Genomic DNA, 120,731 nt, shown 5'->3' on the forward strand with positions numbered 1-120,731 from the left:
CATACCGCTTTGATGACCATGAGGGCTGCTACAGGACCATTTTCTTCCTGAGACCTTGTGCTTCAGATAGGAAGCAGGAAGGAGAAAAGAAAACACTTTGCTCAAAAGACAGATAGATGTCAGATTTGTCTTGCTGCACCCACTGAGCTGGGAGATCATGTGCTCCATGACTCTGCGAGAGTCTTTTGCCCTGGTCAGCCAGTCACCCAGTACTGGTGTAATAATCACAGTCTGTGTTTGTGTGGGCATGTGTATTCATGTGTGTGTTTGGCTATATGTTTCCCCATGGATCCTGCACATTTTTCCCTCTACTTTGATCAACTACTCTCAATAAAAACAAAACTGAGTGTGGCATGTATCTGACCAGTTACTTCTTTGGGTAACAACATAATGCTTTCAATATATTATTTAGTCACATCAGAGAGAAAGTTGTAATGTGACCTCATGAGTTAATAGTGTCCAGCTGGGAGAGCAGGATAAGGATTAAGGCTCCACTCTTGGAAGACAGCTGCTTCCTCTGCTTAGGAGAGTGGGAGAGCACTTCAACCTTCATTTTCAGCTTTTAGCAAATGTTGCTTATTTCTGTTAGCTCAAATTCTATAGGAAAGCTTTTTTTGCTTTTGTGTTTTCCAGCAAGCTGAAGAAAAGTCTCCATGGCTGCTGTTGCTGTTATCACATACCTGAACGTGGTCAGCCCTGCTAAGAGTGCTCATATGAATCAAAGTTTCATCACTGCTAGTTGCTGACTGTTAAGCAGGACTTGATATAAAAGTAGGTCTATAATACCAGTATTTTCTCAGCCCACACTCAGCTCTGAGTGCATGAATGAACAATCAAGAACCTGTAGAAGGCAAAGAAAGGAAACAATATCTGCTATTTGCACTCTAAATATAATAATGACTGTCAAGGTCAGAAGGCTGAGTTTAGATGTTGGCTTGTTAAAAACACAGGTTTCTGTTTCTAGAGACACATGAGAGAATGACATGGCTGACATCACATCTGCATGCCTCTGACTCCCTAACCGGACCGATCAAATATCCCTTTACAGTCAAGTCAATCGGAGACTTGACTTTGACAGGTGACCTCATTATGGACTTCTGTAGAAGGCTACATAGTAATACATTTTAATTGCTCTACCACTGTACCCCACTACTAATTCTGAAAATAGAGACATTCAGAACATGAGAAAACTGAATGCAGAACCCAAAAAGAAAAGAAATAACACTGATTAGGGGAGTGTATGTGATCATCCAACTATAACCTAAAAATACCAACTTAATATAACCAATATAGCTGCATTCTGCATGAATAAATTCTTAAGCAACTGAGTTACATGAAGTGCCATGTCATCTCCTCAACTGTTAACTGGGACACCCTGGAATGACAACTTAAATGTCAGTATTGTTAATTTTTTTTTTCTACAAATTATTCCAACAGACTATTCACTTAAAGTGCTTAAGTCAAAATACTTGACTTGCTCCAAAATCTAGGCAAGGTTACAAAAGTTCCAATTATCCACCCTTCAGTTGTTAAACACAAATGCTACCAAAAGCAGCTTCTACAATTGTTATCAAAATCTGTGCCATTAAAAACTAAAGGTGTGGAGATATCATAAAATAATTGGAATTTAATGATGAAACAAAATGCACAATTCGTTTTGTGATCCCTTCAGACAGTATAAATTCAAATGAGTGGTTTATAGGTGATATTTTTCTAGAACTTTTCTATTTTAACAAGAATAATTTCTAATAAGTCCCCACTTCAGTGGATTCAGTTTGGTACAATATAGCAGCTGAAGCAACTGTGGCACAATATATAGCAACACATGAAGTGCAACATATGAAGTTTGACAGCATCATATTTCTTTGTCTCTTTTTTTAATTGTCAGTGATCACCGACAGGAGACTATTTCATTTTGTTTTTATAAGTAAAAACAAATTAACTAAGAAATATTCCTGTGTATAGAGCACTAGAAACCATCCCCAAATTGCTAGAGTATTATTTTTATAAGGCAGTAGCAACAACTACAAAGGGAAGACTACTCCATGCTAAAAGATGTTACAGGAGTGCTAAGCATTATCACGAGTTTCTAGAAAAACACACAAGCGGGAAGCTTTAGAAAAGGGATTATTTCTTTTACACACGCATTATCTAACATTATGCTTTGTGTTCATTAAAGAATGACACACAAAAGGATTAAATACCAGTTGTCACAGGAACAGGGCTAATGGCCCCTTTGTCCCCTTTCTGCATTCTCTCAGAGCACTACCCTTAGTTTCCAGATTCCATATTCCCACCTACTACTACCTGCATGGATAAGCAAGGAGCTCCTGGCAAAACTCAACCAGAAGAAGGAAGTATACAGAAAGTGGAAAGGGGGACAGGCCACTTGGGAGGAATATAGGAATGTTGTCAGAGTATGCAGGGATGTGACAAGGAAGGCTAAGGCCTGTTTGGAATTAAACCTGGCTAGGGATGTCAAGGACAACAAGAAGGGCTTCTTCAAATACATCAGTAGCAAGAGGAAGACTAGGGAAAATGTGGGCCCTTTGCTGAATGGGGTGGGTGCCCTGGTGACGAAGGATACAGAGAAGGCATAATTACTGAATGCCTTCTTTGCTTCAGTCTTTACTGCTCAGGCCAGCCCTCAGGAACCCCAGACCCTGGAGACAAGAGAGAAAGTCTGGAGAAAGGAAGACTTTCCCTTGGTGGAGGAGGAGTGGGTTAGAGATCATTTAAGCAAACTTGACACCCACAAATCCATGGGCCCTGATGGGATGCACCCATGAGTGCTGAGGGAGCTGGCAGATGTCATTGCTAGGCCACTCTCCATCATCTTGGAAAGGTCATGGAGAACAGGAGAGGTGCCTGAGGACTGGAAGAAAGCCAGTGTCACCCCAGTCTTCAAAAAGGGCAAGAAGGAGGACCCAGGGAACTACAGGCCAGTCAGCCTCACCTCCATCCCTGGAAAGGTGATGGAGCAGCTCATCCTGGAGGCCATCTCCAAGCATGTGGAGGACAAGAAGGCAATCAGGAGTAGTCAGCATGGCTTCACCAAGGGGAAATCATGCTTAACCAACCTGATAGCCTTCTATGATGGAATGACTGGCTGGGTAGATGAGGGGAGAGCAGTGGATGTTGTCTACCTTGACTTCAGCAAGGCTTTTGACACTGTCTCCCATAGCATCCTCATAGACAAGCTCAGGAAGTGTGGGTTAGATGAGTGGGCAGTGAGGTGGATTGAGAACTGGCTGAATGGCAGAGCTCAGAGGGTTGTGATCAGTGGTGCAGAGTCTAGTTGGAGGCCTGTAGCTAGCGGTGTCCCCCAGGGGTCAGTACTGGGTCCAGTCTTGTTCAACTTCTTCATCAATGACCTGGAGGAAGGGACAGAGTGCACCCTCAGCAAGTTTGCTGACGATACAAAACTGGGAGGAGTGGCGGATACCCCAGAGGGCTGTGCTGCCATTCAGAGAGACCTGGACAGGCTGGAGAGGTGGGCAGAGAGGAACCTCATGAAGTTCAACAAAGGCAAGTGCAGGGTCCTGCACCTGGGGAGGAATAACACCAGTCACCAGGACAGGTTGAGGGTTGACCTGCTGGAAAGCAGCTCTGCCGAGAAGGACCTGGGAGTGCTGGTGGACACCAAGTTAAGCATGAGGCAGCAATGTGCCCTTGTGGCTAAGAAGGCCAATGGTATCCTGGGCTGCATCAGGAAGAGCGCTGCCAGCAGGTCGAGGGAGGTGATTCTCCCCCTCTCCTCAGCCCTGGTGAGGCCACATCTGGAGTACTGTGTCCAGTTCTGGGCTCCCCAGTACAAGAGGGATGTGGCACTACTGGAGCAAGTCCAGCGAAGGGCTACAAAGACGATTAGGGGACTGGAGCATCTCTCTTATGAGGAAAGGCTGAGAGAGCTGGGCCTGTTTAGCCTAGAGAAGAGAAGGCTGAGAGGAGATCTTATCAACGTGTACAAGTATCTGAAGGGAGGGTGTCAAGAGGATGGGACCAGACTCTTCTCAGTGGTGCCCAGCGACAGGACGCGAGGCAACGGGCACAAACTGAAACACAGACAATTCCATCTGAACATGAGGAAAAACTTCTTCACTGTGAGGGTGACAGAGCCCTGGAACAGGTTGCCCAGAGAGGTTGTGGAGTCTCCTTCTCTGGAGATATTCAAAACCCGCCTGGACGCAATTCTGTGTAATGTGCTCTAGGTGACCCTGCTTGAGCAGGGGGGTTGGACTAGATGATCTCCAGAGGTCCCTTCCAACCTCAGCGATTCTGTGATTCTGTGATACAGGATGAATTCTTACAATTCTCCACTTTTAGACCAGGTCCCAGCCTATGGTATCACTTATTGATGAGTTTACCTGCCAAATCCAACTAAATCCAACCTCCTTCTGTTCTTCCCTTCAGTGATCTGATAACCTTCTTAAGAATAGAGTAGTTTTCAGTTTAAAGTAGAAAAAAAAAGTTTAAAAACAGTATTCTGGCTGTATGCCTGTATTATGTCAGGATTTATTATCTCCTGCCAGTAAATTAGGTAGTTCCTCAGGCAGATCTTTATGCCTCAGTCTAATTTTCACAAACAAAAATCCCTCTTAGGTTCTTTTTTAAATGTAATTTTTCTCTTATTGCTGATGTTTTAGGGATTTTCATAGGCTATATTGTCTCTCAGTGACTTCTGTGTATTTGCTGAGGGATGGCTTACACTGAGCTTTTCTTTTTCCTTTCCACTTGTCCCTTCTAACAGAGCACCTGTAAATTAAGTTGGTATATTCATATTATAAACATCCAAACAGATTAACATATAGAATGTAATTACTACAGTATTTTAGAGCTGCTATGAACCTATCACATAAATATCACTAAAAACAGCCGATTTCTATGCTAAAGAATGAGTATGCATGAGTATGTTTGTTACAAGAACTATGCTGAGCCTACTGCAAGAAAATGGTCTTTCAGTATCACAATCAAATTTGTCATCTGCGATTGCAAGATAAGGTGTGAATGTATTCTATAAATAAAAACTCTTAAACACACAAATGCACTTAGCTCTTACCTGCCATTACGTACTACACTACAAAAAGATCACATCTTAAAGAATTAAAGTGACAAATATCTAGGAAGATTGACCAGTAGGCATATAATTATTCATCACTTACATTCCATCTCAATTATATTACTTCCCTTAGCATCACCTCTTTAATTCTGCTCTGGAAATATGCTAATTGTATATCATGGATTTAATTTGTTAGTAGAAGTTTACCAAATTCTCAGAATGATTATATGCTAAAAGAATATTACTTTACTTAGGACTTCTTTAAAAATCTCATATTACAATGTCTTAGTGGATTAGTTAACAAAATTTAAGTATCCTCTCTTTCAGCAATGGCTTTGAAAATAAGTACATGCTTCACAAATATTTGACAAAAATTTGACAGCCTCACGTAAAGCCCACACCAGGGATAAAAGTCAGACTGTACCAGAAGACTCACTTTCCCTGGTTCTCTCCAAAACAAACATCTGTGGTATACACTCTGTTGGGTGGACAGGCAGGATACCTGTCAATACTGTGTTGCAATGCCACATAAAAGAGGAGAAGCTGAAAATAAAAAGACAGAGTTGCAGATATTGGAGGATCAACCAAGCCTCTTTATACTGTTTCTTCCATTGTCTTTGCTACAGATGTTAACCTCAGCTTGGTGCATGAATCCCAGAAGTAGGCTGAGCAAAGGGGGTGCTATTAAACCTATAGAACATTGTAAGACCTGTTTCACTGCTTATCCCAAAACTTGGCTTTCCCTACACACACTTGCTACTGGCTAGTTGTGCTGCTGGGTACCTTCCTAGTCAATTCCCCTTGTTTTTATAAAAAAAAATATGTTGTATCTTGTCTTGTTTGACATTCAGTCATGTCCTATTTTGTCCCTGCCCTGACCTACTTCCTTCTTTCCTGCAGAAATGTGATCATAGCTTTACACTTATTTAAATTTATAAGCTGGTTTGAAAGTAGTCTCTTTTGCTGGCTGTCAACAAGTAGAAGTCATAAAAAATAAAATAAAATAAAATAAAATAAAATAAAAGTCAACAAATAAAAGTTTGGGGCCTTATAAGCCAAGTTCTAGTGAAGAGATGATGTGGATCAGCAAAAGCAAACAGAAAAATGTAAAAAATTTGTGGGTTTTTTTTTTAATATAGGGAATGAGATATTTAAAGGCACCTCAGGAGGCTAGAAACACATCTCTGGCTCATTGCTACGGGAATTGCCCTCCTAAAACACTTTGAAAATATTGATATGAAATTTTAATATTATTTCTCTGTATTTTTAAGTTGATCCCCATAAGAAATGGAAGTTACATTCTGGAATAACTGATTACCACTGAAAGAGGATGACACAGGGAGGAAGTTAAGAGAGATGCACGGAGACTATGGCTGAAAAGCTCACTACAGTTTTTCCAGATAAAGAAATGGCAGCTACATTAAAAATCACATCTAGAACATAATACTTCAAATCGTCATAAACTCAAGTATTTTAAAACAAATCATCCTAAATTTAGGTATTTCATTTTTTTTTTCTTAAAAGAGACTATCAGTTAGAGGTAATTATATATGACACATTTCAAATAAAAATCAAATGTTTCAGTGTGATTTCTGCATATTAACTCCATTACACTAAGTAAATATGACAGATCAGTGTAATGAAGAAAACGTTCTCAGGGCCCCGAGCGCAGCAGCAGGTCCTGCAGCCTCTTGCCCAGGGCCCCGGCTGCCCGGGCGCGGGGCCGGCTCCGACACGGGGCAGCTGCAGCGGGGTCAGACCGCGGCGAGACGGGGCCGCGAGTCGCCGCGGCGGGGCTCTGCCCCGGCCCGGGAGCCGCGTTTCGGCTCCTGCCGCAGCGACGCCGGAGGGAGCGATGCCCGCGCTCGGCGTCGCACGTCGCGAGCCGCGAGCGGCCGCGCTGCCTTCCCGGCGCCGCCTCGGGCCCCCTCGCCGCCGCGGCTCGCCCGCCCGCCCGCCCGGCCCCGCGCTGCCGCTGCCCCCGCTCGCCGCCGCTGCCCCCCCCCGCCGCCGTCGCCGGCCCTGCTCCCTCCTCGGGTTTGCGTGCGGGGCTGCGCCGTGTCGGGAGGCAGGGCCCGGCCTGCATTGCCTGCCCTCGCCTGCCCCTTGTCTGCCCTCTTCTGCCCCTCGCCTGCCCTCGTCTGCCCCTCGCCTGCCCCACGCCTGCCCCTCGTCTGCCCCTCGTTTGCCCCACGCCTGCCCTCTCCTGCCCCCCACCTGCCCCTTGCCGTGCAGCTGCTCCTGCTGCTGCTTCACAAAAGCCACCACGACCTAAACTGCTCCCGAGATATTCCCAAAACGAAATACACCAAGGAAGACATTTTAAAGCAAAAATAAAAACATCTTTAGCAAGCTTTAAGAAAGCTATAAAGGAAAATTATGGTAGTATTTTCTAGAGTAAGAACTCAAGATAGTAGCAAACTTTAGCAGGAACTTTACTGAGACTCTGTTTTTAATCTTTCCTTTTAGATATTTTCCATAATTCATAGCCAGAAACTATTTCTCTGCTGACATGAAAAGCATCTACATTAGCACAGTGGGTAGAAATGAAATGAAATAAATTATTCCTTAGAACCAATATTAAAACCGCAATTATTTCAGCTAATTTAAACAAACCATCTAAACAAATCAAAGAAGAAGCTCAAAATCTGGCTTGTAAAAAAATAGGCCAGCAACTCCTGAAAATGCTGTATTCAGTTTTGGGACAATAAATATAAACTGAATCGGCCTGTCCTGGTGGAGAAATTCTCTGCTGTTTGAAAAGATCTGTAAACTGCAAGATTGGAAGCAGAAATAATTACTGCAAAACAGTTGAGACAGCAGTGACTGTTCAGGCAGTTCGTTGGTGAATGACAGACTGAGGTCCACAGCAAGGTAAAAGTAAGTGTCACCCCAATCGCCTCTCTGAGGCTGTTGTACAAAAGCACAGCTACCCGACGGCCAGGCTGTCCCGCCCTCTCCTCACAGCCGAGTGTCACCACGCCGCCACCCGTCCCGCCCTCCCGCCTCGCCCCGCGGCCGCTCGCGTTACCGGGGCAACGGGAGACGCCGCGCCGCGCGGCCCGCAACGGCCGCTGGGGGCGGCGGGAGCGGCGGCGGGAGCGGCGGCGCGATGGCAGCGCGGCGGTGACCGCGGCGCCGAGCCCGGGCCGCGCCGGAGCGCGGGGAGCGAGGGCAGCGCGCAGGTAACGGCCGCGGCGGGCGGGGGGAGGTGGCGGCCCCGCCGCCCCCGCAGCGCGCCCGGAGCGGGGCCGCTGCGCGCCCTCGTGCACCCGGGCTGCGTCAGCGCCGCGGTCCGGGGCGGCGCCGGCTCCTCCGGGGGTCCCGAAGTAGTGTCAGCGCGGCCCCGTGCCCGTGTCCCCTCGTTGCCCGTCCCCCGCGGTGCCAGCACTGTCCCGTGCCCGTGTCCCCTCGTTGCCCGTCCCCCGCGGTGCCAGCGGTGCCCCGTGCCCGTGTCCCCTCGGGTCCCGTCCCCCGCGGTGCCAGCGGTGCCCCGTGCCCGTGTCCCCTCGTTGCCCGTCCCCCCCGGTGCCGGCAGTGCCCTGTGCCCGTGTCCCCTCGTTGCCCGTCCCCCCCGGTGGCGCCAGTGCCCCGTGCCCGTGTCCCCTCGTTGCCCGTCCCCCGCGGTGCCAGCGGTGCCCCGTGCCCGTGTCCCCTCGTTGCCCGTCCCCCGCGGTGCCAGCAGTGCCCCGTGCCCGTGTCCCCTCGGGGCCCGTCCCCCACGGTGCCAGCAGTGCCCCGTGCCCGTGTCCCCTCGGGGCCCATCCCCTGTGGTGCCAGCGGCACCCCTGTGCCAGGTCACCCCAGCTGGCTGTCCGCAGTACAGTCACTGCTGCCCTTTCACCAGTGTCACCTCAGTGCCCATCCTAGGTGCAGCCAAGTCCGCCCTGTGCCAGTGCCATCTCAAGTGCCTGTCCCCGTGGTGTCAGCACTGCACCTGTGCCTGCGTCGTGCTCTGGTGTCTGTGCCCGTGGGACCACGTCTGTCCGGTGTGTCTTTGCCATGCTCTGCTGTTTGCCCCCATAGGGCCGGGGTGCTCCTTGCCCCAGCCTGTGCTCCCGCAAAGCTAAGGGTGCCGGGGTGCCAGTGCCACGCGCCGTGGCCACAGGCCTGCGTGCACTGGTGTCCCTCCCTGTGAGCACCCCCCTGCCCGCACTGACTGCAACTTGCCCCACAGGGATTTAGGGCTGCTTCATGCCACCTTGCCAGCCGCAATCTGGCTGGTTCCAGTTCTCATGCCCAGCCAGGTTTGCCCCACATCATTTGTCCCACCAAGCCCCGGAACCGGACTGCTCCCAGGAGCATTTGCGTTCTGGCCTCTCCTTGGTCCCAAGGTGCCTGAAGGTTGTGTATCTCAGTGCTGCGTGGGCTAAGCAATGGGATGGATTGTTAATCCGATTCCAAATTTGGGTTTGAGAGCAATTATAGCCTGGGTGGAGGTTAGTTACCTGTATGAAGATATGAAATTTGGCTGCAGGCCCATGGCAGTGGAGCAATCGTGGCATCGGGACTCAGTGTAACCATGGATCTATGATAAATTTAGAAGGTTTGTATGCTTGGCAAATCATTGACATCACACAGCTGGAAATGATCCAAAAGAAACCACTCCTCATGGCAAACCGAGGTTATCCGCAAGGCAGGAGCACCTCTGGGATCTCACTCTTGCACCGAGTCCAAGAGCTGCTGTCACAGAGCTGAGCTTACTCGGTTTCCATCCTGCCCCTTCCAACCCGGGAGCCAGAGCTGCATTTCCCTACTCCTGTTATTTGCAACCGAAGAATTACACAAACTGAAAGGAAAGTGTAGAACTGTGCAGTTTGCACTACTTGGCTATGGAAACACACACGTGTAAAAATCTGCATTTTTTATTTCTGTTGTTTTGACAGGTTAAAAGACTATCAATAATATGGAGCAGAACAAGGAAGTGTTTCAGGGACAAACTCTGGCTAAGTAAGTCCTGACTTCTTATCTGGAAGTTGAACACATAATGGAATTGAATATGTTGATTTCTTAAACATGTGAAACACAAAATATTAATTATTTCAGAAGCAAACATGATTCTTTCTCCATTTCTTCTACTGCTTTTTATGTAAACTATGGAGAGGTTACTGATAACTAGGACAACCCAGCTCCTTCCTTTAGTTAATAATCTAGTGACTGCCTTTGTTTTTTTTTTTAATTTTAAAAATCTGTATACCTGAACAAACAAAAAAGAATGAAAGCCATGTGGGATTTTATTAAAGTGCTAAGAAATGTTATTTGAAATGTTTTTCAAAAATAGTCAAAGTTGCTAGGCTACAGGAGTGTAAACTTACATATCACAGCATTTAAAAATTCAAAAATCTTAAAAACAAGGCTGTTAATTGTTAAAGCCATAGTCTTATTTTGCACATATCCTAACCACAGTCGTTCTTACCGGGTATTAAGAAATGCACTTTTCATTCGCAACACAATCATCTTTTTCAACACAAACCAAGTTCAGTTCTTCCAGTATTAATCTAAAAAAAATATATTAGCACAGTACCAAATCTTTTTAAAGAAGAAGTGTAAACATGGGCCAGATCTGAATCTCACTGAAAGCAGTTATGCAAACTGTATCACTGAAAGCAACAGGACTGCTTGCAAAACGTTGTGGGGCTTAGGAACGGCAGGCTCTGGCTCTGTGTGTGTGGACATTATTGAGAGCTTCTCAAGGCAGAAAGGCTTTACACAACTCTGCTGTTCCCCATCCTCACTTGCATGTTGCGGGAGCTGATGGCATCAGATGCCCTGTCTCTTGACACGGCTATGCTGTGAAATCATGGCATGGTTACGCTGTTATAGCATGAAGCCAGTGGTGTGAAACTAGATAGTCCTGAAGCAACAAGAAGACACTATAGGACTTTATCCTATCCCATCCAGCCTGTTCCAGGAACACAGCAATATAAAGTGCACTTTCCCAAGAAATGAGCTAGATAAAATAATTTATCATGATTTTATAAATAAACATCTTACATATTTTCATGTTAAAAAATTCTTATATCATTATTACCAAGAAGCAGTCCTAGGTAATCTAACACACATTAAGGGTAAAAGTCTCTCTTCATAGAAACACACATATTCAATCACACCTTATTCTGACCCAACAAGTTTTTTATATGGTTTGAATATGCGTATTCTGTTGTACTAAAGAATAATGTGTGCATTTTTCATGATAGAAAAATTTAGTACACTGCAGTAAAATACTATATTCTGAACAATGTGTCACTTTTTTTCGACTTTAAGAGGCCTTCTTTTTGTTAGTGATATGATTGGTAAACATAGTCATATAAGAACTTGAATTTTAAAATATCAAAATATTTCTATTCTTTGGATACTTTTTAAAAAAAATCAAAAGCCTATTTTAAGAGTTCGGATCTTGTTGGCCTTAGTTGTAACTGACATATGTGAAATTTCAGGCCATTTTAGATGAATCTAGAGAGTGATTCATCTCATCATAAAAAAGAGTATTCTAGGTAGCTCTTTATTTCCATTAACTGTACAAAAAATCTAGAAAGTCAATTTACAATACACATCTGATGGCAGAAGACATTAGTTTCCATCTGTGCTGACACTATCCCAGGGATAATGCAGATCTTTAAAATTTGGGAAGCTGGCTGAATAATGGTTGTAGATATCATGATAATTATTTCCATGCTGTGAGAACTCATAAATCACAAATTATCCATCCACAGATGTGTATGGCTGACAAACAGGGGAAAATTGTTAAATAAATTAGTTGTATTTCATATAATGGAACTCTAGGGTAGAAGATTCTAATGGAGTGTTGTATCTCAACCAGTTTATATAATTCCTATTTTAAAGCTATCTTTTAGAAGAGAAAAGGAAATAGTACTGGGTCTAGAATCTGGGCTAAAGATCAAAAACTAAATGAATGTACTGTGTAAGATGGAAGTCTTTACTTACATTGCTCTGCATAGGTTTTACATGTGTTTGCATAGATATGGTCATACGGTTTTTCCTATTTGTCTGCAAGCCTAAGTGTAAAGGGGAGAAGGCATGAAGTAGGTACTGACAGTCTGAACTAAACATTTCTAAAAATTTCAGGTTCTAAATGACAACTTATTCTAAAGGATACAGAGAAAAAAAATTTCTGTGGCTCTTAAGAAACATTCAGAAAAATACATATCTGTGCAGAACTCCAATGCAAGAGGGCGAATAGAGCTGTAAAGGTCTAATTAGTGCAAAAAATCAGTTTACATAAAGATAAAAGCCTGGAGTTGGTAGAGCTTGTTATCTGGGCTTCAGTTTGTTTGAATCTGGAAACATCTAGTATTTTGCATGCATTATTGCTCTCTCTTACTACAGATAAATAGTTATAAATGACAGCAGAATATGACTCATCTCTATTTTACTAATATGAAAATGGAGCAAAAAAGATAAGAGCTTGCCTACATCACTTTAAAAATGAGATACCTTCAGGTGTTTTGAACTGTTTCAAAGTAAATGTAACCAAAAAATGTGCCACTTGCTCAAGTACAAGTCCTTATTGCCATGCAGGAGGAATCCATCTGAAGTACGCGTTCAGCAGCGTGGGAATTCTGAATGGGTATGGGTGGGAATCCCCTACATCTTTGCTTTTTGGGAAATCTTGTTCTTTGTGTGTTTGTTTGCCTAATGACTGGTGGGATATAAAACAAAAGATGCCAGAATTTTCCATGTTCCACATCCAGGAATCAAATGAAATTCTCAGGATTCCGATACCATATGACTGGACATGGTCTGGGGGGATAGTTAGCACTATTTTCAAAACAGTAGAAAAACTAAAATAGTAGTTACAGAAGCAATTAATACTTCTATGCTAGTAGGTGGTGGGATTAACTGCCAAGTATATCTTCATGCAGATGTTTCTGGAGTGCCACAGCCATGTTACGGGGTAGTTCTGGTAGCAGAAGAACAGCAGTAATCTACAGCTGTAGGTACAGCTTTAGCTGTACCTGGAGGATCTAGACAAGAAAGTAGCCAAAGATGAGAAAGTGAAAATAGTGGGACTGAGAAGCTGTTTCAGAAAAGATTTTTCCTTTAACAGCTTCATTTTGTATATTTGTGGTTGGGGGTTCAAGAAACATGCATGAACTGTTGAGAGAAAACTGTCTAGCAGACCTGGGAGGACCACCAGAACTTGCCATGCGGGGGATGATTTCAAAGGGATAGGTGAAATTTAACTTAGGAGGGAAACATGTCAGTTGTGGTGAAACTGAAAGGGTAACTGATGATCTAGTCTAGAGATTACATTTGCATTTGCTTGGGGTTGTTTAGCTGATTCATGTGATGAAACAATAGAGTCTACTTATGAAGGCTAAAATCAGATATAGCCGTTGCTGATGGTTCGCCAAAATGTTGCCACCTGACAATATGGGAGGCTGGAAGAGCACAGGTCTCTGCAGCAGAATCAGAAAAAGCTGGTCCTGATGCAGTAGTGCTTCATCTTCTGTTTTTAAAATCTCATTTTATATTTGCTCCAGAGGGATTCAAAGTTTGCTGCACCATTGATGCTGTTTTGAGATGAGTTTCAGGCACTCTCCTCAGTCTGGGTGAGGAGCATTTTTGCTTTGTGGTTGGTACTTCACAATGTACTACTTGCTTGCACTTTGGTTATTATCATTCTATGACTCATATTCAATTTTAAAATGTCATTGAAAAATTTTAACATTAAAATGGTTTTAAGATTTATGTGTGTATTTAAAAATCCTTTCCAACATTAATGCTGATATAAAAGAAGCTTTCCAGGATTTGTTGATAGAAAAAGTCTTTAAAGGATTTTACTTTAAAAATTATGTTGAGGTTTTAATTATGATGTTGTAAATCTAACAAATTTTCTCCAATTTCTTGTAATAATTATCAAAACAAGCGGTATGCAACATTTAAACACCACAAAAAAGATATTCAATAAACACATTTGCATGCCAAGGAACTCTTGCTTTATTGTAGCACAGTCGGAAGTTGAGCGTGCAAGATGTCAAACATAGAATGCGTGGTGCCAGCGCTCAACCCAAAGCCCAGTCTACAAACAGGAGACTCCTGTATGACTTCAGGATGGAGCATTGCGAGAGCAGAAGTGTGGGGAGCTGGCTAAACAGCTAGGATGTGGAAGAGTACCATTCTCCGTTGCGTTGTCCTCAGCATATGCCAGATTGTAATGCAGGTGACACAAAATGCCGTTCTGTCCTGGTGCTGGGTATTGAACTCCAGTCCCAACACTTCCAAGGATGAACTGGTTACAGGCACGCTATGGTTTTTATCATTAACCCTTTTGTAGGCTGTCATTACCTTATGTAGATGCTGCACTGTCTTTTGTCCCTGGGTGACCATCTCTAAGGCAATTATTTCATAAATTAATTGATTTCTGGGCCAAGGCACAGGGAGAGGAAAGGGAGCTACAAAATACAGAGGAATTACTAAAGGAAATAGCTATGCACATTTTTGCAAGCCACCACTTCATAGGAACGTTAGAATGACTGCACACTGATTAGCAATCGTAAAGGCATTTGCCACGCAGAGTTATGTACCATCAACAGTCAAGAGACTACATAACTTTTATGCTTTTATAAATCAAAGAACTATAATCAGTGGCCATTACATTTACTTTTTAAGAAAATCTCAGTGGGCTAAATAATACCCTTAAGAGGAAAATAGAACATGGCATAACTCAAAACAATGACACAGTATTCTTAGACACTTTTATATGAAGAAACTTGTTTATTAAAAGGCTAAATTTATCATCATGAAAAGTAATTGATTACAATACATTTTTTGCATCAGTTTAAATTTAAGGAGGTATAGTTAACAAATTTATGAAAGAATAAAAATGCTGTTTTTATCAACAGGAAATTCAATACAGGCCTCGAATCAAAAACAAAAAAAGGAAAAAAGGCATGAAAATAATGCAACAGTATGACAAAATGGAAATTAAATTTAGACTGAACATCAGTTGTACAATGAATAGTCACTGCAACAGATTAAAAAAGTGAAGAGAAAGCAGGTGTACAACTAACTGTGTACTAGCAGTATAATTTGTTGAGATAAGAGAAGAGCTGATGCTGGAGAAGCATCACGTAATTCATTTGTACCTTCATTTAGAGACAGCAGTAATTAGATACACTAATCTCAAAATCATTGCAGAGGGAAGATTGCAGAAATTTTCACAGTGGCATGATCAGATCTTACAAACAAATAATAATCTGAGGATTCCAAATGAGAATATTTTCTTTTTCTTGGCCAAGATAAGATTGCAATGACTAAAGATGACACATTTCAAAACCTTTCAATATGTGGTAAAGATAAGGTAAAGAGAGGTCTTCTAACAAAAGTAATAAAGCCATGTATTGGGGTCAGTTATACATAGAATATCCTATTTTAAAAAATCATAAAAACAGTTAAAACTAGAACAGGAGAAAAAAAGGTAAAAAAATAAAAAGTCATAAAAACAGAAGTGGAAAAAAGTTTATCAACAAACAGTTAACACATGAAAAAGGGATATGCAGATAACATGCTGCTGGAAAAAAATGTGTGAAAAGTAGATGTTTACAGAAAGTGAAATAAAAGAGATGCTACTTCTCAAAAGTTTCAGCATAATATCTACTGGTTAAAAACAGTCTGCAAAAGATTTTCCTTCACTCTAGTGAAATATATGCCACTTTTGTTACCTGTTATAAAACTATCTATATCTCAAATACTATGAGCTCTGGATGTACTAAAAACTGATAAACATCATTTTATTTCAAGAAATAACAAAAACAAGCATTACGGTAGTGAGTGAGTCTGTTAAAAGTTTTTGTCAAAAATATTGACTTAGTTAATTCTAATGTGGTATGTCAATTTAAGTAAATGAGATCAAATTGAAGTTTTTAAAGATAAGCAAATAATAGATAATGTTTGTAGGTTATTTGGAATCACTCAGTGTCAGATTTTTTTTTCCATATGACTCAATGAGCCTAAGGTTTTATGGAAACTTTGTAGGCATATAGACATAGAAAACCAGTTTCTTCAATGGCTAACTGCTCTTTGTACTCGTCCAAAAGCAGCGCTGTGTGCTGATGGAATTAAATTTCCCTTCTTTATTTTATAGAGAGGGGTTAGTTGTGCATGTGCATTGTCTTCTTTATCTTTTGCTTAAGCCATAGAATCCTAGGCTAAGTGTATGAGAAGCAATAAGTCAGAAAAATAAAATGTTCAGGAACTTATCAATAAACAATTTTATTTAATTATGATTTAATACTACTTTTTCCATTTGGAATATTTCTCTGAAAGCTGACCCTGTATAGATCCAGGAATTCAAGAAAGTTTTTGGCTTTTAAAGAAATCATTAAAAATCTGAAATGCCAACTGTATACTTACAGATTGAGGAACGCTATCGTTCCTTAAAATGTTTAAGTGGGCAATAAAATCTCCAAAATATCTAAGGAAAAAAAATCTCATATACCCTAAAAGAACTTTATAATTTAGATGTCAAATAGTCATTTCCACAAATAAAAATTTTGGAGTGCAGAAAGAATTATGCAATTACTTGCCTAGGTGTAGTATACACCAATGAATATTCTCTAATGGTATCTTTCTTATTCAAATTATTTCTATATTCATGCCAGAATACAAAGTTTGAATTTATATGGAATACAGAAGGCTCCAAATTAAATTCAGATATATTGTATATATCTGCTATATGATATACACTAACATTGTTTGACACTGTCCAAGCAACCAGGCAATGTTTTCTTTTTGTTTTTTTTTGTTTTTTTTTTTTTTAATCAATATACTGCTCCCACATAACTGAGGGGGCAACTTCGACAGCTTTAAATTTCTGATAGCCTTTCTGATCTGCCCTACATTAACTATATATACCAAAGGGGCAGGCAGAGTCTGTGCCTGTTGGGGTGGGAAGTGGAGACTCCCAGGATGGCAAAGGCTGAAAGCTTGTGACTTCTGGCACCAGCAGGAAGGATTTTGCTCCACCTTAAGACCAGCAATTATAGACCAGATTCAGTGCCCTGGCAGCTGACAAGGGGAGCTGGAAGCTCTGTCCAGTGAGGCACCCAAGCCAGCTAGACGTAACCCACACAGGAGCAACAGGAGGAATTCGTGAATGATAGTAGTGGGCAACTCCATGCTGCAGGAGATGGACGCCCCCATCTGCCGACCTGACCTCTTGTCTAGGGAGGTTTGCTGCTTGCCAGGGGCTCAGATCCAGGACGTTGTGGCAAGATTGCTGAGGCTTGTCTGGCCCTCAGATTATTACTCCCTGCTGCTCTTCCACATAGGCAGCAATGATGCTGCCAGGAGTGATCTGGAAAGTATCAAGTGTGACTACATGGCTTTGGCATCAATCATCAAGGGCATGGGGGCCCGGGTCACTTTCTTCTCTATCCTTGTGGTGAGGATGATGGGCATGAGGAGGAGTGGAGGATCCTGTGGGTCAACAATTGGTTGCAGAGCTGGTTTGGCTGGTTAACCCTTGGAAACAGGGTTTTGTTTTTTACGGCCATGGGACCCTCTCTGAGGACTGAAGATTGCTTGGAAGAAATGGGATCCACCTAAGTGGGGCAAAAGCATCTTTGCCAACAGATTGGCCAACCTCATGATGAGAACTTTAAATTAGAAACGACAAGGGAGGGGAAAAAATGACCAGCCCACTCCAAGTGTACCATCATAAACAAAGAAGTGCCTACCAGACAAAATGATGGGGAAAGCTCTCATATCCTTTTTGCAAAATCAGCACGGCTGTGAGTCTCTCTGAAGTGCTGGTACACTAATGCACACAGCATGGAGAATAAATGAGAGGAATTAGAGGTCTGTGTGCGGTTGCAGAGCTATGATCTCATTGCGATCATGGAGACATGATGGAATAGTTCACACCACTGAAGTGCTGCAATGAGTGGATGCATGATCTTTAGGAAGGAACAGCTGGGGAGGCGAGGAGGGGGAGTTATCCCTTCTGTGAGAGAGCAGCAGCAATGCATGGTGCTCTGCCTAGGGACAGACCATGAGCAAGTGAAGAGTTTATGGGTTAGGATTAGAGGACAAACCATCATAGATGACATTGTGGTGGGCCTCGTGTTTACAGGCCCTGGTCGTCATGGGGGACTTTAAATATGCCCCTATCTCCTGGAGGGCACAAGCAATCCAGGAGGTTTATGGAGTTCATTGATGACAACTTCCTGACACAGGTGACAGAGGTACCAATGAGGGGAGGTGATCTGTTGGACCTCATATTCACAAACAAGGAGGAACAGGTTGAGGATGTGAAGACTGGGGGAAACCTTGGCTACAGTTACCATGAGATGGTGGAGTCCAGGATTCTGAGAGGAGAGAAAAAAGCAAAAAAACAGGATTACAATCCTGGACTTCAGGAAAGCCAACATTGGCCTCTTCAGGGATCTGCTTGGAAGAATCCCATAGGAGACTGTCCTGGAGAGAAAAAGGGTCCAGGTTGATTTTCGAGGATCACCTCCTCCAAGGTCAAAAATGGTCCATCTCAACAGGCAGGAAGTTAAGCAAAGATGACAGGAGGCCTGCATGGATGAACAAGGAGAACCTGACAAAACTCAAACATGAAAAGGAAGCATACAGGAGGTGGAAGCAGGGACAAATAACCTGGCAGGAATATAGAGACACTGTCCAAGTGTGCAGGGATGTGGGTAGGAAAGCCAAAGCCCACCTGGACTTGAATCTTGTGAGGGACATGAAGGGCAACAAGAAGGGCTTCTACAGGTACATTAGCAGCAAAAGGAAAGCTAGGGAAAATATGGATCTTCTGCTGAATGGAAATGGGGACCTGGTAGCAAAGAACATCAAGAAGGCCAAGGTATTGAATGCTTTCTTTGCCTTGGTCACTACTGGTAAGATGAGCTTTTGGCAATCCCATGTCCCTGAAACCAGTGGGAAAGTCTAGGGCAAGGTTTACTTACCCTCCATGAAGAAGGATCAGGTTAGGAAATATTTAAGCAAATTGGACATACACAAATCCATGCAACCTGATGGGGTGCACCCACAAGTGCTAAGAGGACTGGCCAATGTCACTGCAAGGTCACTCTCAATAATTTTTGAAAGGTCATGGTGATTGGGAGAAGTTTCTGATGACTGGAAGAAAGAAAACATCATGCCTGTTTTCAAGAAGGGCAAGAAGGAGGACCCAGGAACTACAGGCCAGTCAGCCTCACCTCAATCCCTGGGAAGATCATGGAGCAAATAATCCTAGAAACCATCTCCAAACCCATGAAGGATAAGAAGGTGATTGGGAGTAGTCAACATGGATTTATGAAAGCGAAATCATGCCTGAGCAACCTTATAGCCTTCTACAATGATGTGACTGTCTCGGTGGACAAAGGGAGAGCAGTGAATGTTGTTTATCTCAACTTTAACAGGGCTTTTTACACTGTCTTCCATAATATCTTCACTGACAAACTGGTGAAATACAGCATAGATAAGCAGACAGTTATGTGAACTGAAAACCAGCTGAACTTCTTGACTTACAGGGCTGTGACCAGCAGCACAAAGTCCATCTGGAGGCCAGTCATCTGTGGTGTGCCTTAGGGGTCAATATTGGGGTCAGTATAGTTTAACCTCTTCATTAATGAGGCCGGAGAAATGGGCTGAGAAGAACCTCATGCAGTTCATCAAAGTAGATTGCCAAGTCCTGCACCTAGGGAGGAATAATCCAATGCACCAGGACAGGCTGGGTGCAGACCAGCTGGAAAGCAGCTTTGCAGAAAAGAACCTGGGAGTCCTGGTGGACAGCAAATTGAGCATGAGCCAGCATTGCTCCCTTGCAGCAAAGGCCAACAGTATTCTGGACTGCATTAGGAAGAGTGTTGCCAGCATGTCAAGGGAGATGATCCTTTCCCTCTATTCAGCACACACATCTGGAGTGCTGTGTCCGGTTCTGGGCTCCCCAGTACAAGGGACATGGGCATACTGGATCAAGTCCAGTGAAGGGCCACAAAGATGATAAGTGCCTGGAACATCTGATATATGTAAAGGGAGGTTGAGAGAGCTGGGTTGTTTATCCTGGAGAAGAGAAGGCTCAGGGGGGATCTTATCAGTGTGTTTAAATACCTGGTGAGAGGGGTAAAGAAGATGGAACCAGACTCTTCTCGATGTTGCCCAGTGATAGGACAAGAGGCAATGGGCACAAACTGAAATATAAGAAATTCTGTTTAAACCTAAGAAGAAAGTTTTTCAGTGTGAGGATGGTCAAGCACTGAAACAGGTTGCCCAGAGAGGCTGTGGAGTCTCTACCTTAGGAGATATTCAAGACCTGACTGGACAACGTCCTAAGTAACCTGCTCTAGTTGACTGTGCTTTGAGCGGGGGGTTGGATGGTCTCCAGAGGTCCCTTCTAACCTCAGCTATTCTGTGATTTGTGATTATGTGATATATGCATTATTTTGCTACTTATGAGATATCATGATCTGAAAGCAACAATATAAAACATATTCTATCATTGGCAGTTAAGTCATACTGTAAGGGATGTATTCCAAACTTAATCTCAGAAGTTTGGAAAAAAGGTACTATGTTGCAGATAATGCACAATCTGTATTTAAGTCCAGCATAGTGTCCCCCAAAGATGAGATCTCTTTCAAAATGCAGTCATTTCTATGCTTCCTGGTAGACTAATGTTATAGAAATTGTCTTGTGACTTAAATCCATTTACCAAAGAGAATGCGAAATCAGAATGTAAAATTTGAACAAGCAGTTAAGAATGACTGCTGGTTTTCAAGCTGGCTGTTTAATAACTTGCTTCCGTTATTACTGTACTCTTAGTGGGAAGTCCTGTGTCCAAGTGCAACTTAGTGTTCAGCTCCTCTTACTCTTGGCCATTGAGGTGTGGGCCTGGAAGTCTTTGGCCCCACTACAACATTCTTTCAACTTAATTTATGTTCATTTGGCAACTCATCCCTGAAAGAGTAATTAAACAGCATTTAAACTAGGCAAAAAATCCAGAATATCCTAAATATTCTGATTTTAACTTCAGGCAAACTTAAGAATGAAGAAGTGGGATTCCAGCTACACTTGAAGGCATCATTTAGCTTCTCCATATCTTTTTTCTGATGTTGAAAACTGTGTATTTCTGTCATAATTAAAAACAAATCTTAGTAATCTAAATTAAAATCTGTGTTCTTACTTATTAGAAAAATATGTATTTTTTTATATTATTAGAGCTTCTCCATGTGAAGCTGAACTTCAGGAATTAATGCATCAAATTGATATCATGGTAAACAGCAAGAAAGTGGAATGGGAAAGGAAGATGCAAGCTTTGGAGGCAAAGATGAATATCCAGGATCAAGAGTTAGCAAATGCCCAAAGTAAATTGGATCAAAAAGGTCAAGAGGTACTTAAAAATATCACATTCTATGAAGAAAGTATTTATTCTGGGAGTTAGTTAATAACATGTTCTATAAGTAGTCCTGTTCATTCTGTCATGTCAAAATACCAAACACAGTTTTAAAGGTCAGTAATTATCTTTAATGTTTTGTTTTAAAGTGTGATTCTGTTCTGAAAAATGATAGTAAAAATGCCATTGAAAGTTCCATGTTTGTTTTATTTCCCTAGGATCTAGATCAAATATTCTCAGTTTAGTTATAAAAAGATAATTCAATTTTTTTTAAATGCCAACACTTCTAGCATCATCAGAAATTGAAAATGAAAATGCACTGTTCAAAAAGTTAGACCAAAGTTTGTCTTTGTAATTCCTTTTGTCCCCATTTTTTATCATTTTACGTGCTACACTGGCTTCATATGTTAATTTTATTATTAACAGTGCAATTTGTATTGTATTACCACTTAGAGCTGTTCAGAGACATCAGTGAGCTCTAGCACGGCATTCAACTCTAGTTTAAGACATCTAAAGTTAGGTGTTTACACATAAATGTCTGTGTGTGAACTAGGTGTCTAAACTGCCATTATAGTCAGTGGGAGTTTGGAAAATGATGTAAGTCACCCTAACAAGCAATTTAGAATTCAATTCAGCTGCCCTTAGTCATTACAGTCAGAGAAGCCAAGAGAATAATTCATCTAGCCAGCCCTTAAAGCCTTAATTTATTTGCCTATACACAGGTATTATCTGAAATATTTTAGAATATTCCACCTGGCTTCCTGCTGCCTCTCCAGAAAAATACAGATTTCCTGTATGCTCCTTGTCATGTTTGTCAGATCTCTGTGAAAACATCAGATAACTCAATATATCTCAAATGGCACTGCATTTAGGGAACTGAAATGAGCCTACAAGGTCTCCCAGTAACTGGTACATAAGTAGTTGAAAGTCATATATGTGATTACATAAGGCATTCCAGCAAAATTTTCACACTGGTGGCCAGTGATTCATTCATATAGTTTGGCCAGAACTGCTTTCACTTAAGGGTCTGTCATGACATACAGTGTTATCATTAAATCATAACATAAGCATGCAGAGAGATTTTTTACTCTAAAATCCCAAACTTGATGTCAGTACAATCTAGGTTTGTGGTGTCCAGTTTTATTATTAAAGAAATAAATACATTTTTTTTTTAACATTCATCTTTTATGCAACAGTCTTCTTTTGAAGTTTCAAATGGCTGCTTCAAAAATTATGCATTTTTGAACACTTTAGAAAGGGTAAAATTAAATGCTTATTCTAACTGTAGGTGGGACTACTTCAACAGAAACTGGAAAGCTTACAGAAGACTAAATATGAAATGGTTCAGAATTATGAGGTTCAGCTTCAAGCACTGAAATCTCAAGTAAGAAAAATGTCAGTTTCATTATTTTCTGTTTGCAGTATAAAGATCTTCCATGTGCATAATATAATAGATTCACCTTTATGGATCTGGGAGAGGTAAATTGTGTCATGCCAATGCTGGTGACTGCAACTTCCAACCTGGCTATCATTTCTGTACTGACATGTCGGGACTCTTGGATGGATTGTGACAATGCAGGCAACTGTCCTGAAGGCAGATATTTGATTTTTTGACTGTGGACTAATAACTTGAAACCTTGCTGAAATGAATAAATCAGATAATTAGATTCATGATGATAAGACTGTGATGCCCATTAGGAATTTTGAGACAAACTATTCTCATCATGTCCTTGATTGCCATACACTTTTCTGGTTTTAGTTTGTCTGGTTTATAGGGATCATTAAAATGGCTTGGTAGCTTTATGTAAGGGAAGATAGTTTTAAAAGCAGAGTAACCTGGAATGTTTATGTTGTAAATTTGTTTTGGCTTTATATGAACTATGTTTACTCCATGCCTGTATTTTTGTTTCTTCATTATTTTCCACTCCAATCATGAATCTAAAGTCTTAGTGAATTTTTGTCTATTCTGTTTCTCAGATTTTAACATGTTAACATACAAAATTGTACGTCTGTGTTTTTTTCTCTTGTTCTTCTTCTGTTTTCTTTACTGGCTTCTGCTACCGGAGATTTTGTCTTATAATTAAAATTTTTCAAGTCAGATGTCCAATCACACTTATGGTAGAATTGGCTTCGATTGCCTAAGTTGGAAATCATGATTTTCTTTCAGAGGTGATAACATTTATCACCCACAGTCCATCAAACCACAAATGTATAATTTATCTTTAAAGTTTTGTTTTCTTTCTTTTTTTTAATATATGTTTATATTTCATTATGGAATGCTGTTTGGCAAACAGCTTTGTGAGTAAGCTGAGAATGTTTTAGTTGGCATGTAATTAACACTTTTAATCATTTGGGAAAAGAGCTAGAAACAAAAGCTGTTTTATAATTTACACGATAAATTACAGGAAAAAAGATATTTACATCTTAGCATGATTATTGAGAAGTTAAATATCAGACAATTAAAAAAAGGTGTTACATTTTAGGTATAAGTTGTAAAGTGCCTTTCGCAATGCAAAACTATCCCCCAAATTATAGCAGATCTTTTTATCTCATGTTAAAAATCACTATTTTTATGTTTTGTGTTGTTGCTAAGAATTCCACTGTTCTTTCTGAAATTGAAACTCCAGGTCATTTTTCATAAAGCTTTTGATTTTGAGGTTGTTACTTTCCCCTGCAAATCCTCACCATGAGCAAATACTATGTATTTTCTCTTCATAGGTTTTTTTAAAAGTCTGGCCCTCCCTAACCTTCCAGCTCCTCTATATATACCTGGTAATCCTTCTGGCCACGCTTTTCATTCTTAGTTACCACTCAGACCACCTGAACTTCCTTACCTTTGGCCTTTATCCAAAACGATTTCTGGCTCTTAAGAATATGCATACTTTCCCAGCATACATTTCCCACACACTTCTTTTTCTTTCTGTCATCCTATTTATTTTATTAAAGGTTCCAGCCTTTGATGCTATTTTTATGTAGGATGAGTTTAACGTCCCCAATTCTCAGCTGCACAAACTCTATCTAAAATATGGAGCTTCACTGTTATTATTAATCTTTGTCCTCTCTCCTTTGTCGCTCTTTTTCTTGTCCTCATTTGAAAGTTATACCTCCTTCTGCACTGTATATTCCCCAGAGCTACAATTTAATTTTGCACAAACTTTGGTGTGAGCATTACTATTCACACAGTTGCATTTTATCTTTCTGTGCGGATAGTTTCTTAGAGTCCCTCCCAAGTTTTGTTCCATCCTGATCTTGGTAGAAATATAAAAGGCAACTGTTTTTCTACCAGCCTTTGAGCTACTCAGAAGAATTTCTCCCTGATATACTCTTTCTGTGATCCTCAGTGCTTTTTACCTTTTGCTACTGGAAAGGCAGCTATTTAGTGAGCAACAGTCCCATAGTATTAATTATGTGCGTGGTCAATGCAGTAAAACCTATATTTTTATTATTTTAGTGAAATAATTCCTGATATGTAGCTTGAAACTCTTAGGCCACTCTGCTGCACTCATTCAAATATACAATATTATGTTATGATTAAATAGCAAAAACTTTAGACGTTCACCTTCATTATGTTCTTCCTTCAATTTTTCTTCTGTATTAGCAGTTAGTAGTTATGCCCATTCATATTTTGAAAATGACAGAAATCTTTCAGCAAAGGAACAAGAATTCAGTCTTGCTCTGAGCACTTTAGCAACTAAGTGCCTAACTTAGGCATTTAAAAGTTAGATGTCCAAGTCTGAGCTACCTCCAGCTCCCTTTAAAGTCAATGGAGGGAAACGGACACCCCTAGAATACAAATCATTTCTTTGTATGACAAGCTTTTAAGAGAGCTGAAATGAACTGAATCCTCAGTTGGAGGCACCTATTTCTAATTCAGAGTAGCTCAGGCTTAGATGTCTTATCTTTCAGAAATCTAAAGTTGGATGAATCCCACCCAAAAACACACTAAAATGCCTCATCTTTTCTTTACATGTACAGCATGAAAATAGAACAATTTGGACCTTACCTTTAAAATTAATATGTAGAATTAAATGGTAAGATTCTTAGCTTTTAGTCTAGTTACTAGTCTTAATAATGCGCAGACTATAATCTGTCAGAGGTATCCAAATTTCATTACGTTACAGGAGTCTAATTTTCAAACTTGATTTTCTCATTTGGGGCATTCTGTTCCATTTTAGACTGTTTTGCTGCAGTGTTGGATCCTGTATTTCCTACCCTTTTTAGCACAACCAGTGTAATACCTGTCTTCATCTAGATTTTGCTCTTCCCAGGCATTTCACATAGGCCATAACATATGCAGTAGCCAAACTCCTGTTATTTGAAAAAGGGCACCTTTCTTCCAGAGACAGTGAGTTCTATGTTGTTTAAGCTGAAACAGTCTGATCCATTTTAAATATTACATCTTAACTATGTTCTCTGGTAAGTTCAATTTCAAATACAGGCAGCTTGTCTGCAGGACCTTTGATTTCCTTCTGAAGGTGATCTTTTGGCTCAGTAAGTCCTTGTTACAGGATTTCTGTTAGAAAATTCCAAGTTGGTCAAAGCTATTCCTGAACCTACTCATTTTGTGAAACCTGGTCTATAACAATCTATCTGCTGGTCATCTTTTCAGTTCCTTTTCCTAGTCCGTATGAGGAGTTCAAACAGATTTCTCATTCTCTTTGGACAGGTTTCAGCTGCTGACCCCATAATCATCTCACACGACTTTAGGAAGTTTCCAGATGTTTTTCCAGCTCCAGTTTCTGTTCTGTATCTTTTACGGAACTTTTTGGCCATCTTTGTTATCTGCATAGACCACAATTATTTGTTCCGTATTGGTTCAACAGGATTCTGTTTTTTTCCACGGAAATAGTTTCTTTTCCAGACAGTAGTTAGCTTGAGCAGTTAACAAAAATAGAGCTTTTATGGGGGTTTTTTGGTTAGGCAAGCAATTTCCTGTTAGAGGGTTTTTGGTTTTTTTTAATGCAGACCTAGTTATTTCAGAGTCTGTAATACAGCATATATCCCTACATTTAAAAAAAAAACAAGAAGAGATGTGACCTCTATTCATAGCTCTAAGCTTCTTTTCTAGTCAACATTTTTCACAAAGTTCTTTCAGTTAGTTTTCCTCAAGACCGTATTTCTGGTGTTTTCTTTGACAATATCCTTGTCATTGGCTTTCCAATGTAGTAACTGCTATCAAGAACATCTCTTCCTTTTTGCTGAAAACAAGATATAGATTTATCTACCAGCCCATGTGTGTTTCTGCTATATCAAACCTGTGAATGTCCACCTTCCCCTTTAGCGTCCCCAGCTAACTTCATCAGACTGGCCATTTTTCTGCAGCTGTATTTTCTTCCATTGGTGCCTTCCTTTCTTTGCCTCTGACTCTAAAGCCATGTTTTCATGGGAAGATGCATAATAGTATTCAGTATCCGTCTAATTCTCACAGGCGCTGGTTGGTACTTAATGATTCCAGAAGAAAACAATCATCATGTACATAACATTTCAATTTTCACGATAAAAAAGAGTCATATAAATTTAAAATGCTGTAACAATAATCCTTCATTCTGGCTAGTGAAGTACCTTTTAAAAATATCAACACAAGATGGCAGTAAACAAGTGTAAAACAGTTCATATAAACATAGTAGAGGAAATGACTGTATGGGTGAAAACCATAAAAAAAATTAGAAAAATGAAATAGTTCTCAAATGAACCTGTGTTTAAATGAGCAGTTAGGTAACACTTATGTAAGAGCTTGGTCTTGCTCATCTCTAAGAAATTAACTTTTTGAATTGGTGCTTGTTACGTTGGTTAAACAATTAGAACATTTAAGCTGCAGTTGCCAAGTCTAGTTTAGAGAAATGATTGGCCATGTGGTCATCCATGATGGATTCTGCATGCTTATGTCTGCTTTCATTTTTAGTTTTTGAAGTTGATACATAGTTATGAAAAGCTACAGTTACACCAGTTAAAACAAAAAAAGGTTCAAAGTAGAGAAAAATGTGTGGAAGGCCTAGAGATGCCATTTGAACTGAGCAATTTAAACAAGAAACTAGAGGTAAGATTACATTGTTGTTATATGTTAATTTTAATATGCCTTTAGAATTAATTTGTGGTTTACAGTCATAGACTTTAAATTTCTCATTATTCTACAAAAATTCTGTACATGGCAATAACAGGCACATCATTTAACATTCAGGTTTCTGTCCTTTAACCAAGTGTTTTTAATATTTTTATCGGTTAATATAGAAGCTGGTTCATGAATAAGTATATAAGTGTATGTTAAACACACATATATATATACTTATTTATATATAATACAGTATAAATAAGTGTTACTTCCTCCCTGATGAATATATGTATATTGGATTATATCATCTATTAAGGCATGAGAATTTTTGCATATGCAGGATATTGTAGGTGTCACATGGTATATACTGTATTATTTCAAGTTTTATAGACTTCAGGGCAACTTTGATCATGTAGGGATAGACAGAAAAAGGATTAAGGATTGGAAAACTGATTGTTATATCACATATCTTGTCAGCACCTGTGTACCTGAGGCAATGCACAACCTTGACCTCAGTACCTAGATTCCCTAGGTAGTGTGTGAGGAAAGATAAGGCACTTAAAAATAAAATCCACAGGATCTAGCATACTGAATGGGGAACTGGAAAATACAAGATGCTAAGGACAGGATTGAATCATAATCCCTATCCCTCCAGACATAAGAGTCCTTACCAGAAAATCTACTAAACTTTGGACCTCAGCGTAACTGTCAACATCTGCTACTACAAAAATAATAAATGGGTTATACATCCGTCATTGACTAAATATATCACAACTGTGAAACTGTTGGATCCAGCTAATTTGAGAATGACCTTATTCAAGATTAAAATGTGAAAATAATGTAACACAATGCTATCATTTGATTAATTATGCAGTATGAAAAATGAATGCTTGGAATATGTTCAGCAAATTCTAGTATTCAGAAAATAATTACTGTGTTGAAAATCTACTAAGCTCAGCAATGCTTTAGTAAAGCCTTGAACCTGCATTCCTCATTTAGTAGTCTGAATCTTCATATTTTTAATCACACAGGAAGATTTTTATTGGTTTAAAATGCCAAAGCAATTATTAGGAAAGCTTTATGGAAAGATTTGTATTAATCTATTTTGGAAAGCATTTGATTTGGTTTCAGCAAATAAAACCTTGTTTTTTTTTAATTCAAGTAACACAGAGTTTTGAATAGCTATACAAAATCATCTACCTTGTGGGGACCAACATTATTTCCATTGTGAAAAAGGAAGTTCTTAGAGCAGCTTAAAAAAGCATTTTAATTTTCACTGTGTAAAACAGTATACTGTTATTTTGCTAATTCTTCACTCAGTCCAAAAGAGCAACAACTCTAATAACTATGGAGTTCTTCTACCTCCTACTTATTTTGTAGGATACTGTCTTTAAAGTCTAGCTGTGAACATATACAATCTAATATGATTTAAAAGCAAAATCAAACACAGTATCAATAGAAATATAAATGCAAATACAGAAACTTTATTAGAGAAATATGATTATAATAGAACTTGTTTATCAAGTTTTGTGTAACCGTGGTAAAAAACTACTAAGTTTTGTGTAACTCAGGTAAAAAAATTCAGAATCAGAAGCAGGAATTGAAAAGAGAGCAAGAAGTACTTTTTTTTTTCACTGTAGCTGCTGTCCCATTTGTTCAAGAAAAAGGGAAAAAAGCAGTTAGATTGTCTGAACATTAAGGGCTTGATTTCCTACTGATTACTTTACAATGGTATAACTCCTTTAAAATCACGGGAACTACCCTCCAATAAAAATGGTGTACCGTCGTAATGAATCAGGTCCCTAAGATCTACAACAATGCAAGTGATATAAAATATTTTTATCATTTTGATTCAGTGACTATGTTTAATATCCAATTTGTTTAGATCAGCAGTCCTTAAGACTGGATTTTTTTTGGTGGAAGGGAAAGATGGCTATTTTACATACTTGTTCTTTTTTTCTTCTTTCCAAGATTACAGAAAGACTATGTATTAATTACAGAACTATATTTTTCTTAGAACTATACAAATTACAAATTTATTTAGATTAAGGGAAAAAGTAATTTTTCCTGTATTTAGTAACCTTCTTTTGCTGTCTTTCAGGAATTTGAAGCAAAATCGAGGGAATGGGATAAGAAGGGGACCATCTACCAAAATCATCTAGTTTATTTAGATGCTCAACAAAAATTACTCTCAGAGAAATGTAATTTATTTCAGGTACAAATCCTATCTTCCTGCTTTAGAGAGAAAACTATAATTAAAAAGCTGTTAGCTCAGTGAAAGTTTTTTTAACTTAATAAAAAAAAAAAATCTAAATCTCACTAACCTTACAGTGAACCTGAAGAACGAACACGGATACATTGCTTTTAAGTAAGGCAGACCTGCACTAAAAGATCTATTGATACATACAGTTATTTGAATTTTATTTTTCTCCTGTAATATGAATAAATATCACAATGAAAATTACAATATTTCTGAAAAAGATAAGTACAAAAAGGAATGCATGCTCCTTTTTGCTTTTTTTTTGAGTATGCTCTGGAGATATTTGTCAGAACATTGTATTGTCTTCAGTACAAATAACTGTGATTACAAGTTATAAAAACTATCTTATAAAGTAAGCAGTACATGCTACTACTAAGAAGGTCAAATATAAGGTTTCCTCAAATCTAAGGTACACCTCATTTTCTGAGGATCATAAATATACATTAATGTAATGTACAGTGAAGAACAAATTTCTATATGCTGCTCCAAATTCAATCTGGAGATGTTTGTTGGATCACTTACTCCTTTTTGCTCATATTTTTCAGGTTTCAAGTTACCATTCAGAATTTTCTGACCTCTTGTCATTGTCCTTGGTTGGCTTTGTGATTCTTTTTTCATTGCCCATTTACTTTTTACTTATCTATATAGCATATATAGCATATTTTTATTTTTTAATTCCTTCCAGTCCAGAACAAAATATTGATGTAATGTATCTCTTGATGAACTGTCCTGCTCTAAAAAAAATAAATAAATAATTTACAAATTCATTGGTCCACAAAACAGCTCGAAAATGAAGTAATGAGAATCCAGTTATGTCACTGACGGGTAATCCCCTTTTCCACTGGGCCTAAATTCATTTTGTCTTAATCTAGTGAAACACTTTCTTAAGCATTCCTATGAGAGTCTTTATCCATATCCAGAGCCTCCAAGGCTGACAGTTAAGTTTAGTTTATAGATGCTAAAAGTATTATATTGGAATTACTGAATTTTCATACATATATCTGATGAAAAAAGTCAGGCTTTGACTAGACAAATCTGATGCATGTTGAGTTGATTATACAATTGGACAAGTCAAAATGGAGTATTCACAAGATTGTCACCCACATTTTTCTGTTGAGGTTCACATCACTGCCATCAGTAGATTTAAAAAGTATGATATTAAAAGCAGTCTAAAGCATGCCTTTTTGCAGTCCTCATTAATGAAATATGGCACCCTGTTTATTTTTAATATAAATTTTCTTGCTCAGCTTGAACTCTAGACATGATTATGGTTTGCAGAATATATTTTCAGCTAATTCTCAGTCTTCTGGAAGACTATTGCTGTTTGTTAATCTCCCAGTAGATTAATCCATATGGATTATTTTCTAAACAGCAAAAGCAGTTACTATAGTAATTATGTTTCTTTGCAGTGCCTGTGAATTGACAAATACCACCAATACCAATTTCCTGAAGCTTTGGTTCTTGGATTTTTTAATTAGTAGAAGGAACTGAAGGAAGTGTGTGACGTTGCTTCCAAAGATGATGAATGTGGAAATAATTCTTCCCCAAGATTATGGATAATGATATCAAAGTACAGTTACTGTAGTAACTAACTGTGCTGTTTATACATGAACTATGTAATACTAGCTTTCTAGTCAAAGGTTAATATCTATCCTGAGGCATATATACACAACTCTTACTGAGCTCAATGTATCAAAGAGAAACATTTCTCTCAAATAGTTTTTTTTATAGTTAACTGCTTTGAGTAGGTCATCATAGTCACCTTTTTCACATTTGGGACTAATTTGCATTAAGGACTAGGGAAATATACAGCAGAGGAGAAAAACCCTTGAAAAGTTCTGCACACTTGAAAGTTTCTAAAGTATCTTTCTCAACAAGGGCAAGGAACTTCAGGCCAAAAAAAAGGAAATACCCAGTGGAGAAGTAGCATGCAAACCATTCCAATTGTGCCATATTTTCTGAGCAAATGGTGGTGAAGAGGATGGAAATACCTTTATGATTTTAGTAGCAATGGTTTGGCCCTAAAATTCACATAGAATTATTGAAGTTAATTGCAAAGATTTTCTTCTTTTTTAGAAACAGACCCAGAATTATCAATTCCAAATAAACAGTAAGAAACAAAACCAGGAAGAGGTAATTACCTCCAGCCAGCCCAAAAGTGAAAAGGATGAGTTAGTTATTGAAAAGCTAAAGGCAACTGTGAATGAAATAGCAATAAACAGGAATAAGCTAGAAGAGGAAAACCTAAAGCTCCAGGAGGATCTAAAAATGTACCAAAACCAGTGCCAGGTAATGCCAATTTTTCTTTTCTGTTATTACAGTAGAATTAATGTTGAAGCATTAATTATCTAGGAGTACACTTTAAAATGTTGCGCTGAGGTGCCTATACAAGAGAGCTTTACATCAGGCACATTCTTTGCAAGAACACAGAATGAGCTGTGAATTGGACAATTTTGGGGGTAACACGTAAGAGGAAACAAAAATAAGTTTGATATACAGTAGTATCTTTTATTCTTGTCTGTTTATCTAGGTTTTTATACCCTTCTTATCTCTGTACCATCCACAGAAGCTTAGTGTCATTCATCTGGTTTGTTGTGTATACATGACTTTTATGAACTCTGTTTATCTGGTTGACACGTAGCTGTACAACATGCTATATAGCCACTAAATAAGTATATAGCAAAGTGTGCAGTATACCTTTATTATTGTAAGTAGATTTTGCAGTGCAATGTATTTTTAAGTTGCCAGCCATGTGACAACCCATCAGGTTTTTATTTTACCCATAGTTTACCATTTTTTTTAACTTAGCACTGATGTATGAAGATAGCCATTTGGGCATCTTCTTTTTTGTGATATATGAATTCTGACAAGATTGAGATAATAGAGGATCTTTACACCCTTTTTTGTTAGCTATGTCCAAGACAGGTGAGGAATAAAATTCTTACTGCTATTTTTTCTTGTAACTCACAAGTTAAGTTTGCTTATTTATTTAAGCACTTTAACATTCAGTGATGTATTCAGTAGCCGATAGTGACTTTAACTCTTTCTCAAGAAAGATGATTTGTTTTACTAAATATACTGCCTTGTAGACTTATCACTTTATTTGCGACATACTTTATAGTAATTAACATAAATGGGGTGGAGTTTAATTTCAGCTGTAGTGAGACAGCAAAGTTTTGTGCATGTGATGTTTATACATTTTATTTGCACATTAGGTTACTGAGTCATTCAGCTACATGCAAATTAGCAGTATGCATTTCTGCATTTTGAGTATGCAACTAGAAAATTCTGGTTTGGGGTCTATTAAAGGCTGCCATAAAAAGCAGTGGGATTAGAATATGGAGCAGAACAAAACATGATACTTGTAGGGGAGGCAGGAGGGCAGATGCTGTAGGACATGTGGAAAATAGGTGGCATTGTGCTGCAGCCATCTTCAAGAAAAAGTTCAAGCAAGAAGATTTTTTTGGAGTTGTGTGAATAGAATATAGGAGTTCTTGGAAGCACTGAAGAAGTTTTCAGTAGAAGAGGAGGTTGTTGTGCATAATGCTGTTAGCTAAAGGACAGAAAGTTACAGAATATCTGTGGTGTTGCTGTGGGATAACTGCTGCATTCACTAGAAAAGCTGCATTTGCAGACAGCTGCAGAAGGTAAAGTCAATATATGGTGAAAACAGCGTAGCTAAGAGAAAACATGTTTGTAGGAAAGTCCCTATGAGAGAGAAGGAAGTGCAGGATGTGTCGTGGGCCGGCAGGAGCCAGCGGCTTTGAGTGAAGGAGTGCTGGGTGGAGGACGGGGTAGTTAGACCTGATGTGGGAGAAGGAGGGAGCAGTAGATGGGAGTCTTGGTGGGGAGCGAGCTGATTGCTAAGGCAGTGAGCCTAAAGGCCAGTATTATGCCCCAAATGGCTTCTATGCCTGTGACCACTTCCTATCCGCTTCTGGCTGTTCTGCTTGTACCATTAATTAGCAAGGAAGCAATAATAAAGTGTAATATATAAAGGGCCAGTTGGTTGGCTGCACAGCAAATACGAATTTTAGAAGGTACGGAGGCTGCAGACTGTTTCTCTAACCTTATGAACTGTCTGACAAACAGAACTGCAGGCGTACATGAGGGGCGGCCTGACAATATCACACAAGATGCTGAATCCTTGGAAGGTCTGCGTAAGTCAGCTACTGGGTGCTAATTTACACAGAAATTCGGTCATACACTCTAAAAAGTTAAACAACTTTGAGCAGAGTTGGCACAGGAGCTGATCAGGAAATTTTTGAGACTTCCTTTCGGTATCAAGCCTGATGGGCTAGTTGAAGCAAAACTTCATAGAAGAAAAGACAAGATTCAGTACATTTTTCAACTTGAAATAGAAGAGTTTCTGAAAAGAGTAATGTTTCATTTGATGTTTTCTAAACAAAACCTAAAGTTTTCTGGTTCAAAATTAATTTTCATTTTGGTATTTAAACTAAGTGTAATGGAAATTTCCTAAAATAATACGTAGCACATTTCTAAATGATTTTTCTAAAGGGACATGTTGTGAAACTATTGACCTGAAGTTATGTTTTAATTATTATTGCTGTTATTGCTGTGGCTGCTGTTGTTCCTATTATTGTTATAAATTACAGAAGAAAATACAATTTATGTAAATAAGTACGATGCCTGTAATCTGCCGCAGGTGATATGGCTTCCACCACACAATTGTGCATCATTTCCCTTATCCACTCCGTAATCAAATCAGAGGCATATCACCCCTAAATTCATATATTATAAAATAATCATGGGCATTTCTTAAATGTAGATGACATTAAGATGATCATAGGCAAGTTCTTGCAGACACTTTTAAGAATTCATTAAGCTTTATTGCACTTGAATATGTCCAGATATGTATTTCAGAGTTTAAAAAGCTCTTTCAGCCTAATTTAACAAAGGATATGATGAATGAATCTATATGTGCAGTCCCTACCAAAAACCCCAAAGTGCTTCATATCTCTCTTCAGCAGCCCTTTCAGCCAAAGGGAAACCACAGGCCTCTTGGAAGCAAGGTCATTCTGATATGAGGCTCTAAGGACCTCCAGGGGAAATAAACCTTTGAAGTTCCTTGCTTGCAGAGTCCTTTCTGGATTTCATTTGTTGAGAGGTGTCTTTTGAAAGTTTAAAAGCTTTATTTTTGCTTTTAAACTTGGGAATTATATTGAAATAAAATGAAGAAGTTTTGAAAAATGCTAGCATTTTTAGTGTAATATTTTAAAGGCAAAGAATCAGCATCCTTGGAAAATCTTTTTCTTTTATCTGGAACATGTTTTTGGATCTTGGATAAGAGGAAATAAACTTTTTTCTGGTTATTATTATTGCAAGGATCTGACTGTTGCTACTTTTGTTATTTGTGAGTTATATTTTCAAGTTATATCTTTAGCATGTATTTAGGATATTTTTCTTCATCACTGTAGGAATCCAGGTTTTATGCTTTCAAATACAACATGGATCTTTAAGTTGCCCATCACATTCTCAGTCAGAAATAAGAGGTGAAATAGAGGGGAAAGAAAAAAAATTTTGTGATTGTTTGAAAATTTGGTGATGTCCATTTAAATAAGCAATTACGTCCATGCAGATAGGACTAGTTTTGGAGATGACTGAGCACATACCTTATCTAAATACATCAGTCTGTATGTTTCTGCTCCAAGGTGCCAGGCAATGTTTACTGAAGACCTGCATCTGATCCTGCCCCTTCCAGTTTTCAAGTTTATAGAAGTGGAAATGCTGTTAAGAAAATTCAAAATGCACGTTACTTATGGCATTAAATCTTGCACGTGAAGCACATTAATAGGGTGTAGAGCCTATAGAAACAAGCAGACTATGTATTTTGGAGGCATTTATTATGATAAAGAACTTCTAGAGGAGGCTTCCCTATGAAAGTTTAACAGACTGATGCTTTGGAACATTGCAAAAGCTAAAGAATGTTTGGTATCTAATTTTTTAATGACATTTCTGGAGGAAGAAACTAACATGTGAAAATCTTATGAAAGTCATACCTTCTTCAGAAAGGAGACTCAGAATAGAAGCAACTTTTTAAGTAAAACTTTTTCTTTCATACGTGTTATACAGGTATGAAAAATTAGGTGTTGGTATGAAAATGTGATAAAATATGGCATTTTGAGCAACTACTGTCTCATTTTATTTACCTATTTATGTATTTATTTATTTATTTAGAACATGGAGGCAGGCTTTTCAGAGATGAGAAATGAGCTGCAGTCACGGGATGCTCTCTGGAAAGGGATACAACTGGAATGCCAACAGTTGCATACAGAATTATTGAAGATCAGACAGCATAAAGATATGCAGGAAATTCAAATAAAGTACGTTTCTTAAAGACAGTATTTAAATTACCAAGTAATTCTGAGCCAATAACTTTTTTCTTCTGTTTGATTTAAATTACATCTGTTTAAAAAAGATACCCCAAATTCAAATGTCAGATTCCAAACAATTTTTGAATTAACATTTTTATTAGCAATTATACATGACAAGATTGCAGGCAATAGGTGCTAACTCTGTTAAAAGGCTTTTATGGTGCCTAAATATTTACAAATAATTTTATTATTTCATTTATTTCTATTTATAAGCTTAGAGTGTCTTTCCTTTTCTTGGTATTAAAACGTTTTGGAAGTAGAGAGATTAAGATTCTCCCTAACCTCTTTTGAGTAAAATGTTCATCTTTTTATGGTTTATCTAATAGATGAATATTCTACCATTGCTATTTGAGATTATATGAAATATTAATTTACAAGAGATTTCAGGATTCATTCTGAACACACTTGAATTATCCTTAATCTCTAGAAATCTCCCAAGATCCAACTTGGCTTAGCCAAATCTTTTACTTTTTTTTTAATCAGAGAGCAGGTCTTCCCCAGTTTTACAATGAGGAGAAGATACTGTAAGGTGAAGGTTATTTCACTTTCTGCATGTTTCATGGTTTTGTTTGTTTCTTATTTAAAGGCATCAGTCATCTTGTGTACAACTTACTGAGCAACTAGAAAATAAAAACACTGAGTTATTGGTATTGGCACAAAGTCAAGAAAGCCAGCAAGAAGAGCTGAACAAGGTATTTCATATTCTTAAGTATTTTCAGACCTTAACTCCAATACGGAATTTTAAAAGTAGAGAGCAAAATATTGACCTTGGGTATGTGCTTATGCAGAAGAGAGGAGGAGGCTATATTGTAGTTTTAGAAGGAGAGTAAGAGTTTACCTACATATTGTATTCCCGGAGGTAACTGTATAGCTGCACAATCAATATTCTGTTTCTGTGGGCTAACACTAGGTCCATCATTGAAATAATGGAAGAGACCACACCTAAGCATCACTATGATTCAAGGAATACCTTACAAGTAATCAGCCCTCCACAGCTGTGGATAATAAATAGGCTATAGGAGGTAAGTAGTAGGTTATAGGTGGTCTCAGATGTAAGATATGCTAACAGATCAACTCATACAAATCACTATGGCAAATATGCAGAGAAGGCTAAGCTTAATCGGTCACCTGCTGCCCAATCCAGGGCAGCACTCTCTTGTTTGAGCTATGCATCACATCACACTGCTTGCAGAAGTGCTCTCTGTAAGCGGTGGTGGCATGGCACTATGGAATGGTTTATGGCTTGGCAGGTCAAAATACTTCTGGATTAGAGGATGCCAAGAGCTCTCCTTACAGGCATGTTGTGTTTTGCTGAGTAGTGATGTAAGTAGGAACATCTGTAACTGGATGCAGCTGACTTGGATGCTGCTGCAGTTTTGGCATGACCGTCACGATCTAGCTCTTAGATTTTTACATCTACATCTATTTGTTTACAGTTCTAGTATTTTTGTGTAGTTTGCATAAATAAAAATGAAATAGCATCTGTTACTGATTGCATGCAGTACCGTGAGAAATTATTAAAATGGGTTTGAAAGTAGCTTTGCTGGGTTTTGTAGTTATGCTTTTTATGTAATATGAAAATCTATTGTACTAAATTGTTTGTTATTAGTAGAAAGATTATGAAAACAATAATTGTTGTGCTGATTCTTTGGAGAATTATTTGGATAGGATATAGTGCAGAAAACTTGACCTTAAATTTTACATACAATGACAGCCAAAATTCTCACAAAGTGATTTACCGTATAAAGTCTTCTCTTTATTTCTTACATAGTTTCTCATTAAAGAGTCTCTAAATTAATTTAGTTAAAAATATTGTTAATGCAGCGTAAATTAATTTAGGAGTAAATAAATCATAGTTACGTACATTTATATGGGTATTCTTTGTCATAAATTCCAATTCTTAAAGTTTACATTATTTTTAATAGTTAATTCAAATACCTGATATTTTGTTCATTTTTAATACTAAATAGGCAAATGAAAAAGCAACTGAGGGCTGCAAAAAGATGTTGTAAAAATTAATAAAGCTATGTGCACTGACTCATCAAGACATTTTATTATAAAATCTCTGATTTAGTTAGAAGGTTGGTGTCCTGGAAGCAGATAGCAGAAAAAGTCACTAGTTGATGATAAGTGATGCAATCATATTTACTGCACAACATTTTCTCTTTTTGAAACATATTTGCTACAGATAAGAGACCATCTTTATCAAGAGGAGCAGTCCCATCGCTCTGAGCAGGAAAGAATGAGGACAGAAATCTCTGACCTGACAGAAGAGCTTCATCAGAAGGAGATCACTATAGCAACTATCATGGAGAAAGCTAGTCTTCTGCAAAGACAGTTAAAAATGGAGTTAGAGATAAAAGACAAATTGTTAACAAAACAACAGGTATGCAAGCAGGCAAAACCAGCCTAGGTCATTTTGCTCCATGTTACTGATAATGGCATGCATTATCTGCTAAAAAAGACATTACCTTTCTTGCTGTAGTTTTCATCAGCAGTGCTGTAATATTTGTAGTTAGTTTGATAATTCATTATGTATGTTTTAAGTGTAATATTAAAATTACACATATATATACTCATTTTTCAAGTTAATGATAATATTCTTGTATTCAACTAAGAATGTAATCTTTTTCCAGTTGTGACTAATAATTTAACCTTTTCCCAGTTGTTGGATTTCAGATACAAAGCTATCAAATGTGAAAACACACATCTAAAAGAGTTGATGGAAAACCGGGAGCGTAAAAGATACGTGGTAATTTTTTTTTAATCTATACAATATACGGAACAATTATTTACATTTCTTGAAAACAGAGATTGAGATCATGGCAGATTTAGAAGTTTCTGGGTTGTAAAGAAAAAAAAAGAGGGCGGGGGCAAGGGGAATCTCCAAACACACCGATTGCTATAATCATGCTGGGTGTACCATCAAAAAATTGTGCAGCATAATCAAAAACAAGTGGTATTCACCCACAGCCTGCAGACAGGTGCAGTTAGGCATGATTTTGACCTTAATTGTAATAAGCTAGACTTTTCAATAAGTTTGCCTAGACACTAAAGAGATTCTGGGAACCTATACCTTGTAAATGGTTTCACTTATTTCACAAATATTTGTTTTTAACTGTCATCATTCTCACAGATGCACAAAGGTGTCCCTTTTTCATTTCTTTACCCTTTTGTTGTTATGACATTTAAAAAATAGTGTAAAAAATGACAATAACATTTTGCCCAGCTTATTTTCAGACTTAGTATTTATTTCTCTTCAAAGAGGGGATAGTTCAGATTAATTCTTAAAACATATGCAATATCATCATGCAGAATAATAGCTTATACAGGTATAAATATTAGAAACACTGCCTTCCACAAAACAGCTTAAAAACCTCCCCTGCTCACAGACCATCTATAGTTATTGTATCTGTCACTAGAAAAAGACTGAAATGTTGCTTGTAAATACATCTGTGGGGGATTCATAGCCTGGTTATTGTCTTATTGTAAACTGACAAAAAAAAGGTCACATTATTCCATGTCCTTAAAATGGCAGATAGGTCCCCCGGTGATCTTTTATCTATACATACATGCATACATACATATACATATGATGTATTACTGTGAAAACATAGATGTGTGTGTGTGTCTAGTTCTTCTCCACAATAATATTCTTCACTGAGATGATTAAGTAGTGTTGTATGACAAGAATTCTTGTAGCCATCATGTGATTTTTAATTTTAACAGTAACATCCAGTTACTAGATATACCAAGGTCACTACATATACCAATGCAATACGTTTGTGGACTTAATAATGTTTTCCTACCTTACTAGAGTGTTCTGAGGATCTAAACGTTAAAGATTATAAGGTATCTGGATGTTAAAATTGCAGGAACTGTAGAGATTCTTACAGATATGTTTGTACAGTAGAGCATGGCACAAAACCCTCAAACTAGTGCCAGCCAAAGTCAATATGGTGTAATGCGTTGTCACGCAGAATTACTTGTTTGGGTTTCAAAGCAGTGTAGCTGCATCAGTGCCACACTGTGTTAGCTCCATTGTGGGGTTCATGCCATTATAACTCTACTACTTCTGGTCCTAGAGCTATTAGAGGTGGGGGTGACTCAGCTCTCTCCTTGCTCTGTTGTGCCTCTCCGGTCCCTGTGGCAGATATAGCTGAGCCCCATCCCTCCATTCTTTGCAAAATATTTCATTTTCTTATACTTTCTGTCATTTCCATGCCACCTTTCCTCATCAAGTTACCCTAAAACCAGCTAAGCAAGTCAAGGTTTATAGAAAGAGATAATATCAGACCAGTTAGTACAAGAAAGGGACAAGCTTTCACGTACAGGAGCCCTCTTTGGGTGAAGGTATAACCACCCACACTACTATGTGCTAGTGATACACCAAAACCAAATCCTTAATCTTCATAAATTACTGGGTTCCAAAAGAATAATGTAGATCCAGAAATATATGAAAGCGTACCTTAATAAAATGTAAAGGTTTTTTTTAGCCTATTGTGCATAACTTGACAAATCTTTTGAGATATTTTCCTATGGATGAGAGTATACTGTTATTATGAATGTATTTACACTGTGAAATGAAGTATTTTGTAGAGAGGCAGTTCTAACTTAGCTAACTCAGTTGTGCAGCATGGACTTCATGGAAGGAGTGATAGTGCAAAAAAGGAATGGGATAGCCTGGCTAATCAACTTCCAGAGCTAATTTGCATCTTAATATTACAGTGGCTGGGCCTCTTCGCCCTGGGTTGCACATACATGTGTTGCTCGCATTTCAGTATTCTGAGCTGGGTACCAGGTGGGCTAACCCCACCGAGAAGCAGGGTGTTGTAACACAGCGAGCATTGAGCTCATGTGACTTTACTACTTCTAAACCTGAAGGTAGCTCATTCAGACCTAGCTTGAATATCTCTGCATAGATATTAAATTGTGCCTGTAGATATACCTTATATCTAGTACAGTAACGAATTTCTGATTTTTTTTGTTATTTTTGGTGGCATCATTACTGGAGGGAGCAATATGTTAAAACATCTACAGCTTTAGCTGTTGTGCTTGCTTTTATGTCATAAGTTTTACAAAGCAAGTGATTAATTTACAACAATAATATTCTGAATGCACTGTTGGCTGAGAAAATTTAATTTGTTTTAATGTGTTACACAGGCTGTTATCCCTTCTTTCCCATTTATCTGTTTTTTGTTTTTTTTTTTCTGGAGGCAATTCTATCAGTTTGCTATAAGTGCTGCATGATTATATATGGTAGCTATGTCTTTAGCATAGAACATTGCTTTGTGTTTGCTTATTGAAAATATTAGTATCCATTTATTGTGGAAACAATGCCCATTTAATGATAGTTTTATCTCCTTTCACAGAGTATAGATTTATCTAACAGAAAGCATGGAAGTTACACAGCTCCCATTCACAAACTGGAACACGAGAATGTAAGATTACAAAATAGTCTCATTAAACTACGAAATAACACAGAAACATCAATACTGGATGCCATGGATACATATGAAGAAACAGAGCACAGCTACCAAACCCATTTAAAGATGCAAGAAAAGGAAGAGAGGTAATATTTTAGACTGTACACATATGTGAAACTTTCTGTAAGTTTTTTTGGAAGCGCCTAATGAGGCCAAACTCTTAAGATTTTTTTTCTGTTTCTGTTCATTCAGAACTCTGACTAACCTAGACATCAGACTTTATCTAGCTTTCCAAACTACTTATATGAACTTTATTGAAGAATGCACACAACTACAGTGTTTTATTTGCACTTGGATCTTCCTGGATGACACACTAAGAGAAATGGTTTTCCACAATAAAAATCTGTAGTTTATCAATCTTAAATCATCCTGCAGTCAAAGTGAGAGGCTGGCCAGGAACATGTTTTATATGTCTGGTACTAGCTTTTCACATCGTAATGTTGAGCTATGAGGGGAAATGATAAAGTATTATTTAGATAAGTGGATGAATAGAAATAAACAACTATCCATTTTTTGCTCCATGACCTCATGTACAAAAAGCATAATAACATTAATAAAACCGTAACTGAACTGTGTCCTCAATAAGTAAAGAAACCAAAGGGTCCACATTCCCTTCCAGTAGTTCTACACTATTCAGCTCCTTCCCAAAAATTAAATAAGTGAGAAAACCATGCTCTGAGTATTTTCAGATACTGAGTATTTTCAGATACAGGCTATTTCAGGCTTTTTATCACAAATGATTTACCAGCAACAATGTACATGCGTGACTACTTAAATAAAATGTAGCCACTATAAACATATGGGGCAGAGGAACAGTGCATTTTATTTTGCACAGCTATGGAATAGGCGGAATTGCAACTAGAGCTCAAAGAGCTCAGTGATATTATTTGTCATGTGAAATGCCATAGCATTCCCATCTTGGGTTAGAATTCCATTTGGCTTGGGCAAATGTAAAAATTTGGCTCGTGGAATGTCAGAACAAAGACATGTTCATGCCCCAGTGGAATCCACATCTAAAGATGAATTATGATGTGTAGATTATCCACGTCCTATTATTAAAGGTTTACCAGAAAGATTCATGCATAATAGAATTTTCTTCACACTTATCAGATGTCTGAAGAATTGGGTTGGTCCCCCTAACCCCGAATCAGACTAGATGTCTTAGATCCAGTTATGTCTGTATCTGAGGCATATAGTAAAATTTAGGTTCAAAATAGGCTTGGTAATATTCTGTTTAGAGAGGGAAGCATAATGACTCTGGTACTTGTAATTACAGTGCTTCCAGGAGCAATGGGCAGTCCTAGACCTACAAACTAAGTTAAAAATCCGTAGACTAACTACATCCTCTATGACTTTGATATGACAGTAGCAAGGGTTCATATGCAGATCAAGTGGATACTGTTAGCAAAAGTATTTCCAATCGTGATACACAGGATGGATTTCCACCTAGAGCAGAATATTACAGAGGCAACACACTTCAAAGAAATCTGTTTACTATACAGTAACTCTTTCCTTCTTCTGTGCTGTTATGGAATCTTTTTACTACACCAGGAGAGATGTTCACATTTTATGTATGTACTTGTAGGTATTATACTGTTATCTCAGTGTGCAATTCTTCCTATACAGTTTCTGGTGATATGATTGCGTTTATGGCAAATATGTCAATCAGCAAATTGAGCCATGTCTCCATAGGAAGCTTGGAGTCATCTGTGTTATATGAAGAATAATTTCAGAATAATATATTCCCTGAAGGGAATCTTGGCTAATTGCTGGGTATTGGAAAAGAGAAAAGAATTCATTGACTGTTAATTATTCTGTAGTTCCTTCCTATCCTTATCCTCTTACCTCCTTTCTTTGCCTCCTCCCTGAAATTTAAAGATGAGAGTGTCATCCAGATACAACACAAGTTAATTTTTAATAAGCTAAGGTGAGCAGAGATCTGCTTCTGGCATTGTATATGAATGTCATTACAATGGAAAGGCTAGATAAACTCAGTTCTTTCAGACTTCAATAGCTATAAAATAAATAAAGCTACGCTGCACATTTACATGAGCTTTCTAGCTTCCTACTCTGAAAGGATGTTTTCATTACTTTTAGAAGATGAGGGGAGCTTCTAGCAAACTGACTCTTCTTTTCAAATTGTAGGGCTTATAGAGCTGAGATGAGGGGTGGAGTCCTGGGTAAGTTCCTTAGCTACATTGGCCCACACGTCTCCCCTAAGTTAGGTGGCCAAAATGCATTTTTCCAACTACTCAAATTAGCTGCTCTCCTTTAGGTGTAATGGAGCTCCCTGAGATCAGATGGCCAGGCAACAGGTGTCATATCAAATAGATCTTTGTCCTGAAGAATGCCTCTCCTTCTCATGCCATGCCTTTTACAGCTCTCATTACCTTTCCTCTGCTTCTAGCCTTTGCTTCTAGGCATGATGTGATGTCTCGCCTATTATCACAACTCCTTTCCTCGCAAATGTGTTGGATGTGTAGCTGCTCTCTCTGCCACTGCCAGTCACTGCACTACAAAACTTACAGAACAACAGTCACTGAACAGATATAGCAAGGAGTAGCATCTATCAGATCACGGTGAAAACTGAACCAGGGTTCACTGTCTGTGAGAATGCTAGACCAATGTCATGTCATTTAATAGCCAGTCTCTTCCACCATTCTAGATCACCATCCAGAGCCTGTACAAAAAGAAATGTCAATGTGTTTTCTACTTGCCACAGTCTACCAATAAGCAACAGACATATTATTCTCACAAAATAGTACAAATGAAGCAAGTCGGAGGCAGAGAGAGAGAGCTGTTGGTCATGAGCTGAAAAATTAGGGAAATGGCCTAGTGGATGCAAAGAGAGGCTGTTAAGCCATCTACGAGGACAAGAGGATCACTGTTCAATGAGCAAATAAAAATTCCTGAGTGTGGCCAAGCAACAGATTTCAAGACAGCTAACCAGAGCAACAAATGCAGCAAAGGAAAATCTCCACATATTTCAGGTCCCCAAAAAGCACAGATAGGACATAAGACAGTATGTAGTTCAAGTACTGGGGGATATGATAGCAAAAATGCAGCATAGATGAAAAGAGGAGTTGGCTTCAGATTTGAGAAGGTCATTAAGGCCAACATTAAGTAGACAGATTCTAAGAATCCAGTAGTTTGGATTCCACTGTAATCTACATATCTCCTTGCAGTCAAATGGATCATTTACTAACTCTCCCATCTCTCCACTGTCTTCTAACAAAGGGAGTTTTGGTGTGGAGGGAAGTCATTTATAGTTGTTACTGAGCCTCATCTCTCCGTACAAAATCCTTGGTTTAGATCTATATATTTTGTTTAGAATTGACATATTCCAGCTGGATAGATTTAGATGTGGCATGATGAGCTGCATCAAAAATGAGCTTGAATAGATTCCAAATGGATAAAATAGTATGTGTGTGAAGGACCTGCAGAGCACATGCAAAAGAAGCAATTTAGATGCCCATGGACCTTTATACATCTCAGTTTGGATGGCTACCAGATTTAGCTACAAACTGGCTCCTCTGTGTGGAAACAGTGATGGTGGGTTGAATCAGAAATAGCTAGATTAAGGAGACGAATTCAAACATACTTATGCCAGCTATGGAATTAGACTAGTTCCATGTGAAAAGATTTCTTTAATACCAAAATCTTATAATTATTTCTCAATAAATAAGTCTACAAAGAGTATAGCTTTCCACTTGCTTTTTTTGTCTGAATTCCATAATAAAGATTACCTACTTAGTATATTTGTAAGATTTTTTACTTATTGTTGGCTAACTGAATTTGGCAATAAGTAAAGCCCCAGAAATGTTTGATCGTTATTTTAATACTTTTAATATTAAGCATTTAAAAAAATTATACGCTGCTTAAGCTATTCTTTGCTCCAGATTTTGCAAAACAGGACAGAATATATTGCTACTGCCAAATAAAAACAAGACAATGAAGGATATACAAACCAACATGAGAGGTAAACTGCTCTGCAGGAGGTTATCTTAATAAGCAGTTTGAACTACAACTCCTGCTGAAAAGCTTTGTGTCCTGCTAGTTTCATTTGTTGGGAGTTTCTTTAAATGTATTTTAATGCCTTCTCTAGTTTTGGTGTTCTTGGCTGACCTGATTTTTTAAAGAAACATAATTTCAAATGTCCTGAATAAATCATTATCACATTAAACTCCTTTTTATGGAAAAATAATGAGACTTAAGAATACTCAGGCTTATAGAATGCATATTGTAGCTATGCCTTTCCTTCTTAATGCCTTGTATTCAGTAAATCACTGAATTACCTTCAAACACATTATAATCATGGAGTTGCAGTAATAAAAAGAAAATTAAACTCTCCACTAAATGTATTTTACACAGAACATGAGAGTAAAAATTAATAGAAAGCTAAATATTTTGACATTACACAATAAATACCACTAATGTAAAACAATTCTGTCAGCAAGGTTTAAATAATTTGGAGCCAAAAATTGTACAGGTTAAGATTTCGAACCTGTACATTTAGCGTTTGACAAAATGTAAAGTGATTCTCTTTCTGCATAATACAAAGGCATCCACTGTTGATGCACTCTTGCCTAAAATTACCTTTTAAATTCAATATATAGCATTTGAGGTAGTAGTTGTGTGTGTATATGTGTGTGTGTGTGTGTGTGTGTGTGTATGTGTATATGTATAAAAATGTATATGTAGAAGTGGCAGGTTTGGCTGTTTTCGTACTAAGCTTTAAATGATGTTGAAAGCTTTGCTGAAACAAAGATTTACCAAAACCCATATACACACTATTCTGCACCTGTAAGGCTCATAATTTTACCAAAAATTGGTCAGCGCAATTTTTGCTTATGCTTTCACTATTCTTAAGTAAGAAAAAGTAAGATTTTCCCAGTTTTCTAAGGAATTACTGTACAAAAGGACCTATGAAATTATTCATGAGAATTTAAGTGTAATAGACAATACAGGTATGCAGGTAATTTGCAGAATTTTGGTCTTGTAAGCATCGAAGACCAACATTAAACCAAAACTGTGAGAGTTAAACCTGGGAGAGCTAACGTTCCTCAGAGCAGAAGTCTCAACTACACTACTGAACACAATTTAAATTATGATGCTAATTAGTAATATTAACTACTTCAAAGAAAAGTGAGTTTTAGCATTTTTGAAATATTGTTTCAGCTACTTACTTGTACCATATTTCAACAGAATTTGAAAATACAGAGCTAGAGGCCAATAGCCATGACTGAACTGAGAGCGTTGTGACTTGGGATCAGTTAAGTTAGCCAGGGCACTGCCAGCAAGCAGAGACAATTCCGCATCAGCACCTCTTTCTGTGTCTGTTTTGTTGGACTACAGCCTTAGGTTTGAGGGAGACAAGAATTTGTAGCTGTTGAAAATAGGAACAACGGGACTGTTGAAGAAGCTGAGGATTTTTTTCTGAGTGACTAAATATTAGTCATAATCAGCCATGAAGCCAGGGTGTGCGATGGCCCATCGACTGATGGAGCAGGTGTGCTGAGCCTGCTTTTCAGGATCTAAACATGCATTAGAGCCCCCAAAATAAAGGCTGTTTAGTTATCATAAGCATATATACAGATTTCAAAAAATGTGCAAATTCTCCATGCAGTTTATGTACACATGGGCCTGCCAGTCTTTTTAAGACCGAGGCCTCTATATGCTGTTAGCTCCCCATTTCCAGACAGGGAACTACCTCAAGATTTTCTCAGAAAACTAAATTTTCAAACATCGAATGTATGCGGATAAACCAGGCAATTGATATTGGTTGAGTTTAACTCTGGGGTATGTTTTATTTTATTGTGAGCATAAACCATGTTATTTATGTTTTAATTTGCAGTTCTGTTTCCATGGTAATTATGGCACTGGAGAAAGGGCAAAAAAGACTTTTTTTCACCAAGTAAAAAAATAGAAAACACAGTATTCATGTGGGGGGGGGATGCGAGGTTGTGTTTTAAATGGCAGTTTCCAGATGCCAGGCTTTTTGTTTGTCCCATTTGTATTCAGAAACCTAGAAGTGTTTGTACAATGGAAAAATGTCTTTGACTAACTATATTCTGTAATATTTTTCAGGCTTGTCATCACAATCAGTACCAGAATCCTAGGCACGGGCACAGTCGTTTTAGTTAGACGGGAGATCTCTAGAGAAAGTTTAGGAGATTGCAGGAAGTTATACAGACGATTAAGAGGCATTTCTTTCTTCCAGTATACAGTGAATTTCTAAATGTTACAGAGTAGCATATGGAGGAGTGGCATCTTTTTGCTAAAAAAGATGGTGCCCACATCCTAACTGTAACCAGTTTAACTAATTACCATTTTCATATATGATAATTGATTTATTTTTAATTGCCATATTAATAAGTTTCCCCACCCCCAAAAGAGTTCATCCCTTATTTAGAGCATAGCCACAGAGAGTAGTTTTGAATTTTGGCTGGACTGAAAAGGGTTTTCCATGATGAAACAGGTGTGTTGAGCCTTTTTTTTTCGGAAATGAAAACATGCATGTGAGTTTCCAAATTAAAGGCTACTTAGTTACCATAAACATATACACGAATTAGGTAAGTGGTCAAGGCAAAGTGCACTTTGATCACGTGGCAAAAGCGAGGGGTAAGGGCTGGGAATGGACAGCTAAGGTAGGTGGGGAGCTCTTAAAGGGATCTGCGTTGACAGTGGCGTATCTGTTTTAAGGAGGTTTTCCCTACCCTTTGGAGGTTGCACACCTTCAGTCACACTGACCATTGTATCCATTATTGCAAGAGATCCACTATAAGCAGCAAAAACAATCTCTTCAGGAAAATGCTTTTTAACCATTTTCTTTTTTAAATCAAGTTAGCAGATACACTTACAGGGCAACAGCAAAAATGCTAAGTCTGAGCACACTGGTCATTAAAGTTCTTTTGTTTTCTTTCTCAAGAACAGCACGTTAACCAACACAAGCTATGTAACTTGTTTTGCGCCCCTCAAGTCATAGATTTCAGAGGGATCGGGCTGATTCTACATACAAGAGTTGGGAAAAATGTATTCTGTCTATGTAAATTCCTTTTGCAAGGCTATATATAGCTCTTTCACTTCTTGTCCCATAGTGTCTTCATGTCAACAGTGATATTATCTGTGTGAAGTATGTGCATATGTTAAATACTCTATGAAGGTAAACACAGTGAAATCATAAGCTAGGCAGCTACATTTGCAGAGAATTTGCATTGCCAGTGTTAACAAATGGTCAGATTTTTAAAAAAGTTTGCAGACATTTGCCTACCTTCACATTTGTATTCAAACCAGAACTCAGTTTTTAGATATTAGTTTGCACTGAACTGGGGGAAATTTAAACCCCAGCTGTGAAATCTGCCTAAAGTGAAGGCAGAGAAAAACCCCTATCGAAGCACCTTACTCTACGTGGCATGTTCTTTCAAGATAGCAAGCAGCAGCAGCAATCCAATGGATTAGAGTAGGAAGTGGAGAGCCTTTAAAAAATCAGGCCACTTTTTTTGTGGTGGTGTTGGTGTGTGCGTGTGTGTGTGTGTGCGCGCACGTGTGTGTGTGTGTGTGTGTGTGTGTGTGCGTGTGTGTGTATGTTCTACTTTTACCATCTAAAAGCAATGATAACTGTAGGCACCCAAGTTTGAAAATGCTGGTCTTAGTGAAGTAAGCTACAACACAACAGTAATAACTGTTATTAAATATATAGAGAACCAGTTTTGGAATAAAAAAAGAAAAACACACACAGATCACATAGCATTTTGCTGTGGGTTTACAGAGGAAATTACTTCCAAAAAGGTCAGAACACAAGATGAAAAAAATCTGTGATTTTATTATTCATGCCATTTATCTTCAGTTGTGGCAGTTTTTTCACGGTGCCCTTCATCCAAACAATAGATAGAATGGACTTTAAAACAGAAGGGAAAAAATAAGATTTTCTTCTGTGCCCAAAAGAGCAGAGTATATTTATTTAGTGAAGAGCAAGAAGGAAAGGAGAAAATTCTGCCCAAGAGAAGGTAAACATAATAGATGATTTTAAAAACTGAAAGGTTTAGTAAATATTCTCAGAGACTTTTATCTTAGAATGAATAATAATATTAATAACAATAGTATAGCATCATGCTTATAATTTCCTTTCCTGTAGCATTCAGACTATTTTAATCACTACTTCTTTTATAATCAAAGACAAATATATTCTTCATCACTCCTCTGAGGTATTCTGTACCACCCATTTATGGAGTATTCACTCAGTCTCAAGTTTTAGGGCCAATGAGTTCTTGTATAAGCAGTATTCATTAAGACTGCACAGCTACCCTCTCCCACCACCAAATATTTAAACTAATGTTAGAAAATGATGATGTGATCTTTCTGCAGAAAGCACTGTGCTTTTCTCTGTGCTTGGCAATTTGTTTTTTTTTTAACTGGTTTCCCTGGAACTGAGCAGCAATGCATACTCTTCAGTATTCATAATAACTGTATTTTAGCAGAGAAGTTGATCTTTAAAAGCTTTTATATCTGCATTTCATGTTAGTAAAGTGCTTTAGGATCTTTTCCAATGATAGGATATAGAGTAGGTTTATAACAGCTGTTGTGTTAAGTATGGTAGGTACCTCCCAAGACTAAAAATCTCTCTTTTATCTTCAGTCAGACTTCAGTACAATGGGAAATTTTACTACAGCCAGAAGTATTCTAACAGAAATGTAATAAAATCTGAAATAACTGAATTTTCTTGTTTTGCATGTTTTTGGTATATAATACAAGTGAAGATGCAATTGGAAATGAGTCTAATTCAGCAAACATCTGGGCAAGCTGGTCTCAAAATTCTCTGCTCTATCAATATGGTTTCAGAATTGTTGAGTTAACTGTCAGGAGAAGAGATTTTGAATGGGAAGCAAATAGCTTGCTTTCTTTAAGTTGCAGTTAACCATAATAGTTTTTGCTTGACAGAGCTACAAATGAATTCAAATATATGCTTTGACATCCATTCTGCTCACTGTAAGCAGGATGCAAGGTTATGGAACAACATTATAAAATACTTTAAAAATCTTTTGTAGTCTTGAAGGTTTCAATTATTGTTACAAAAACATGTTCTTGTACAGTTAAAAAAACTGTATTTTAAATATTTCTTCATTTTTTACATTAATCTCCATTGTGTTCTCATTAAATCAGTGGTAAAATTACTGTTGCAAGCAAAGGAACAGGATCAAAGTCTCCTCTACTGTTTTTTATTTAATTTATTTAAACATCTCTTTTAAATTCTAGCTTTTTGAACATATTTGTTTAAGATATAATTAGATCAAAATTTACTAGTTATGCAGACCACTAATAATAGTTTTTGTTTTCTACCTCAGTTATACTTTCATATTTCATTTCCTTGTATTTGTGTGGCTAAGTTCAGTCTAGTCCCTATATACCATAAGCTAAGTTGTCAAGACATGGCTGAAGAGAGTTTACATATCTTCTTTCACTGAAGAGCTAAAGGGATGATAACCTTTGGCAACGGACTGGCAACAAATAGGTGAGGAATATTGGTATCTTCAAATCCCTGAAGTGAATCTGTGTTTCTGCTCTTATCCTACCACAATTATACAGCAAGGTTGGTCAATTTAGGCTCCAATGAAAGGGTTTAAAGGAGCATAATTTAAGCACAACCGAAGCAGACAGAGAATGTATACCCAAACATTTATGCTAACTAGCTAGCAGGTGGTAAGTTGCTAAGTTGCTGCAATTTGATAATGTACAATCTTATGCCCATAACTTGATGCTTGAAGCAGTTTGAACATCTGACTAATCAAAATTACATAAATGAACAAAAAACATGGCTTTGCTACGATAGCTTGTAGTTTTAACTGGTTTTCATACTTTGACTTTATATTTTTATTGCTATTTTAGATCTTTCCAAAATGAAGATGAATGGCAAATGAAACCTCAACAAACTGCTATGTTCACAGCCAGTAGATACCACAGAAACTGTAGTCATACTTTATCTGGCCAAGGTGATATCATTGGTTCAAAAAGTGGCAGCACTTTATCTTCTCTCAAACTTGACAGAGGTCACGACAAGGAACTAGATGATAAATCTCCATCACCACCAATGGGATATCCTTTGTGCTCTGATGGGTTGCTTCCTGAAGAAGGCAAAACAGTCATTTTCCTGGGCCATGCTTACAGTGCAGAAGAAATCAAATTATCAGTAAGTAACTCTTTTCCTATAACACAGATATTCTCAAAGATCCATTTGTGGACCAAATAGAAACCTGGAGGAGCTAAAAATTAGATTACCCCTGTTGTCATCTTTATTTATACAGTGCCAGCCCAGCAAAAACTGAAATACCTTGTCCTAACATAAATGCAATTTTTCTGAAGATTAAACATCCCCCACTGGGCCATACCTCCATATCAATAATGACAGTGATAATTACCTGCCATTATGTAACTGTAACTGTGGTAGAAACTTCTGTATTTTAGCTGGTTGCCAAAATTGTCTTCAGTATGGGCACTCTGCTTTAAGTTTCTTTCCATAACACCTGCTAAAATTTATTGTCTTAAGTAATATAATGCACTGTCAGACAAATAAAGTTTCTACAGCATTAGATTAATGGATGAAATTTGAGGAATTCCAGCAACTATTTTCTATGTGTTAGTTATTGTATCCAAAAATGAACAGAAGTGATAACTGCTGTAATCCTTATTTTTCTTGAAGGAATAATAGTGCAGCATTCTTTCTTTCACTCTTCATAGGATGGAGATTACCAATCTCCATGGCAAGTGGAATAGATCCCACTTTACCTAGGTCCACTTCTTAGGAAAAGCTCTCCAGAACTCTCTGACTCCAGCAGTCTTTAAATTTGAGCTTTAGCCTCTTCCTTAGTGTTCTCTATTCTTCCCTAGGCATCCCTACTAGCCACTAATGTTTTTTCCACTTGAAAATTTAGCACTTATTTCCCAGACATCAAACTATGCAACCACGCCATCATTAAATAATGGAACTAACAGGTTAGTGAGGAATGGACTGTAGCCATCTCTCTGTCCAGCTGTGAGGCATAATTCTTTGTGCCCAAGAGATCCTGAACTGTAGGTATGTGGCCAAGGCCTGTAGAGAGAGGTAAGGGAAGACTGTACTTCAGCATTTACTAGGGAGAAGCAGTCAGCAATTTGCTTCCCATTTGTCACGTTAAGTAGGAGAGAAGAGACATCATGATGCCAATAATCATCAGCTTCTTCAAGCAATTTGTGGTTGTCATCCCCCAGCTCTGCTGTCCATTTCAGAAATGTGCCATCCTTTCCTGTCAGAGACATGGCTGCTGGAATACTGTCTTCTTAATCCGGAATCTCACTGTAGATTGGTAGCACCATAGTGAGGGCCTGCCCTGGGAAGCAGGGATTGTAATGCAGCTCTTCCCTGATCGTGGACCAGGAGCAGGGTCTCAGTAGTCAGAAAGCAGGGAGAGAACAATGTAGTCCTGGTAGTCATACTACCATTTTCATATTCTTATTCTTCACAAAAAATTTAAATAACATCTCTTGGCTTAAGAATTTTCCTCTTTAAATTGTTAACCACAAAAGTAATTGTTTGGGCTTTTCCAGGAGAGTTTGATAAACACCACTTCTCCTCTCCTCTTCTCTCAGAAGTGTCAGACTGAGACAGCAGGCCACAAAGCTTCCATTTCAGTCCTGGGAAACTGCCCACGCTGAGATAATTTTGCAAGCTACAGGGAAAGTATATCCCAGTTGGTACTCAGGACGTGGTCCATGCCAAGACAGTTGACTAGACTATAAGGAAAACACCAGTTTCCAGTTGGTGTGTGGGCAAAGTACATAATGAAACTATTAAGTAATGGATATTTTTCTCACTGAGACTAGTTCCAAATCAGTGGCCCTGAACCAGGTGCAAGTCCAGAAGCTCACCAGAATTAAATCGTTACTGAGACTGACTTTGGATACGACAGCTTTAGAACAGAGCCCATTCACCACTCTGTTACTCTGAAGTTCTGAGTTCAAATAGGAAGCCATTGCATGAAGAAGAGAGAGACAGAGGAAAAAGTCATACAATGTATTGTAATCCAGAGTTCTTTGTCAGCTTTTTCAAGACTGATGCTTCACCTAAGTCAGATCTCCCGCATGTTCGAAACTCCTGAAGATGTTACAAGGGACCATTTTTCTGAAGAACATTTGTGGCACCACTTGAAAACATTGGAATTGAAGGAAACCTTGTGACATCTACCAAAATTAATTTGTTGGTAAGGTATTTAGGGAAGAGAGAAAATAGTCTCTAGGGCTTTAGACAAAGACTTAAGTCTCTCTTTCCAATAGAGATCTTCAAACTACCTTACCTTCGTAAGTGTTTCACTGGAACCTCTGTTCCTTTACATTCCTGCTTAGAGGTTACATGTATAGAGAAGGCCACACCCACCTTTAGAGTGAACTGAAAACCTCAGGTGAGAATCCCTGGGGAATCCCATAAACCCAAACTTCTGTTTCAAAGTTTCCCAAATATAGGTGGGTATTCTTTCTCTGAACAGTAGTTTGGAGTGTGCTTTCTTCCGGAAATGAACAACTTCAGAAAACAGTTGCTTGAAGTCCTCTGGGAAAACTATTCATTAGGACAGTCCATTGTTCCAGCATCAAGTTTAATCCCTCCTGCAGAAAATATATACAACTGAAATAGAAAATAGTAAGACTTTGCAGCTCCAGAATAGTACATTTCTACAAAATTTTTCCATTTCAGCTAGAGCTGAAACATTGTGCTTCCCAGTCTAGATTTTTAACTTTTAGTCACAGATACCTTGTCATGCCTCTCTTCAAATGACGTGCATACATTCTCTATTCTTGTTTTCAAGACTTGGTAAGACAAGAAATAATAGACTTAAGCAGTAACAAGGAAGATTTAGATAAGGCGTTAGGAAACTTTCTAACATTAAGTATGGGGAATCACATAAGAAATAGATTGCAATGTGAAGTTGTGGAAATTCTACTGTTGGACATTATCAGGAATGATTCTGACTGTCTCAATCCTACTCTCAGGCACCCTGTGGTTCATGCCTCTTCCTCTTAAGTATTACCTAACTGCTTGGGTACTTAGGCCCTCTAAATACCTCCCTATGTGGCCTGCCAGTTTCCTAGGCACCTCAGTTTAGGTGTTCATATATGAAGCATGTGCTTTTGAGAAGACAGACACCTATACCTGCTGCCTAAGATGTAGGGTGCATCTGTTGTAGTGTAGGGTTAGAGGAAACCACCCTAAAAGCCCCCAAATTTGGTCACAGTGAGACTAAAATTAGCTAGACCAATTTCTAGCCTTGGTGTTACAAGAATTTTCCTGGAAAACATGAGGGACTCAGCATGAGAGGACTTTAGCCTGTAACTCTAATGCTCTGGGAGCATGATTCAGCCATTAAACATTAGAATATCCTGCATGTCAATGCTTTCTAGCTGCTGAAGGTGCAACCACAAATGTTGGGACAATTCATGGGGCCAGAAGGAGATTAATTCTAAACAATTTAAGTAGGCACTCTGCGAGAGAGAGTAGACCCAACATCCTGGAGTGCTTCTCCGCAGCATTCCAGAGTTAATGCGTAAGTTCTTTGAGCAGGTCTTGTTTGAAGAGAAAACCTCAAAAGTAACACATATTTCACGTGTGGATCTGCTGCATCTGCGTCACGTGCACTCCTTCATTTCCAGCAGCTGATGAGGCAAAAAAGTGATTCTCATCATTGACCTACACCAAGGAAAGACAGGGTCAGCTGACACAGTAAGACTGAAAAAGGGGAGTCCATATTGCCTAACTATACAACAGGTTAAGCTGAAAGCTTACTGATTAACCCATTTCTGTCCAGATCCAGTTAGAAAACTGAAAGACATAAAAGAATTGTTAGCTGAGGAAAAGAAATTCAAAACAAGTCACTATAAGCATCATCTGAGAAATGGATTAAAGTAGTATCTTTATGGTTCTTGTTCCTCAGGCACTGAAAGTAAAGATAATATAGAACGTGGTGAAAGAATAGGCCAGAGGTTTAGAAAGCAAAGCTTAGTTCTTAATAAGTTTTGCTTTTTAGACCTATTTAGATTCAACTTTCTCTCAAAGTGCATAAAAACAGTGAATTAGGGACCTATCTAAAATGATAGTCAGTGATGTCTGACCCTCAGGTAAGAAGCCGAAAGGAACCCTGATCTACTTAATCTGAGTGATGTGTATTCTTCTCTCATCTCTGAGGAAATTCAGAAATGTCTCATTTGGGGCTGAGACTGTATTTCAAGAAAAACACATCAAAGTAAGTACAAATGAAGCAAAGGACGCTAGTGTTTTTGCAAGATGGCTTGATCATGATACTAGTATGTTTCTAAAGACAAGTCAGCAATTGTAAACATTGTTATAATGAAGCTCTGAGAATCTCTCATAACGATATAACATTTCTGAGGACTTAGCATTCATGTCAATCTGCTGGCAGAACGGAAATGCTTGACATGCTTTTTTCTATAGGAGATGACACCTATGAAATCCACATTTTAGATTCATATTTGCCCAGTTTCTTATGCTCTCACTGTATTTTATTTGCCCAGTATTGACTCAGTGATTTCAGAGCTGGTATTCAGTAAGTGAAACATATGGTGATTCTTTAAAGGAGTCCAGCCTCCATATCTTCATAATACAAAAGCCTTCTTTATAGTACAAAATAGTACTGCTGATTCTACTGTTGAATCCAGATGTCACAAGAAAGTATTTATGTGACTGGAGCCCATGAAGGAATAAATGTGCATGTAGCAGTGGCATGCAAAATCGCAGGAACAACTCTTCTTATGAAAACAACAATGATCTATGGGTGGGAAATCATGCACATGTTTATGAGGTAAAACATAAGGCAGGTGATCTCTCCCAGGAGTGTATCAAACATGGGAAGATTAACATTCCCTGGCTAATGCAGGGATTGATAGGATGGTGTAGTCTAACAAGGTGATCCAATACCTTATGCTCCTTGTTCCTACATAGAAAATTAAGGCATTTTTTCTCTCCCACCCTATTAAAACACTAATGTGGAGGGGCTGAGGAAAATTCTACTTTATCTCTTTATTTCATTTTAACCCAATATGTCAGAAAGCCTGTCTCACTCTAGGAGGACAGTATTATATCCAGAATTTATTTTTGGCTATTGCTCACTTGTACTTTGAAAAGGATAAGGGATTTCCTGCAGAAAATCCCTAAATTCCATCTCAAGATCTGTTGCAAACAGTTTGAGTCAAATAGCACTTTAAAGCATTTCTACAGTTAATTTCTTTTGGCCTGAAAAGCTACTAAAGGGCAGTTTAAAGCCAGGCTGAAAGCAAAGACTGAACCTGCCTCTAGTTGCTGTGGAAATAGGGAACACCTCATTCTGAAGACTGATACAACGAATTCTAGAATAAAAATTCACAGGTGTAGTAGAATTAGCCTTTTCCACAAACCGTCTGAATATTTAAATCATTTGAGGGCTTTTCTATTTCATGTGCTGCCCCTTTTACATTGTAGGAAAAACAAAACCAGAGATTTGAGACTGATAGCTCTATCAATTAAGTTATTGAAATTATTTTTAACATATGGTTTAAGATAATAAATTTTAATAATCTTCTCAATATATAGTTGTACAAAGACAGAAAATGATCTTTCTCTTCCTCAGTATTGCAGTTCTTATACTGATTTTTTTCTCATAGTCCATCATTAAAAATTCATGTCGTAAAATAATATTTATCTATATAAATAAACATTGTATTTATTTAAACAAGCATAAATATCTTCAGGCAAAGAAAAATTATTTCATATTTCTTTTGATAAAGATATTCCAATGAATAGATCTTAATATTAGCAAAGAGAACTCTAACTCCTATCACAACCATTTTAAAACTGATTTTGCTATGGCTTATGTCTCAGTCTACTGCTCATTAAATAAAAAGAGATTTTTCAGTGAACTATTCACAATGACTAAAATTTAGTACATTCTGCAGAGTATCAGGGCTTTCAGGTGACAGTACTGAAATAAGGATAGGTTTTCTTCCTTTCCTCAGAAAGCATCTCATGAGATGGAACAGAGGCAGAGAGACAGAACTCCAGGAAGCAATTAGCAGTACCCACCACTAGTTACATATATTCTGTAATTCCAAAAAACAGATTTTTGTCCTCTGTTCTGGCCTAAATTATAACATAACCTTTAACTTATCTAAGGATTTTGGTGTTTCTGAAGCAGTTTAAGTCTGTATAACAGGGCATTGAAATGTTTAAAGGCAAATCTACATGCTAATACCCTTAATATCACAGGTAACGTGAACATTAAGTCATTCAGGCACTTGAACACCTTTAAAAATGTATGCCTAAACTCATGTTTACTCATATAAACTCGTGCATCATGAGATATAAAACATTATAGGATTATTAGCTGATATATGTTAAGATGCTTTTAAAGTTTAACAATCGATAATGCAAACATTGCTGTACTTGCTGTTCTTTACTAACCATGTCTCTATGCATTGCTCAGTCGCCTCCTGAGATGTCCCTCCTTGCAACAACAGAAAAGTTCCTTCAAGAGGAAGAGAAGCACACCAAAGAATTTGAAGAACGTTTAAATTCACACATTGAAGAACTGCAAAGACATTCTGAAAATACTCTAAGAAAATATACCACGTTAAAGCACAACAGACATATTTAAGCCAGTTAGCTTTTTTTACGCAATTAAGAAAATAAAACCAAGTAATCACCTAGGAGTTTCTTAGAACAAAAATCTGTGACTAGCTTCTTAATTTATTTCGGCACATAGCAAATAGTGTGTATTTTTTAATATCAAGGCTTTTTAACATCAAGGCTTTAATAAAATCTCCTATGGATTTTGGTAAATTGTAACTTGGCTATACTACAAAATATTGTACTCTAGACATATACTATAATATATGGGTTGTTTTTGCATAGTTGAATTGTGTGCAGCAGAGACCCTGTTGCAGCACCGTAAATTAAGTAAGATACTTTCAATTCGGTGATGTACAGAGGGCTAATAAGTGGAATTATTCCCTTGAAAATATAATCAGCCAGGAGAAATTCTCTAGATTGCACAGAGGAAGAATACTAGGGGCCTCTAGCCATGTCATAGCTCCTAGCGTAAATAACTTATGTGTGCTCTGGTTATTCTTGGCAATAGAAATAGCCCTTGGGACACTTGAAATGAGTAAGTTTGAGCTTTTTCTTTCTTATGCTCTACACAGGAACATGGATAGACAAAGTGCAAACATATTTGGAAGCCACTCAGACCTTTAGACTTCACCTGGGACAGAGTCTGATCTTAGTTGAGTTACAAGCTTTACACTGATACTAAAGTATTTAAATTCTGTCTTCAAAACTACCTGTTTTGGTATTGATGCTTTTGATATTATGTTGGCTCATTGTTTAACTACATGGAATAGGAAAAAACCTTTAACTTCAGACAACTTGTGATCAATCTTAGGTAAGGGCCTAGATTTTTTATATTTTTCTACAACACAGGAAAACATTATAAAATGGAGCAAAGTTAGTTCAACTCTATATGCTGAATAAGTGCCTGCTGTTGAGATTCCTTTTATTTGCAATTCATACTGAATTCTATTGCTGTGTAAGTGAAGCAGTCAGAAATTACAGGCAGTGCTGATTAACCACCAATTTCACTGAAAGAGATTCTGAAGAACTGCTTTCCAGCATACACTGTTGCCAACTTCCTGGAAAAATCTGGATAAAAATAATACCAGACTGTCAAACAGCCCAGTTTGTGAGTAAAAGAACTATCATTAATATTCAAGATCACAGCAAAAATGTAAATTGTTTTTGGAAGCTATATTTCCATGATGACAAAATACACTACATCACACTTGCACAATATACCAAGATTTTAAATACCAGTTTGGCTCAGTTTGCAATAAAATGGCTAATGAAAAGGGGAACGTCAAAGATCCTTTTACAGGAAAATTCAGAGAAATTACTAGACTCACCTGGAGAAACGAAGACTGAATAAAAAGATGATGAAAGGACATCTGAACAAACTAAATATATATGCATCCCCAATTTAAGAGGAGATGTATCTGGGAGTTTTAAGAGATCTAATGAAGAAATTTAGGAACCTCTGGAAATAATGCTAAATTTTAAGTTGGGAAAGATCTGTAGAAGCAAAAAGGCAATAAAATGTTGTCTTTCAGAAGGGCAAAAGAAGAAATGGAATATGAGCCAGTTAGCCAGATTCTTTTGCCACTAACAGATTTAAATATGTAACAAGTCAGTATGGCCCAGATCCTCATGTAAATGTATGTGCCTGCCTCCAGTTAACTACCTGAGGATCTCTCACATGATACAGGTCTGTGTGATCAAGTAGCATGAATGAATGAAATTATCAAAAAACGAATAAGAACTTTTTAAAAACTTTTTAACACCTGGCCAAGCTATGAACTTTCTCTAAAGAAATAACAGAGTCAGTTCCAGCCTAGCTTTTGTGTAATATCATACAATAAACTCCACATGAAAACCACTGAAACCTGCATGGTCCATGTATCTGAACAACCTACCTGGGTGACATTATTTGCCGCTCACAGCGTATTACATCAAAAATGTGCTGAGTTGGTCTATTTCTAAGTGCAAATCAAAGTGCTGGTCTTGAACGCTTACCTGAAAGGCCACCTTTCTCTTCCCAGCTGGACTGGCAAGAGCTTCTCATCTAACAATCGCCTCATTTAGACAAGAGTCCGCTGCTGGCAGAGCCTAGTCAGAGTCAAAACACGGATTCTGAATGGTGCCATCTGCATATGATAGAATAAAGATCCACTGATTTTTGAGGGAGGCTGTCAAGCCTACTTGTTCCACATGCCTTTGAGTAAAGATCAGCCTGTTCTGAGTGGATGACAAGTTCATAACTTATGTGATAATATTTCTGAAAGAGAAAAGATGATATTGGGATTCACATAGTTTCAGGAATAAAGTACTATGCAGGTGCATATTGTAATAATTTAAATTAATGAAATCCTTTAACTGTATTAAAAATAGAAACCCAGCCTTGGCTGAACTGGATGAGAGGTTTGTGAAGGAAAACATATTGCCCTAGTGCTATGATGCCTATAGGTTTGTACGACTTGTGTCCCATTTCATGTTACTTGGAAAACTTTTTTAAAAATGATGGACAGCAGAAATAATTAAGATTGAAAAATGATATAGATTATGAGCAAGGATTGGAGATATATTGTCATGAAAAGAATACTCAGAAGGGTCCAAGGCTGAATGCCTGAAAGTAACAATAAAAGTTAAAAAGTGAATTATTAATCATACATTCATTTGACAGGACAAGGTGCAATGTTCTGGAGCTAAGGATTAGTAAAAACATAAAGAAAACTTCTATTCTACTTTATGAGTAGCTGGGTAATGGAAAAATCTTGTAAGCTGCTGGACTTCTTTTATGATTGTTCAAAGCTTTCCCCGAAAGCATTTTTTGGCTCCTGAATTGAAAGGCTTATTTTAAATAAAAAGAACAATGGTTCACAGGCTGTCACCAGCTTTTTGCTGAAGCAAAAACAGAGGTCATGTACACACAGTTGCCAGCATGTTTCATCAAGATATAATTTTGAAATAGTTGGTGGTAAAAGAGCTGCCAGACCACTGCTATCCAATTCACTTCCCCAAACTTATTCTGATAGAGCTGTCAGTGAAACGACAGTAAGCGAACAGAAACGTTTTGAAGGGGCTCACATGAAAGGTGGGTATTGTGCACTTTCTTCCTACCATTCCTTAATCTCTTCCTTTTTGTACAGGCATTTTGGGAATGGGAGACTGGAAGAGTGTCACGGAGACTGTGTGCACTCTAAACAATGCAGGGAGGGATGCAAACAATGGCAGCAAAACACACTGCCAAACCAACACAAAACTGGATAAACATGAAACATCATAGGCGTAGCTTTCTTGCTTTTCTGATGGGTGGACTTAAACAACGGCTTTAGCTTATCCAGTCAAAGGTTAATCTCTGCTATGCTCAGATGCACTACAGACGCAGCCTAAATCACCAGTCTTATTCTTCTGGTTTTGCAGAAGTGTAACTGGTTAAATGATTGGTTTAATGGTAGTATAAGAATGCACAGAATCAAGCCCAACACCATTTAATCACTTAAAACTGGACTAAATAACACCAGCAGGAATGATAAGTCATAAACAGTCTAAAGAGTTGTGCCTCAGGAGATCTTATTTACATCTATGGTATGTCATACCAGTCACTGAAGTTTTATTTATACAGAGAGCCCCGATAGTGCTGAACTCCACTCAGAAGTCAAATCGTGCTGCTCTCTGCCCGTGGTTCTCTCAAACGGTTGGCAGGAGGCAGAGCGCACTGGGTGAAGGTCCTCAGCCTGTATCACACAGCTCATGGGATTACAACCTTCCCGTCTGGCTTTACAATCTACAATAGCCAATTATGTAATTCACAGTCTTTTTTTTTGATTTAATTCACACTAGATTTCACATCAACTGTCTTGTGCTAGTGAAGTCTTTTCTACTCAGACACAGCAGTCTCCGCTTAGAAAACGCTTGATTAAAGATTGCTCACAGCAGAGCTTGTTTGAATTAGCCAAGCCCAATATGGGCACTGTGTATTGGTTTTTCTCACTGTAAGATTCAGATCCAGGCTAAACCATCCAGTCACTGAATTTACTGTGACAGAATTTGAATGTACCCGGCTTGACTTAAATCCTTGTACAATCCAAGATGGAACAAGAAATCCTACAGAAGTCCTGGGTCTTCTGCATCCCATGTGAGTACCATAATGAGATTACTGAATTTTTTTTTGTTGATATTTTTCCACTGTGTACAAATAAAGGTGGTGAACAGAAGACAGCATTAACTGAACAACTGAATCTATAGTTACGATGAAAACAGCCCAAATATGGACAGTAGGACTTCATGTTCCTGGTGCAGTATGTACCCATGTAAACTAGATCTACATGCCCAGAAGTCTCCTGATAAGAAAATTCTCCATGATGCAGGTACAAAACACAGAATCAAAGTGCAGACTCTAGCTCAGATCTTCCAAAACAAGAGAGCACTCAAACCTGGATACATATTACCCAGGCACCTAGTGTAATTGTTCTTTTTTTTATTAAAAAAAATAGGCCAGTGCATTACATATCCCATATGTAGTTAAAAGTGCTATTTTCCAAAAATCAGGATTAACTAGGAGTAAACATGTTCACATAGTTTGATTGAAAAAGACAACTGATAGTGAGTTTAACATCTGAAAATATGTTAGAAAACTTCTCTTCTTTCAGACTTCTTGCAGTGTCACTGGCTTATACAGTTTTGGGGAGTAGGGGCCACTTGTAATAGAAATGGCCATTTACCCATTGTAAGAATACTTGACACAAATCCTCTATTTTCTTAGCACTTCGAAGACATTTATAAAATCTCCATTCAAACCTTGATCTTCAACTGTTTGACTCAGATTTGATTTATGCTTTGAAAACATGGTCTTAATAAATTGCTTCTGTAACTTGATTTATCAGAAGGCAATGGCAGGTTTATAATGACTTCACCTGATAATGAGCACTCTTGGAAACCATATCATAAGACACCACTGAAGTATCATCTCAGCATGAGTCTTCTAGTGAAAACACTTGTAATAAATCATTCAATTTTGCCCATAAGCTACTGTATGCTGGGAAACAGTTTGAAACCCTATTTCTAAAACACTTTTGAAGTTAACTGACACTTGGAGTAATACATACAATTTAAAAACACAGACACAGTTATACCTTTGGCTGAGAAGTTCAGAATAGTTGACATTTGGGCAACTGCCATTAATTTAGTTCCTGATTATTTTCCAGTGATTTTTGACAGTTTCTGTCTACAGTGGCTTCATACTATTTTTCTGAATGCGTGTTCTCACATCTGATACTAAGAAAAGGGAACATGGTAGAAAATGTCAGAATCCCTTTCATAGTTTACTAGAGAAAACGGTATTTTCTTTCTTACTTTAGAGATTCAAACTGTGAAATTAATTCTAACTTCTGCATAATGAACAATTCAGAATGTTTAACACTTTTCTTCTCAAATTAGTACTCAGTAGAATTGCACATTTCATGGCATCGAAATACACAAAGTCTCTTATTAGCTTTAGCTATAGGTTCATATTAATAAACACTTGGCTCTGAACAGATGATCATTGTGACCTGAAGAACATGCAGATGACAAGAGATAATTGAAGGGCAGAAAAAGAAGAAATGAAACATCTAATTAGCAATGTAGTCTTAAATATCATCTAGCCCAACTGACCTTTTACTTATTTAGCTGTAATCAGCCTCTTAATTGTTTTTATGTGTCACAGACTTGACTCTTGGAGAATAGGAAGAAAAGTCGCATAACGACTGACCAGATTCAGGGAAAGCATTGCAAATCTGGAATGCTATTATTGCTTACAAGGACAAAAAAAGCCCTACAGATGGAAGGGATTGAAATAATTCTACTACTCAGAGATGGAAAAGTCACAGGGACTTTGTCAGAGCATACAGAGAGAATATCACAGAATAAGCAGGGGTAGGAAAACCTCAGTTAGAAACCTATGATAGTGCAAGGAGAATTCCTTAGAGGAAACTTTTTTCTTCTATTCTAGATGATTAAGAAACCAAGCACACTGCACAACAAGCATATTTAAACTACACTTAAATTTGTTCACTTCTTCAGGCACAAATCCTATTCAAGCTGAACACCTTTTGTCACAAAAAAGGCAAACTACCATATCTCAATTGCAGCCATCCCTAACCAAGGAGAAAAAAAATAGGACAAAAAATTTTGTTGCTTAGGAGAACAAACAACGGGAAGATAACAGACTAAACAATTACCTTGACAGAGGCAGCATTTTAGATCTCTCCGCTTCATGAAAGCAGCTCTCACTACAAAAGCATAGAAAAATTTCAATAATAGTACATGGCTTGGGGAGTGGAGTTCCACTTTAGAGTTCGAGCTGGTCACCCAGTGGGTAAACACTCTTCTAAAAATATCACGATGACCATCTTTGTCCAAGTAGTTTGTTGTGCATATAGTCCAAATGCATTGCAGGTTGGGGGCAAAAATATCTAACAATTTATCCCAGGCCTTCTATTTAGTTTTTAGCATATTTTTTAGCATATTTCAAAAACATCCTAGTCCACAGGGTCAGTTTAATTCTAGGCAGTACTGTAACCAACAGCAGTGGTGGCACAGCAAGTATTTTAGCTGTGGCCATCCCAGCGTAATTGGGTACATGTCTCATTCTGAAGCAATTTGTCTATAGCTGCACATAAACCCGCTTCACTTTGGGAACATGTGCCTTAGGGCAAAGTCTAATTCAGGGAATTGCATTTGTTTGCCTAAACTATATTTTTTTGCAAAACAACTTTGGTTAAAAATAGCATTCCACACAGGAACAATACCCAAGAAAACAAGTGCATAAGAATAGTCCCACTGACTTCACTGGGACTATTCATGTGCTAAAAGACAAGCACATGAGGTGAAGATTAGAGGCTCACTGAGAGATATTTCCTGCTACATTTCTGTGCATTGTAGCATCATATTCTTTCTCATTTGGCCCGTATTTAAGAAACAATAAAGAGTTCTCAAATTCCCTCTCAAAAGTCTTCTGAAGCTTAATGGTTACTCGGTGCCTTAAAATATTCAGATGAAAAAGGACTAGAGAAGAATACAGGATCATTGAAGGATTGTATCAAAATTTATAGTTTGATTTTCTAGAATAAAACGGCCTAAGGTGCACTTACAGTTCCCTGCAACTGCAGAGGGGGGATTACAGAACAGCAGATCACTTAAATAAAGAAATTAGAGACCTAAATAATACTAATGCCACATTTTCTTCCTTTATGAAAAGGAAAATCAAGTGGCTATATTCAAAACCACTTTTTTTATTGCTGCTCTACAGATTTAAATGTTTAACATTCATATAAACAACTATTTATATTTATGTAATTTGTTAGCTACTTTACCATAAACTGGTGGAACCTTCCTGTCTGACTTCTGTAAGATTCCTTCTGTTGGATCCTAAAGTATTCACTTTGAATGTTCACACCTCACAGCAAAAAGAAATTCTTTTCAAGTGAACTATATAGTGTTTAATGAAAAAATTATTACACGATGTAGGCTTTCACAACAAGTCACATTTTTCACAAAATAAGATGAAGATTCCAAGTAAGACTTATCTCCTTTATTCAAAAAATAAATATATCCTTTCTGAATCAAAGCATTTCATATGACATTAAGTACAAAGAAGAAATATACTTCTTTGGAAGTTCTGAAATAGACATACAAGAGCTCATGGGAGCAACATTATCCATAACAGCAATAATAGCTGAAAGCCAATTTTTACAAATTTATGGCAGAACACAATTTCCTTTTACAATATAGAGCTTCAAACAGATTTAAGAAAAAACACCATTTTAAAAGTCTGAAAGGCACATGAACTGGACCATAAAACGTACTGGCACATTCACTAATACGTTTTATGTTACATTCCTAAAGAGAAATTGTAGAACCCTAACCAAGAGAAAGACTGAAGATAACATCATGTTCCTTTGTGAAGTATTAAAAGAGTGGCAGAGATTTTCTTTTGGCTCTTGATATAGTATTAATACCCCAAAGTTAGAGAGTCTGAAAAGCTGCATCATTCAGTTGTATTTGGACGTGTTGCTACATAAACAAACACAACAATCAGAACTACTACAACAGCCAGTGTGGGAAGCACCACGGTGGTGATTTGTTGTCGGGCCTCTTGCATTGCCTGTTTTCTTTCCTTTTTATCTTTGGAGGTCTCTTTTTTGGGTTTTCCTTTTAGCTGCCTCATTCTCTTCTTAGGATCCTGTCTCACCAAAATGGGGAGCGAAGGGAGTCGAGCTGCAGAAGACAGGCCAGAGTCTTTTAAAAGATGGGGTTGAAAAATTCCGTCAGCTTCAAAGAGTTGGCCGTGCAAGAAACTGCAAGAGGAAAAACAAAACAAGTCTTTTGAGCAAAATCGACATATATTTAAAATAGTTATTACAAGCTTCACTTGGTAAATCTTTTGTCTAACTTGCACCAATATCTGTGCAGTTCTTTCAATGAAACTGAATCGCAGAGCACTCATTCACTTCATTAATCACACTTGCCCCATGAAAAATTAGAGCAGTTCATCATGGTGCGTATATCTGTCCAAGAGCGCTGAACTTGCACTGTGTTAAGCCAGAAGCAGAGCCCAGCACCATACATTCTGTGCTTCAAGGCAAACAAGATAACAGGGCTAAACACTTAATGAAAATAATATGAATTAGTCTTGCGTCAACACAGAGCACCAGCTGGCTGCCTCTTCTTGTAACAACAGCAGGCTCCCAACTAAAGGTCTGTGGCTCCCCACAGATCAGCAGAACGAGGAAGGGTACGCATGCATCCTATCATAATGAAAAGCAGCAAGCATTTATCATCTGCGCAAGACATTTATTAGAATAAAGGGTATTATTATTCTAATAGGAAAAAAAATGTGGGGAAAGATCTGCTTAAATTATGACTCTGTTTTTGTTGCCATTGAACAAGGTCTAAATCATAACATGAATCAATGCTGTGACTCTTATTACAGCTGTCATTTTTATAAGAAAAAGATCATCCCAAGTGATAATCAGCCTGCTTACAAATCACTGTTCTAGACAAGCAGTTGCTGATAAGCAAGTTGCTTTGAAGCATCTACTAGACTAATTTTTAAAAGCAGAAGTATCTATAAAGTGAGATTAACAAAAACACTGCACAATATGAAAGCCTCTCTGAGGCGAGAAGCATTAGTAGGTGCTTGTATTTCCATACCTAAGTGTGCAGAAAAGTTTTTTTGTTTTTTTGTTTTTTTAAGATGCCTACAGCTATGTAATTCACTGACCACGCTGGGGGAGGGAAGAGGGTAATTTTTTCAATATATTCCTCTTTTCCACATCTCCCATTTCCGTAAGTGCACAACAACTAAACACAAATTAGGAGGGTAACAGTTACAGTTTTTATGTATTTCAGTGAATTGAAAGATTACCACCCAAAATAATCAGCTGCTGACCGTTCTGGAAGTCTTTCAGGGATGTGTTAATCTCATGACCATGTCAATTAAACCAACTAACTCCTTAGCCACAAACTGACCTCTTACAAGCTTTTCAAAAGAGAATGGGAGAATACTCATGATCTCAATGCAAGCACACACGTCTGGGGACAACAACATAGTGAATAGCCCAGCAAAACTACTGAAAAGAACAGACATTTTTCTGTCACTCTAACATACTCGGAATAAAACATACTAAGAAACTAATGGGTTACCTTATCTTTCTCTTTTCTTTCCCTTCCTTTTAAATCATAGAATATAAACATGATTTTAGTGTGCTGCCCTAGGTGAGCAGGAACAGATCAGCAAGCAAAACCGCAAAGCTCTCCCGGGTCACCCCACACAAGATCTCCTCTTGATGTATCATCTCTGGTCAATGTTAGGAGTAGCTTTGCGGCTACCCTTTTTAAAAAGAAGTTTCCCCCGAGAGTGGGACACCTTCTGTAGGTGTTGGTTATCTCACTCAGCCCTGTTTGTCATCTTGACAACAAAAACAAAACCAAGCTGAAATGCTCATCTACAGAACAAGAATCTCCCCCTACAGTTGTGTGCAACTACAAAGTTTTCCCATCCTTTCTCATAACGCAACAATCTGCCAGTTGCGACTCTCATCCAACCCTATTTCACCAACTATAGCAAAATATGGAATAACTCTACTAACTCATAATTACAGTGATGACCAGACTATCAGAGCTACCCTGCAGTGTCTCAAAACCAACAGCAAATCAACAGATCAGTATTTCTACCTTTAAATGGGCCTTGGATACAATCTCAAAAACCAGAAGCGTGACAGGATATCTGTTCAGCTGGTTTCACTGATTCTGTATCATGTGCACACACCTTTCAGACAAGCAGTTGTTTCTTCTGACCATAAACTTTGCAAATGTAATCCGGACTCTGAGGCAAACAGTTTATGCTTTATCAAGACTGGAATTCTGGTGCTCAGGGTGATTCTCAAGGAGACGATAAAATTCAAATCTTAGAAAGAATCAATTCCTTCTGCAAGCTGCAGCATTAGACACTAAATACATAACAGATTTACAGAGACCAGACATGGCCAGTGAACTTCAGGATGGGGAGGCAAATGGAAATGGGCTAGAGAAGTTAAAGGAGACACCATGTTCCAGTCTCTCTGTTTATTCAAATAGGACTACTGCATTTCTAAACTTCCATAAATGTTTCCCTCAGCAAACCCTCAGCCCCCTTACTGGCTCAGGGGAGGGTCTCTGGTATTTTACCTTCTGAAAGCTACACTTTTTTTTTTTAATCACTTTGCTAACTTCCTCTCTTCAATCTCTGGAGAAAAAGCAATCTCTGTTTTACCTCTTCAACTTCAGTTCTGCTCCTGCTTTGGTCACAAGCTTTATTACTGAACTCCAGAAAACCTGCTATACAAAATAAAGTTTTACATTTGTCCTTTGGTATAACTAGAAAACCAGAGCGTTGTAGGCTATAGTATTTGCACATTGTTCTCTCTGTCTCCACTGTCAATGTATATCAGCAGGTTTTGTATCTAGATTACTCAAGAGACCTAGGAAGTGATGGACAGTAAAAGCCCTTGGGACTTTCTATGTACCATAGTAACAAACAGGAGTTGCTGCAAAACCAATCTCTCAAACAATAAACGTATGCCTTGTTCTGTATAACATCACTTGCTACCCAGACACTGAAAACATCAGTTGTTTCCAAGTCTCTTTTAAATGAATGTTTCATCCTGAAACAAAATTATACAAAGTTAATTACATACACTAGCTAACATCTGAAGGATTAAAACAGAAAGCCTTCCCACAAATGTCAGCAGCACTAGAATTACAAGTTCATGTTCTCAAGTTTGGGGATCTGGCATCAACCTCCAAATATGTTTCCAATAGACTGGGTTACTTGGCTTTGCTACTGGCGGAGCTGGACTTGCACAGAAGTCTGGCCCACAATTTTTAAGCAGATGAGCCTTAGGATTCATGTGAACTAAACCATAAAATAGAAGCAGTGAATCTCTGTAAGTCACTGCCAGGCTCCTGCTGCCACTAGGAGCCTGGACATGACTGCCAGGATTAGACAATTTCTGCAAGAGACAACATCCCTCCCAACGGGAGGGCTCGAGGACACTGCACATGCTGGTATGTTAATGCTGGTATGCAGCACTTCAAAACAGCTTAAACTGAGGCAGGGCGCTCGCGTGGACACCACAGCGTTCAGTTACACACGGGGCAAATCTACGGGCCATGTTAGGCAAGGGGAACAACAGTGCCACAGCTGCCCCTTTCCACTTCAACGTCTCTTACCAGTCACTTGTGAGCTTCCCCCCCACCCCTATGGACCTCACCGGAAGGCAGGCGACTGTTCACAGCTAGGGAAGTGAAGAAACACATACAGAAAGACCAAGCAGCTTTAGCCAAGCAAGCTGGTGCTGCAGCTGGGATAAGAGCAGCAGAGTCTTATTCTCAGCAGTGTGCACGGCCCAAGACAACAGATTATCTCATGTTACTCAGCTACCTCCACTTCTGGCCCATAACCACCCTGCCTGCTCGACGGTAAGGCCAAACTCAGATGAAGACAGGAAGGAAACCGGACAGCACCGGGATGGCTGTAATTAATCTGGCTACGCCTGCCCATTGAGAGCATCTCAGAGCAGGTCCCTGCCAGAACGGCAATGAGAAAGTGATGGCTCACAAGTACTCTGGTCTTTTACAACCTCCTCTCCAGCCTCAACGATCCTAATGATCCTACCTCACTCTCCACAAGAAAAATAATCAGAAGCTTACCTTTTCATTTCAAATGGGAGCTAAGAGCCTCCTTTCCATTTCTAGTCTCCCCCAAACAGGAGAGGGCTTGCCTCACAGACTGCTCAGCCTGGCCCAAGCTTCTGCAAGGCCAGAAGTGAGCACCAAACTAGTTCAACTACTGCTTTTACTGCAAAGAATCAATAACTGCCTCAATCAGGACATTCATAGAAATAGCCATAGAAAGGATGAACATAGTCTTGCAAAAGTGGAATATCCATGGTCCCCAAGAGTCTGACAATAGTCTTGTGCCAGCCAATAAAGCCTGTTTACTTTCTTTTCATGAATTTCACAATTTAAACTTTCATAATAAAATTGCACAGGGGCAATTTTTTAAAATTTTTTTTTAAAGCTCACTATAGTAAGCTGTCCCTCAAATGCAGGAATCTCCTGACTGGAAAGAAACTATCTTGATTGTCATCTCAAGAAAAGGAGCATTGCCGGGCATAGTTGGTTGAAACATCCAAATCACAGGAATCGCCTCTTCTCTCTGATACAGCACTACTGCGACTTGACACATTCACTGAAAAGCTTGGTCTCAAGCAGAACAAAACATAAAAGTTCAAGCTACTTAAGACCAACCTAAAAATGTCATTCTTCAACAGAGTAAGAATTCACAAATTTAGTGCCTTTGCTCAAAGTCTAGCTAGTGCAATTCCATTCCTCCCTGCCCATTATCCAGACTGCTTCTGATATATGAAATGCTCTTTATTCTAAATTGCCGGTTTAAGTTATTGGAACTGTTTTGCACAGCTACTCTCAAAACCTAAGAGCGCACATCAACAGACTTAGTTATTCACACCAATGCTGAAGCATTTGTCAGCATCTTAAAACAAGTCAAAATACAGTTAACCAGGGATAGTTTTGTACCAGAATAGTATAGTGAAACTTATTGGGACTAGTTGCCTTCAAAACACACCAAAAATACTCCAACCGGAATTTATGGTAATTCACTGTTTTTTTGTTGTGGTTTTTTTTGGGGGGGGACGGAGACAGGTAAAATCAACCCTGATCATTAGTAATCTGCAATTAAAAGTTTTTCATACTAGACATGACTATTCCTGTAAGACAGAAAAAGCAGTGCTGACTCCAGCTGCATTAACACCCGCTAAGTACTGCAGTTTCTGGATCTCCTTCCACATGCCACACATGCACAGAAGATTTAGTTTATCCGCACTTAGTGTAATCACATGTCTAGACATCTGAAGAACTTATTATCACCAACTTTACACCATGAACGTATTAGCCATGTTAAGCCGAATAATTTTTCTCCAAATCCAAATTACAAGTGTTTGCAAGCCAATTTAGATTAACCTGGCCTCCTGATCCTGCTACTGTCACTGTAACATTTCTGAAACAGCAAAACATCTTGAAATTCAAACAAACAATCCAGCAAGAATTTTTATCATTTACATTTTCCCCAGGGCCAAGTATGTTACTGAAACATTAAAAAAAAAAAAAAAAAAAAAAAGGCAGAAAAACAGGACACACTGTATTCAAACTGGTTGCTAGCAGTAAGGAAAAAGGCCACAAAATACGTAAGCAGACAATACTCCTCAGATTATATTAGTGTTTAAAAAGCCCCCTAAAACCAGTAGTTCCCAAACACTGAGACACACCAACATCACAAGTCAGTCAAGGAGAAGAGCTCGAACTAACGGGCTTTCCTAGGCGTATATCACTCTAGAGTACCACAGCCAGGGCTGCCGCTGGAAGGAGGCTGGAACAAGAAGAGCGCCCAGGAGGTGGAGAGAGGAGGCAGCAGAGACCCAGAGGACTAGCGGGAAGCTTGGTTAGCAGGAACCACCGCTCAGCACAGAACAGAGACAAAAATCAGGAGCAGTGTCCGGCCTCATGCTAAGGACTCTGCCTTCCATCAGGAAGGAAGAAAAGTGATTCCCACTGCAGGGCTCCCAAAGGCAGAGGCCACAACGCAGAGCCCGCTGCTGTTGCACGTTCCCAGCGGAACAGCTGCAGCGTCTCCGCAGCGAGGCGCGGCGGCTGTGGTCAGCAGCTTGCTCTCCTACTTACGAGGCTTTAATCCTCTTCTTACCACACATAACTTTAGCTTCGCTGCGGCTGAGCCAGCCACCACGGCGCGGAGCCAGCAGTGCCTGACGCAGCAGAAGGGAACTCGACGTGCTGACCCCGGTCAGCTTGGGGAACCGGGTGCCAACAAGTCGGCTCAAGTAATACTGTTCTCCTAGCTGCTGCCCAGAATTAACCTGACAGGTATCTGCTGCTTACACGCCACTATTTCCCACCTTTGAAACACACTTTATAGACACGCAAATGATTATTTTTTTTTAAATAATTGAACTGTATGTAAAATAGTCCCTAGCGTTTGCGTAACTTTGTAACGAATGAACAAGACCTGCTTTAGATTACGCCACAGAGCAGATTCACTCCATAAATCATTTTACCTCAAGGTGAAATACCACATTTTGAACATGGAGTTTTCTTTGGTACAGCTCTGCGGTCTGGCCACTGCTGTAGCGGCATCAGCAAGGTGGCTAATTTCTAACTGTGATTCGGCCAGCTTAGAGATGTAGCTAAGTGGGAATATCAAAAAGCCGGGCGTATTTTGGTAGGAGCTTGGGGCAGATTTATGAAGGGGAATACCTAAGCCCCGGTGCAGAGCTCTGGCCGGGGTCTCCAGACACCTCAGTTCCTCACCCAGCCTTTCCAAAGATCCAGCTCTCAGCCAGCTCTTTTTCTTGTGTTTCAGTTTTCACAGGTGGATGAGAGAAAAATAGTGATCCTTGCACCTTTTCTGAAGAACGCCTTCATCCCTTCAGATGGGTGCTAGGTGGGTACCCTGTAGGATTTACGCAGCTCCTCGAGCAATTAGATGCCCAACTCCGGTGCAGAGCCAGAAGCTAGATCTGCTCACGCACGTTGGAAAGGGCATTAGGCACCCAACACCTTTGCAAATCTGGCTCTGAGGAAGGGGCTTTTAAAAAAGCCTGATTATAACAGTTTTTATCTAATATGTAGTGATTGCCCAGCAATATTTCCAACCATTTTCAAGCACGATTATTAAACCATGTTTTAAACACTAAATGTAAAATAATACAGTTTAAAAAAAATCTTCATTATTTGACAGACTCCAGAGCAGCAAAATGTTCTGTATAATCACTTGTGTGGGTGACAGAGACGGACAGAGCAGTGATTTGCCAATTTGACTAAGACAGCTGAACCCTAAAGAGCGAGCCTGCCCAGGAGATTAGCAAAAAGCACTTTAATCCCAATCCCACTCTCCCTCTCTCACCGCAAACCTCCTGGGCCAACCCACCTTCAGCGACAAAAGGCAGCCCCAGGATGAAGGGGATATTCCAACTGCAGGACAGTACCTCTTCGTACTGAAACACAGCCTTATTCATGTGACCGTTGACAGAGGGAAACAATTATTATGTACTTAACGAAGAAATCTTTAATTTGCTCCTAATGGAACAAGTCCACCCTAAGCAAGCAAGGGCTCTTTGGGGAGAGTTATGCAAAATAACTCACAGCACCACAAATAACTCTCACTTCTGCACCGCCAAATCTGTGCTCTGGGTCACCCAGCTCATTTCTGCGAAACAGAAGTTACGTAGCAGAACTGATGCATAACTGAAGATAATGCTTGTCAATGCTAAATTTGAGATCTTCATGTTTCTGTGACATTATCTGGCATGTGATTTCAGAGAGTGCTAAAAATGAAGAAAAACATAAAAGAGAATTTTCTGCTCTGTGAAAAATGGATTTTCACATTACAGCATGAGGCAATTCTTAATATCATAAAAATTTACCTCAGTCTATTTCACTCTATCAAAGAATTATGATTAACAAATCGAAACAACCTTCTTTTCAAGGGTAAAAGCTTTTAATTACACACATAACTATGGAACTATTAAGATACTGTCTGAAGTCAGTTTAACACTGCCTTTCAGTGAAATTTTTTTTGTCAAATTACAGACCTAAATCAGAATTGACCCATCGTTACCACAACATCACATTTACTGTAAATGCAGCTTTCACAGGCTCCAAACTATTCACAGCATTTGGAAAATGAAAGCCATCATTGAATTCTGCCAGAAAGTCAGAGAGAACAAGGCCACCAACAGAAAAAGAGCTATTTCAATATAATTTTCACAATTCTGAGGACTTGGATATAGGAAAAAAAAATCAGTATTAGAAACAAAAAGCCACGGGATTGCTGCATCTGGGAAGGTATCATTAAGCAGAGACTAGGTGACACTGTTTTCGGCAAATACAGTGTTATAGTGTGATCCTATCTGACCAGAATTCAGCAAAGAAACAGAACAGAATACAATGAAGAAAAAAAAGACAGAATCTTTTGCTCAATGAATGGGTGGGCAAATAACCAATATTTTTCTTTATATATAAAGAATCAGTATCAAGACAACTTTTGCAACAGGCTGTCCTATGAAGAAGTGGGACTAGTATTTACGGAAAACATGAGAAAAATAAGCAATTTCTGTCACTGCATGTATTCAATTCCTAGGGGAGGCTGTAAAACAAAATCTTGCCACTCTCCATGTATACAGCTACAGACGATCTTGCACATAAATGCAACAACCCTAGCATATGACTGGATAATATATGTTTGCTCAGCTGTTTTCTTAAAAAGCATATTTTTTTTCAGCTGCTCCTGACAAGATTCATTTAGATACAGAATATTTATCTTCCCATTGTAGTTACAGAAATTCAGTCCGCTTCTAAATAGACACACCAAATACATAATTATAAACTAACTAGTCACTGATATCAGAACCACTTAAAATACACATGCGTTTTTCCCAGATTAACTCCAACTATTTGGCCTCTCTGACAATGAGCAGCAATAGGAATCAAGTGTGAAAATAATATTTCTGTTTTCCACTATAGCTGTGTCAGGCTGAGACCTGGATTGTCACTACTAACTCATATCACAAACTGAACCGTCACCAGAGGGTAGCAGCGCTCATCTTCTGAGCTGATGATGACCCAGATGGGAAATACTCATTTTCTTTTATCTATCCAATGTGGGGTCTGACTGCTACCTCTCCAGTTCAAACTACTGTTTTCCCAATAAAGTCACTCTGTGAAACAGCATCACTGTATACTTGTTTGAAACAGATCCCTAAGACATAACCGAGGCAGATCGCCAGCAAGTCCGAGGCCTGATGTTACAATTTCGTAATGCAAATATGAGAGCTGAGGGACTGTTGCTGGTTTTCATTATAATTCTATTGTCATTAAAACTTTGGCACTGAAAATTCAGTCCCGGCTAAAAGTTGGCAGGCAAAAAAACCATGCCCGCAGCAAGAACGGCTTGTTGAATCTAAACAAGAGAAAGGCCAGGGCAGAGAGTGGGTGTGGGTGTGTGGCTGGGGTTGGTGGCGAGGTGGGGGAGAGCGATGGAGACCGGTCAGCTGAAAAGCTGAAGATACAACTCCCAAGATACAAGGGCACCATCTAAAAACAACCCGTCTGTACTTCCTGACCACATGACAATCTGTGTATGCTGGACACAAATCATCTGCGAAACAGCTTCTCAAAGGGCAAAAAACAACAAAAGGAAACCTGTCCTGGCTCAAGTTACAGAACTATACGCAATAGGAGAAAGCGGGACACAAGCGTATGTGGGCTCCTGATACCCTCCTGGGACAGTCCTGAAAGGGAAGATGGACAGCAAGGCAGTAATGCTGGAGTCTGAGGTTTTATTTTATGAAGTATCTTGAGGTTATTTACAGATTTAAAGCAAACTGGATGTGATGCCAGAGCATGTTGGACAAGGGATTCTGACCTCAAACTCGCTCCTTCAGGGCTTGTTTGAAGTTCTGGTTTTTCAAGCTTTTCTTGGCACAGATGGTTTTTCAGTAGGAGGTTGAGGAAAGACTGCTGGCACCATGCCTGTCTCTCCCTGCCTGTACGCATGCCAGGAGAGGACTGGAGAACACTGGAGAACAATTTATGACAAAATCACACAGAAATCAACCCAAGTAGAATTGCTGAAGCAGGTGAACTCTGTCAGAGGAAACTTTTTCAATGTCCATTCACTGTCCCAGGAAAGGGGGCTTATTTTTCTGTGGGGGACAAGTATTTTAGAGCACATGCAATGAATGCAATGGCTTGCCAGATTTCATTCTCACCTGTGTTGCCTTCCACACTCTCTCACTCGATCTGGGTAATCAAGTTATTGATTTAGGAGATACTCAGGCTAGAACTCTTCTCTAACACCCACAAATCTGTGCCCTCCCCTAACTCCTTTCAAATTACAGAAATGCTCTCAAGTAGCAGTGTCACAGCAATGCAATCAGGACACCTTTTTGGAGGAAGGGAAGATAAGAACTGAGACTTGCAACACAGGATGGGTGGGGAGAGTTTTTTCTTCCTATCACTGGTCTCATTAAAATCTCATTCTTTCTACTTCCCAGCTTAAACCTGAAGTCTTATTACATTTCACTAAACAATCCCACGCTATAATAAAGCGCCAGACTCCCCTGCCATGATTGATAGACTCTGTTTGCAATTATTTAAGGAGAAGACACATAATTACATACAGCTGGATTAGGCTGATTAAATCCGTGTTAGTGTCTGTCAATTTACACATAATAAGACAGTGTGACATTAATGTAAACTAATTTAAATGCAGAAAGTTTAATTAAGACCAAATAAAATTACAGGGACTAAAAGAAAAGTTCTGCATGGCCTAACCAAAGGGAGTTTCCCCGCAAAACTACCCTCTAAACACAAGCTCGATTTTGCCTAATCAGTTCTGCAACAACAGCTCTTGCACCACCTATTTATGTACTCCTATTTACAGCCCTACTGTCAGGGCTTTCCATCAGCTCAAAACTTAGAAACAAAAGCAAGTGCTATGGTCTTGTGTGGGTAATGCATTTATCCATTACAAACAAGCATGGGTAGGCAAAGAAGAATGTCTCATTGAAGTTCCTCTATAATGTTCAGCAAACAACTATTGATTAAATACCACAATTCAAAACCAGAAAATCCAAATGACCTTTTTTTTAAAGCACTCATCGAGATCAAAACATTACATTCCCTGATGTAATAGGATTCATATTCTCCCTTCTCAATTATTCCCATACAGCCTTTCCACATAGGTTTTTTTTTAAAGCAATTCACTATATTCACGATGCTCTGAGAAAGTTGCCAATGATACACAGTCATGCATTAATCTCAATATGCTGAATGCAAGATACCAGCTTCATTCTCCCCACTGAATTCCTCACTGACCAGATCCAAACTTTTCCAGGAGTATTCATGTTTGTGCACAGTTAGAGTCATCTTTTTCATGCAACTCACAAGCATATGCAAACTGAATTCCTAACCACAGGTTAAATGTATTAGGTGTTTGGTATGCAGCCCTTTCAGACTGTGTAAGACCATACATGCAATCCCAAGGAGATCTGGGAATGGACCCCAGGAGTCCTGTTATCACCATGCCTTACCTTTTTCCCCTTCACGCTCTCTGTGATAATGAGTTCACCTGCTCTATGTGTATGTATGTGTGTGCACGCGTATGTGTTATTTCCAACTCTAATGGAGACGCTTTCACTGTTTGTAGGCAAGCTGTGCCTAAGTGCGCATTTTCCAAGCCAGAGTTAACTAGGACAAGAAAGGTGCAAAAGCAGTGCCATAGCAGACCTAAGCTCTACCAGTAAGCATGCTTATGTTTTGCTACATTAAAAAGTAGGAGCTAGGATCTCACACAGGCCAATTCACTGTTCCCCAAAGCACTGTCAGTCTTTCCCACACTACTATTTCCTCGCATGTTCCCTACTAAATTAAATCAGTTTGAGTATCTCATTAAAGAAAAAAACATTGCAGAATTTGTTTCATTTTTAATGGTCTCTAGACCAGTTGAGCCTGCTGCTCTGATCTGGTCTACTAGTGAATTTGTGAGCTACTCTGCTCAGCCACCTCTCTAAGCAGACCCCACCGTGTTTCAGCAATTCCAGAGAACGTTGAAGGACACACAGAATCCTCACCAAATCCTCACCCCAAAAGACAGTAAAAAATCTGAACAAGTCTATCTCCCATTCATGTTTCCCACAGAATTAGCTTTTGCTTCCCTTTTCCCTTTCCCCCAGCTGACAAGGAAAAATTTGAGAAACAGAAGTGCTAGAAAGGGTTACAGTGCATTCTCCTGGAAAACACATTAAAATTCAATACTATATTAAAACTGTCCAAAAAATTAAGCCCCTTCCTGTTCAATCATGTCCCTCAAACTCTCAGCCAATCTCCCCATGCCAGTAACAGATTGATGTTAGATAATCTATTTTGAACAAGTCTACCAGTTTTTCTGAATACATTTTAGTCCTGGTTTATGTTTTGTTTTCTCTGGCAGCACAGCTATTTAAGTCAGCCTTCTAAGCCAGAGCCCACAGTAATTTTTCTTGTTTCTGTTCCACTGCAATCCTTCAAAGCATCATAAAGGCAAATTTAATAAGCACCTCAATTCATATTGCTTTCTATTTATAATACTGCAAGCACCTGCTGCCAAGATCTAAGCAGATATCTTTCTTACTTTATAGAGATTAATTCAGATTAATCTTAATGGTTTCATATTTTACAGCAACTTCAAGAAACATGCCTCCAAACCACTTTCTGCATTTTTATTTAAGATCCTACTTTCTAACTCTTAAAAACACTGTTCATTTCGTTTCACTGTTCATTCACTTCACAAAACTGAAGTGAACCAGCTACATTTGGTATTATCTTCTATAGAATTCAGCCGATCCCTTCCTTTAAGGCAATTGCAGGCACTCAACAGTCCAATCATGTCAAGTCGCACCCAGAACCTAAAACAGTGTTAAGTCAAGTCAGCTTTAGGGCCTAGGCACAGTTTGGGAACTGTCTGTGTGCAGAGGAGAGGTGTTTAAAGGTGCCTGTCCTTTAAACTGGTAAAGGGGCCAGCAGTCATGGGGTTTGGATCACATGCTATTTGACCTACCTTAAAAAATGGATTTATTAGTTTTTTATCTTACCACTAAAGTGCCTGTGAACACCAAATGACAATCAGAACTCCAAAGTTACCTTAAGCCCGACCTTTCAAAGGAACTGAGGCATCAGCTCTTTAGGAGACACTAGTGAATCCATCTTCTAAAGCTTACACAGTATTAATGGATGCACCCCAAAATTCAGGGTTGCGAACATACTGGTATCCAGAACATTAACATCAACCGCTCTTGCTCTTGTTTCATTTACCAAGACCACAGACAAGAAGTCTAATCCAGGGAAAAAAAAGTTAGGCAGAGCAAGTAGATGAGCAAGATAATGAAGCCAAGAAAGAAAGAGCAGGAGAGCCCCCATAGTGTCTGAGTAAAGAAGAGAAGAGAAACAGAAGAGAAAGAAAATAAAGCACAGAAGAAAAAGCTGTATGGAAATAAAATAAAACCTAGATGGAAGAGTCAATCCAGCAGAGAGGACAGACATCAATTACCATTCTTGTCTCTGGACTATGTTTGTTTGCTCTTAGTGGCTGATAAGCAAGGCTTGTATTTCTCGCCCATCTCCTATCTACGTATTTAGGTGTGCTATACCATGCTCCACTACAACCTGCCAAGAGATCTTACAGAAGACTTCACAGGGCATGCTGAGGAGAGTTTAATCTTAAGAGTGACCCTTAAGGGCCTAAACTCCAGCTCCAGAGGATTGCTGTGCTATTTGCATCTCTGCAGGGCTTTGAACATGCAAGATTTTATGCACTGACTGAAAACAAGCATCTTTCTCAACAAAAGAATGTGCTGTTGCTGTTTTTAATTATCCCAATCCTGCAAAGATTTGCTACTAACTTCATGAGAAAAGCATGCTTATAAATGCCTGAAGTTTTCCAAACTCTTTTGTTGAAAAATTATGCAAATGAAATGGTTCAGGAGACAAGAGAGACATCTTTGTAAAGGAGGATTCAATATCAATGCTCTCCTTCTCTTACTTACGTATCAACAACAAAAACTCAATACATCCATTATCTTGGGAAAGCACAGATTTTAAATTTTTTTCCAACATGAAAGGGATAAGGATATAGATTTCCAGGATTTCCTTGGCCCTTATAATGAACATATCTCAAAAAATAAAGCTGACACATGGACCTTGTAAGTCATCCTTAAAAAGGAGATCCTATACATCTCTTCAGCCTCTTGCTGCAGCTTCCAAATTACCATCCCAAAACCTCTGTATCCTTCATGTGTTCTCATTGTCTTCTATATTTATTCCTTATCATTTAGGGACGTTTTGAACTTTTGCAACAGCTATATTCAGTAAATCAGCTACAAGCAGACATGCTGCCATATTCCACAATTCCAAACTGATAGCTAATACTGAATTTTAGACTTTCAAGCAAATAGGGTGACTTGAAATGGCAAACGTTACTTTGTCTACCCATCCATAAATTAGAAGTGACAGTAGCAGATTATTACTCATCCACTCAGAGTGTTTGTTTGGCCCTGAAAAAACTGGCTTTATTCCAAGAGCTGGCAAACACTGGTTAATATACATGTAAATGTTTTATTTCTCTCAGAGTAGGCAATTTCACAAAATGAAATACCAAATTAAAGACGACCCTAGTTTTCCTGCTGATGCCCGTCTCAAATATGGAGCTACTGAAAGCCTTTGCAGTCTTTTTCACACTGAGTCAACAGGGAAAAGCCATCCTTTCTTTTGAGAGTGAGACAATTTCACTGAAAGCTTTTTATATAAATACTAATCATAAAAGTTCTCCTGGAGTTAAGTGAATGAAGACTGGTTTATGTAAGGCTCCTGTACTGACTTGTTAGATCAACATGTACTGAAGTGGTTTTGCAAACTGCTTCAAACAGGTTGCTCCTCAATACAAGAGCTACAGGGCCAGAAGCAAATTCAGAGACCCTAATTTTTATTGTAAGAGTACTTTAAAAATGCACTTTACAGTTTCTAAGAGAAGAAGGGGCATTTTGTCATTTGAATTTTTAGTGTAAGCATAAAGGGAAAGGAAAATGCTATTTTCCCAACAAACTGCTACTAATCTGAACTGCAAGGAAGAAGGGAGACGGACTAAGAGAAGGGATGGAGGATCAAAGAGAGCTAAATAAAGAGGCAGCCTCTGGACAAAGAACGAAGTAGTGGTTTATCAGAGCTTCTTACTTACCACTAGTCCAGCACCTGAATATGCTAAATAAAGAAAAATGCAATACACTCACACTCTTGAGCATGGGGGGATGCCAAACCCAAGAGAATCAACAAGCTCACTGTGTGCATTTGGAGGCAAGGTGCAGACAGTATCCTCCTCTAGCAGGACTCCCAGTACCATCAATTTTATACAGGGAGCCAGAGATATCAGGAGATATCTAGACCTACTTCTCCTATGATACAGATCTACCAACCGTTGCTGACTCCTCTGTCCAACAGAGGAGGGATTTTCTGCAAGAACTAACCTAGCCTAGAAGCTAGAACTACAGACACATTTTTGAGAAGGGGAAGAAGGGTAAAGGATAGCCTTTACCTACTTTCCCCTCCCTATTCCCACACAGTGCTCTACATATGGTACATTCTCACCTTCCTAGAGAACACACTGGAGAGTTACAAACAACTAGAGATGCTAGTAACAGGCCAATTCACAAACCTCTGTACCAAAATGCCACAATATTAATATATTTCAGAACAGCAAACTTACCATGAAATACAAAATAAGCTAGAAAGCATCAGCCGAGTTCTTGACGGAGCTCAAGAGTCAAAAGTGTAAAGCACTAAAAAAAGAAAAAAAAAGAAAAAAAGGGGATGGGGGGGCACCCACAATCAAAATCCATCTCCTTCAACTGGACAGAAGAAGGAAGATGAACCCACACTGATGGGATTTAACAACTACCAATAGAAGACCCTTTCAAAAGATACAGGACTATGTACATGTTGGAAGAGCTGAAGAGAAAGGAAGTAAAAGAAGTTCAGTTTCAGTCTGGCAGCTTGTCCCAGTTGCTACTACACTGTTCCACAGGTTTCAGCCAGGTCTCTCTGGACATAAGCACCTACTTACATGGAATGGACTACAGACCTGAGCTTTATGGAGACACGTACAGCAAAGACCACTGGCATTAGCACTACGCTTCCTGATATTTTCCATTTTAACAGGAAAAAGAATGTAGGCTCTACAACTCATTAACTAAAGCTGCTTTTGAAATTGTTTTAGTACTTACTTCTCAAAATCCCATGGATTTTTTTTTAACTACAGAAAATTATAGAGATCATTACTGCTAGAGCAAGCACACTGCCTAGTGCTTGACAACACTCTGCTTTGAACCTTGGACCTAACACTGCACTTCTCAGGGTTGCTTTCACACAAAGCAACTCTCCCTCCTCTTGTATGCTATTGCTTACACGACACATTTAGAAGATCTCACAAAGAAACCTGCTGAACGGAAGGGTGACATAACACAGCAAGACAGTGCCAGGTCCAACACTGGAGAAGATTTTTAAATTTACTATAGGGTATCACTTTTCAATGGTCAACTTTGTATGTGGCTGCAATGAACACACATGCTTGGCTGAACCGCTAGAGAGAGCAGTGCTCTACAAAAGGAGGGCACACTATTACTAGATAAACTACCAGCTAGATATCACTGATTATCACACTGGACAGAGATCTTAACTGGAGAGCACACAGCTAATCAGATTTCTTAACGGGCTTCTCTCAGTTTCAACAAGTGGTGATGCATATTGCATACAGGATTTAGAAATAGATATTTTTCCCAAATAGTGTGTACTATTCTACTACAGCATTCTACTGTCATCTCAGCTTATGTTTATATACCAGATGGAAAGCCAGAAGTTACATGAACAGTCACAAAGAGGTTAATCATTAAATTCAAGCTTTGCCAGGACAGCAAAGCTGACCTCTTGAATAAATTCTGAGCTTGGATAAAGGTAACATTTATTTTCCTAAAGAGGTTTCATTACCTATCTCTAGAACTGTGATTTCTTTTGAGAGCATGGAGTTAATCCAAATATACTATTTCTTTTCTACCCAAACAGAAATGAACACATTTGAAATGCAGAGAATACGATAGACCTCCCTTCCTTTCATTGTTCTGTCCCCTCCAAGAGAAACTGTACTTCACAGGACTTCAAACCTCAAGGAAAAAAAAAAAAAAAAAAAGAAAGAAAAAAAAACAGAAAAAAAAGCTCATCTTTATTCTACAAGCCTTTCTTCCAGCACTGAAAATCCAATGTGTATTTTCTCCCAACTACTTTCATCTCTGTATTGTTCTTAACACTTTCCTAGAAAGAAGGTTTTTTAGCACACAAGTGGACACCTCTAATTTGATGAAGGGACAGAGAGAATTTGAAGCCTAGTCAGTTAAAAGAGATGACATAAAGACAGTTGCATGTGCTATATCTACCACCAAAGCTTTCTGACGTATTTTCTCCCTTCCCACTCTGATTTTCCTGTTTTCATTTTTTTAAAAATATTTACATTGGAACTGACCAACCGGCTGTTATAAGCTATACCATTAAACACAAGAGTTCCTTCTTTACCTCCTGCAACTATAACAAGGACCATCCTTAAAAGGAAAGTGATCTCAGTTTCTGATTTCCCACAGGTGCTGTGAAGTCCTGCCTGAACCGTGACAAGTCAGTGACAAATGGGGTGTCTTCAGGACTTCCCTAACTTTCTGAAACTGCCGTTTTGACCCACTTACATCTCTGGGAACATGAAGCTTACTTAGATAAGGTCTAAGCAAAAGTGAGGAAAACTACAGAGACTAGCATCAGTCAGCAACAGGAAAAAAAAACAAAAAACAAAAAACAGAAACAACTGCTTGTCTTTTAGAAACGGCACATAATTTCTTACTCTTTCCTTTTGAAAGTCTTGCCTCCTTTAAAGTTGAGCAAAGTTTCCCCAAAGCAGCCATCACTGATTGCATTCATTTTGCAATTTTATGTAAACAAATTTTGGAATATGAAATTAAAGGTCAAAAAAGGATATTAAATCATAGGATATATACTTCCCAGAACCTTGTACATATGTCTTTGGAGAAAAAGAACAAAAAATAATTGAACACGCAAGAGAAAAAGCTAGACAAGAATGTGGAACCTGAAAGGCTTTTTGCTAAGGTCCCTAGTGTCTTAAGAATTTATTAAAAGATGATGTTAGAGCACCTGAATTTCAGAGAATTACTTCAGAGATGGCTCCTGTTGCAGCAGTTTCTGCTGGAATATTTTACTCTGGCTGTCAGCCAAATCCTTGCTATGCTGATGCCAAATAAATGATGCCTAGTTTCAATGACAGATGCTGTTGTGTTGACAGATAATTGATATGTTCATATTCAGGGCTCCCTGGAATCTGCAACAGCAACGTTTTAGTCGCAAGACATATTACTGACAGCAGAATTCAAAGGGAGCGGCGCACAGCTGATGCTGCTGCGCCGCAGGTACTACAAGCCTGGAGGGACACCACCACTAACAACCAGGCTGGTCGGGAATGGTGGAGACCACAAAGTTTCCAGGGCAATGGAAAATAAGGACAGATGCCCAATAGTAAAAGTTAACTGGCCTAGTCAGAAACCAGCTTGCTCACAGAAAAAGGAAACCATAAGGCTTTCAACACAAGTTGCACATCCCCTTCCTGCAGGGCTTGTAACTGGGTAGGAGATGAAAGTCATAGAAACGCCACAGCGCTGAAGGAGCAGACGTGCCCATAATCTCCTTCTCTCTTTGACTTCCTTGGTTTCCTAGGCAGGAAACAGATTATCAACCTTTAAAAATATATTTGGGAAAGGTACGCTCCAAAGAAAACACCATATTTCCCCTCCTTGCATGTTCACTCTCCTGCCAATAACTTAAAATAAACTTTCAGGAATAATATTTATTTTGAAAAACAACTACAGCCTTTTTCTATTTTTTCAAAGATCTACAGCATTTACTTTTATTCTTATAGAAAATGCATAAAAGCACAAAAGGCATTACAATCTATGTACAATCTACAACCTAACTTTTTAACTTTTAATAACGCATCACCATATTTGTCACCCAGTGAGCGAAAACATTCATAGAATGAAAATGTTCAGAGAAAAATTCATACCCATTCATTTCACAAAAAAGAAAAAAACCCAACAACAACTAATATCTGGCACAAAAGATAGCATCAAGAAAATCCGTTGTTTTCTGTCATTTATCCAGCTAGTATATGTGGTTCAGCAAGTGTGCAGTGCGAAATATCTTGCTGCGAGGCCTCTCTTTAATTACAATTAGGTTAAGCTTAAAAATGCTTTTGAATTACCTTATACAGGGATTATCAAAGACATTCTAAGCTTACAGATAAACAGGAATCACTACCTGAAAAATCTTTTCAACCCCTGGGAAACATATTCTGTTGACTGTTTCCTAAACTGTATTTTTGAACACTGAACACAGCCCAGAAAGCTTCTGTAGTCTAATAACCGCTGCTTGCAGGGCCTTACCTAGCTCTCAGATGCTGTCTGTGCTTCTCAGCTAGTAGCCTGGGAAAGATTTGATCCTCCAGTCACTTCTTTCCTTATGTTATAAGAAAAAGGATCTGAAAATATTGATGTTAATTCCTCAGACTGCACATTCCAGCTCTTCCCCTTAATTCCTCCTCTCCTGCTCTCTTGTGCTTCTAAGGGTTGCTAAGGCCAAAACTGTCAGAAGACCTCTCCTCATACTAAATTTCTCCTTCAGGATTGCCCAGCACAGAGTACAAAGAGAAAGTTATGTAGGCAATGTGTGTTTATCATCAAAGCCCATATCTCTCCAACACACCAAATTTTCAATTAATTCAACAACATGGGATATGTAAAATATCCAGGATTATGTCCATGCAAAAGCACAGAGTGTTTAAAAAGGGCAAGGAAGGGCATTCAGTAGAAAAGCTTCAGGTGCCAGTGAATTCTTTTCACTGCTGTAATAGAGACGCTGCATAACCAATCTTTGCCGAGAAAACACAGAGTAAAAATTTAAGCATCAAGTGCCCAGGCAGGCACAGGAGTTTTTCAAAGTCGCAAAGGACAGCTGAACTGACCTCCCATGGGCAGCTGGGCATCTCAGGCACCTACGCAGCGCACGGGGAAGCAGCATGAGCAAATAGCTGAGCTAGCTGTGAACAGGTTTGAATGACCCGAGCCAACGACGGGGCACGTCTGGATGGTAAACCACAGGTAGGCCTGAGCTGCTCCCTCACATCCACAGCAGCGCAGATGAAAACCAGCTCCAGTTCAAAAGCTGTGTCGGTTTAAGAGTGGTGCTGTGCCTAAGCAAAAAAAGGCCAGTCTCTCAGCGCCGCATTTTAAATTGAGTGCAGCACTGAAATAAAGCTAGAAAGCTTGCAGACAAGATTTGACTCCTATCTAATCATTTGAGCGTGTGGGCAGAGAAGCGTGGGTCAGTCTGCAAGGCATTGCACAGATACACCCTAGCTGCATTAGAAGGGGCATAATTAGCCCGGGAGGAGCTCAGGGTTAATACACACAGACCATGCTACCAACGTGAGTTTCTGCTTGTTACTGAATCTGTTAGGAAGATGTATTCCTACCGCCTTCTCTGGGCATTCAAAACTCCCCTTGCTCCCCCTCAAGCACACACTAAATTTCTTAACTTTCTTTGCTATTAAATATGATTTTTTTTTAATAATCCATCCTGTTATTAATAGAAGCAAAGGTTTGAAAAGTCAAACAGATTCTCAGTCCTACTTCTGCTGTTGACTTTTGTGTTTTGCTCAGTTTGGACACAGAATAGAAAGGTCTTGCTCGCCTTCGGATTCTCCCACTCTGGAAGGCCGTGGTGTGGGTGGAAGACATGGACAACACAATAAAATGGTTGCATGCAGATCTTTCCCATTCTTATCTCCCAATTTATAATGTCATTTAAAAATGCAAAAACATGTTTGTTAGAGCTAGATTGTTTTACAGTAAGTTAACATGTCAAATAAATTAGTACCAGAAAGAAGGCTGCCAAGTAAGCCAGCACGAACTTTTAGAAATGTAAAAGGCTATTTAAAAGTAGTTCAGCAATCAAATTTCAGGGCAAATCTTATTTTCACAGACACTGTTTTCTATCCTGTTAAATGTTTCTCTAACCACTGGGGGAAAGACTTAAACAATGAAGGGAAACTGGCTAAGGCTTGGTCTGCAGTCTGAAATAATCCCAATTCAGTAGCAATAACCAGCATCCAGACTTCTGATTAATGGTATCAAACCCAAATATGTAGGCAAGGAGAAGTTTACGTGCACTTCTTCCTCCATGCCAAAGCCCTTCAGCACAAATAACTCCAAGTCTCTCAGCCTCCTAACACATTTGATAGTTTACACAACTGTAACTACAAGCCATGCCTTCAGATAGTGTCAACTCAGTAAACAGGAGTTTTTCTGATGGGGGAAAATAATGATGCAATGCAGCATTGCCAACTAAACTCCTCAAGCCATTTAAGACAGATGTTTATGCTTCAGTTTCTATCCTAAATTGTCCTACGATTTAACAGTAAGCTCTCTTACTCCAAAGTAGGCTGCACTGTGGCAGCAGGTGAACTGGTTTCTAAGTAGAGTTTAGGTTGAAAAAATGAACAGACAAGCAACTCTGCAGGTGACTCCCTGAGCTTTTTGGGGGTGTACCTGCAGGATCAGAGCCATATTTGATCCTGGCACAACTTGAAGACCCGACCAGTAGACCAGCAGCACCCAGTCTGGCAGTCAGTACTGCCAGGGGCTGGTATACCATAGTAAGTATCTAACTAGCAGGCCAAGTATCCCGAACACCAGAAGAAGCAAGTCCTGATGGGATAGTCTCTTCTTCCTTTTTACCCAGTAAGGTCCAATGAAAGGGTCTGGGATCCTCAATCTTAGTTGTATGGTGAAAGCTATGTACCCAAGCTATGTTTGAGGGTGCGCTTTTATAATTAAAAGCTGCACCCTGCAGCTTAATCCGAACATTTTCTTGTCTTTGTCATCCTTTCACTTGGGTGTCAAAGTCAAGCACAAGATCTTTCATGATGCAAAGATGCTACAAACAGATGTTACTGCCATTTAACTACTGGTAGTCAGCCATGCTAGCAAATGAACTATAAGACGCAAAGCACTTATATGAGTTTTAATAATGAGTTTATATAGCACATCTCCTCTTCAGGCCTGGTGGTGAGCACTATATCATGGTCAGAGAACTCCTCTCCAAGCGTCAAACAAAATTAAATTGACAAATGGTGAAAAAATAGTGAGACCAACTTCTAAATATAAAGCAGTCCAAGAACAAGATGGTTTTGTCTGAAATGGATATATGCCGTAGGTCTGATACATCCAAAGCATGATTAGCTATACCTCTAGCATGGTACAAAAACCCAAATTAAGATAGGCTTTTTATACTCATCAATATAAGGCTCAAAAAGCCTTATTAAAGAACCTGATGAAAGAGTCTATCTGAATGCAGCTAGTACCTACAGCATTAAAGCCCCCCCCCCCCCCCAAAAAAGAATAACTGCTTTGCTTTCTTTTTTTTTTCTTCAAGTTTACCAGAGTGGAGTCACAGCTCTTTAACCCTAGTGTATAGTTGCACTCTTAATAAATTTTTTGAGAGCCGTCTATGGCCAAAAATCACAGCTGGACAAGTGTTTGTAAACAAAAATGCTGCGGCAGTAAACAGTCCCAGTCAAAATGGATTGGGTTTGTTAATGCTATACTTTAAGGGGTGCCCACCTAAGTAAACACCATAGACCACAGCATTCCGCTCTCCCCCACCCAAGCTCCCTTCTGCCTGGAGAAGTCATTTGTGCCAGCAGCAAGACATGCCACATTTCCACTTTCCTTGTGACAAAGATGCAAGCATATTGGTTTAGGCAGAAGCAGCTTTTGCACTGATGCTGCTCTTTATTTTCCACTTTTTTTGTGAAATATAGAGACAATTTCTAAGCAAAGCCTTTGGGGAAAGAGCTTTACTCAAAATCACTAGTCCTCTGTCTAGCACAATAACAGCAGAGAATGCAAATTAGTTTCAATAAAAGCAGCTGGCAATCAATAAGAAAGGGCTGGTCTCCAAGACTGAAACCGGTTCCTCTGAGGATAAGGGTTAAAAGGGGAAAAATATAAGATGATGAAAGTAAAGGAAGAACAAATGTAAACAACATGGTGTGTGTGTGGGGGGGGGTAACAGAAGGAGAAAAAAAATTTAATGGTACAACTAAAAAAAATAGGAAAAGCAACAAAGAACAGCTGGAGGTAAAAAGGAAAGAAACGTACAACACAATTAGAATGCAAATAAAAGGATCATTAGAAGTTTTGCGAAAGAGATGTGCAATCCACACAGAAGATAAAATAAAGATGGTGAAAGGGAGCAGATAAGAGGCTCGCTGGCACAAAGGTTTAATGCACCAGGCACAAGTTCGCAGTCCAGCCTGACTCATAGGTGCTGATGAGTCTGATAATGAGTTTCAGCATTCCTTCTATTGCACATCTGGCCAAATGACAAAATCCTTGTACATTTGTCCCTTCTAGCCTTCTGCCATAATGTTCTAGAAAGTCAGTACCCACCTGAATGAGCCAGAACCGACTCACTCTACATTTATTCAGACTCTTTCTCTAAGGGCCCTTCACCTCAGGAACTCCACAGGCACCTGTAACAGACTGTGAGAAAAGCCCAGCATTATCATTATCACCTGTTTAAAGAAAGAAAAAAAAGAAAGAAAAGAATTCCTCAAGACTGACACTTTCACTAAGTATCCCTCCTGTTGCATCCAATTTTCATAAGCCAATTAGACAGGGAATGCATTATGGTCACAGAAGCTGCCTTTTTTTGCAGGTATTACAGATACTCTTTGATATAAAGTGAAAAATAAAAGTATTTGGCACTGTTGGCAGCCTCTGATCAGGAGAAACCCAAGAATGAAGTGACACATCTACTGCAAGTGAGTGGCACAAATCACTCACCCTCTTTCTGCCATCTACATAGCTGATTCTGGTTTTTGGTTTTATCAATGTCCTCCAAAGCCACCTGGTTAACACGGAATTAAGGTCACTATTTTGCAAATGCCTTTAGCATTGCATATTGGGAAAGAGGAAGGCAAGCAGCTACTTTGTTCAAAGCTTTTCAGCCCCAAAGAATCTCAACAGCAAACTACACACCATAACTCCTTTGACACCAGGAATGTAGTCACCATCTTTAATACAGTAGCTGCTTAAATAGCATACAATAATTATATAGGGTGGAAAGTGGTGTTTTCTATGCATATGAAACTGAAGATGTAAGTCCTACCAGTTCAGAATATTTATTCAGATTAGGTTTTGACCAAAGCACTGATGGATTACACAGAGAGATCTCTGACAAGTTACAAATGCACTTAGTATACTTTAAGAACATTAACACAAAATAATTCAACTGGGGCATGCTCTATGCTTGGAAAGGTTCTCCAGGATTTCTAAAGAGAAAGTGGTCAGAAACTTCTAGTCACACTGACAGCTAAAAGTATGGAAGTCCTATTTTTAAAAGATGAAGAAGTGACAGAGAGCAACTAAAGACAGTGTACAACAAATCAAATGAAGCAAGACGGAGAAGGGGAAAAAAAAACAGAGTAAACCAGTAGTAGAGCAAGAGACAACAAAGAGAATAGTATCACACATTCTCATCCCCTCAAGATACAGGTGTATATACAAATATCTGATCTCTGGCTGTTTGCCAGAACCAGTATACAGAGCTTGCTTCCTCTGTTGCTCACTGCATTTATTTTAGTGTTTGTCTTAACAAGTAAAAACCCTCCACAAGAAAGTGGCGTGGAGGATGGAGCAGCCTGCATTGTTTCAGAGGTTTACATCTTTACATCGTCTATCTCATGGCCTGCCACTACTGCTAAGACAATTACAGCATTATAACAGCACACTTCCCTAAGGTAGCAAGCAGTTAAGACCTTTATATACTGAAAGAGATGCCCTTCCACATTAGCACAGCTTGTTAGCCACAAACAGGATTAAGAGCTCAGCAAATCCTCGCTGAGCCCACATCTGTCATCATAACTCTTCCCCATATGGGCAGAGAGGAAGGTAACTTCTCAGCTTTACTGGGCAATTACTGGAAAGCTGATATGGTAATAATAATAATAATAATGATGATGATGATAGTAATAATAATGGAGCAACACAAAGAATGTCACAATCACAGAAACTACTCCGAATTTCTTACCTGGTGAAAATAATGCCACCCAGTTAAAGAACCTGAGGTCTTAAAGAGCAGTCCTGCTGTTGTCCTGCTGGCCCTGTATGGCAATCAACCTCAGATCTCCAGAGCCCAGACAAGACAACAGCCAGGACCTCTCTGCCTGACACTTCGCCAAGCATGACAGGACTTCCATAATCAGCCAAGCGTCAAGAAAAGAGAAGTCACATTTGCATGCAATGCAAATTGCTATTGGACATCATGGACACATCTTGCAGTGCAGGATGGAAAGATAAGGAGGGAGACAGAGAGATCTTTTAGTTCTGGAGCACACGGACCAAAGAAGTTGAGCAAAGAAGTGCCAGATTCATTCTTGGGGACTTCAGACCTCTTTGGGAGTAGCTGGGACACAGCTGTAACAGTAAAAGCAAAAACAACTCAATTCAGCAGAGAGACCTGGGCAAATCTAAGGATGAAAAGGCCCTCTAGACCAGACAAATCATTTTTATGATTAAACATACCTCAAGGACCTGCATTTTGCAAATTTGCGCTTAGTTCTTCCAAACTCTGATACCACTGCAAAAGATCAGTATATCCTCCCCCGAGTGTAGTCCCATGACAGCGCTGCTACCTACCGAACCAGGGTAGGCCTCTGTGATTCTCCATGGAGAAACTCTCCCTTTTCAGCTTAACTGCATGTGGAGCCATGTGGCCAAGCCCTACCATTTGTCAGGCTTCGAAGCAACAGGCAAGGCAGAAAGATGATGGAGGAAGAAAATTTAAAACAAAAGTGAACACGGAAACTGCATTATATTGAGCATTATGTACCATAGCCAAATTACTTATTGCATGATCTATCTACCATCCCATGAGCCAGCTCACATCACCTAATCAGCATGTATATCTTATCAATATGCAAAAGCATTTCACTGGCTCTTTAACGTATGAAAAACATTGTTAGATTAAAAAAAGCAGGCTATTTTGCTAGCAGACTGATACAACAGTGAGCAATGTGGAAATAATTAGTCTACTTTCTCATTCGTTACTCCGCACACCTCCAAACAAGCAGCTACAAACTAGCTGTCACCTAGCAAAGCGTGATTCAGGGTAAGCAACTCAGAGCAATCTTCACTCCATCCCACACTCCAGGATGGCCTCAAAGCTCCAGTGGCATTTCAAGGACAGAAGACGACATGGGTATGCAGCCACTATTAAACATCCTATGTCTCGGACAAATCAGCCCCATCAGTCTGTGAACATTGATCAGTCGCCAAAACAGTGCTCTGTCTGCTAAGGATTCCCCAGAAACAGGGCTTCCAGCACCCACCCCGGCAGCCTCTGGAGATGCCCAGCACTGCAAATGGCTCATCTCTGTATTTCCACCTGCGGTGGCCACACTCTTCTGCACCACCTTGAGCTGGTGGTCACACGCTTCACCAAAACCCTCTCCAGGAGCAGAATAAAAGAGCCGTGCAAGTCCACGCTGGAAAGAAAACTAAAGAATCAATTAGGTAATTTCTAGAATTTCCTACACAGTAAAGGATATTTGATAGCTGCACCCAAAATTTCTTTTGGTGTAGGACCCTTTTACACTTCCCACAAGCCAAGAGGAAAATTACAACTGAGACTGCTGTAATAACCAACAGGTCATTTACCTGACAAAGGCAAATGACATCTCTAACAACTCCAAAGTTTGAGAACAGTCTAAAATCTGCTTTCTTCTTTTTTTCAGTCTAAGAAATCTATATATTATAAATAGCTCACTGAAAGTTCCCCCTCAAGGGCACTTAAGAGAGAAGTAAAAAAGTTATTAAAAGCACACCAATGAGAAACAAACTCATTTCACTTTTTTTTTAATAGGGTGACAGGGAATTCCTACAAGATTTTTATTTCATTTAAATGAGAAAAAAAAATAGCGAAACTAAAGAAAACTGACAATTCTCTAAACTGAAAGAAAACATGAAAACACCGGAAGGTCCTAGTCCAGCAGTGTATCACACACGCCTAAAGAAAGCTTACACAGATTTCATACAGGATCGGGAAATTTCAATAACATGAGAACATTTATTTTCTCTACTGCCTTAAAAGAAGGTTTGAACTATAACCGGTTTAGAAACATAACAAAAACTAAATTCATTTTCTTAAGGCAACCAACAATAAAGAGAACAAAAAAGCTGCACATTAAACTCACCACAGCGCATTGTAGGGACAAAACCAGAACAAATTAATGCAGCGCGTTAGGAAACAGCCAAAGCCACGTTTTTTACATTCAAAATGGATTATCTTGATTTTTTTTTCCCCTGGGCCACCTTTTAATGCTTTCCTCAGATTTTTTTCAATGGGCTCCTTAAACACCCGCCTCAATCCTTTCCCAAACACGACCACACCAGAGACCGAGGAACTGAAATTAAAATAAATAAACAAACAAAACACTTGAAGTTGCAACTATTTTTAAAGAATTATATATATTTTCCCCCCTAATTAATCTCTTAGCGGTGGCTTCTCGAAGGCGGCGATTCAATCTCGACAGCAACCAGCCGCGGGCGCGCTGTGCCTCCTGCCGGAGCGAGCTCGCCCCGCGCAGCTCGCACCTGAGCCCCCTTCGCCGCGGCGGAGGCAGCGCCGAGCGCGCGGACCCGCCGCTGCCCCGCGCGGAAGCACCGCCGCAGGGGCCGCGCCGCCCCGCAGGGGCCGCGGCCGGCGACCGTTGAGCCGCCGCGGACCGTTAACCCGCGCGGGAGCCGTTAACCGCCGCGGACCGCGCGCCGCGCCGGCGCTGCCCCGCCGGTGACGGCCCCAGCGCGGCTCCGTGCCGCGCGCTCCGGCTCCGCGCGCCCGTTTTTAAAACTTTCGGATTTTAGCGGCGCCGCCCCGGCCGAGGGGCCCGCGGCCGCCGGCCCGGCCCGGGACTCCGCGGCCCCTCCGCGCCCGACGCTTCGCCCCCGGGCCACGGGACGGAGCCCGGCGGCTCCGCGCCGGCAAAGTCGGCAGGAAGTTGGGCCGCCCGCGAGCCGAGCCGAGCCGAGCCGAGCCCGGCGGCCCCGCGGCGGGCAGCGGCTCCCCGCGGCGCTGCCGCCGCCGGCCCCGCCGCCGCCGCGGCGCCCACCGCCGGGACAGCGGGTCCTTACCCGGAGTTGTGCCCCCCTGCGGGAAGGGGCGGGCGGCAGCGCGGCGGCTGAGCGAGGGGAAGCGTCCGAGCTCGGCGGCCGCCGCCTGCAACTTCCCGGAGCCGGGCGCCGCTGCGGGCGGGCTGCCTTCCCTCGCCGCGCGGCGCAGAGGACGTGGCAGCACCCGCCGCTCCCTCCCTCACCGGCCGCGCCGCCCCGGAGGCTCCTCCCGGCCCCGCGCTGGCGGAGCGCGGGGCGCCCTCTGCCGCCCGCCGGGGGACCCGCTGCCCCGGGCCGCGCCCGATCCCCCGCCAGGGCCCGCGGGGAGGCGCCGCGCCGCCGCCGCCGCCCCAGCCACGCGCCGGCCGGGAGGGCAGCGGCGGGGGCCGCTTGCGGCAGCCCCGGGTCGGCCGCGCCTTGGGGGAAAGCCCCGCCTGGTCCTCCCCCCCCGGTGCCGTTTGGCGGGGTTTCGCGGGGGCCCCGCGCTCCCGCCGCGCAGCCCTCACGTGTCGTCTCGCTCCCTGTACGGGACAGCTGCGCGGGAGCCGGCTGTGAGGGCGATTATAGAAATCACTTGCAGTCCATGTGTAAATCTCCGTTTAATTTTGCAATTAAAGCGCTATTTCAGTTCATGCAATACTGCATTTATCAGTTAATTAAATAACAGAGTGCCAAAATAGGTGAATATATAACAGCAATTGCTTTCATGGGGATCAGCAGGATGGCAATGCTTTATTGCTGCGTGCGGAGTTGGTCAAACTTGGAAATAATTGGCCTAAAATAAAACCGGAGAGCGATCCACACATCCTCCAGGAACGCCAACTGAATGGCGATAGGGGCAGCATTGAACTGGCTGAGAGACCCTGTTGCACCCAGCCTGAGCTGTTGTTGTCTCGGTGCCAACAGGACCCCAAAACATCTGGTAGCCGCTTCGCAGTTTCCATGGTTGAAGCTGACTCCACCACAGCAATACTCTTCTTTCTGCTGAGGCAAAGAAATCTTACTGTGTTCCTAAAGAGGCAGTAGCTGTAAGTAGGAGAAAATAGAGATCTCAGCCAGCCATTTGCATTTTCTTCTTTTCAGGATTACACATTTTGAAAATATAAGACATTACCTGGACTTCCTGGTTTCGTGAAGCCAGACGTAGAGTTTGTATTGAAAAGGTCACCAGGAAGGAATCTCTCCCTTGTTCCAGATTAAAAACAGCTACAAAACTCTTCCCAAGCTTAACGGTGCCGTTCTTTTCCTAACGTCTTTCTTAGAATTCAGAATTTGTTTCCTGTAAGAGAATTCATATCAGGAACCTTAATATTACCTTAATATACCTTCTACCTGAGTGATATTAGAGTGTCATGCTGTTAACTCCTAGTGCATGTCTTTCTGTTGAAAACATCCGTTTCTTCCAGTTGTGGAGGAATTTTTAATCTCAAGGCGCGCTGCCAGTTTGAGATTAGAATCTGACTTTGAAGTTGTAAGATGTGCTGTTGCTGATGTTCAAATAACATTAAATGCTTAGGGCTAAAGCACAGAAGAAATAAAATTGCATTTCTCTAAACCACTCTTCGTATTGTGGTTATCGCAAAGGGCTTTAGAAAGTAACGTCAGGTAAAGGTGCACCTTTAAACACAGCAGCCATTCTGTGCACAAACATATCTTTGGACATAGAATTTTTTGCCCAAGGCGCTAGAGTTATCCATAATGATTTAACTAAACTATTATGTTTAATGATAATCTGCAATGCCCTGAGAAATGTCCAAACAGGGTCAGCACCTAAAATCATTACAGAAAGATAAAGTGTATGTATATATTAAACTCATCCTTGGGGTGACTCTACGTAAAAAAATGCAGCCCAGTAGATTTAAGATTAAATTGAATGTGTGAATCTTTCCTACATACTCCAGTAAAGCCGTTACACTTTTTAAATGCATGATTTGTTGGTAATTAAGTTATGGATGTATTTGTGCTAAAGTACCCTAACAACAAACTATATCTGAGTTAGAACGATAGATCTGTCTAACGCTGGCTGGCACACAATTAATTGCTATTATAATCATTCTAGCTTTAGCAACACTCCGTAACAACAGGACGTTGTCATTTAGGACACACAAATTCATTTCTAACCTTTAAGCAGATGGCAATATGCGGACCATATAGGATTTTCCATTCTGCATCTGTCCCAAGCAGATATGATTAAGTGCATTTTTGTTTAGTTATTGATTTATTCACCTGGCTTCCTCAAATGTCAGATATATGTATGGTTTTTGTTCAAGAAAAATAGGGCTGTTTGGAGTATTGATTGCAGCAGTGGAGTCTGCAGTACAGCTCAGTGAAAATTTTAAGACATTGCACATTCATGCTCTTTAATAAACCTGCACCTCCTTTGGAAGCAGATGCAAAATCTACTGCCGGGGTTGTATTATAATGTTTATAATTTTATTTTTAATCTATAAAAGAGTCTTTTCAGACTGCTTTGAGTTATCAGTGTGCAGTAATCCCCCCTTAAACCTGCTTAGAATTTATAGATTTTATACACAGTATTGTAACAGGATGGGAAATGGTATCACCAAATTTAGTAATTTTTCCTTTTCTTGTATGCTGCTGCTATGATAGTAGCAGCTGAGGGTTTTTTTTATAAATATATATATGTGGATTCATAAATGTTTTTAAATATGCTTGTGTATGGAGAGAAAGAAAGAAAAATTCATACATAAACAGTACTTGCTGTGCAATAACTATAGTAGTAGTTACTATTACAAGTTCACATGCAAAATATAATTGTATGAGTGCTTATACATATATACACTGCAAGGGCATTTCCCTGGAGAATTTTCTCCTTCTCTGAGAACTTACTGAAGAGCGGCAAAATCTCCCAGATAATATCTTTCCCAAATGGCAAAATATTTCCCGATAAGAAGAAAAAAATGTTGGTTCTCCAGGCTCTATGGATCAGCGCAGTGACTGATTTTCACAGACTCCAGCAGTTCTAGACTTTATTTTCTCCAGGGGGTGCAGGACATTGCTATCCAAATCCAGCACACCTGCAACAAATCCCTCCCGCCTTTGTGCACTTCCACCACTGGGTTCTGCTGGTGTTTCTGCCTTTCCGAAACTCCTTTGCCTTTCTGTGATTTCCTCTGGGGGCCACACTGTCTGTTCACTCTATTCAGACCTTACTCCTGTGACAACTTCCCTGAATCACATCATCAGTCTTCTTTCTCCCATTTACGCTATCGCTCCGAGTGTCCAAGAAGTCTCTCTTAGTCATCTGAAACACTCATGCTGGGTGATCCTCATCTCTCAAGTTTTAGATGGGAGGAGGGTGCCATGGAAGTTATCTTTACTGACCATAAAGAGTGCTTGAACAAGTAGATCACATTTAGACATTGAAAGCTGGGTGAGATGAATCCCATCCTACAAGTCTATTCTGTTTCCAGAGAAGTCAAAGGCAAACTCTGAGTAATTTCAGCAGTGAAAGATAAGGCCCTGAATTTTTTCTGGCCTGGTAAAAATGGTACCTGAGGTGATGGATAACAAATGTCTTCTTTTCTAGCTCAGCACCTAGCTCAGAACAGAAGTGACCATTAGTTATTGCTGGCTGAAAGTGTTTTGGTAGTTTCTGAAAAATGTGAAATGCATCTAGCTCTTATTTTGTTTACAGAGATAACTTCATTACAGATGCCACTCACTGACCTGGCCCAGAGACTTTATTACTCTTTCTCTTCTGGAAAGAGAAGACTCCTGGAGCTCAATCTAATTGTGGGTGGTAAAACAAATTTTAGCAAAGAGATAGTTTAAGGAGTGAACTGACTGTGAACTGAAAGTACCTGTGTGGAGAACAAAACTTCAGGAACAGACTCTTCAGACTCCCAGATGAAAGTTAAAGCTAAACATACTCACATTAAGAGTGAGATTAAAAATATGCAAACAAACAAACAGGGACAGAGGGTGATGTGCAAATTGCTATGACATTATGGCAATGCTGGTGATGTCCGAGCTGAGACTGGACATTTTTCACATGCTCCAGTCCACCTGGGAACTGAGCCCAGGAGTTCTGACAACCTCTGTAGACAGGGAGTCAGATTAAAGCATTGCAGGGCTTTCTTCTGACTTTACAAGCCATGGGGTAAGTTGTTTGCACAGAAAGTAGGGCCATATTGACAAGGTAAAAGAAGTGGCTTGCGTTGTCGCCATCCCTGCAGGACTCTTTTCTTCTGAACTCTAGATAACAGGTTCACAATTATGACAGTTTGCTTAGCACAAAGACTAAAATAACCTTTAGAAGAGTCATGTGAATTATGACAGAAAACAAAAGATCAGATTCATCTGCTGATAAAACCTGGCATAGCTCCAGTGAAGTCAATGAAATTATATTAAATTAGACAAGGAGAATTTCTGATCTATCAGTGTTTGAAGCTAAAGCTGAACTTAAAGCTAAGACACTATTCTTTTCCACTAGAACTCCTTTTTATGTCTATAAGAGAACTCTTGAACAGCAAAACTCCTTTTTTCAGAAGGACAATGAATAATATTCTGAAAGATATTTGAAAGATATCTGAAAGATAGAAATATGACTTCACCAGAACTTTGGCTAAACTTACCTTAAAAGCATAAAAATATATTCAGAAACTTCTGACAGCTAATTTACATTTCATATGTTGTATACACTAGAATAACTATTTTATTTTGCAGGCTAATTCTGTGGTGCACGTTTAGTCTTTTTACATTTCCTTCATTATCACAAAGGATCAAATGACAGATACAAAATTTACTTGATAATATTTGAGTATGTCATCTGCTTTCCAAGGTTCACAACTCCAAAGCTGAGACAGACTGTAAAAGCAGAAATGTATGGTGTTACATTATACTTTATCTTTCAGGTAGCTAAATATTGTGACTAAAAGTCAGATTAGACAGCTACATGTACACCATGTTTTACAGAAGTGGAGAGATAAGTCATGGAAGTTGACAAAGCTTTCTTCAGTAGAGACCATTGATATAAATGCTTTAGTAGATCTACTTATAATTTTTCACGCTATCTCTTCTTTTGGCACTGAACTATATTAAATTTACAAAAGCAACACCTGCAGCTCTCTAAATCACAACCAATCTGAAAGATGATGCCTAGGCTTAACATTTTCACATTCAATCATCATAAATATTTTAACATTTATGTGACTTGTGGTGAATCCCTGAAGACATACGCTTGGGAAAAGATTTTCTTTGCTTCAAGATTTTGTTCCCTGTGAAGAACCTGTCGTATCAGCAAGACTTCCAAGAGCTGCACTATAGACACAACCGTGTAGTGCTGAGCAACTTCCTGCGAGTTACTAAATGCTTTCAACTCCTATTGATCTTTGAGGAATTGAAGAAAGTTGACTATTTACAGGAAGAGCTGAGACTTCTAAAGATTTAAATCAAGTGCAAATTAATTCTATTAACTTACAAAGTTGTAGTTACTTCTAGTTATAGTTTGACATTTCCTATTTTTCTTTTTTGTCACAAAAATATACTTAGCTGGCAAACACTTCCTGTCATTTCCTTTAGGATTTTCACACCTGCCATCAACTTTTTCTCTTGTTGTTGATGTTATCCTCAGTATGCTATCTTCAGTGTTAGAGGATAAGATAGTTGGGAGAAACCTAAGTGTAAAAAGGTTCTAGTTTTAAAACCTGATGTGCTATTCCATGACTTTCAGCAGATAATATGTCTCCCTTATGTATATAAACGTACTAATGCTGTGAGCTCTTTTATAATTTTCCTAAATCATAGCAGCCAGGTGTCCAAATGGCTGATTCGGCTGAGGACTTTTTCTCCAAACTGTTAGCCTAATTCCAGACCAGAGCTGTTGACTGTTCAATGATCTGTAGAAAGGTCCGGTGGCATTTGGCACATGGCTAGTGTTTACAACAAGCCCTTTATTCTTTCTGGCACATAATGGAGCCTTCTGCTTCCTCCTGCTTCACTGATGATCACCTTACAGCCACTGGGAAAGTAAAATAATATAATTAGAGGGAGTGCAGGTGTCCCCAATCCTGTGAGAAAATCATATAACAGTATTATCCAGCTTTGTCCTCAGTATGCTTAGCAAAGAAATGGGGCCTGCTCTTTTTTGACATGGATGTCACTGTAATTATGCGCCTTCGCATTCGACGATGTGGCAAAATCCAGAAGCTGTAAGTCAAAGCTGGGTATATTCAGCCTTGAAATAAAATTCGATCTGTGAGAAAAATTAAACAGTAGGATGCCTTAACAAGGAAGTGGTGGTTTCTTTATAACTTATCTTTTTCAAAAGTAAGAGTTAATATCTTTTTTTTTTTACAAAATACACATTAATCAATCTTCTGGAAGAAACGTACAGCCTATGTGCGTGGGGTTAGGGGATAGAGACATTGCAGTTCCTTTTGTGAATCTGTGGAGCTGTTTGCTTTCTTCATGGGCCATGGCACGGGGAACAGCATTGTGTGCGTCGTCCTGGCTTTGCTCATGCCACTTGCAACTCTGCGTTAGGACAGTGTCTATTATTAACCTTACTCTCAGGGCTTCAGATAATTTCCTGGAGTATTCGGGAAGTTTTTTCTTCCTTGCCCCCTCACTTGCCTATGCAGAACTGGCCAGATGTACTTTTATTTATCTTTTCCTCCTTTGTCCAAAGCGTCACAGATGGGATGCTGGATTGCACGGACTGGTGGTTTGAGAGGGTAAAGATTTCAGATGGCTGGCAGGTATGTCTTGTTCAAGGCAAATTTGGGTCTGGGAAGAGAGATCAGCCTGACTCCATCTGTAAGGTGTACCTGTGTGTTTCTGTCAGAAGGGCGGGGGGCAGCGGATTTTGGCTACAGTATGTTATTTGTGGGTGAAGGATTCGAGATCTTGGCTGTAGATCGATTGATTCCAGTGATATCACTGATGTTGTCAATGTAAGGCAATTTCCAGTTCTCCCTCATATGGCCATGCAAGTTTACTTCCAGCCTAAAACCCCTTTTATTTATTAATGTCAGACTTTGGGATTTTAGTAAAAACATAAGGGACTTTTTCTCACATTAGCAATTCTCTCTGGGCTCAATTCCAAAGTCTTTCTGCACATTATATCTGTGGATATAATTTCTGATATTATATCTGTGGATGTTCATATTGGTTCAATTGCATAGATCCCAGAAGCTAAGTTCATAATCTTTTTATAGAATTTCCCAAGGACTTTTATTTCTAATGCAAAGATATATGCTGTACTTTTTTGCAGCACTGAGAGAAGTGAAGGGGGGGATACTCTTACCCCCTCCTCCCTTCTCCTTCAGTCTAATTACTCACATGAGTAGGTGCTAATCAGCATGAGCAGGGACTACAGGAGCACTCTCACAATGGCAAGAGCTGGGCCTGAAATTCAGGTTTTAAAGAGGACCCACATAGAAACTCACAGTCAGTGGCATGTGTGGGAGGTGGGGAAGGATATTTGAAATAGGATGTGCCTGATTGCTTCAGATTTGGAGTTCTGCTTTGGGATCTTTCCCAATGGAGATGAGCATGATTATGCACCCTAGCAGGTGTAATAACGTCTGGTTGCATTTGGATTCGTTGCTATGTGTGTTTCATACTCCCTCTCTCAAAATATTAGGGCTTGGCTTTTTTCACCTCCATCTATGTAGTTGGTTTTTTTTCTGTAAAATTCAATACAAGAAAAAATCCAATGCATTTATACTCACAGAAAACCAGTCATGCAAAGCGTTCGTTTATGAAAGAGATATGGTTACACTGAGTCAATACTAATACAATTACCTACTTGAACAAGCTCCGCTACTCTATGCATTACCTAATTTTGCCTCTTTAGATTCTTGCTGTTTTTTTCTGTTGCTAGGAAGATTCTTTTCTGTATTCTCTTATACTTGTGTTTTCAAGAACTACCACTAGCTAGAAATGTAGAAGTACACACTGTTGTCATGGAAAACCTGACTTACCTCTACAGATATAATCATGCCATCACTACAAACAAAAAATAGATGCAAGATCTGAAAACTACATTTACAGCTTTGAGACACAGTAGTCTATTTGGTAGAGTTGGCTGGGAAATATTTTTTTCATTCTATGAAAATCTTGAAATAAGCTCTTCTTATTCCCAATGAGGCAGAAGTTTTCCTTATTCCAAGTGGGATAAATGCTTCTTTTCCTTTTTTGGGGGGAGAGGGAGATGGGGGGCAATATTTGTCTTTGTTAAAGTATTAAATAAAAAGATACTACTTTTAGATCGTCAGATGCCTTATTTCAATATATTCCAAATATTTTGTTTCAATTTAATTTTTTTATATGAGCATCATCTCTAAAAGACAAACAGTATTGAAATTAAAAATCAGCACTTCTCATTCTGAAAATATTGAAAGAGGAAGATTTTCACTATTTCCTAATAGAAATTGTTCTGAATTTATAGTGTTTCATTAAAAAAAAAAAAAAAACTTTTGTGGAAATGGCACTTTCCAAAGGAAATTGTTTCAATAAAAAGTGTAACTGACCTATTTTATAACTGATTCTCAAAGTTGAAGACTGCTTCTCTAGAGTATGTAACTTCTCTGAGTCTCTGAAATCAATGGGAATCTTCTACTATTTTCTGAGGATTGAATTAGTCATTTTTGCTAAGTGTTACTATTCAGAATACCTCTGTCAAGACCATTACCAAAACCAATACAGCTGGAAATAGTTTGCACTTCATCTTAGAGATCTACTGAGACTTGCCATATCCTGACCTTATTGCCCAGCAATGTAGCAGGGGCTGATTTAAAAGATTAAACAGCACTCTGTGCATCCAAGGAGCATGCAGTTGCCTGGCTCTGTATTAGTAGGTAGAGGCATGTACTCCTCCGCTGCACTACACATGTGCAGTTGTATTTGATCCTATAAAAACGTGAATTACTCTGGAGTATTGCATTGATTCCGGTTTGATGTTGCTGAGGATCGTGGTGCACATCAGAGAAGCGAGTAGGAGAGTAAGGTGCTTCTGCACCAGAGCGGTTTGGCCCCAGGTAGTGTTATGACCAAATTTAAGCCTGTGTCATTGTGCGCTGCCTGCCTAGCATTCATCTTCAATTTTCAATCAGGAACTTAGTAAATTAAGTACTCATATATTCCCTGGAGAACAGACTGGAAGCCTCTTCCCCTCTCCCAATGTCTACCTTACTCAGTTGCAGAGCCATTCTCTCTCTGGTGCCCTTGAATATGATTTATTCCAAGGTGGCCAAAGACACACATTCAGAATACTCTATAACCTCATCATTATGGCTGTGTCACGGGAAAACGAGTTCAAATCTTTAAGGCGAAGGAAGCAACTAGGCCACTTTGTCCCGGACTGCGTTCTCACCCAGGCTCCTTAGCAGGGAGCTGGGAGGTCAAACTGACTTATCAGGACCGTCCAGTGGCCCCACAGAGCTTAGCCTTGAACCTAATCTCCTAGCGTTATGTCAGTCACAAGACCACTGCTCATATTAATATGCCTTCCTCTAGTGTCAATCATTATTAGAAATAATTACTGCAGTTTTTCTCTTCACACTGAAGGAAAGCAGGTAGAGAGCGCCTAATGCTTGCTGGGTAGCGAAGGGAAGGCGAAGCAGTAGCTCTTTGGGAAAGTGTGCTCTTGAAAACCTACATTGGCTCAGTCACTCTGAAGCTCACAACTGTGAAATGGCCTGTTCCGTCGAGCTTGTCAGCAACGTGCATCATTCACTTGACAGCATGGAAAGCTTGGGTTGGCTCAGGTACAGCAATTTCCAGTTGATGAGTTGGTTCAATTGACACCTTCACTTTGGGAAATAAAGTAAGAATATTTTCAGTTTGAGTGAGGCTAGCACTGCATGAATATCTTCCTCATGTAAAAGAGAGAGTAGATGACTCTGTGTACAAGATAAGACATGAATAGCAGGAAGGAGAAGCAATATTCTGGAATTGTTTCATTCTATTTTTCCTTGATCTTCTCAAAGGACATTTTGTTTTCTTTATTGGTCATATATCCCATTTGAAAGCAACGGGTATCTATGTTTCTACAATTCCCCCTTTCCTCACATACACTGCATACGCTGCACAACTATGGGTATAACTTAACAGTTGCATGCAGGCTGTGCTCCTTCTCCAAAGGAGAGAGATCATTACTTTGTAAATATGCAGTTAAAGACTCAGGAATTCATGGCTCTGATAGGCAAAGAGGTGCAGCTGGACACAGGAGAGACCGACACTTTGCAGAGCTGTAGGGCGCCATGAGCAAATATAATCTCCGCAAGACATGCAAAAGAGCAGGAGTTACGGAGCAGATACCTAACAGCAAGCTTCACTTCACTGCGTGGATGCCGGTGCCTTCCTGTGCAAAGCAGGCTGTGCTCCAGGAGCCGGGGCTGCAGCCTTCTGAAGCCGAATGATACAGCATTCATAATAGCAATTCACGATTCAGCACTCCTCTTCTAGACATTATTTCATGGTTTTTTTCGGTGAGGGGAAAGAAGGAGCTCTTGGCTTTTTTTACAAATGTGGCACACACAGGAGGAATTCCTCGTGTTTTATGTACTGCTGTGAGTTTTTTCTGCCAGTGGCATTCATTCTCCTTCCTTACTGCTACGTTTGTCACAGGTCTGAGCACATAGGAACAATGCAGTACATGTTAGCAAAAAGATCAGATGGCGTCTCACCATTTAACTTGCTGCTATAGCTGCTGCTGCCGCAAAAACATTTCCTATTCCTGTTTCTGCTTGGAGGAAAAATCTTTCCCTAAAACCTTTAAATAAATTAAATATTCCCGTGTAGTTTTAATCTTTCCTGGTTTAAGATGAATTTTCTCTTCCAGCTTTCTCACAGAGTTTGTGAGATCAGTAACCTTAAATCTTGCAGTGCCAATCAAACCAGCCAAACAGCAAGTTTATTTTGTTTCACATAAAGATACCAATCCTTAATTACCCCAGTATTGTTTTAACTGCCGCAGCAGATCCTTCTATCTGTTATTCTGCTCCCTTCATTTCATATTACACATTTACAGTTGGAGACTTGACAGGACGCAGAAGCAATCAAACCATATTGTCTGGCATAGCAGTGGGGAAACTGCCATGTCTCTCGTGCAAAAGATTAATAACAGACTGTGTGCCGTCTGTGTAAAACCAAAACAGGTCTTGCTTAAACTGCTGAAAAGTTACACCCTGTGTGATGTTGGCAGCATGGGGGCCCAATGTCAGACATTTAAAGGAATTTTAATCTTTGAACAAGAAGCTTTTTTCCGTATAAATCATACTGTAAGTTCCCACTGCTGATCTCAGAGCAAGATGGTTATATCAGACTGCAGACAGGAAGGCACAAACTGTTGCTGGGCAGAAGAGGAGCGTGGAGAGCCACCAACCTCTCACATGGAGAGGGGATAGCCTACTTTTGCCAGGTGAGGGAGCTCTTTAGGTGCAAGCTTGAATTTTAGATCCAGCAGCCCTTACCTCTGGAATAAAAGGAGCATAAATGCATTACTGTTGCTCTAAATAGCTATGGGAGCCAGGCACTTAACTGCTAGACCTTGCAACAGCCAGGAGGAACCTAGACAGCTCTCTCTCCCTCTTACGCTGTGCTTGATCTGAGAAGGCAGTGATGTGTCCAGGACTATTAACTGGAAAAAATAGGAGGAGTACTAAGACTTGAGAGGCAGGAAGGGTATATCTGAAAGTCTTACTCACAGAGCTGTAGGGAAAGGTTTCAGAAATACATGATGTCATTCTAGGGACGGACTTCCAATCCAGGGATATAACTGCTCTAGATGACATTTTCGATAATCCATCTTGTCCTAAGTATTTGAATTAAAGGTAATGCAGCACAGCAACACTGGATTTTATTAATCTCCCCTGAGGGAGATGAAAAATTTCAGGGGGGCTGGAGGGAGCGGAGTAGAAAGCCCTGACAATATGCTTGCAGGGAATGCATAACCTTTGTTAGAAAACCCGAAGCCTGCCTGCTTGGCGTGGATGCTGGTGGTGTAACCGTGTGTTTAGCAGTAATGGAGAGCTCACTCTGCATCAGTCCCTAATGGATTATTGCAAAATGTTCTGTAGTGATGACGCGCTCGAGCTGTTAATTGATTTTGAAATGCCTTAAGAGCATTAGGAAAAGCATAAGACACAATTATTACTGGATCATGCAGCTCATTAAAGAATATAAATGGGCTGTAATTCCAATTGGCCCATGAATCTCCTTTGTTTGGAAAGAGATTTGTGTCACTCTCCCTTTCTCTGCTTATATCAATGTCTGCTGCTTGTTTGAATAGGAGTATGTTCAGAGAGATTAAGGGCCTGAACCAATCTCTCTGAAGTCAACTGGAGTTGTTCCCATTGACTGCAGAAGGAGTTGGATCAGGCCTTGTGTGGTTTGTCCAAGGATAAAAAAAAAAGATCTGTGGAAGAGCTGGGACCCACATCCTCTAATTTCCATATGTGTACATCAGCCACAAGGCACTTTGAAGAGGAGGGACATGTGAAAATTCTAGTTGCTGAACTGGAAGCATCACTTTATCCTAAAAGTGATTTAGACTCCCCGTCATCTTTTGTTGTCAAAATAAGTCTTGCATAAATGGTGAGATTTAGGAGATTAGGACCACATTTGCAAAATGTGACTTCTAAACTGTGTGATAAAACTATGTACATTCATTCAACCACTATTGCAGTAGCTATGCGAAACGCTGTCTTGCAGCATTTTACATCGCATTTTGTAAGGAAACCATAAGATAAATCCTGCAGGTATTTTTGCTAACCTTGACAACATGCGTTTTCCGCAGTTCCCTCTCCATGCTCTAGAAAACCCCAAGGAAAGCTAAGAGAGCTCTGTTCTGAAGGAATCAAAGCCTCAAACTCTTGGTTAAGCACAGGCCTGATCCTGTTGTACCCCAGACTCACTTGCCAATTTATATTATGAGAAGCCTGTGCTAGGAAACAAGCTTAACAGGAGGCTGAGTGCTTTAAATGTGGGTGAATGTAACCTTGGGGTAAGTTGAGTCCTCTGGCCAGTCTGGTGGCGCATTAACCATGAAAACGAATACTCTTCCATGCCATCAGCCAGTCCCGGTGACTCACCCCACGGTCCTGTGATCACTGTGTGGGAGAAACCGGAGAAGGGAGGGAATGGGATATGGCACATCCCCACCACATAAGAATACAGATCCATATATAAAGCATAGATTTTCCCTAGGGAGAATGAGTTACAGCTTGTAGCACCCAAAACCAATTATTTTTTAGTAGTACAATGAATTGAAAGTAAAAGTGAACATGCTTTACCTTAAATAAGCAAATATCAGCCAATAAAATAGAATCCACCCTCTTGCCTATTTGGCTAATCCAGGTAATCCAAAGGCTTTCTAATTTATTGTATAGCCAGGTTGTTATTACTATTGTTAAAGAAAAAGAAAAGTTTTCCATGGAAAATCTGTTAGACTTGCCAGCCTCTCATGCATTCAAGTGTGGCTGTGTGAGACATAAAAATCCCACCTGGGGATAAGTTGTATGGCGAAAAAGCATCCCTGACAGAGAAATAAAAGCAGCACTCATGGATAATGGAAATAATGAAACAGTGATAAATATTTTCCTAAAACAGTTTCACAATTTGAGGTTTCAAATATTAATTATTAGTGAATACTTCTTTGACTACTATACAGTAATGGTTACTTAGATAAGGTACTATAAATAACCAATACATAGTTTTTAAAATGCAGCCTTTGATTAGTAGGGTTTTCTCAACCTCTGATTCTTATCTCTGCAAATTTCTGGAAATGGACTGTAGTCTCTAGAGGTCTGCTAAAGTATGAATGGATTTAATTTTCTAACTCAAAGTTTGCCTTGCAGTCAATTTTACATAATTGGTTTTCTTGTGGAACTTGCCATTGGAAGGAGTTCAATGTGAGAAACAGTTTCTGAAGAAATGTTTTATTTCCTATTTAGATTTTCAAATTTTAAATGCTTTAAATATTATGATTCACTGGGCTGTTTGTTTTATTGAGAAACGTGTATTAAAGGGGTCTTGAGTGTGATAAGAGTATCAAACCCAATGGATTATTAGCTCTAAGTTTCAGCAGTGCAGACCAGATTTCAGAAGAATTTGTGTCTGTGCAGTGTAACCGCTATCACTGAGTTGGTTCATAAAATTCGCCCTTCATGTTGGTCTCTGACCCAGAAAGGAGTTTTTCAGTTTGCAGGTCCAATCGTATTTTGTCTGGAATACTAAAGATTTACTTACAGTTGCCTCCTTAGCTGGTTTCAGGAAGGAATTCCAGTTCTCAGGGTGCGGCGCCGCGGTGGCGAGGGCCCTGGCCAGCGCGCTGCCCGTTCAGCCCTCTAGCGCCGCCCGCAACGAGGACATTCGCGCGTGGGACCTGACCTTGTTTGGAGTGAGGCTTGCGTATTCAGCTTTGTGCTGATCCTCTGGGTAAGGCTGAATTTCAGCTCTACTTCCCAGGCTTGCCCTGAGTGTATTATAACTGACAGCGAAGCACTTTTTTAATGGATACATTAGGAATAAAGTAACTAGGAGACATGATAGTTGTGTTTGTAAGTGTTTTCCAGACATACTGCTTCACAAATAATGCTGTTGACACCACTTACTTGGGAAGGAAGAGATATCTTGCTAAAAGAGTTACTATTTTTGCCAAAATAGTGTAGACCCCTCACTTGTGCAGAGCACTCAGTGCAGAGAAGTCGGCACGCTCTCACTTTACCCCAGACCTCAGATGCTCTCAGGTACCACCAGGGCTGTGGAATAACTGTATGTGGAAAGTGAATTCTGGATATTCATATGTATATTGAAATAGCCAATGCCCCATTGTGCTTTTGCTTTCAAAAAGAAAAAGAAAAAACCCAAACACAATAAAGTATTTGCATACAAAAAGGCTTTTACCTCACATTCTTTGCTCATTGGCAGTTTTGGAAGCCCATTATTCTTTGCTGCTGTTAAATTTACCCAGAAAAACATTCACATTTCTGGTCAAGTAGAAGTTCATCAAAAAGTAATTTATTCTTCTTCATTTATTTCCATAGGATGCAGACCTTTCTAGATACAGGGCCATTATTTCTAGCGTGTAGCTGTGTGACTGTATAACCATGAATAAAATAGCTTAATCTTTTTGGGGACTAATGTTAATCTCATTTCTACTGGTGTAAGTCTGGAGTAACTCCGCAGAAATCAATGGAGTTACAATGCTAATCCGATGTTGTTTCCTCGCCTGTGAAAGAGGTTAATGATGTTCTCCTCTCTCAGGGGAATGTTGCAAGGATATTTAGTTAATGTTGACTCTTTGCTGTGTAAAATGCTAATACGTTGTTATTGTTGCTGCCAAATTCGTACTGTACAGGTGAAAGAAACAGTTAACACACGAGGCACTCATGCTTAACCCACTCTGCTAAAGACATATCATAATATATTGGCTTTCATTATAGCACCTCTAGCAATTTTCCCATGACTACTTTCATTAGGAAAGGAAGACTGGTCTACCTGGATGCGTATAAATAAGTTACCACCAAAACATTACCAAGTGCATAATGTGCGTATATTCCTCCACTGTGCTGCTTGTTTGTGTATAGCTCAAAAGAGAGCACTGTGAGTTTAAAATAAGCAGCTTTGATTTTGCTAAGTAATTTGTTGTTATATATACAGTGAGAGAGAATAAAATAGACACAAACAAAAAGGTGGACAGATAGGTGGAGTAATTATTGCCAGAAGTGATCTGCAGTTTTCATACCATCCTTTTAACATTTTTCTGTCTCATTTCTGTATATAAGTGAGAAACATCTTAGTAAGGAGTAGCAAGGATATTAGACATGAAAGCCTTACTGTATGTCTATCCAATACAAACAGAACATAACTTTTTAAGTTCGTAGTAACTCAGAACTAACAATTCATGAAATGATCATGGCCTAGGACACAACATCCTTGTGTTGTGAAACTGTCAAAAAACAAGTAAAGGCAAGCAAAAAGGCAATACTTTGCACTCCTGTTCTGAGGTTCATGTTGGTAGTTCTTAATGCATTTTACAAAAAATGGATGTATCATTCCCATTTTGCAGCTGTAGAAAGCGATCCTGCTAGGACAAGCATGCTGCCTAAACAAATCAGCCGAGGAAAAGGAGGGCAGGAGGCCATGCAGCCCAGCGCAGGGGAGAGGGGGCGAGCAGGGCTGCCCGTCCCAGCAGCAGCCATCCCACCAAACTGCAACCCCACCGTCACAGTCGGAAAGACTTTCTGTCCCTTATTCATGGACATTAGATGGAGACTAGAAGATAGAAAGGTACCACATAAAATGGTATCTGCTTTTTAGAGAGAACCCTCCTCTGTGAATCACTGTCTCAAGTGTCTGGATCTCCTTTTTCTTTCTGAATACCACTCTTTTCACCCATGTCTTAACACTGACATTTTGCATTGCATCTTCAGCTAATAACTTTCCAGTCTGCTTCCTTATCTGCTCTGTCAGCACTGCAGTGATGAAAAGGCCAAATCAAGTCTTTCATCTGTTTTGTTTTCCATGCCCTCGTCTTCCCAGGGGTTTAGCCGTGATCTCTTGACTTAGGTCCACAGTAGTTAGAGTCCAGTGTGGGCCAGCTCAGGACTGTTTAGCTTGCAAGGTCACGTGCATCAGTCAGTACGGCTGATGCTTCCCCTCCTAGCTTAGCCAGCACGACTGTGTCCAGTGAGATCATTCTTCCAGAAAAAAACATTGTTAAGCTAGTTCTATATTAACTAAGAACGTCTTTACGCTAGATTTTAGCAGGCAGTATAGCTAGAGTAGCTTAGGCACCAGCTGCCAACTGTTTACCCAGGATCTCAAGCTGGCTTGTGCAATTCATGTATTGATAGCTACATTGCTACTTGTTCCCCAGTCATCGTGTTATTTACCTTGGTTTTACCAATGTGATATAAGAATACGCTATAGAGTTATCTTTAACAAATAAAAACCAAAGATATTGCAGCAATCATTGCAAATTATAGACTAGACAAACATTTTATTTTCAAATTATGCTTTTGTATATTCATGCACTAAAAGAAAAAGAAACAATAGTATTTTCCAGAAAGATTTAATTTAGGAAAGAAATTAGGAAAGGGAATAGGATTAGGAAAGAATTAAGAAAGATTTCCTAGAATAAGAAAAGAAAATTAGGAAAGAAGATATGAAAGTGACTTTTTCTGTAGCCTCTGTAAATTAGCAATAGCACTGGTTTGGCCAGCTTGTCCTGAAAATGAGCTCATTAAATCTAATTGGAAATACTGTATAGCAAGGAATGATATGATACAAAAACTATGAATTTTATGTCCAATTAAAAAAATACTCTGTGGTGTTCAGCACTTGATTTCAGTGGTGGACGTCTGCCAAGAAACATTTAACTAAAGTGTACATGTGGGTTAGATTAATACATTTTGAGACAGAATCAGCCCTGGCAACAGGGAAGTCATCTATTAGAGGAAATAACTCAAAGATCACAGCAAAATTGCTTGTTAAAAGATATTATAAACTCTGGGGGAAATATCAATGTTTATTAAAATTTATTATCTCTGATTTAAGTGGATGGCTTAGTAGAAGAGATAAGGGTTTTTTTAAGAGCTTGTAACTTGACCACAGTGAATCAAAATGAATGAACACGCAGCTTGCAAGTATGAAATAGAGCTCATATCTTTCCCCGATGGTCAAAAGCAAAGGGAAAAATACACACTTAATGATGCAAGGATGTGATCCAGAGTGCTTATTTATGCACCTCTGACAGGCATCACAAAGTCTGGTCTCAGCGGGGTGAATTAAAGAATTGAAATTACACATGTAAGGTCCATATTCTCAATAAAAAGAATAAAATACTTCCCAGGTTAGCCCAGAATGCCACACAAGGGGTCAATAGCTGGCCGATATGAAAAGCCTTTTCCTCGACTTCCAAGCTTCTGCCCGCTCAGGATGCACAGTACAGAGCCTTCCCAAGTGTAGGGACCTAACTGACCATGGCTCATTTTTTTAGAGAAATGAGACGTTTAAAAGACAAACCTAAATTGGGGTTCTGTTTCCCTAATTATCTTTCAACATTCATCTCATGATTGCCTGATGAAAATGCATTAACAGTCCAGAAAAGAGTGGAGAAGAACACAGCCTTTCCCTGGCTTCCAGGTGCCCAAGCCTTTTTTCTCCAGAGCTGGGCACCTCCTTGTCTGCTCTCTTTCCAGTCTCATGACTGACCTTCCTGGATGCCCAGCAGCCCAGTTGGCAAAGGGCATGCCCCAAACAGACCTCCCTAGCCTGAGATAGAGCACTTCCAGGCTAAGAATCAAATCTAGATCTCCAGCTTCCTGAGCTTTAACCACCAAACAACAGCACTGAAGCAAAAGCAGCATCACTTTTGAATTGGGTAACTTGGCTGCCACGCTTTATACTGAAAAAAAATAAAATGCTGTACTTGTGTGATATGCATATGTGTATAGTTCACCTAATCATTCTGGTTGCATCTCAGTGGACTTTTGTCATTGTGGAGTAGGCACCTACTCTTATAGATAGGAGTGATGCACAGAAGCCTCAGCTCTGAGTGCTTCCAAGTCGAGCAGGAGCATGCGTCTCCAAGGGTAAGTGTCCTTAGGAGCACAGGATTTTGAAGATCACTTTCTTAAGTTCTTCCTAACTTCTTGTCTAGGCACCAAAGGAATGTCTCTAGAGCTCATCCTGATTTCAAGGAGTGGAATGTCCTAACAGCCCATGAACCTTTTTTGCAGAGACACTCATAGATAGTGTTTGCTAAAAAGAACTCATTTACTGAGGTTTTGGCATAGGGTAATGCAAGAGTGGGGAATCAAGTCTCTCAAACAGGATGGTTCTTTCCTGTCCAGATGGTGACAACAGTTTCCATTGCAAAGAGTCCATTGTAATGGCGTCTTTAACTGGGTCATGTGAGATATCTTGAATCACTGTTTTGCTCAGTTCTTATAATCCAAATGGCCCATGGTACTACATGACCACTGAAGCACAAGTACAATCCACTGCTACAGATTATCTTAAACTACATACAAAATGTCTCCTGTCTTACGTATGTACAAAAGAATGTCCTGCGTGACTGTTTCTGCATCTGTAGGAACAGTTTCTACTGCCTATTTGCAAATATCTTATCTATGTAAAGTGTGGTCAATTCTGCAGCAAAAACCACCTAAGGGAGTCTCTGGGCCAGATTCTCCACCCAGGACGTTAGTTAACACATTTAAGCATATAAATTGGTCTAGGCACAGCAGGAGCTGCCTGTGGAAGTCTCTAGAACTATCCAAAATTCCCACCAGAAGAGTTCCTGTAACAGCCAAAATTTTAACTGTGAAGGTGGCTAGGAGTCTAGTCAATCACTTTGTCTCAAGTCAGTCCATTGTTTCAAATCAAACTATTATCTTATCGATGCCGATGACTAACAGGGGAGTTCCTGGACCACCCCGGCAATTCATGACTGGCTGCACATACAGGCACAGTCCTGACACCCAGCTACGCTACAATTGTCACTAAAAGACAGACTTGAGTTTTGCACTTAAAACTTCAGTTCCATAACTCTTGCCACGCTTCATTAGCTCAATGCCCAGTCTGCACAGTCAGACACTCTTCAGTAAGCTTCGCAAGTGTCATCCTTCTCGGATCCAGATTTGTCAGAGCAAAACCTCTCGTTAAATCTTCAGTAAGGGAGCTGTGTGTTTCAGAACAGGGATTAAAATACCATATTCACTATGGAAGCTAGCAAACAAACACAAAACTTCTGTTTTCATTAAATGTAGGTACTTCTTTCTTTCATCACTGCAGTATCTGAATGAGTCATTATCCTTATATATTGTTGGTATTAACCTCATTTCACACTTGGGGAACTGAGGCACAGGTTTTCTGAGCCCCAGCCCTGTGTCTTCCACTAGCTCAGGCATCCCATTCTTACCTCTGATTTCTGTTTTTCCATTAATGTTGCTTTTACAGGTCAGAAAAGAAGTGGGAAAAAAAATCAAGGATGTTAAAATTGTGTAATTCTATCTCCTTTATTCCTAAACCACTTTTCATTTATATGGGATAAAATTTAGCTTATGGCAGAGGACTGAGCAGCAGACTTAGGCACAATGACAAGTGCTGACTGGCCTTCTGTGTATAGAATTTAACCTTGATGTTGTGTATAAAATTTAGCCTCTTTCATCCAAACAATATCACTGTCTGGCACTGATCCACACCTAGCTGTTCTTTGCCACCTGCAGTGGAATGGGATGCCTGACCAGCCCACCCAGCCTGCTCCAGAGGAAGTTGATAGATAATGTGCAATACAGCTTTATTTTTTTCCCCAGTGCATGTTTACTCTGCATCACAGAAAATCCATTTGTCAAATACTAATTGAATTCTCCAACATTTGGTATATTTGCATAACTATTATGAAATGGAGCATTATCTCCCTTGGTATTATACCCATTTCCCTTGGATGGTGTCCCTTTGATCCATTAATCATGTTTCCTGTATCCTCCCACAGAAGCTTAATTGCTCACATCTTGCAGAACCCCACTCACAAAGAAATTAGCTCTGTGTAAATCTAAGGTTATTACCTTGCCTCCATAAATGTAAAACAATTAAATTATCCTCTAAAAAGGACAGTGATAAAATTCCAAATGAGCATTGATCATCCAAGGAAGAAGAATGAGGCAGTTTTATTGGGTGGTTGGAAAAAAACACATTTTTCCTTTACCAAGGGCATGTTAATGGGGCAAATGATACTGCTGCCTACCTCTTTTTCCATTACTGCTTCTGTTCTCTTTACCATCTTCAGTATTACCTTAATTTCTTCATATCTGAAACTAAGGGTTGTATTCAATAGATGGCTCCATTTTTAGGGCTGATGTAGGATCATACTGTTGGGTGCAACAAATTCCTATACAGTGCGTAGGCGTTACTGGAACCTAAAGACAAATCTAGAGACGACAGAACACTAATAGGGAACCACTTAAAGTCTGTGTGTTAAGGTGCAGCTATCTAGGACTAACTTATAGGAAATGTTGAGAAAAGGAGTATGTGTTGATTCCCACCTCTCAGAGCTGCAGGGATATGTTCTTCAGAAAACATATCTTTAGCCTCACATTTCTAAATATAGGAACCCACGTCTTCAAAAAAGCTGTGCGAAGCCCTTTTCCCCAGTGAAGCAACAGGAGTAGGTGGTAGGAACTGCATCCACTTAACAGCAGTTTGGTGGCTACAGCACTTGCGGAGGAAGTGGGAAAGATTCACTGCTTTTTCTCGTAAGGTGGAAAGTCAACTCCCACGGACCCATTCTAACCAGCAGGCATAGATCGTTCTAGGAAGGGAGGCTAGTGAAGATAATCTGCCTCCTCCTGTGAAGCTGTGCCACCATGCAAAAAGTCATTCAGTATTAACTTGGACATAGAGAGAGCAAGCGAGCAGTGACTCTAATCTAGCTGTTCAGGCACAAACATGGAGAACGGGAGGCCTGGTCTCCAATCCTCTCTTCAAGCATGGTTAGTACCCTGTACAGTTGTGTGTCGGATGTGTTTTGAGTGCACTAGATTTTGAACTACGTAGAAAAAAAGTACAATTTCTGAACCTTGTTCAGGTCTAGATGCTGAATTGTCAGCCCTGTCAACACTAGAACAGTCTGAGAGTGCAAAGATCAGTAAGATTAAGGACCTTTAAAATTAAAAAATGCCATACTTCTAGAGTTTAGCAGCTTAGCAAGGCTCTTCAGATTTGAGATTCTGGGGCTCGGTTCCATTTATCAGATCAAGCCCTAAGAGACTAGGCCAAGACTGTGCGCATGTACACACACACACACACACACACACACCCATGGTCTCATGGGACACTGAAGCTCAGATGCTAGTTTGGTAGGCTGGAGACTAAGTCATTAATCAGCTTCCCTTGTACATTTTCTTCTCTCAGACTTGACTGTAGATTTATCTCTTTTCAGTCACTAAAAGCCTTTGTTTTTTCATCCCTTCTTGGTGTCTATAATATTTAACAAAATCATGACAGAAAAAGTCTTCATGTTTATAAAGGGAATGGTTTCTAATAAAGGAAAAGGGCAAAACTGGAGGAATAAAGAACAAATAGATCACTACTCCACTCACTGCTCAATGCTTTCCTCCGAATACTAGTTTGCTCATTCTGTACCATCTTTGCAGCTTTTTCCAAGTTCCTACTCTCAGTGCAAATTCATTCTCACTCCTTGTAAACCTTTCTTTACCACCCGTTCCTTATGTAAGGCTCTCCTTGAAACATACTTCCTCCGTAAAGCCTTTTAATGACTCCATCTACGTAATCAGTTTCTTTCTACTAAAGAAAGAATCAAAGCTAATTTGTGATAGAACTGTAATCTGGTGTATCACAGGTCTGTCTGATCATGTAGTCTGTTTGATTTAGACTGTGAAGGTCTTGATCAAACCAGGATCCACTTTTTTGACACCATGAACATTTTGCTGGTATTTCATAAACAATATTAAGACATTATAACATAGCTGAGGATAGCGATACATATGTTCATAGGAAGAGACCTGCATCCCATTTCTTAGCCATTATGTCTCCCAAAGCAGAAGTTGTCAGAGATGGCAGAAGCCTGCAGTAATGAGAGGAAGTATCTAACATACATTTTTAGTTGCTTTATGCATAAATGACTATTGAGACATCAGACAGGATTCTGACTGAACTCTCTTCATCAGCTATTAAATTGGCAGGACCTAACCATTTACTTACTTTTTATGATTTCATTTGAAAACTTTAAACTCTTCTATAGTGATTTGTGGACTTCAAGCCTTAAGCTATTGTTCAGAATGTTCCTACATTAATTTTATTGCTTGCAGCACAGCCTTTGGACATACATCTGAGGGAAAATGAAACTTGTGAAATCTCCAAACACTTACCAACATAAGCTTATGGTGGACACTGCCGAGGAAGAGTTCATGCCAGAAAACATCCTCCAGTGCCTGTTTCTGATTCCCAATGCTACATTTCCTGCATACAAGTTAATAAGCATAAGAGGCACACAATACAAGTCAGAAGCCAATTTAGGTTGGAGAAAGAATATTCATTTTAAAATTAGACAAAAAACAACTTTATCCCAGGTTCATCTGTACTACAGGCTGAAAATATGCTGTTTAGTGTTAACATAGGACTAAATCAAAAACAAGCATTCTAAATCACATAAACATGACCTTTCTCCTACAAAGTAAAATTTTAAAGCATTCAAGAGTTCTTGCTAAAATATAGTACAACCAGTTATTTAAAGAAAATACCAGAAAAAACAGCACTGTTCCATTTTATTTTCTGCTTAAAACTACCTGCAGTAAAGCAAGTAACGTTCAGTTTATGTTGTGAAATTGAATAAAAGTAGGTATTACAAGAAGAAACAAAAGAAGGTTAGCCAAGCAGTATATGGAACAATAGTTAAGAAAAACTGGCAAAGAACAGCTTGTAGGCTCACTGGATTGAGCATAATTGGCCTATTTCTGCTCATAATTACTATGCATATTATAACAACTGGAGAACAGTCTGTGTATGGTTTCAATACCTTTTACAATGTTGAAGGCAGATTACAAGAATTTTAGTAAAAAGAAATGCACGCACACCAAATTTATGCTGTAGAATTGTGCATATGCTTATATTATTGTATAATTATCCGGACTGGTCCTGAGGACATGCAGCAGTGTAAATACATGTGGCTCCTTTTTGCCTGCAAGAATTTGATACAGTTCAGTTCTTTTGGCTTCAAACGTCCGGAGAGCCCACTTTAAGGTGGTTGTATCCAGCATGAAAGTTCATACATGAATCTGCATGATACCATTCTTATACACTTAGTGCAAATCTTAGCAACCAAAGGCTGGAAAAAGAAAGGTTGTTTTCCAGACACCCGAACTATTAAGCCAGGTTAAGGACACTAGGAAAAGTCTTTACAACTGAGAGAGTGTGCACTCCCGAAGATCGATGTTGATCCTCTTTTTAACAGAGCTCCTTGACCAATGTCATGAGAAAGCATGCAATTTTCTGTGAGACAACACTAAACCTAAAAACAGTTCTAAATTCACAACTGTTTCTTGATCTTGCCATGACACTGATTTTAGGATGTACATTATACTTAAATACATTTAATTTTCCTTTAAACAGTTACTCAGTTTTTCATGCCTCTTTTTCACAAGTCTTTTGACCTGTAGCATCTTATTTATGAGTATAATCTGCAAGCTGATTTTATATGGCACAGCTCTGGATATAGCTGTTTTGGTACTTGAAACTGTAGCTTTGCAGCCTTTTTTTACACAACATAGAGTAAAATAATGAAGGCTACCCTTCCACCCATGTCAAGAAAACTTATCTCCAAATCAGTTGCAGGCATAAACTGTTACAGGTTATGCATGTATAGGCTGACCATAGTAGATTACTCAGACTCCAAAATAAAAACTAGCATCTTTTCCATGTTAGGAAACATCATGTTTGCAACATTTGCATGTAAAAAACCTGCATTTAAGGCAAACTATTTAACAAAAGTATTTTGTATTTTTGTGATTGTATGAAATGGAGCATTACAAACCTTTGTAAAACCACATCCTGTTAGTTTCTGCTGGTCATGATAATTAGAAATCCATTGTAAGATGCTAAACAGGAGATAAAACAGCATGGGAAACAAAGAATCACAGATCAAAACAAAATGAACCAAAGGAAAACAGTTAAAGCCATATGATAATGTGCCAAATGAAACAGGGGGATATTGAATGCAGAGAAAGGCCAATTCAAACTGACAGACTGTCTGGTTTTATTCAGATGCTTCAATAATAAGCAAGAGGGAGACAAGAAACAGAAAACTACATTACTGTCTAATGAGGTATCAGAAGTTTTTTTTTTTAATTTCTGAATATGACACATTCTTTAAAGCTCTTCCTCACATATTATCAAGGAAAATACTTAGCTCTGGCAGGGTGCCAAGTCCTGCACAAGGTGCAGGTGATTATATTATTCCATTACTGGATCTCAAAAAAACCTATAAACCACTGCTTCCCCACTAAAGATGCAGAAAAGCATCTAGTGCAAGGACATCTCGCACTTAAGAGTGTGAGACATGAATGGCCAGCAAGAATTTCTAAAGAAGAAAGGAGCAAGTGATCCTGTGTGACAAGAAAAAAAAAAAAGCATAAACTGGCATATTCGGCCTGCCCCAAAGCAGGGAGTCTCTGTTCTCTCCAGGCACATTAAGGCAACTTCCAGTTTCACTAATCCTGTATCCAGGCAAAACAGTCCCACACACAGCACACCAAGAAATATGCCGGGGCCAACATCTGCATAGGTTCATCTGCTGATAAAACAAACCTTCTCTGATAGGGAAGTATGGACAATCCCACTCAAAAGCCATTTGTTGTGGTAGCAGGACGCCTGCTATCACTCTTACAAGAAAAGGTCTATACTGTGACTGGAGCTCCTGGCCAAGCGTTACAGGTCGCCTCAGCAGCAAACTGTGCATATGCTCACAGTCATGCAACCCCTCTTCAACTTTAAACACATGAAAACAGATTTCTTTTTTTCCAATTGGTGTCTTCATACAGATTCACAATGGAAGACTTTTTTTTATATAGAAGGCATTCTGTTCCTGAAAACAAATTCAGATCTTCCCCCAAGTATCTTAGGACTCTATAGATGGCAACTACACCGAGTGTCTTTCTTTTCCCCAGAAATGTGACTGGTAGTTAAGACAAAGGGGAGCTGCTATCTCCAGTTTTATGGTTGCCCAGCTAGATTAGGCAACAATATTACTGCATCAATATTCACCTCTTATAAAAGGAACATCATCTACCTCACAAGAGGAAATAATTAATCCATGTCAGTAATGTTGTAGCTCAGACATACTAATAAGTGGAAGGCATTAAAATATTAAAAATTACTGATTGCTAAATCCCTGTTTTTAATTATATGTATGTAAATTAAGTAGTAGCAGAAATAATTCTGCACAACTTCTTGACTAAAAAGCACCCTCGACACAAAATTCTTATCTGGCAAATATAGGATTCATTATAACTCTTTTTCCAA

At 39.4% G+C, this 120,731-nt stretch overlaps 1 protein-coding gene, 1 long non-coding RNA gene and 1 other non-coding gene across 5 annotated transcripts; 1 reads left to right on the forward strand and 2 right to left on the reverse strand.

Moving 5' to 3' along the window:
- The first annotated feature begins 18,773 nt into the window (after positions 1 to 18,773).
- Positions 18,774 to 58,322, forward strand: DEUP1 (deuterosome assembly protein 1). The gene is made up of 13 exons (XM_067289681.1): positions 18,774 to 18,930; positions 21,223 to 21,422; positions 22,714 to 22,809; positions 27,328 to 27,462; positions 29,576 to 29,689; positions 31,811 to 32,023; positions 35,933 to 36,078; positions 36,716 to 36,821; positions 38,318 to 38,515; positions 38,795 to 38,881; positions 41,502 to 41,701; positions 51,498 to 51,798; positions 58,109 to 58,322. The coding sequence occupies exons 1-13, from the start codon at positions 18,774 to 18,776 to the stop codon at positions 58,277 to 58,279; spliced, it is 2,124 nt and encodes a 707-aa protein (XP_067145782.1). The 3' UTR covers positions 58,280 to 58,322.
- An 8,172-nt stretch (positions 58,323 to 66,494) lies between these two features.
- LOC106495547 (uncharacterized) lies at positions 66,495 to 94,815 on the reverse strand. Of its 3 annotated transcripts, XR_010883135.1 has the most exons (4): positions 93,803 to 93,886; positions 92,247 to 92,345; positions 89,997 to 90,089; positions 66,495 to 66,572 (listed from the first exon to the last, which is right to left on the reverse strand). It is a non-coding gene; the product is annotated as an uncharacterized protein (transcript). The 3 variants fall into 3 exon arrangements; XR_010883136.1 differs by lacking the exons at positions 92,247 to 92,345; positions 93,803 to 93,886 and adding an exon at positions 94,740 to 94,815; XR_010883137.1 differs by lacking the exon at positions 92,247 to 92,345 and having other exon boundaries at positions 93,803 to 93,876.
- Positions 94,816 to 95,305: 490 nt separating this feature from the next.
- LOC106495512 (uncharacterized) lies at positions 95,306 to 109,007 on the reverse strand. Its single transcript, XR_001294463.2, has 3 exons — positions 108,936 to 109,007; positions 95,833 to 95,997; positions 95,306 to 95,699 (listed from the first exon to the last, which is right to left on the reverse strand). It is a non-coding gene; the product is annotated as an uncharacterized lncRNA (long non-coding RNA).
- Between the last annotated feature and the right edge of the window lie 11,724 nt (positions 109,008 to 120,731).

The sequence above is a fragment of the Apteryx mantelli genome, chromosome 1 (assembly GCF_036417845.1).
Source record: "Apteryx mantelli isolate bAptMan1 chromosome 1, bAptMan1.hap1, whole genome shotgun sequence".
In the NCBI taxonomy this organism is placed as follows: domain Eukaryota; kingdom Metazoa; phylum Chordata; class Aves; order Apterygiformes; family Apterygidae; genus Apteryx; species Apteryx mantelli.

Coding starts and splice junctions, on each gene's coding strand:
- DEUP1 (XM_067289681.1), top strand. CDS start 18,774: ATGAAGGGCAACAAGAAGGGCTTCTACAGGTACATTAGCAGCAAAAGG. Junction 18,931..21,222: donor CTTTGCCTTGGTCACTACTG/GTAAGATGAGCT, acceptor CTTACTTATTAG/AAAAATATGTATTTTTTTAT. Junction 41,702..51,497: donor ATGCAAGAAAAGGAAGAGAG/GTAATATTTTAG, acceptor TTGCTATTTTAG/ATCTTTCCAAAATGAAGATG.